The 133699-nt window shown below is 33.9% G+C and overlaps 4 protein-coding genes and 1 non-coding gene across 14 annotated transcripts; 4 read left to right on the top strand and 1 right to left on the bottom strand.

The window, feature by feature from the left end:
- The first annotated feature begins 1947 nt into the window (after positions 1–1947).
- Positions 1948–31569, top strand: LOC113396807 (homeobox protein Hox-C4). Its single transcript, XM_026634870.2, has 5 exons — positions 1948–2056; positions 9913–10463; positions 11074–11262; positions 29953–30110; positions 30996–31569. The coding sequence occupies exons 2-5, from the start codon at positions 9947–9949 to the stop codon at positions 31350–31352; spliced, it is 1221 nt and encodes a 406-aa protein (XP_026490655.1). The 5' UTR covers positions 1948–2056; positions 9913–9946; the 3' UTR covers positions 31353–31569.
- On the top strand, positions 22170–22288 carry LOC113396821 (5S ribosomal RNA). The gene has a single exon (XR_003368784.2). It is a non-coding gene; the product is annotated as a 5S ribosomal RNA (ribosomal RNA).
- Positions 31570–48055: 16486 nt separating the features above from the next.
- On the top strand, positions 48056–71702 carry LOC113396811 (ras-related protein Rab-31). Its single transcript, XM_026634874.2, has 6 exons — positions 48056–48273; positions 63218–63345; positions 65838–65980; positions 67299–67443; positions 69613–69730; positions 70940–71702. The coding sequence occupies exons 1-6, from the start codon at positions 48231–48233 to the stop codon at positions 71041–71043; spliced, it is 681 nt and encodes a 226-aa protein (XP_026490659.1). The 5' UTR covers positions 48056–48230; the 3' UTR covers positions 71044–71702.
- A 5926-nt stretch (positions 71703–77628) lies between these two features.
- Positions 77629–92075, bottom strand: Sel (seele). Its single transcript, XM_026634872.2, has 7 exons — positions 91865–92075; positions 91724–91791; positions 90535–90634; positions 85921–86075; positions 85046–85138; positions 81216–81311; positions 77629–77903 (listed from the first exon to the last, which is right to left on the bottom strand). The coding sequence occupies exons 1-7, from the start codon at positions 91950–91952 to the stop codon at positions 77748–77750; spliced, it is 756 nt and encodes a 251-aa protein (XP_026490657.1). The 5' UTR covers positions 91953–92075; the 3' UTR covers positions 77629–77747.
- Positions 92076–92649: 574 nt separating this feature from the next.
- On the top strand, positions 92650–133429 carry LOC113396801 (paired amphipathic helix protein Sin3a). Of its 10 annotated transcripts, none has more exons than XM_064219515.1 (31): positions 92650–92841; positions 101367–101464; positions 111489–111552; positions 115262–115404; positions 115578–115786; positions 116210–116345; positions 116598–116779; positions 117252–117370; positions 118394–118485; positions 118996–119124; positions 119203–119325; positions 119597–119737; positions 119974–120064; positions 120278–120503; positions 120896–121050; positions 121199–121345; positions 122038–122135; positions 122374–122490; positions 122595–122771; positions 123178–123282; positions 123561–123759; positions 124423–124590; positions 126108–126199; positions 126636–126732; positions 127422–127534; positions 130056–130230; positions 130481–130662; positions 130848–130985; positions 131096–131200; positions 131604–131875; positions 131983–133429. In XM_064219515.1, the coding sequence occupies exons 2-31, from the start codon at positions 101396–101398 to the stop codon at positions 132119–132121; spliced, it is 4203 nt and encodes a 1400-aa protein (XP_064075585.1). In that variant the 5' UTR covers positions 92650–92841; positions 101367–101395; the 3' UTR covers positions 132122–133429. The 10 variants fall into 10 exon arrangements, with proteins under 10 accessions (XP_064075585.1, XP_064075586.1, XP_064075588.1 ...); XM_064219516.1 differs by lacking the exon at positions 92650–92841 and adding an exon at positions 93670–94042; XM_064219518.1 differs by lacking the exon at positions 92650–92841 and adding an exon at positions 97776–98380 and having other exon boundaries at positions 126111–126199.
- Positions 133430–133699: the final 270 nt, after the last annotated feature.

Below are 133699 nucleotides of genomic sequence, written 5' to 3'. Positions count from 1 at the left end.
TTTTGTTTAATCTATCTATACACATAAAATTCAAAAACAACATAAAAATCACGAACAGAAGATTAGATGATTAAGCTCGAATAGAAATTGTAACACCTACAAACTTGAAATTTGGCAGGACATCCGCTAAGAACGGATGAATGATGAACGGACGAAACCCCTAAGGGAGTAAAACGGGAGCTGTAAGTTTATGTTTTATAAATTTGGCGATAGCTAAGCCGCAGGTTCAGCTACTTTAAGAGATATAAATATAAATATCGGACAACATCACATACATCACTCTGATCCCAATGTAAGTAGCTAAAGCACTTGTGTTATGGACATCAGAAGTAACGACGGTACCACATACACCCAGACCCAAGACAACATAGAAAATCAATGAACTTTTTCTACATCGACTCGGAGTGGCGTACCCATGAAAACCGGTGTACACACTACTCCACCACGGAGGTCGTCAAGAGATATAACTACGGAAACCTTTAAAACTAATTACAAAACGTAATCACAAAACTGGTAAGTTTATTCTGGATGAAAATTATATAAGTACAAATACTTTGACATAATCAACATTCCGAGTTAATTTCGCCGGTCCTTCTCGGTCCGAGGTGTTGATTTCGGAACCGGTGGTAGGTTTTTGACCATCAATAAGCAAGTGGAATACTACCATATTTAATAAAGAATTTTGACTTTGAATTTGAATACTGAAATTCTGTAAACAGATGTACATACCTCGATCAAACATCGAGATAACTTTTAACACCTCCAACCTTGGACTTTGACGACCTCCGTGGTCGAGTAGTGTGTACACCGGTTTTCATGGGTACGCCACTCCGAGGTCCCGGGTTCGATTCCCGGCCGAGTCGTTGTAGAAAAACTTCATTAGTTTTCTATGTTGTCTTGGGTCTGGGTATTTGTGGTACCGTCGTTACTTCTGATTTTCCATAACACAAGTGCTTTAGCTACTTACATTGGGATCAGAGTAATGTATGTGATGTTGTCCAATATTTATTTATTTATTATTTACTTGGACTACTGCACTGGCTTACTCCACCTTCAAACCGTAACACAATAATATCTAACAACCGAAAACCTACGTATTGTTGCGAGTCAGTATAATATACAAGATGAGTTGGTGGTTTGTAAAACACCCTACCAACAATCAGAAGTAACCATTAAACATCTTGTGAAGTAACAGTTCAAAAGTCCTAAGAACCTTAAATAAAGTACATTATTTAAATAGCATTCTTATTTGATAATAGGCATCGTAGAGTCGTCTTAAAATCCAATACACTACACCACATAAATAAGTACTAGGTGGAATATCAAATGGTCCACCACTGCCTATTTACATCGGTACTCTAAGTATGGTTGTCATAGTTTGCAAACTAAAATTTAGTTTGTAACCCTCCCTTGCAAAAACAATACGCATTAAAATAAAGTAAAACGAATTTCAGATAAAATAGAAAGGAGGCCCATACAACGTCATAGAAAATCGTTAACGATCCATTTATTAATTTTAAGCAATTCGAAGTCAATTAACATCCATTAATCCTAAAATAGTGAAAAAGTTCCCAAGTTCACGCAATATAAGTGTTAATAAAACTTAAAAAAAAAAAGTAATTTAACGTTAAATTTAAACGTAGTTTAAAAACAACGACGTCGCGAACAAATCCCAGTATTTGATTAAAATCACTTTATTAAAAGACTAACTCTTGCCGTATTCCAAATATCACAATTTAGTATCGAGTATAAAAACATTTGTGTGTGTCATAAGTGGGAGCGAGACGGCATATGCGAGAGAGAAAAGGAGGTGTGGCGTAACTGACGGAATTAAACAGATCCCTCTAAGTATGAATGGTTAGTTCTATGGTGGGTCAGGTTGAATTGGATGTTACCGCCCATTGTCACACGGTACGATAATGGTGGCAAGTAATGAAATAACTCAGTTGTAAGCTAGTTGTTCGTACGTTAACGCGAGTGACGTGTTCCATTTTTGAATTTTTTCGAATTTTCTTTTTTTGTGTTGTGCTTGTGTGTGTTTATTGCGGATGAGTGGGTGAGTTGTTGTTTTTTTTTTTTAGAAATTATAGCGTCGTAGAAAACTTTTTGTACAGTTAAAGTTTATTTTATTCGCACCGAAAAAAATTATCGTCGAAGAAACTTTAAAAAAGTTACGTAATAAGAAAATAAAAAAAAATATTAGTTGTTTGTTTGTTTGTTACCACTAATCTTATAAATATTTATTGTGTATAATTTACTAATAAGACAGATGATACACAATGACGAAGTGGCTAATTTCTTCTAGAAGATAATTTGAAATATATATTATTCTCTCATAATCACCATACAACTATTCCAGATCCAATAATTGCATAAATTCTTGGTATTCGAGTCTGTAGTCTGTACCAAAATTTCATCAAAATCGGCTCGGTGGTTTAGCCGCGGTATGGAGCCGTCAAAGAGAAACAGACGGTTACTTTTACAATATTATTATAGGTATTTTTTAAAATTATTTTTATTATAAATCTGAATATCGACCAAATTAAATAAATCAAGTTTTTCTTAAAAAAATATAATCAATAAATGATACCTACTCACTTATGGTTATATTCCATTATAACTACAACCGCTACAAAAATATTTTATTTATATAATAATCTTTACATTAAAGCCTTAAGCATATAAAAAATTAAAAAAAAAAAATAGCTATAGTACTAGTAAATAGAAAATGAAAAATTTATTGAAAATTGATCCCTGAGGGACCCCAATCATAGCAGCCATAATATCTCTTAACTTTTACATCGAACGCCTTAATCCAATTGCCCAAGTACGAAGTTAGAGGAACGAGTACAGCTAGAACTGTTTCAACGAATATTTCCGACTAGATGCTCATGTTACACGCAATCGAAAGCTTTAGGAAAGTCAATAATTACTTACGTATCATGTACTTCCTCCCAGACCACGAATACTGGATAAATAATACCGTGCATATTTAGTCATATATAATATTTAGACATACGATCGGCTGATGAGGGAAGTTTCAGTAGGAAAGATTCTAATTAGTAACTACTAAGTTTCTCGCCGATTTACTGGGTAGACTCTAATTTCCGAATCTGTAGTAGCTTTACTTTTAATTTAACCCAGTAACATGATGATTCGAAAGTGCTTTAAAGAGCCTACTTGAATAAAGAATATTTTGATTTTGAAAGAAATACGATTTAAATCTGATAGTATTAAAATATATTTGCTGAAGTAACAAATATGTTAAGCATAACCCGCAACCGGCTATTACGTATTTTATAAGTTAACAATGAAATATTTAATTAATTCATTCGCATTACTTTACCAAAGACATGAGCAACGCCCGTGACTATTATTCCAAAAATAACTTTTGATCATATTAAAATTCAGCCCCGTCTCTGGTGCTAGAAGTGTTCTCACGATCTGCACTCTGTTCACAAAATATATTTAAGGTCTTCCTAATTCATCGCTAATGATCAAGCCTTGACCACCATCGATCACATCGCACCAAACGACTCCCGTATTTTTTGCATCGTCACCACCCTGAGTTAAGACGGGCCGATCAAAGTTAATATAAATGTTTACCAAACACATGTAATATAACTCATCTTATAAGATTAAATTAAATGTAAATAACCCGGAATGTAGATTCCATCAACAAGAAGAGATTCTACTTACCTTACTCATAGAAAAATGCGTATAGTCCGCCGCGGTTTCGTACGGGTGCAATTTTGAATGTACGAATGCATACGCTTCTTAGGAATATTATAGTTTTCAACAAACAAAGTTTACATCTTTAAAATGTAGTATCACAGTTTATATGTTGTATGTATACTATGATTTAAACATTATTAGGAGTATCGTCAATTATTCAAAAAGGTAGCTAATACCGCGGGTATTCTATTTACGGGGTACAAGATTTCAAAAATTCAAAAATGTTGCCCAAAAATCGTCAATTTGTCAGCGTCTGCGTCGCGAATGTAGTAACTATTAAATTTCAAGTTAATCGGATTCTTAGTTTAGGAGATCTCTTGATTTATGTTACTGCTTCTCCCTTGTGGGTTTAACGTGCTGTTATATATACTCTGTAAACTTCTCTACTCTGTAGGAGCAGTCTTAGGTACAACAAGCACCCGGATGCAAGCACAGTCTATACGATCGCCATCCAAACGAAATAAATCTAAGAGACCTTCTGGAATGTCTCACCCATGGTCCAAAAATTTACCATCATCAACAAGGCGCCCGGGTTTATTTGCACTTTCTTCCTCAGTTAAGACGACCTGTTCTTTCTTAATAAACGGACTCTCTAACGCAAAACGAACTAATACATCTTGAGATCAAGTCTTATGATAAGCATCTCGTTCAAATATTTGCTATAAACGAAATTTCATTTGGATTCTACTTACTAGAAACCTACAATTGTTAATCAAAACCGCCCAAATCCGGATATTATTGCAACTATTAACTTAAACTCTTCGTTCTAAAAGAGTTCTATTAAATAGGAAAACGTGACAAAATTCGAGAAATTCGTCCTTTGTATAACGACGCTGATTTGTTAATCTTCGATCGTTTATATTATAATAAAATAAATCTATATTTAAATAATCTTCAAGCGTTTCTGGGTCAACATTTTACTGAAAAAATTGAACTCTATTACGGTCCAGAGTGTAAGACACTTTCTGCCTCGCACAACCACTCTGTGGAACCAGCTTTCGCCGGCGGTTTTTCCGAACCGATACGACTTAGAAACCTTCAAGAAAAGAGCGTACTCTTTCCTGAAAGGCCGGCAACGCACCTGCAAGCCCCCCGGTGTTGCAGATGTCCATGGGCGGTGGTAGTCACTTTCCAACAGGTGAGCCACCTGCTCGTTTGCCACCTCTAATATAAAAAAAAAAAATCCATAAAGATTAACAGACAAGAAATTCAGCAGTAACTTTTTTATTTCAATCGTATACAGTTAATGATTACATATATACAAACACATTTCTATATGTATTTTGTATGAATGCTCGTTTATTATATATAAAATCAGTTGCAGAATGATATCCTTTAATGATTCAAACCAAATCAAATGTAAAAGCATTACAATTACTTATTGATTGTCAAATTAAACACTACTAACACTTCGAAAAGGAAAATACCCTGACCTGAGAAGAAGGAAAGAGACTCAGCGGAGCTTTTTGTCAAATTCTGATTGACATATTAAATGTCACAAATAAATACCTAGGAGGAGCATTTCATTTCCAAAGTGTCCTATCAACCATGAACCACTAATTGTTTAATAACCTTTTACACACGAGTATTCCCTTAAATATTTTTTCAATTTGGCAACAAAGACATTTTGAACGGTTTCTGGGATCCTGTTGTATAACCGTATACATTGCCCCGCAAAAGAGTTACTGTCTATGCAGTTGATGATGTCACAAGTAATATTAGATTATCAATTGTTTTTTAAAGTTTCAATTTCAAGTAAACTTAACAATGAAGCGTTTTTGAATTGTCGATATTTAAATACTACCACCGATTCGGAAAGCAGCCTCCAGCGAGAAGAAAGGGCAAGTAACTCGCATAATTGCTCTCTTCAAATAAACAGATTTACAATGTTGGTTTTTTTTTAAAGTAACCTTTTATTGAATCATAAGATTTATCGGTTAATTTACTATTAATAAACTTTTAATATTTGTTAAATGCTAAATTGATTATATTTATCTGGCAATGTTGGTTTTGCTTAGTTTAATTAAAACACGTACTTTTAACCTATGGAATTTAAATTTACACAGCGGTTCAGTTCGATGACAAGACATTATATTGATAAATATGATCTGACTCTATCCTAAGGATTGACTCTAGGTGAGAGCCGAGATGGCCCAGTGGTTAGAACGCGTACATCTTAACCGATGATTTCGGGTTCAAAACCAGGCAAGCACCACTGAATTTTCATGTGTTAATTTGTGTTTATAATTCATCTCGTGCTCGGCGGTGTAGGAAAACATCGTGAGGAAACCTGCATATGTCTAATTTCAACGAAATTCTGCCACATGTGTATTCCACCAACCCGCATTGGAGCAGCGTAGTCGAATATGCTCCAAACCTTCTCCCCAAAGAGAGAGGAGGCCTTAGCCCAGCAGTGGGAAATTTACAGACTGTTAATGTAAAAATAAATGATGATGCTGACCGATTTCGGCTACGGCGGCGAATATCAAGGTAGACCAGCCAAATACGCCGGACATATTACAAGGCATCAGAGTGTTCACACTTCCAACATCCAGACTCCGGGTTGTTACTGAGAATCTTTCGATAGAAAAACCTAGCACAGATCCTCGGGATCTGTGCCCTTATTATCACACGAACGAGGCAGAGTGAGATGAATATAAGTTCAATGAACCGGGTATTTTATCTCAAACTTATCCGGTCCTCGTTGTCCACGTAAATATATCCTAATGCACAATTATTTCCTTCAATAACCAACAAAAATTACACTGTTAAAAGTTCTAGTTTCAAAATCGGACGCAAAAAATAGTAATTATAATTTCCGTCGAGAATTTTCAGTGGATACCAGTAGTTTGGAATGTTCGCGTGCGTTGTTAAGCGCGTTAAGCCGCTGTTACTGAGTTTCAACTTTTTTCAGTTCACGTATAATAATAATTTATTCGTATATATCTTCTGATGCTTTTTTTAAATGTAAAATGGGAAGGCTGCGTAATAAGTGGCCACTATCTTCAAGACATTAGCGCTGTAATAGATATAAACAATTCCTAACATCGCCAGTGCATCGCCTGCCTCGAGAACTAAGATGTTAAGTCCCTTGTTAAACTGGCTCAGTTGATAATTGCTGCTGACCGGAGTTAAGGTGACTACTTATATATATTCCAAATAACCATTTGTCCGATCGTGTTGAAACTTTGCACAATCGTCGTTGTTTAAAATAAAATTAAGAATCATTAAAAACACATCTTATAAAGTATGTGAGTAAGCAAGTATTTTATGGGAAAAACTAATCTCTTGTAAATAGTAAAACAATGTTAAGAGCCGGTGCCGCTGCGGAAAAAGTAGAAGAAAAAAACTCTAGATCTAAATATTCGTGTCTTATTTCAAATTACTTTTTTGTCCCATTGGCTGTCGAAACACTTGGCCCTTGGAGTAGTGGTGCAAAAAGCTTCATCAAAAGTATAACACCTCGCCTTATTGCCTCCACTGGTGACTAGAGGGCTGGTTCGTTTTTAGGCCAGAGGATCGGAATTGCGATTCAACGGGGAAATGCTGCTAGCATTCTTGCCCACCATTCCACGCGGTAAAGATTTATACAGTAACTATTTTTAATTCATATTTGTATGCATTTAAAGCACTTAATGTTATCAATTCTTATGTTAATAAATTTATTTTACATTTAAATGTAAATAGTATTTTATATATCTTTTACTATAAAATAATTAACACTCACCACTAACAATTACTTCAGTGGATTCTCAATTTAATATTTTCTACAACAGTCTCTTAAAATTCGGTGAAATAAATTAAAATTGTATCAGGCTCTCTACTTAATTTTACCCTAACCCCCCTATAGTATGTCTATGTTTATCTATTTTATTTTCCTACCTTTATTGTATACGTAAATATACAGACGGGCAGGTCTACTTACTTATAACGGTAACGATATGTTCCTGATTTTATTCTGATCGAACTTTGACCGAACTGCAGATGGACCATTGCGTCAGTAAAATAGGATAGCTTAACGGCAATGATTACGATTCGGGTCGATTGCGACGAAGTGTGAGTTTCATGTCATTTAAATAATTAATGATTAAAAACGGCCAATGGTATTAGTGGCCGAGATGTCAAAGTGGCTTAAATACCAATGATTGCGAGTTAAAAATATGCAAGCACCACTGAATTTTCGTGTGCTTAATTTGTGTTAAGAGTTCGTTTCGTGTACTGTGGTAAAGGAAAACATCATTAGGAAACCGGCATATGTTTAATTTCAAAGAAATTCTGCCATAAACTCAAACTTATATGAAAATTATTTTAAATAAAAAAAGGCACGAAAAACATTGTGAGGTTGTTAAAAATATTAACCATTCCTTACGTTGTCAATGCAACAACCTTGAGCGCTAACTTGTTAATTAGGATTTTTTATTTCATACGAAATCCTTTTATGAAACTATTTAAACTCTTTTACAACTTTAATAAAAAAATAAAATAAAAAAATACCCATGTATAACAGTCAATATTAAAATCATAAAGTTTTTTTTTTAATAGTATGATAAAGATCCTATTTTAATTAGTCTGTACTCGAATAAAAATGTACTATCGTTAAATATAACATTATGATATCATATTATAACAATTTCCGTTAATACCAATAATATATATTTTTAATTAAGTCACTATTGAAGCTGAAATCAGATAATAAGTCTATTATCGCCATATTAATATAATGAATTATCTGTAATATTTCGCGCCATGCGTCGCGCACGCGCACAGATAAAAAATATTTGCTGAAAGCTTCAGTTGAAATAGAATAAAGTATTGTTTATCTGTGATTTAATTTACGTATTAAACGTGCACTTTAGAACTAGATATAGTATGAATTAAAATTAAATGAATTTTTTATTTATTTCATTTTATATTCATAAGTTTACAATACTAAAGTATACGCGTCAATACAATCAAAATATACGTATGATTACATTTCTCTTGATGTAGACATGACATGCGCTTATTTTTAAGTATAAATTAGACAGCAACCGAGACAAAGCTTACAATTTTTATTTTAAAGTTATGTAATTCAAAGTATAGAAATAGTTTTTCTTAAATATATTGAAAAAACTATTATATAATCTTAAGGGTTTTATTAATAGACATTGAAGAGTTCCAGTATTTACGGCTGGAGTATCTCTCGCTGGTTGTTTTTAAGTCCGAGCTGATTGTTTCCGATCGCTGATCGATTTAATAATTGAACATTCTTTTTTGTTAATAACTTTTTTTGCACTAACCAAAAAAGGTTGAAATTTTAATACAAGGTAAGTTATAATTATTTACACCTTCTGTCCAATTTTCAACCATCTAACAATTTTTTTCACAAAGTTATAAGCAAAAATGCTTTTCACACTCTCAACCCCCAAGCGTTCACCCCAGAGGGTTGAAAATTTTAATTTGTTATTATTTTAACGTCCGAAATCACATATCAAAAAATCATAATGATACTAATTACTTGACCTTCACGGGCTTTATTGACTGGCCTATTATCTCGGTGTGCGTGACTGCTACGCTTGACACTCGCCAAACGACAAATTTTAATAGTGTGCATGTGCTTAGTGATCAACTGTTGGTTATTTTCATCGATATTTTATGCGTATATGTTACCGCAAACAAAACGTCAATCAAGACATATCCGCCATCTTGAATGTGATGGCGTCGTATAGGCTATGAAACCGGATATTACGACGGACACCCTGTTTGTCAGATTCAAATCCCATAATTTAAAATGAAACCTCTACACTTAGCAATTGATAGTCAAAGCAGAAACTACTGTTCGATAAAGATGACAAGCGAATTTATTCTTGTCAAACGTTGCAATAGACGGATAATTTTTTTATAAAAGTAACTGAAAATTAATCTAATATCTATCTATCTATTCTAATAATATAAATTCGAGGGCAACTTTGTCTTTCTATCTGCTGCTCTTTCACTGACAAACCACTGAATCGAAGCAAGCTTAGACTCCAAGGAAAGACATATGACTTTGTTTGACTAACATCTAGCGACCATCCCTAAAACGCGAGTAAAGCCGCGGCCCATAACTATTTTTTAATAAATATGTAAAGAGAAACATGACCTTGTTAAGACTTTATCATAAATATGAACAAATTCTTATAAAAAATATAATTCCAGGTTGATCATGTAACCGGATTAAAACACCACAGAGATGTCCACAATACTGTCCCAAGCGATGTACCGACGAGACAGCGACAGCCCAGACAAACCTCTCGAAATCGACCAGGAATCGAATCCAGACCCGAGCCGATCAAATAGTCCAAAAAACATGAAATTCTACAAACAGCTAGACGAAGATAAAACACTCTTGAACCATGGAAAGAAATCTTTCTGCATCGACGCGCTATTATCAAAACATATGGAACCGGATCAGACTATACAAGAGAGAATGGCACAGCAAAAATATTTGGCGTTAATACAAAACAAATCCTACATTACAAGATATCAAAATGATAATTACGACACCCAAATTGAGCAGAACACGATCAGCAAATGTCAGAACCGGCCGCCGAGTCAGAACTTTGGACCGGAAAGCCCTAGATCGGGTCAGAGCAGTCCTAGAAGCGGTTCCCCTGGGTCAGATGATGGGAATAGATCAGAGAGTTATAGCCCTCCAATTTCTCCAGGTGTGGAAGGAGGGAACGAGGAATATGATAGCTATAGACCAGGTACGTTTCTGTAACCATTGAACGATAAATATCGTTGTGAGATTTGGACTGGTCATATTTTAAGCTTTCCGTTTATCTTTACCAGAAATAGTTTCAATCCTGGGCTTTATCCTTGTAGATGTTTGTTTGTTACAAAGTTTTTCCGCAATTTCATTGGGCTGTAGGTTTTTTTACACAGCATTCTTTGGCGCAATTGGAACGTATGGTAAGTGGTCACAAACGTCCATAGACATAAGAGCTGCAAGAAATATTAAACATTCCTTACATCGCCAATGTGCCACTAGACTGGCGTAATTGGCTTTACAAACTAAGTTACAATTAGACAATTTTTTATGAAGTTTTATATGAATCCAATGATATGCTTTTTTATACAATTAGGAGGAGACCCTACATCGACTATTAAAAGATACTGGGTTTTCTGTCAAGGAAATTAGTATCAGCGGCTTAGAATCTTGAAATTGACAGTATTAGTGATAATTGGGTAGGTAGGTACTAACCTACTCAGACAGGCTTGTACAAAACCAACTCAATAAGGAGTTTTTAGTAACCCTAACGCACTCAAAGCCCACCGAAATCAAATCTCCAGAAATAAACCTAATCCTCGTTCCAGGTATCATTCCAAAACCTGGTCTACTCCAACCGCCGATCCAGGCGCCGCTCTTCAACTACCCACCCCCAGGATTGAGCCTCCCGCAGGCCTCTGCCTTCCATCACCCCGGCGACCGGGTGTTACACCAGATGCAGCTCGAATGGCTGGCTAGAACTGGTATGTTCTATCACCGAATACCGGAATTGGGAGGTAAATATTTTGAATTATATTTTGTAACACGAGAAGTATGAACGGTAACATTCAATTCGTTGTAAGTTTGAAATATACTTTAATGATGCTATGTTTTGGATGGCGTGCCTTTTCTAGAATTTATATCACGTCTGATTATTGATATTAGTTTTTATTATTATTGGAATGAAGTTCATTTATACGGCTTACGGTAGAGTGAACTGGTACAAAACGTAACGTAGGTTAAAAGTTTCATGCCCCCCAGGGAACATTTGCCTTTCCCTCTCTTTCATACTATTTATTTAAACATTATTTTAATCCACTGCCGTTTTAATAACAATGTTTTCATTGACATTTAATTATTCTCAAACGTCGTTTATTTATTTCATTGAGTCTGTTATTTAATACGTAATATATCGTGAAATCGACATTGATCCAAACGGATGTTCCACGACACATCTAGTTTTTTACATTAATATTATTAAGTCATTCAAAATAAAACTGTATATAAATAAATGTTGGACAACATCACATACATTACTCTGATCCCAATGTAAGTAGCTAAAGCACTTGTGTTATGGAAAATCAGAAACGACGGTACCATAAACACACAGACCCAAGACAACATAGAAAACTAATGAACTTTTTCTACATCGACTCGGCCGGCAATCGAACCCGGAACCTCGGAGTGGCGTACCAATGAAAACCGGTGTACACACTACTCGACCACGGAGGTCGTCATTTCTACAAAACCTATTGAACCGGCTGATTCATTACAATAAAAATCTTAATTGTTATTTATAAATAAACAACTATTGAATTACTTTATTTAGGCATGAGAAATGTGGAACAAATTATTTTATAATCGATCTATTGAGTCTTTCATTCTTCATTTCTTAACTTAAATTATTTAATTTTATTGAAAAAGTGTAATTCCTTATCAATATTTTTCGGTAGAACCGACATTTCCAACTATAGTTTATATTTTTACTTTAGTGTACACCGCAAAGAGAAAAAAATACAAAATATGCATACATATATCCTAAATATAAGAAGCGAACTCTTCCAGGCAACCAACGTAGGTGATAACTCATAGTATATGAGATTGGTATTCAAGTACCTATATATTAAATAAGATGTCTACTTATGTAAGCAAAGGTATTTATTATCTAACGAAGCATTATACTTTCTTATTGATTGTCAAACATACCACAGATTCGTAAATAAACTTAGACAAAACGAAATAAATTCACCGGGTTATTTTTATTTAAGTTTACAATAGTTATTTATATTTAAAATGATCTTAAACTGAACGGAATTATGCATTAAGCACACGTCCAAGTAACTTATTTTGATTTACGAATTGCAACGATCATTCATTCATTCCAAAGTCGTTCATTCATCTGTTACTATTTATACACACATGCAAATATGCGCTTAAACACACTTTTCAGTCCACGATCGGGCAACCCCAGAGGTGTTATTTACTCAACACCCTGTATTTACACACCACACATGGCCATGTCAACGTGTACCGAACTGTATAAAAGAGGGTCGTGTATTTGACATACATCCATTTTAACCTACAAACAAAGATTAGCCAAGATTCATGAAATAAATTATTTTATTAATATTTAAACGTAGCCGCGTTAAGTTGAACCGATTATCTCGTTCTGTCTCGATAGATTTCGCATTCGAAAGAAGAGCACAGCACTCTTTATTTGAGTACTCTTAAAGAACATTTTCAGGTGGAACCGTAATTTTCATTAAAATTGAGTTTGCGTGAGACGTTTTCGACAAGAGTAGACATAGCAACAAAAAAAATTAGATTCGTTTATTATTAACGTGGTCTTATATCTTAATGTACTATACCAACAAAATATAGTAAAATTAAAAGGCAATAAGTGCCCCATATATGGACCAAAGACTTCTTGCCCGTTAAGGAGAAGATTTAAAGGCAATTCCAGCTCACTGCTCAAGGAATTTTCTAGAGTTTTTTCGGAGATTTCTACTAATTTGTAACGGTCACGATACGTTCCTAATTCTAATCCGATCTGACTTCGAGAAATACTACTTAACGAAAATAATTATGTTTCGATTCGACTGCTATAAAGTGACACTAATTTGATAACGGATGCCCTCCAGTACGGACTAGTTAGGTTAGTCCTCAATTTAAACAAATTGTTGAGTTAATTTCATATCTCACTTGGAAATATTGACAATTGACTTACGATGACGCCATTTTGTTTCGTGTATCCTATATATTTTACAATGTTTATTGTCAGTATCGAATATCACATTTTTACTTTTCACCCTCGTGTTCCGAGGTGAATTTCGAGTTCCTTCTTACGGAATAGCTCTGTCTTGTTGACCACAAGAGTATACTAAATATAGCCACCGTTTTGGTGTATTAATATCAGAATATAAAAAATAAGATTTGTTATATTATATCTAAGTTAGATAAATTTACTGAAAATACCTTTGTAATTTAATTTGTACACCTAAAAGTGTAACGAATGATTTATCTTATAATCTTCTCGGTGTAACATACTTCTAATGGTGATATAACTTCTAATGGTTAATATTTACACATTAAATACGATCTTGGAATATTGTGTGTGCATCGTTTTTGAAGCATTTTTTTGAACGTCATTTTGTGGAATGAACTTAATAAATGCTACAATCTTAAAGATAACATTATTGTATTTGATTCATTTATTGTTAAATGTTTTATTTATTAAATTCTCCAGTTATAAACATAGAAATGTCTATGTTTCTTACCTGTATAATCGTATATAAAATAGTGTCTTCAATTATAATAATTGCTAACTGCTTATAAGCAGGTTTATTATATTATAAACTGGTAATACTACAATACAAATAAAAATGTATTCCCGTCGGTTTTAATCTATTTTTACTAATATTATAAATACAAAACTGACTCTGTCTGTGTGTGTGTGTCACGGTCAAACTCTGACCTAAAGTTGATTGAAGTAAACTTGAACTCCATGGAAGAAAATAGTCTAGAGCGAAACCGGGGCCGACAACTAGTCATCCATACGAGCGATAATGAAACACCTTCTTAGTGTATCAAATAGTAAAAAAATTATATCCTTACTTATATTTTTATGTAACTCAATGAAAATTAATATTTACACTTTATTAAAATACTTTGTAAAACAAAATGTCTACCGACGGCATTTTAAGAAATGACATTCGAGTCCAATGACATTGTTGTCGAAATAATCAAAATAAATAAATAACATTTGTATAAATATGTATAAAAACAATATTTATTCTTCATAACAACCTGTAGTTACCATTTTTTAATATTTCAACACCCACCCCTTTAAAAGTAATTCAAAAATGATCCCATTAAGGGACAACCGAAAAACCTGTTACAGATCTATTAAGTAATAGAGCTAATAAGAACATGTGCGGACGATTAGCACTTAAACACCCCAATAAATTACACCCCCTCGCGAACGAATAAAATTATACCCCCTAATAAATAAGTTTGTAACAATGTGGGGACAATAATGTCGAACGTTGAAATCAATGCGACCTGCTACGGAAATGGACTTTACAGTTTATATTTTGTGTCATAAAAATAATTTATTTAAATTAATTTTCGACCTTGGTTTCATAATTAACGTGATATTAAAAAAAAAAAGTATTGACAAGTCTTGTTTGAATCTTAGGGATGACTTTTTTAAATCAATAAGTGCTTACAAATCATACCAACTGTATGGAATGTTGACAAGACTAGACACGAAGACGCTTGCTGTCAAATCGGTTACATTTTTTTAGTGATAGATTCTTAAATTTTATTTGATCTTGCTTCTAATTATTTAATTATGTGTTTCTTTAGATTATTTAAATGTCTAGTTAAAGTGTCGCACTACAATAGAACTAAAACAAGCGAACATTATTTGTTATCTTAGTGTGATTGACAGCTACGCGTCACTCTCGCCAAACGTCATTCTGCTTTACTATGCGCGTGTACTTAGTGGCAAAGAGTTCGCTGCTTTTACAGCCTATTAGAATATAAAATTATGTAAACATCTAGAAGGTAAACGGAACGCGTAAAACCCGTTCAATGAATAGACAATACCTTTTTTGCTTCGTTAAATTTTTTTTATCTTTTGAGTTCCAAGCTGTCATGTAATGTTGAAAAATATTATTTTAAGTAGTTTTACTCTGGGAAACTTCAGATAAGATAAAATTTAGATAAATCAATCTTTTGTTTCTTTGTGTTATTTTTTCTATATCAAATTATATGTAGTCGATAACCTCAAAGATGAAGCAGATATATCATTCAGATTAATAATAAATTGATTTCAAATATAAATAAAAAATAAATATTACATATTTTTTATTATTTAGAATTATTTAATTTACTTACTCATTTTTAAATACAAAATAATCATATCAGACTCGGATATTTAAAATAAAACCGATTCCACCGAAACTTTCAGTATGTAAAATTACAGGTGGCCTATTTGGCAGTCGGCCTGAATATATTAAATAAAGAAAACAGTACTTAGATTATAAAAAAAAAATAAAAAATACTGTGTTAATGACGTATAATTGGTCTGTAAAACGAATTCGTTCCATCTCATACATTAAACTGATCACGTATCAATGTTTCATTTATCTCTTATAGATAAACTTTAAGCTACAAATTAGATAAAGATGATCTCAGCAACGTTCGGGAAAATAATAATATGATCGATTGTGTTTCTATTTATACGGTATTGACAGATCCAATTGTGGTAATCTTATTTTTCGTAATAAATAGAGCATTCCGAATGACAGCTTCCACAGATTAATCTCAATAAATCATACACAGCTTAATTTGAAATAGGTCATATGTCATATTTCAATTAAATTGTATAAACACTTTGTTTTATTGGTGAAGAATTTAAAAAATACATTAATAAAAAAAGCATATTAGTCAATACGAGATTATGTAGATAATATAAAAGCTTGGGGTTAATACTTGTTGACTTCCAGACAGGATGTATTATATACGTAAAATAACTTTGTATTTTAAATGGTGAAAAAGAGTAACTACTGAGTTTCTTGCCGGTTCTTCTCGGTGGAAACTAACATTCCGAAACGGTGGTAGCTTCACTTAATATAGTTTTTAAAATGACAATTCAAAAGTGCTTCTAAAGTATATTTTGATATTGAATTTGGCTGGGATACCAGGGTCAACTACAGGCACAAGGGGCATAACATCTTAGTTCCCAAGGTTGGTGGTGCTCAAATAGAATGGTTAATATTTCTTTCAGTGTCAATGTATTTAGGCATTGATGATCTTATCACCAGGATGCCTATTTGCCCGTTCGCCTATAAACATTGTTAATTATTAAAATAAAATTAACTATAATTTTAATTTCATTATTCAAAATTGGACCTTGAATTGAAATAGTGTAATTACATTTTTCAAGTTATTTTGTCATTCAAATCTTCATCTAACATATAACTTCTTCATACATCCCTTCAATTGTAAGTGGAGAGGCTGATACCCTATAAAAACAAGGAATACCCTCTTCCACGAAGCGCACTCTAAAAAAAAGTGTGATACATAACCGAACCTCATAAACACACGAGTCCCGACGGAACTCAATCTCAGGAAATCAGTGATAAGCACTATCAGACCTAGTCACCTCCTTTATTTTTACAATACTATATAATATTTTGTACCTATACTAAAAATTTAGTACATAATACATATCTATGTACTGTATTCTATACATGCTTAATGATAAGATGTATTTTTTTTTGTTAAATTCACTATAATTGGAATGGTCTTGACCGGAATTTGTGCCTTTTGAAGATTTTATATGGTGTAAGTGATAGTTAATTTACTGTGCTAAGTTTCCTCAATATACTTACCGACAAGTGTTACCAGTCGTCTGAATAGTTTAAATAAATAAATAAACCTAATTGCGCAATAAATAATAACCATATAAAAAGTCCCTCTCCATATAATTATCGCTTGTCATTCCAAAGTGCACTGTTTAACCTAATCGATGGATTTAACGCGAGCCCATCTGTCCCCAACTAAATAATGCGTTTAACTTATTTGCGTATAAATGTCATATCTGCATTTATTACGATTGACAGCGGATTGTTTTTTTTTTTATTTCGTTCGGGTTTCGGGTAATGATCTTATATTATGCAGCCTAGTTATTCGGACACTTATTTTTTAAACGTGATGAGTTTTTCAAGGTAATATTTAAATGCAACGTTTTTTATGTTTGGAAGACTTTTTTACAAGTATTTATTATAATGTACGGTTGTCAAGTATCAAAATAACTATTTTCAACTCATCTAAATATATTTATAGTATTTATTAATTATTGGTTTTATTATTAAATAATATTTCTTGTCCTAAAATCGATTAATACGATTTGTTATAAAATAATTTCTTTTTTTTTTTTTATACCTTAGTCAAAAGACTGTAGGTTTATGTTCTATGAATATTGTTTTTCAAATAATGTGTCGTTTATATGGCAGTAGTGTTCTGAGTCATTGATGGGTTTGGTTGGAGGGTTCCGATTATTGCTGGTCCATATGTTACACCTGTTCGGGTATTGCTAGGGTGGTGAAACGCTTGTCAAACGATTTGCGAATATAAAAAACTAAAAAAAAAATATTAGTCCCAGGACACATTGACTTGGCTGAGTTTTAATACTAATAATAGAATAGAATAATATCAGGTTTAAATTGATGGTAAGGGGCTACCATAACCAATAGACATCGCCACTGTTAAGTATATTAACCAATCACGAGATTTAAGATAACTAAATAACCAGACAACTTCCTCGTTTATCAAGACAATTAAATTTTCAGCCTCCGTTTTATAAACAAGTTTGAACACAATTTTTCATATCTATTTATCCGAAAAGTATTATTTTAATCAGTAATAAGATTTATTGAACAATTGTGAATTATTATTTATGTTAAATTGTATTGTATATCACCGTAGAATCTATATCGCGAGATTGTAAACTATCGGAAGAATGTGATCGGTGATTCAACTTAACGTATACATTTTCGATAGTTTATCATCTATCCGTTAGGTTAGGTTAAAGTTTTTATAATTTAACTTCGGTAGATAATAATCTACGGAAAAGTAATGCGTTAAATTGTAAGACAGTATGTTTCGTTTCACAATATTTCGAAAGTTTACAATTTCACGAGATAGATTATAATCTAACGATATTTCTAATTATACGCATTACCTTCTTTACCATAGGGCACATTGGAGCATGTGCCCAGGGCCCCCATCCTGAGAGGGCCCCGAAGAACCAACAATTTCCTTCACACGTTTGCGCTCACGTTGAGTGCTAGAAAGAAATAACTAACATATTTATCAAAAAAGGCTAGTGACGATAGTTGATATTAAAAGTAGACAGACGTGCTCGTCGTGATAGAAATAGATAGTCTACAAGAGCATAGAGCAACAGAGCCATAAGATCGTACAACCAATCAGATTCCTAAGAATTTACGAAAATTGCCGCACCGTTTATTTGAAACTATACTCAAGGCCATAAGCAAATTATTTGTACATGGTAGTAAATATCTATCAAAAGGGCCCCAAATTCATGGGTGCCCAAGGGCCCCAACATAGCTTGTGACTCTGATTATACGGTGACATATATGCGTATATATCTTTGCCCAATAATATAAAAAATAATATGTCCCAGTTGCGGTCGAAGTTTTTTACACTACATTAGCAGCCTGTAAATTTCCCACTGCTGGGCTAAGGCCTCCCCTCCCTTTGAGGAGAAGATTTGGAGCATATTCCACCACGCTGCTCCAATGCGGGTTGGTGGAATACACATGTGGAAGAATTTCGTTGAAATTAGACACATGCAGGTTTCCTCACGATGTTTTCCTTCACCGCCGAGCACGAGATGAATTATAAACACAAATTAAGCACATGAAAATTCAGTGGTGCCCGCCTGGGTTTGAACCCGAAATCACGGTTAAGATGCACGCGTTCTAACCACTGGGCCATCTGGCTCAAGAAAGAAATTTAATCGGAATCAATTATTCAAGTCGACCTTTACATGCATTTTAGAATCGCCATTTTAGAATTCGAAGTCATCACCAACTTTAAAATTTACTAATTAATTAATTATTGACCAATCCATGGACACTGAAAGGCTGTTCAATTAAATTATTCGTGTAATAAAATAATTAGTATATTAAAAGGTTCTCGAAATTAGATTTGATGATTAGCGAAACGAAATTTCGTTCTGCAAACGTCGAGTGGCTTGTTTATGAACGAGTGAATCGCGTCTCCACAAACATACGACGTGCCAATTATATATTTAAACCGAATGTCGTTCGTTCAATTCAAAATCCAGATCTGTATGTGTGACGTCACGTAAAATAATAAGACAAAAAAAGGAGGGAGTCGTGGAAGACTCGGTCGGAACTGTTATATCGGCCCTCGTCAAACAGTTTAAAAAAAATTGAAATAGAATTAAACACTTATTTAATATTTATTGGATATAGAATTAAAGTAAGATGTAGAATGATCTTTAGGCAGCCGTCGCGGATGTAAGTTGGAAGAGAACTGAATTGATGCTGAGCCCTACTTTTGTTTCTACTGCCTATACTGCTGACATTGCAGCTGTAAGCCAGTGACTCAGCGTTACCACTTTCTACGTAGGTTCTAACAGAACGAAGCTCCTTTTGCTATATATCATATATTAAATAATATACAAAAATCAACGCATGTGAATAATTAAATGTTAAGAAGTAATGATGTCGTGTTAAACCGTAGACAATCAAAGAAAGAGGGGGCGTTTTCCCATCAGTGACGTTCTCTACTATTTCACCTAACCGTAAGTCGCGTTAAAGTACTCCAGTGCAAAAAGTAGTACCAATAATAATAGTTCAGTATATATACGTGTAACGTATTAGTAAAAACGCGCCACTGACTGCTGAGTTTCTTGCCGGTTCTTCTCGATATAATCTACATACCTAATATAGTTTGTTAAATGATGATTCAAAGGTGCTCGTAAAAAAACTACTTGAATAAAGTATATTTTGAATTGATTTGATTTAATTTGACACTCCTATACAAGGAAGCACGGCATATAAATTTAGCTAACTCTCAGATCACGAAAAAAAGATGCTACACGTAAAACAAAACACGATCACAAGAGTATATCAACATAAGTATTAAAATAAATATAATGTAGGTATATACACCGCTTGCATTTCAAAGGTAAACATCGTGAGAAATTACATGCGTGAGATTAAATTCTACCACATATGTACATGCCTATATCTGTATCTAACCTTAGGAATACACTTTAAATCTCAAAAGAAGAACGATAGGATTTTACTAATGAGCGGATTAAAGTCTGTATTTAACTTTTTTAAATCTTTATTAAGACAAACAAACAGACACAAATAATTACATCATCACTCCATAATACAAGGATAAATAAACACACAAAACGCCCCACACATTTAACTATAGTAATTAAATTGAACAAAAATTCCGCTAAAACTGCGACCGTCCCTAAAGGCCCTTAAGCCAATTACTAGGCAGCAATTTATTCGCACAAACAAAGGGGCTCTTGACAAATTAGATCCGAGCTTAGGGTTGTGACGTGTCGATGAATGTTATCGATAAACATTTTATTTAATTTAAATAATTTAAAACTTACAACAATTTAAATTTGCAATGAACTTACATATCGCGTACATTAATATTTTACTGTCAAATTCATTCTAATTATATTCTACCGTCAAGCAGAAATACTTAGTATTGTTGTAGTACAAGGGACGTAACATCTTAGTCCTCAAGGTCACTTATGTCACGCGGCGCTAATGTCTATGGGTAGTGGTGATCATTGACAATTAGGTGACCCATTTGTCCGTCCTCCTACCGATATCATATAGAAATAAATAACATAATAATCACATATAACAATAGACAGAGAAATATACACATATAATATTTGACAGAAGACATAACCTGTACTTTATTTGCTTTAAAAATGTGCCAGTCTAAAAAAAAAATAAACTATATATATAATATAACTTGATTCTTATATTATAAGAGTATGCTTCGTCATCCTATTAGGACTTTATGTAAATAGGGTCGGAACAAAGCACTCCAAGAAAAAATTACCAAAAGTATGCAGCCGGCATGAATGACGTCAGTCCTACTTTGGTTTGTCCTGATGGGTACATTTCATTTGGCTGTGCCAGAGGTTGAAATGTGGTAGCTCTATTTAACTCTACCAAAAACCCCACTAAAATCCACTCGATATATTTAAAATTTGGTAAAACTACAGAATCAAATTTTAGAGATATAAGAGCATAATTTTTTTTTTAATTTGGAATAATAACTAGAACTCATCACAATAACTACAAAATAGAAAATTATATATCGATTTGAATACGGTATTAAAATTAAAAACCATGAATATAAACTATCGATATCAAGTTCAACACTTCAAAGTAAGTTGTTCGAAAAAGGGTCGATTTTCAGTGGATTTTCAGTAAAGAATCTATTTATACAGGCGTCGGCAGTCGTTACAGATAACATATCACCTAAGTTTAACATCCCTACTTCGTAAAGTAATACGTTAAAACTTAAACAAAAAAAAAGCTCTTAAAGAACTTTGCTCTACCTGCATACATAAATGTTCTTTTAACTTGGTAGGACTTTGTGTAACGTCTGGGTAGTTAATACTTAGTATTTTTTAGTCCGGTTTGAAGGGTGAGTGAGATAGCATATGATAGACAAAGACAATAGACAAAAGTTATGATTAAATATTTCTTACGGCGAAAATATCTGTGGTTGATCATAAATTAAAATAAAATAAAGTAAATTTAAGTATTAATGCTATTCAGAAAATAGAATGTTTTTTGATGATACACTTGTCAACGTCCATACCATGTTGAACACACCGGTTCTCGTCCGATCACCGAAGTTAAGCAACATCGGGCGCGTTCAGTACTTGGATGGGTGACCGCCTGGGAACACCGCGTGCCGTTGGCCTTTTTGCATTTCAATTTTATTGTTTTATGCATTATTTTTGGCTAGTCTAACTCCATACGCTAGGAACATAACATCTTAGTTCACAGGATTAGTGACTCAGTAACGATATAATGATTAATTATATTCAATTGCAATTTAAAAAAAAAAGCAATTTGGAATAATTATGACCATTTCATTATTTGCCAAATTGCTTGACATTTATGGTTAATACTGAATTATTCCTTTCCTTGGGGTCGAAGCGTGAAGAAAAAAACCCTTAGTAGGTACCTAAATGCTCGTAGGAGTTTACTTGACTCTCATACATTTCAATTAAACTTTATTTGGCTGCGAATGAATTTCGAACTTGAGTGACGTTTCGAAAATGTTTTCATTTAAAAAATAACTATTATTTTTAAATGTAGTAATCTTATTCATACGATGATTATAATAATTACACTAAAACTTGATCGAAATATGTAATATTTATTATTACATTATTCTTAGTAAGTATACTAAATGACATAGAAGATTTTTTTTTTAGATTTTATTGCAAGTGATTTTTACAATCAGCCAAATAATCACTAAACCGAAATATGAAAACATAGCACTAATAAAAATCAAAAATTATAATACCACCCCCGAAATTAATCCACTCACCCGTGAAATTAGCGAAACCATCCCCTATCTAATAAAATTACTACAAGCAGTATGTCTGTCGTCCTTAACAACAATACAAATTGTTATAGACCTTATGTGAATAAATATAAAAGCTAATATCGTAACAAATTCTTTTGTAAAGTGATTATTTCTATGGGGGAACAAATGAGGGATAATTTATATGTATTTATTGTTCGCTAATTTGTTTGTTTGTAAATGTATTGATCTTATAAAGGGTCGTTTAATTTTGAACGTTTAAAAGCTAAGGGTAGCAATTTACTTTCAAACTAACAAATTTTCCATAAACCATTCGCTAAACGTCTATCGTTTAAAGATACATTGAAATAATATGTCGCAAAGTGACATACATGTACCACACAATTAAAAAAAAACATTCAATAAGATTCAAATTACATGGATGTTGAAGTCGTGGATATTATTAAATACAATTTTATTTATTTTGTTAAATTTATTAAATACATGAGCTATTCTAGAAGAACAAAGAATAAACTCGAAACTGGCCACAGATTACGAACGAGAAATGTTAGCATATGACATAACATACATAACATAACATAAACAGCCTGTAAATTTCCCACTGCTGGGCTAAGGCCTCCTCTCCCTTTGAGGAGAAGGTATGGAGCATATTCCACCACGCTGCTCCAGTGTGGGTTGGTGGAATACACGTGTGGCAGAATTTCGTTGAAATTAGACACATGCAGGTTTCCTCGCGATGTTTTCCTTCACCGTCTAGCACGAAATGAATTATAAACACAAATTAAGCACATGAAAATTCAGTGGTGCCCGCCTGGGTTTGAACCCGAAATCATCGGTTAAGATGCACGCGTTCTAACCACTGGGCCATCTCGGCTCGAATATGACATGTGACATTAACTGCAATAATGACATTTAAATGTCACACGTATCAAAATAGCGTATCACAAAAGGCTATTTGACTGGTTTTTAAAATGCATTTTATATTATTTAGTAAAGGTTAAGGAACCATAAGGAACCAAATAATATGCTTTTTTATTAGTTTTTTTTTTTAATGATTTGAATTTATTCCGATTCAATTGTGACAGAACTGTTACGTTGTGTTAAGAATAGGTAAACGGCTGAACGGCAACCGATTATGTTTGTAATATAATTGGGGCCCTGATTTTACCTCCCGCATTAAAGCCTCCTTCATGAGATCCTTTGTATTGTGTTCAGATCTTAATTCTTAAGAATTTTATATCAAAAATATATCTTAATTTTGAATATTGGTTAATATTGGAGGGGAGAAGGGTACACGCCTCTTTGAATCAACGCCGACCGGATGAAATTACGTTATCAATTTCAATCAACTGATAACGGATGCTATAGAAATATGACCTTTATTCTATAGAACTTTAAATCGATATCCCCATGTGGTTATTATGTAATATTTCTGTATTCAATTCTAAGAAATTTCAAGGATTGTGTATTTTATGTTCAGTAGCCCTCAATCAGTGTCTGTAATGTATGTTTATGTGTTATCGAAAAACTCAAAAATTATTAATGTAAATTTATTAACATAAGAATTGTGCTTAAATATATACAAATATGAATTAAAAATAGTCTAGATGGTAGACGTACAGTACCCTGAAGTACCACATCGGTGACAGAATCAGCAACAACGCTCGGATCATCCGGCGAGAAACAAACCTGCCCCCATGGGTAGGATGCAAAGAAGGACCGCATCCCATCCCAATCTGCTGACTTGTAGTGCCACACTCTGCGGCAGCCCACGAAACGAAGTCGTGAGTACCGCGCAACCGGCACTGTACTCCGGACGAGACAGTGGTCCGACGAGCCCAGAGGGGGATCGGCGATAACCTGATAGCCATCCGGATGGGAAGTCAGCAGAAGGTCCAACAGGGAAGGTATATGATCCTCCACGTCTGGTATTCGCGTTGGCGAGGTGACCATTTGTGTCAAATCATATGATTTCGCTAAAGCGAAGTCGAGAACAGATCTACCCGCATGATCGGTACTGCGTGATCCAAGCTATTCGGCATGGTGGGAATTAAAATCGCCAAGAATTACGATCTCTGCGGATGGGTTCTGCTGCAGCACGGAATCTGTAGCCATTTGGACGTGCTCAACCAGTCGGTCGGTTTCGGCATTACCGCTATCAGACCTATAAAGGCACGCGTAGATTCGCGGATTGTCGTCGCAAGCTAAACGAAGCCAGATAATCGATAGGTCCTGCCCTTCAAGGCTGCCGAGGCGTCGAGAGCAGATATCATCTCTGACGTAAACGCACACCCCAGCTCGTGGTACAAAGGAATGTTCCAATTTGTACCCGGGGTAAGAAAGAAATGTCGTATCGGCAGGAGAGGATATCTGGGTCTCGGTAAGAAAGAGCAAGGCCGGCTTCGCCGTCTCAAGGTGAAAGTGAACGGCGTTCAATTTGGAGTCGAGTCCCCTTATGTTGCAGAAGTCCACAGTGAGGGTGGTAGGGGTTGCCTTATGATGCCTGCTCCGCTTGCCCCGAACACTGGCGAGCGCAAATTGACCCCCCCCCCAGAATTCGGAGGGCAGCCTGGGCATCCCTGCTCAGGTGGTGTACGTCCTGAGCATGAATGCCCAGAGAGGGATTCTCTACCGCAGTCGCTGATGGTACCCTCCTGGGGTAATGAAACAAAATTCTGCACAACCATTATGTTTTGGGGGGGAGGGATCGGACGTCCGACAACAGATAAACCAATAATTAAGTCTTTACAAAATAAAAAATAAAGTAAATTACATAACAGCTTTCAATCCATACGTATTAAATTTAAATTCAGACAAAGGAACAAATTATACGTACCGAAATATTATATGATGGCAACAAAAAGACATCTTGCTACGAGAAAATCAAATCACGCTGATTGGACGTTTCGCTCAACGGAGCGAGTTAATAATATTATTGCCAGTCAACCTTGAAATATAATAAACTAGCGATCTGATGCCACTTCGCATTGTTTCTACAAAAGCGGGTACACACTGGGAGCGTTACAGTACCTACAGTCTATTCCAATGGCAGGAGTAGCTAAATAAAACCAAAATCTAAATATTTTTTTTATTAAAGTAGGCTCATAAAAGCATCTTTGAATCGTCATGTTAGAGGGTTGAATTAAATGTAAACCTAACAATTTGGAAAGTAGATTTTATCGAGAACTCAGTTACTCATTTCAACCATTTTAATTACAGTGTATGTCAATTAAATACAATTATATATATATATATGTCCTGTTTAGAAGATATCAAATACTAAGTCCATCGCTTTTTTATCATTAATATATTATTTTTACTTAGTTACGTTAAGTTACCTGGAATTGATATGACATCACTAGTTGAGATATAAATTATGGTATAAAATTTAAAATGGTATGGTATATGAATTTAAAAAAAAATGTTGGTGAAATTGTTATCTTTTGAAGTTAAATTAAAGTAATTAATAGTTACGTGGATGTTGTATTACAAATATTCATATTTATATAAGTCTTTTGTCGTGTGTATGAAGCCAAACTCCCCCTTAACGGATGGACCGTTTTTGATAATTTTTAGTGCTTCGTTTAATTATTTTATAGTATAGGTGGGACAGATCATGGCTTCCTGATGGTATGTGGTCACAACCACCCACAGAAATTAACTCAGTAAGAAATATAAGCTAAGATATTATGTCGCTTGTGCCTGTATTTACACTGGCTCACTCACCCTTCAAACCAGAACATAACAATACTTAGTATTTGTCTCTGGATGGTGTATAGTACCAGGTAGGTGATGTTGCGTTCGGGACGGGCATCTAGTAAATATACGTTTATCAAGAACTATATATAGTTCATAACAGAACTAAGCTGATATTAAATCGCATAAAATATATAAATCTAAGGTTTGTTTATTGTTACTCCTTCTGCCTTTGAAACGGACTAGACACTACTTAAATGCTGTGTATAAGCTAAGCGCTAGGTCCGGCGTAACCCATAGGCACTGATGTATTTTTGAATGACAAACAATTACAGTTGTGAATTTACTAGGGGTGCGTTTAAAGTAGATATCAAAGCCTAACAGTGAAGACAATTCCCCATCTTTGATATTGGATATTGCGTAGGCTGTGCTTACGTGAGCTTACGTTTAGGCTGAGGCATCATAAAGCTTAAAACTTTTTTATTAATAAAAATAATAATATTATTTCTGTAAATTCAATTAATTATTTATTCCTATAACAGTTACAATTAAGGTATTATAGAAAAACTTTTCGATTTTGATGATAAACAATTTTTATTTTTTTTTGTAATGATAATTACTAAGCCAAAGTTCATTCAGCCAACATCGTTGGACATTTTACAATAGGTAACTATACGTTGTCTATTGATTTATTTAAAGAAAAAAATATTAAATAACAAACACTATTATCAAGAATGACAATTTAGAAGTATTTTTGTATTCAATTTTAAAATCATGACGGTCTCACAGATTAAACATTCGAAAGATATTTAAAAGTAAATTAAACATGGCGTTCAAAAATAAACAGAGAATCGTGCTTAAGGGTCGGTATGATGCATTGGTTACCTATTTAAATTATTGACTGTACGTGACCGCGCCGTGACTTAATGGGTGTTTAAAATGTACTGTTTATATCCACAAAGGACAAGTTTGAGATAATATATCGAACTAGGTGCCCGTCCCGACTTCGTACGGGTAACATTCATACAGAGTATCTTCCAATAGAATCCCTCTTAAAGTTGAAAATTTCAGCTTTCTAGACGAAATAGTTTTGGCCTTGGTTGTCATTGAGTACAAACATTTTTTTATGTTATAGTTAGGTGAAGGTGCAAATATATAAGTATATTATGGTAAGTGACCACCACTCACAGACATTGTCGCTTTAAGAAATAACAATTGCTTACAACGCCAATGCACTTCAACCTACAACTAAGATGTTAAGTCCCTTATGCCTGTAGTATAGTTTTAAACATATGCTGAAAACACGAATGAAATGGCGAAACTAGCTGAAATAATATTATTTTTTCGTTCAACGTTCAATATTTACTTACAACTAGCAATATCAATTGAATACAAATAAAACAAATTTATCACATACGCCGCTAATCCTATAGAAATGATAATTATCAATTAGTGTAACAGGATTGGTTCTATATGCGACATTTGGCACTGTTTGCGCGCCGATAACGACGACTGACGCATCTGTCAACCTGACAAGCGCGGGAGAAGTTACGTCAAAAATGGGTTCTTTATAGTATACACGGCTTTGTTTAATAATTAGATTTTTTTTTGTTTAATTTTATAAGCCTGAATTCTTTATTGATAATGTAAGAAATGAAGTATTAATTATATTTAGAAGTGAATATTGCTTTAATATACAAATATATATATATATTACACGATAAATATTGCGATTGCTTAGTATATTCATTATTCCATAAAAATACGGTGACGATCTAACTATAAACCTTAAAATTTAAACTTAAACGCGCGACATAAGAAAACATTTACGACGCGTCATAAATAAACATCGCCATAAAGGTGAAAATTGTGATTACAGAAAATAAAGACTGACGACTCAAATGTGACTTTCACGTTATGAAACGAAAACTGACATAAAGCCACAAAGCCAACTATTTACTACCCACTAGTGAAGTTCTCAGCTTCTGGCACGAGCTACTTTGTGTTTACCATGAAATTTTAATGTCACGCACAATGAACACTCACAAACGTACCAAACGCGGACACAGAGCCAGAGATTAATAAACAAACACAGCTGTCAACACAAAGATCGTCAAACTTCCACGAGTCCGAAAAGTTAAACAAAATTATACACAAATAAGAATTGTATAGGTTGCGGGATAATTTTATTCGAAAGACCGTTAGTTTTAATAAGCCTAACCAGAGTGTAGTAACTGTCAAAAATTATGAACGGGCTTTAAAAAATCACTTACCTATATGAATTAACGAATTCGCCTAAGGATTAGGTACTGTTAAACCCGTGATATTATAAATTGTATTTACATTTTTTTTATTACAATGTATCGCAATTCTGATTCTTGGAGGGATAAATTAACCAGCCCTCCTCTCACTTGTTGTGTTTGTATATGATTTAGAATATTCCAAATATTAAAAAAAAATAAACACATTGAATGAAGTAAATAGGAAAAATAATAGGATAAAACAATCTTATATAAAATATACTTTCGTTTTCCTTTAAAATAAATAAAATTGATTATTTGTAACCAGAAAGTAAAGATAAATAAAAGATTGCGAAATATTATTTGTTCCAAACGAGCGATAAATGTTTTATCTCATATATATGAAATAAATAAATCTTATAGAAATATAGCTCATTCATAATATATAAACTTAATCTATATACCTTATATTTATATATGTTTTTGGCGTCAAAACGTCTGATTCAATATACTTATCATTCGAAATTAACATTAGGCAATGTAGGTGTAACAATTAGAGAGATAATCAAAGATCAACAGTTTTTATCGACAATAATTAAAACACTTTCGTTATCATTCCAACTAGAATTCTCACTAATTTGTATTTATCAACACTGATTGTGTTTCTACAATTGATAGGCATATGTTAATATCGATAAACTTAATTGTTTTATTTCATTTAAAAAAGTAGGGAATGTATACTAAAATTATAAAGAGGTGTTATTTATTTGTTTATATGTATGCATTTGGTCATCTCCCGAACTAATGATCCTATGAGTTCTATAGTATCTTCTACAAGTAGAAATCTACATTATTACTAATAGCTAACGGGTATAAATTATACTTATGTTATCTCGTTTCTTTATTAAGATCTAAATAAATGCTGGAAGTAAATATAAATGGCAGCAATTAAAGTCTTAAGCACTGGCAAGCAACCGGCAATAAATTCACTAGTCACTACCTTAAACAAACTTTTATAATTTTATAAAGCTAAATCATAAACCGTTAATTACAACACCACGATTCATCATATTAACCGCATATCTTTCTTAACAGGAGCACCTCACGCTCTCCTCGGCAAGACAAGGCGTCCACGGACAGCCTTCACCTCGCAGCAGCTCCTGGAACTCGAGAAGCAGTTTCGTATGAACAAATACCTGTCAAGACCAAAACGATTTGAAGTCGCTACCAGCCTGATGCTCACCGAGACCCAGGTTAGCAAGCTAATTATGATGCTGTCCTTCATAATCTATATTATAGATTTAATAGCTTCCTTAGATCATACTTTCTACTATTCATAACAGTGTGTACACCGATGTAATGGTAGATGATTATCACCACCCATAGACAAGAGCAGTATAAGAAATATTCGTCATTCCAATCAACATCAGCTTGCTGTAAATCATGGAAAATAAGATGTTTTCTATCTTGTACCTCTAAATACACTGGCTCACTCATACATATATATATATACAACGAATAAACTATGACTTTATATTATGATACATAATATTGAAATGTTGCTAAATGAATAAGTTCTAAAACCTGAAAACGGAACTAAAAGGCTTTTACAACCAATCGAAGGATAGTTAATGTCGTATGTAGAATATCAGTTTAAATTAAATTACGAATCTTTTTATGGCACTCAAATGTCGACATCAAAAACAACCCTATTTTGACATTTACGAAATGGTGCGAAGCGGCTGTCAAGTTGAACGATGCCCGGATTTGAGCTTACAAATGCTCTGAACAAGATTATGGGGGCGGTGAAACGTACGCCATAAACGTTATTGCTTGGGGAGTTTTATGTGGGTTTAAAGATTAATCTCTGCGCCCACGTCAGGTTATGATATATTATTGTTGTTCTTGAATGTGTAGAAAGTTTGGATTAAAAAAAAAAATTGTTTATGTCAATTTTTATTCAGAGTAAAAATATATATATTAAATTTCATGTATTGTTATTTATCAAGAGTTTTTTTGAGATAGCATTATACTTTTTTATTAATTGTAAAAATTGCAGGCTCACGATTTCTAACGTCTTAGAAATTAACGAATGTTTTAAAAATAAAAAGTAAATTAGTTTTTTTACTTGTCAACAGGTAAAAATATGGTTCCAAAACCGAAGGATGAAGTGGAAGCGTTCAAAAAAGGCACAACAGGACACTAAAAGTAAGGAACCGCACGTCAGCCACCCAAACGACGACAAAAACAAACAGAAAGATCTTCCCTCGTCCGAACACGAAAAACAACCTTCACAACAAATGGCCGCCGATTTGACATCTGTCAAACCGCCCCCGATGTTAGACAGGGACAGAATCATCGCTCTGGAGCGAGAGAGAGCTATGGCGGCAGCAAACTTCAATTCTAATTTGGAAAACAATAGACGTGGGTTGGTCGTTATGAACCAAGATGGCGGCAGGCCCGGTATGGACATGTTTAGGCCGTATGTAGTATGAAAATAAATAACTTTTTGTTTCTTTATCAAATTAGGTTTTTTACTTAGTAAAGATACTGAGATAGCTTAATAAATGTCATGTTTAATTTAGGCTGTCCGTTTATAAAAGTTAATCTAGTCTTTACAAACATTTACCATAAGTATTACTTTACGTTTTATACACTTGTAAGTAAAAGTACTTAAAGTTTGTTTTCTTTTTCAATTTTATTTAATGTTTTTTTTATTTAATAAGAGAAGTAGAACACGATTGTTATAACATTTAATTCAGCTTTCAAAATTTCACAAGTGATACACGAGAGTTCTTACAGAGTAGTACTGCTTAAACTTAATAGAACGTCTTGACTACAGATCTTAAAAATAATATTATTTATATAATAATTTAAATCAATTTTTTTTTAAAGCAGTTTTAAATTGTAAAAAATGTTTAGTCTCTAATTTTAAAACTGCAATTCATAATAAAATAAATAGGTTTATTTAAAAACCTAAGGCTGTTTACATAAACCACCGCAAAGAAGTCGCGCGGTCCGTCGCGGTGTAACAATTCGTTACGTATAATTATGAAAACGCATGAAAAAATACACCGCAAAGGCATTAAAAAACAGCTTAATTTGCGGCTACGTATGTAAACAGACTTACTTTGAAACATTTTCACATGTAATTATTCAAATGTAAACTGCTTTGTTCATAAATATAATCTTTATTTAAATATATACAGTCTAGCATCATAAAGAACCTAAAATTACAAAATGGCGTAACTGATAATTTTACGTTGTCAAAGTGACAACGTACAAAACAACAAATTTGGTTTTTATAAAAAAAATTATGACATGTATTAATATAATTTGTAATAATAGAATTTGTACAAGGTCTTAAGTTTTAAATAAAACAGATAAAAAATAAATATTTAAGCTGTATTATATTAATATTAAAAAATAAACTGTCAACTAATTGTAAATTATTATTTTGCGATAAAATTTTGAGTTTAAAATCTTCGATTATTTATATTATATTAAGATAGTGTTGCACTACAAAAGTACTAAAACGAACAAGCCAACTTTATTATCTAGGTATGCTTGACAGCTACGCTTGACTCTCGTCAAAATGTCATTCTTCTTGACTAGTGATTTGGCGCCAATATTTTTGACACGTTCACAACTTTGACAATCTATTTAAAAGTATAAATAATCAAAGGTTCAAATATTATTTAATTTATGACAAGTATGTATATCTATTCATAAATCTAGATGAAAACTATGTTAACTACCTAAACATTAAGTACATAATTTGAACTGATACAGGCCAAAAATAATATAATACAATAAGTATAAATGTAATTTAATAAATAAAAATTATATATTAATAAGTAAACAATATAAGATTTTGTAAAAAAAAAAATATTGACATCTTTATTCAGTATTAAAATTAGTTTTTAAAATAATTTTATATACGAATCATCAAAAAGTATTAATTGTTTAACTTTTTTTTTATTTACACAACCCACCGATGATTTCAGTCAAACCGTTTAAAAAGTATTTATTGTTAGACATAGATAATAAATATTGTAAATATTAGCTATAATTTTTTTTTCGTCTCACATTTGGTCGAACATATAAATTAAAAAACCATATTATATTAATAAATAATAATAGTACTATAACGAATATTTGTAAAATATAAATAAAATAAATTAAGCGAGTGTATTTTATAATATGCTTCGTATGTAAAGAAAATATTGAATATATAGTGAATATGTTTAATTTGTTGTTTTTTTTTAAATATAAACCATCATTAACAGCCAATTGAGATCCACTGTAACACGTACATATATATACGTACGTAGATATTCTGCCGCCAAGCAGCAATACTTGGTATTCTTGTGTTCCGGTTTGAAGGGTGAGTGAGCCAGTGTAACTACAGGCACAAGAGACGTAACATCTTAGTTGCCATGGTTGATCGCCAATGTCTAGGGGCGGTGGTGATCACTTAACATCCGGTGGCCCATATGCTGGTCCTTCTACATATAAAAAAAAAAACGTAAATTTAAAATTACGTCCTGGGGGAAATACATTAATGTCATTAATTATATAAGAACGCTGTTATTTTTTACGTTAAAATTATGATAATAGTTTTTTTCGGGATTTCCGTTGAGCGAAATCCTCTTTTATATCGTCAAAGACAATTTAAAAAAAAATATATATATATATATCCCGCTGAGTTTCTTTCGCCGGTTCTTCTCAGGTCCGAGGTGCTAAATTCCGAACCGGTGGTAGATTTTTGACAATCAATAAGCAAGTGTAAACACTTCTATATTGAATAGAGATTTTTGACTTTGACTTTGACTTTGACTTTGACTTTGATATCGCTTTACACACGTATTTGACAAATAACTCAGTCGTTATTGTAACATCGCTGTTTGCCATTCGTTTTTAATTCACCGGGCCTTAAGTTCAGTTTCAAATAAACGGTGCTACGGTAATTTTCGTAAATTCTTAGGAATCTGATTGGTTGTACGATCTCATGAATATAGCATAACTATTTGACCCGAAGAACAGTTCTAAATAGCTTTCGATTTTTAATTTCGACTATCGTCTCTAGCCTTTTGGTTATTTCTTACTAATGCGGCAATTTCGAAAATATACATAGATATTGTTAGTTATTCGGGGCCCCTCAGAAAGGGTACGGGCCCCGTGTGCCCTTATAGTTAAGACGGTAATGGATATAAGGGTACATATACTATACTTAAACTGATATCTTTATCTGATAGCCAAATATAGCCTATGTTAATTCTGGATAAAATAACAAATCAGTTCAGTAGTTTCAGAATCAATTAGAAACCATTCTAGCATAGGCTAGGCTAGGCATAAATAAGTACTTTTAACGGACAGCTGGTTTGTCTTCTCTAGCGTGTGGGGGGGGCATGTTTTGGGTACTTTTAGGGGTAAAAAGTAACCTATCCGTCATATTCATTCGGATCCGTTCGGCTGGTCTGACGAGATCGTATAAAAAACATCCGTCCGTCCAAATGTATGCATTCATAATATTATTAATAAGAAATGAGATGAGTGAGATATATTATTATTAATATTTCAAGAATTTTTGAATTCAAGTATCAAAATCTTCATGTCATTACTTAAACTCTATTTATTTATATATATATATATATATATAAAATCTATAATTACAAATATATATTTAAAATAATAAATATGCGTATGAGAAAGGGAAGCCAGACAGACTGGCGCCGTAACGCGTTACGTAACGAAGCGGTTTACCCCCATACAAGTTTTCACTTCAATAACGCTTCTTATTCATAAATTTAAATATTATTGAAACCTTATTATACAGCACAAGAATATATTCATGATAAAAAACGCTATACAAATTTCGTATATGTTTCAGCGACGGAAGCTGAACTGACAATGTTAAAATGTTTACGCAAGAATAATTGCTCTGTAAACCTACAGCTTCGAGAAAGATCTAGGGATCGACTGCTTGTCATGCTGTCCGAATCATCTGAGTGCAACACTGCTGCTGAAAATTCCTTGATAAAGAAATCATAATTTTAAGGCATTGTTAACGTCTATTACAATATTTCGACAGTTGTTTTAATTTAAATAAATTATTGAAAAAGAAATTGCACAATAATGGACTTAATGCGTTCTCTGCCACCACCTCGAAACGTACTCGTAAATTTTAAGTATTTAATGTATAAAAAAGAATAACATCCACATATAAGTAGGTATATGTATGTACTAGCGACCCGCCCCGGCTTCGCACGGGTGCAATGCTGATACTTAATATACTACAGAATGTCTTACAACGTTCACAGTTTTTCAGTCATTAGACAATACAAACCGCTATGTCGCTGCGTTTTAAATCTGTAATATCTTCGAAAATATTCATATTACATTACAATGTATTTAAGGTACTTAATTAGATAAGGATTAATGCTCTATTACTTAAAATCGCTTCGAAAATAAGCCATTATTTTTCGTAAAAAGTAAAGAATAAAAAATGGTTATTGTGGGTTATCCCTGAGAGAAAGGATATAGACCATCGCGGACTTAGTTTTGACTTTTTTTAAGGGGTACAATATTGTATTACATAAGAGGAAGTTTGAAAGTGGCACCGGTAACCGAGAAGCTATCCGGAAACCGGCTGTCTTGGTATGGGCATGTTATGCGGAGGAATGAGGACCATGTTGTGAGAAAGGTTTTGAAAATGGATGTGGATGGATATAGAGGTAGGGGACGACCCAAGAAACGATGGATGGATTGTGTGAAAGACGATATGGTTAGAAAGAATGTTACTAGTGAGATGACGTCCGACAGAGAAGTATGGAAGAAGAAGACATGCTGCGCCGACCCCAAGTAGAGTTGGGATAAGGGCAGGAAGGAGGATGATGACAATATTGTATTACATTATTTTGATCTATCTCGTAGAGTTCAGACAGCGTTTGCAATAAAAAAACCGCAAATAAATGTGTTTATTTACAACATCACTTTAGAAACCTCTAAAATCAGTGTTTCTCTACAATATTGTGCATGTATTATAAATAAAAACTTTCCCCTTGAATCGTTCTATCGATTAAAACAAACCGCATCAAAATCCGTTGTGTAATTTTAAAGATATAAGCATACACAGGGACAGACAGCGGTAAGCGACTTTGTTTTATACTATGTAATGATATACATATGACTTATATATAGTCTTTCCCAAGTAAAATAGAATAAAAGCCTAATAAACAACATTTGACATCGTATTCACGCGATATCATTGGTCGAGAGCTTGATCTATGAAACTCACTAACGATTTTCGAAAAAATGACGTTTTAAACGTTGACGAATCTGTTGTCGGAATTTTGGAAGTTAAATTAAACTGGATATAAGTGGTTAAGTGCAATAGTGTTGTATTATAAGTAAAGATATATTAATCATAAACTCTTAGTAGTGTGAAATATATTTAATTTATTAAAAAACTGAATTATTAGCATATCGCATGGAATAGGTACGTTAATCTAAGGTTTGTTATCTGTATTCCTTCCTCGATTGAAATAGTTATTATAAATAATTTTGATTTATAATAAATTAATATTGATTGTAATTATATTATTAATAGTATAATAATTGTAATTAAACACTTTTATGAAGATCTCTTGGGATATATTAGAATCCCCTGACAAAAATACAATAATATCGTTAGACATAAAGGACGTTAAGGAATTATTTGATGGAAAAAGAAAAAGATACACTAATAAAAGATATAAATTAAAACAAACAATATAATTATGTATTTAATTCTTAGCTGAAATAGGTCGGTGGACTGGTGAATGGGCCACTTGATGGCCCATAGACAAATTTTAAAGTCTAGTTAATTTATACTAATATTATAAAAGCGAGAGTGACTGTCTGTCTGTCTCTCTGTTTGTTGCTCTTTCAAGGGCAAACCTTAACTCCATGGAAGGAGGTATGTCATTATTTATAAAAAACGCCTGACGATCTACCCCTATAATACAAGGGAAGCCGGTGGCGACAACTAGCTTAATATATAAACATAAATTGACACTAAAAATATTAACGACCCTTTACACCGCCAATGCACTAACCTTTGAACCTAAGATGTTTTTTTAAAGAACATTACAATATTAAGTATTCCTATTTGACGGTTAAATATGATGTGATGGTCACCCAGGCTTGCATAAAACCCAAGTGAATACAATAAACTACAATAGTCGGAAGAAAAATGTCCAATTAGTACAGAGTATATTTAAACATAAATATAATCATTGATCCTCAAACCGTCGGCAAGCGATCGCTTACAAGAGAAAATTAAGGGTGGGAGCTACCGGCGGATTGTAGGGTGTACATGAAAAAGTTATTTAAACAAAAAAAAAACAATTTTATTAATATTTAATAAAATCAAATTATACTTTATTCAAGTAGGCTTTTACAAGCACTTTTGAATCGTCATTTAACAAACTATTTAAAGTAAAGCTACCACCGGTTCGGAATGTAGATTCTGCCGAGAAGAACCGGCAAGAAACACAATAGTTACTCTTTTTCAACATCTAAAAATACAGTCATGTTAGTTAAATACAATTATATGTATGTTATGTCTCCTGCCTGGAAGTCAACAAGCATTAACTCCACGCTTTTTTATCATCTATGTAATCTTGTATCGAATAATATGCCTTCTTTACTAATGTATTTTTTTACAAATGACTTGAATCTATGAAACGGCAAAGTTAAAAATGTCTGCGGAATTTTAGTATAGAATATTTCATGCCATTTGATAACAACTCAGCTATAATGTGCGCTACTAAGAGTTTATGATTGATATATCTTAATTTATAACACAACACTATTGCACTTAACTATTTATTTTCACTTTAATTTTATTTCCTAATTTCCTATAACAGTTTCGTCGATGTTCAATACTTCATTTTTCCCCAAATCCATAGTGAATATCATAGATTAATCAAGCTCTCGACCGATGATACCGCGTTGATTTGCTGTCAAATGTTGTTTATTCGGCTTCTTTCCTATTATGGATAGAGTATATTTATATGTCATAGCAACTATTGATTAGCCATTCAAGGAAAGCCTAGCTACATTACTAGCTGTTTAACCAGTGGCCTGGCTGATAGGAACTACATACATCTTTCGTTCATATAATAGAGTCATATACTTCAGACTCTCTTTTGTTTTTTTTAAATAGTTGAAAAACAAACATAATTATTGTACCCCTCCCTAAATTAGTTTTACAACCAGTCCTTTTCCCAAAGGTTGCCTGGAAGAGATCGCTGTTTTAGCGATAAGCTGTTGCATTCATGCAACTTTTAGTGTCAATCCTTAGGTGTAAAGTGTTAGTGCAATAAATAAAAAATAAATAAACAACGACTCTATTATCTCTCTAATTCTATGTGATCTTATGGCGTATTTAAAAAAAAACTAAGAGGCCGAACGGAAAGCTACACATCCCGTAATCCAGTGAATTTCGGAATTGTTGATAAGCAAAGTAATTCAAATGTTACAAAATACATTATTCAAAATGTGTATTTCAAAAAAAGTTTATACGCCATAATTATTAGTTATATTTAGACATCAAAACAAAAAGAAACAGCTTCAATATAAGTGGTGGTATGATGCCAAATATTTGCCATTAAACCAAATAATTATGTTCTAACCTAACCAGTTTTATTTCCCGAAGAGTCTATTTGGTATCAACTGTGAATTTATTGTCTGATATCATTCATACCGGTCGAATGGCGCCGTTTAGTAAATTGTCTCGGCAATTAGTTTAAAAGGCAAATTGAACTAGTTTGCTATGATGTATAAATGAAGAATATTAAAGATTTATGCCAAATAGGCTTTACGAAGGTTCTTTTATGAAGGTGATCAACATTCCTTCTGCGTGTAGGTTGTGAAATGATCTTCCTCTACAGATTTTACTGGAAAGTTGTTAAAACTTGTAGTAAACAGATTCCGTCCTCCGTTTCTATAAAATATATACGTACCTATTATATTTTCACGCCAAAACAATACTTTACGTTCTTGTTTTAATGGTAAGGTTAGCCAGTGTTACTAAACTTGTTGGTAGGCCATTGTGCATGCCCGTCCAGGTAGGTACCACCCACTCAGCAGATTTTATTTTTTATTTAATTTACAACATCCACGGGCTCACCAGCTGCCCATGCCTTTTTTTTTCATTTTATTTTTATAAATTTTCGCGTTATTTTACTCAGCATATATTCGACCGCCAAACAACAGTACTCAGTCTTGTTGTGTTCCGGTTTGAAGGTTGAGTGAGCCAGTGTAACTACAGGCACAAGGGACATAACATCTTAGTTCTCAAGGTTGGTGGCGCATTAGCGATGTAAGGAATGGTTAATATTTTATACAGCGCCATTGTCTATGGGCGGTGGTGACCACTTACCATCAGGTGGCCCTCATGCTCGTTAGCTAATCTATGCCATAAAAAAAGCCATAGACAATCACAATATTTTTAGATTTGGTGTAAATTAATAAGTAAACTCATTCATTCATAGACTCATAGTCTAGCGCTGATCCATTCTTAATTTACAACAAATAGTCCACAGATTATCAAACTTATGTCAACCCTACACGTTCGCGTATAAATTACGTAGAAAAACTTCTCCGTTCAACATTCGCGGCGCGTCCGCGAGTCTGATCTCCCGTCTCGCTCTGCATTTTGTTACTTGCGGGGCGGTATTCATAGCATGGTTATCGAAATAATATTTTAATTTTGTAATCGAAAAGTCATAATAAGATGCTTATATCTATTGTTATTTAATAGCGATTACAAGTTAATCTTATAATTTGTAATTACCGGTGTTACATGAAACATATTACGACGTATATATATCCTTGAGCCCCAATGAATATAAGTGACAGGCTTTTGACCTGGTATGCCATTCTGTCTTCCGGTCCGTGGTCGCCACTCGTGGCGTATATATAAACTCTATAAACTGGCTCAATATTTCACGAGTGTGATATGTTACTGAATCGCATTGCTGAGCAGGATTTTGTGTTGTTTTACTTAATTTTTTTATACATCTCAGTATTCATTCCAAATTCTGTTGAAGAGCTGACTGAATATCATTTGGTAACTGTATATTATATATGATTAGACATCGTATAACCACTAGCACATAAGTCTACTTTTTGATGTACAAATAGTTGGTTCTATAAAATCACCCTGGCTTTAATTCAACAGCTATTTATCTAAAAGTATCGACACAAGCAACGGTGGATATGATCTTCAGACACTATGCCACAAATCAATATTATTCGTATTTTTGAAAGACATAAATCGTAGCCTTGTCTATAGATACTGCTGTGGGCGGGGCTGGTGATTGATGCCCTTTGTTTAAACAACACGCTACGTTGAGACGCTCCGACTTACAGAACACGACGCCGATTATAAATTTATAATAATATTTTATCTCGTATTCATGTTTTTTTTTTTATTTTACTTGATTACTTTAGTTCACGATCTTATTGCCATCATCCTTGTTTTCCTTTTATTAATAATTTACAGTATATAATTCTACATTTTATATATAGTGTAGATAATGAGTTAAAATCGAATTAAACATTGGTTTTTTTAATAAAAATATTGTGGATAGATGACACCTCGATGATGATATTTGAACGATATTGTTTTATAATAAATATTATCCTTCTAAAATAATGTTAAAATATATAACTGTAAGGAAATCATAAAAAAATTAATAAGTAGAAATTTACGTTTAAGCTATATACATTTTCCTCAATTAAAAAAAAAGAAATGTCAAAGTCAAAAAGCGCGGGAATAACATGGCAGGCGGGCTTTCGTTACAAAATCAAATATCAAATATTGATATTCTCGAATCTGTATTCTGTTTGAGGTGCCGGATACTATTTGCAATTTCGCGTTTCGATTTTCATCCGACAATGTTATTCTTGTGAATAAACTATTTGCATATAAAATTGACACGACTCTAGTTGTCGCCGAATATCATAGAGTTGGGAAGTTATTTTATTCTTATTTTAGTATCGGTTAAGAGAAAAAATAATATGGCAAAAACATTTAAATTTTCAAATTTTTTTTTTTTTTTTATATTCTATAATCAAAATATTTTACGACTATTGTACAAATACCTAGTTATTTGGAATGATTATTAAAAATAAAATTATCTTTTATTTTGAAATCATTATTTATTTATGTATTCATATTCATTTAGTGAAAAAAATATATACATAATGTTTATTTGCCCCAATTTGTTAAAGAATACTGGCCGTAAAATAAAAACACAAAACACGGGCACAATTTAAAAAGTATAAAAGCGTAATTTAAAAAGCGAACGCCATCCACGTCCGTTGGCACAGCAGAAGGCGGGAAGACGGCCGTTGATTGGTGCAAATTGAATTTGGAAGCGCGGGGAGGGGGAGGGTATTGTCGTGTTGGCGATCGCTGGCTGATTGCTCGTTTGCGGTACGACAATATTGTGTGGATGTGACTGTATTTTAAATTTGTACTTTATTTCGACATTACATGAAAATTAACTTGTCGTCTAAATAAATTAATACAATAATTTTCATTTTAAGCTTTTTATACAAGGTTATGACATTAATTTAGCATTTAATAAATTTAAAATGTAAAGGGCATTAGGCCCCGGTTGAGTCCCACATACCCGTCCCGGTCCCCCGACCGGGCGGCATGCGTAAATGCATTTCCTCCTCGTAAAACAAAAAAAAAAAGGTATTAATTATGTGTCACCCGTGCGAAACCAGGGCGGATCGCTATAGTCTATTATGTACTATGTAATGATAAAGATATTTACTATAGAAATTGATTTGTATTTTTGTATCCTAAACATTTCTTGTGCTGTCTAAGGATCTTAGAACCACAACACTGGTAAAATATATTTATTAAATTGAACTAAGACGACACACTTTATAATGCAACTAGAAAAATAATTTGCTTTATAATAACACATCACACCACAAAATTTTTTTTTCCTTCAGAAGTACTGTCTTACTTGACGGCGTTTAAATTTTGTTATGTGCAGTATTCGCCATGAAAATGTTATACAATTTTTATTTTTAATACAAAACAATTAACAATAATGTTTAAAGTGACTAAATCCCTTTACCGATCCAGTTGTTTGGAAGTCATATCAATAGCAACTATCCAAACATAAGAAACGAAAGAAATAATAATTTTCCCGCCATGTCCATATTATTCTTGTGAAGTGTTGCCAGTTCACATGATTGTCCGTTTGACGAGGTAGCAACACCACATTGTTCAACGGCTCAAACAATGCCCGAATCAACTTTCCTTGAATACTAAGACGATTATTCCACCCTCGTGGAAATACATAGCTTGTTTAGTGTTTTACATTATCTGTGGACGAGCACAGACTAAATAATATAAGGTTTCTGTATCTGTATTCGGTTATTATATAAAACAGTGTTTGTTTGGGTATTTGAATGTTAAACTATTGTATAATTTATATTGAATTGACTAGTAAACATTATTTAGTTTTAAGATAACAATGCATTAGAAATTACAATATTACAGATTGTTCTTATTGTATCATTTAAAGTTATATAATATACGCTTAAAGTTTGTTTTATTTTATAAATAGTGCCGTAGTTAGGGCTCGATTTGGCGACGGCCCAGGTCGTTTATTTTGAGGGGACGCCAAGGTCTAGAGTCACCTGCCTTCCGTTCTGCATACTCTCAAAACTGTGTACGAAAAAAGGTAGTCCATGTTTTCCACCAGAGCCTTGGAAAGGTCAGAGACTGTCCTGGAACCACCCGGGCCGTAGTCTTTGGTTGAATATAAAGGGCGCCCAATGCAGTTAAGGCCAGCCCTGGAAACAAGTATGTCTTAGATAATAATCAAAAAGGCGTCTCATTAGTATACTTTGAGTTACAAAATTATTATATAATATTTTATGGTACATTATCAATTTCAGTACATACTATATAAATCTTACGACTGGTTGAGTGACTTGGTGTTTAAGTATTTTCAAATAATGAGTACCATATAAATGGTAATAATGTAACGAGACCATTTATTTTTCCTTAGCGTAAGCATTGTTGGAGCGGCTGCTGTATTACAAAGACACAAGAATAACATATTAGTTAATATGATAATAAATAAGTATTAATATATTCGTGTGAAACTGTTTCTTGCCGATTGAACTCGGGAGCACGGGTAAACGAAACCTCTCTAGCTCGCTACGAAGCTGATGGTGGGAGGTCCCTTCTTCTTCAGCGAAGCGGATCGCGTTGCGGCCTCTATCTGTTCCATGACAATTCCTTCCTCTTGCTACCGAACATGGCATCTATCACGCTCAGCGTCGAGAGGTCTACGCCAACTATGATCGCTGGCCCCAACGGGCCTCAGCGCTATTCCCTGGCAGCCAATTCGGCTGGTGGTGGATTTACAAGCACGCCAATGTGTACTGGCCACACATTGGCGTGCTTGTAAAATCCTACTTGAATTTGATTTAAATTAATTTGACAATAATTGTTGATGTAAAGATGGCAAAATTATAGCCTATATCTACTTGGAATATGCGTTACTTGTGTAATTGATGATATTCCTTAATTACTTTCTAAATAAAATATTTTTACCTACTTTTATTCAACATCTACAGTTGATTCAATGTTCTATAGCGTTGCTCCAAATTAATATGCCATAAAACATAATACTATGAAATCAATAACAGTTAGTTGTCTAAACACGTTTTTAAACCACATGTGCTGTGGAACCTAGTGCTTCTGCTGCCTCAGTCTGTCAGTCAGTCAGTCTGTCCGAGTGCCCAGTTTGTTTTGACGATTCAACAATTTATAAATAATTTGATTAATATTCTTAATATACAATACAAGGAAAAGAGGAATCATCAAAAGACGCCTCGAAGATTTGTTTCTCTAGGACATTCCAGAAAGTCTCTTTTTTTAATATCGAACAATCAGCAATAGTCTATTCCAACTACAAGGACAAAAGCAAAACAACATTTGACATCGATATGACGCGATATCATTGGTCGAGAGCTTGGATAAGATTTTGAAATCTTGAGAATTGGAGCTATGATATTCATTATGGATTTTGGAAGATGGAAAAAAACCCTTTTGAAACTCGATGAAGCTGTTATCGGAATTTTGTAGGTAAAATTAAAGAAGATAATATCAATAATTAAGTACAATAGTGTTATATTATAAATAAATACATATTAATCTTGATTAATATGTATTTATAGTGTTCGTAGTTTACAACATAGCTGAGCAATGCGCATGAAATACGTAAATCTAAGGTGTTTTACTTGAATAAATATGGCTAAATAGATGATATATTTAAAAGAAATTTAATAATTGCGAGGGCGAGTTTTGCTAATTTTATTACCATTTAAGGAATACATTTCAAAGAACGTAAAAACTCCATAAATACTGACGTCAGTGGCTTCCAATCTGTTGTAATGTAATTCGGAATTAAATCACACTAACGCCACCTATTAGCAAACTATTGAATTATTCACAACTCGTCGTATAGATGGCGCTGGAAATTTATTGCCGCCTTTATTGTTACTGCCATTTCACAGGCTTTTATCTAAATTACACAATTTTGTACCTTTAACGTATTCGATGGGATTACATTTCGTGTAATTTGCTTAATGTATCGTAAAGTTGGCTGAGGGAGCTGAGTGGACAAATTATTTATTATTGATATTGGTGGATACTTATTTGCCGTAAGTACTTATATTTAAAGAAAGAGTCGTAAATAATAATTGGTTACTTGTGTTGGGTTAGGTTTTTTTATGTATTATCTGTGTTATAATATATATATACTGAGAATAAAACAGCTTTAAAAATTCATTCGTACCACCAACTAATCTAACTAACTATCAAATATTTGGAAAAATAAATAAAAAGTGTAAACGTTTTTTTTTAATTAAATAGAGATACCTATTCATTATTAAATTCATGTAAACGCGTCTATTCAAATTAAAAATAAAAAAAAACAAATCCACAGTCCGTGTAAGTGAAGAATAAATCTATCGAATGAAATCAGGATGATGCCCAAATGGTTAATTTACGGTGAACAGCCATTTCCAGTCAGTAACTACGATATATGTTTAGCAGAATTGCTTTTTTATGTAAACGAGACACATTAATTCAAACGTGTGCGTGTGTGAATGTACAAATGTGTGTATTAGTGAATGTTAAGAATTGCTTGTAGATGTTGTTACCACGTTTATTTATATAGAGCAGATTTAAAATAAAATCGATTTCACTTTCATCCGTCTTTCAAATGGGCCAATCTATTTCCTAAAAAAAAAAAAATCGAAAAAAGAAATATAAAAAAATACACATATAATACAAAATTAAACGATGTTTATGCCTGAAAGTCGATTTTAAACTTATGCCATTTTAATTGAATACCAGTTAATTGTAATCAAATCAAAAACGATACGATTTGGGAACCTTCAAGAAAAGAGCGTACTCTTTCCTGAAAGGCCGGCAACGCACCTGCAAGCCCCCCGGTGTTGCAGATGTCCATGGGCGGTGGTAGTCACTTTCCATCGGGTGAGCCTCCTGCTCGTTTGCCACCTCTAACATGCGATGATTTTCATTCACTTCGAGTATATTCTTCTCACGAATATATGTGTGTCTTATCAACGGTCATGGCTATTATCAACCCACAAATATTCACTGCTATCAAACTATCAACGCCCAAGCAAAACTACTAAGTCTATTTTGAAATTTGACACACAACTTTATTTCATAAAATGTCGTACATTAACAATGGATTTTTGGTCATTTTAACTTAAGGGCGAAACGGAATCGATAATTTTATATAAAAGTCTTTGTTCTTAGAATTTAGATAAATTGAAATTATATAAATGGTTAGAGTATTATTATTTGAAAGATTTATAAAACAAAATTTTAAATACAGATAAAATATTTTTACAGCTCCTTGTCATTCCTTGAAATTTAATCTGTATAATGTTTTCAGATTTGCAACTTGACTTGTGGCTGGGTAGCTTTACATTAACCATTTTCTATTCACAAAAAAATAAAAACGAAAACCAGTCTTATGCCATTGATAATAAAGATTTAAATAGACGAGTCTGCCATTTTGTAAATCTGAATCCTCAAATATTGTAATGGCGCCCAAAATCCCCGCCAAAGCGAGCAAAAATCGGCCATTTGGATTACTTTTTTGCTGTTTATCGTATCGATCTAAAGTAAAGTAAAGTATCACTTGCTTTCTTAAACTCCTTTTTTAAGCTTTTAATATTGAGATTTGTCAAATTCAATATTGAGAAAGCACCTAGTTTATTTTTCCATATTTCCGTTTCAGATATTATACGTAGGGTTTTACTTGATGGTAGGACTTTGTGCAAGCCCGTCTGGGGAAGTACCACCCACTCAACAGATACGCCAAGCAGCAATACGTATTTTGACTGTGTTTCGGTTAGTAGGATAAGTGAGGCAATGTAATTACAAGTATAAGAGAGGGACATAAAGTCAAAGTCAAAGTCAAAGTCAAAAATCTTTATTCAATATAGAAGTGTTTACACTTGCTTATTAATAGTCAAAAATCTACCCCCTATTCGGAACTTAACACCTCGGACCTGAGAAGAACCGGCGAAAGAAACTCAGCGGGATATTTTTTTTTCCATTTTGCATGTACAATAATAATTATATTTTAGTTATTTGAAACAGCCTGGAGGCGATCATATCATTCCCAAGGTGTGCAGTCAACTAAAAAGTAATTAGTGTTGTCCTTTAGCACACAAACACTCTTTAACGATTCTTTTGAATTTTATAATTGAATAATTTTGAACGTTTTCTGGGATCCTGTTGTAAAAACGTATACATTGCCCCAAAAAAGAGTTACTAACCCTGTGTAATCGGATACTTGGAGTAACAACTTTATTCTTGTTCCTAGTGTTAATAGAATGCACGTCACAATTTCTAGGAAAATCATTTATGTTTTTGCGTACATACATAACATTATCAAAAACAAATTGAGAAGCGACAGTCATTATTTTAATTTCTTTAAATTTACCTCATAACGAATCTTTTGGGCCCAGGTTATAAATTGCACGAGTAGCCCTCTTCTGCAGTACAAAAATGGTATGTCAGCTGCATTACCCCAGAGTAGGATGCTATACGACATTATACTGAGGAAATAACTGAAATACACAAGGCGAGCCGTATCCACATCAGTCAAAAGTCTAATTTTTTTTCCCGCATAGGCTGCAGAGCTGAGTCGCGCGTAACTAGCTTAGAATATAATCGGATCTAATCAACACCTAATATACATAGCCGTCTGAGAATTATAAACTTAATTACCCAGCAATTCTAATTCTCAATAATAATTATAAAACAGTAAACATTCTAATACAATAAAGAAGTTAATAACAGATTATACTGAAAAGGCCATAAAATTAACGATCTATTTTATACTCTGTCCGTTCCATAAAATCTTCAATATTTATGGTTACATCACAATCGTTTATGGCAATTTTTATCGTGATTGGCGATTAATGTTTTGAAATTATGGTGCTTTATGGACATGTAATAAAACGTGAATAATATAATTATTAAGAAGTAATTATTATATTGAGCCAATATTAGGTACTAGACACTAATTATTTATTAACTAGTAATCACTAATTTTTACTTTCTTGGAAATATGTTAAATATCTAAATCGTATTGACAGATAAGCTGAAATTACTAAAATAAATATTTACAGTTTTATTTATGTTTAAAATTGTTTTTAATTACATACCAAATAAATTCAAATATAATTTATATTTTCTTGCTAAGATTATTTATAAATATGATTTCAAATATAAAATAAACGTGTCAGGATTCGAATCCAATTTAAAGAATACATTTCGAGAACAATTTATTATGCAAAGACACCAAATCGTCGTATTGATTTGCCATCTAGTAGGGATCAATGGAGTTCTTTAAGATACTGTTACGTACGTGTACGACTCAAACGGAACTACATTTTTTAACGTAATGCAGTTACTTACTTCTAGGTGGCGGTGTTCAACTGACAGTTGACGCTTGAATATAACTCGACTAAATTGAAGAAGTCTACTCCGTCTACTCGGGATATTAAATGTCATTCTATGAAGTATGAATGCCTAAATTAAATTCAGTCGGCTTATCAGACGTGTTTCTCATGTCAGAAAGTATGCACGTCAATATGTTTTAAAAATAGTTGATTAAGAGTTCAATTGTATTTCTTTGTTGTTATCAATGAAATATAATGGAACAATGTAATTTTTAATAAACGGTGATAATTTTTGTAGTGTTTTAGTATAGTGTTATTGTTTCAAAATGAAAGTTGTTGAAGCGAAAATCGTCGTTTTGGGCTCGCAAGGTAAAGAATATATTCTTTTTTATTACGATATCGAACATGAGGAGTTGAAATGAAAGGAATTTATTCTAATAGACGATGTATTATATCGTAATGTTACGAAATAGTAACGTAACGCTTGAAGAAAATGATTACTATTATTATTAGCTAGTTTTTTTAAAGAAAATATTTAAGTTTACATTTTGTTATGGATGTTTTATAGAATTTTAAAATTTTATGTAATTAACATTATAGGTATGATAAATCTTTAAAATAAGTTCTAAGTTTACCAGAAACAAATTTGTAAACTAAACACTCATTTCTTATTTTAAAAATAAAACAATTTGATTATCTATATAAATTCATGAAATCAAATTTTCCATCATTTAAATTGATGACTAATAACAGTTCACTCTAGTCAGTTTTATTAATAGATTAATTAAATGCTAATAAAATCTGATTACATTAAACAAAAGAACATTTAAGAATATGAAGGCTCTATGTAAAAGATTGTGTGCAAAAAAAATAAAAACTATTTTGATGTTGAGGGCTGTCTCAGTAAATACAACATTTATTTAACCATTATCTACCTTAGGGTTTATTATTTCAAAATAAAAAAAAAATCAGGACTATAATCTATAAATTTAGTAACCAACATATTTATTTAATAACCAACATGCATAAAAAATTTAAAAGATGCCTAAATAATTATGAACATGTTAACTACATATGCAGCAAATTTAGGATCCCCTCTATTTTGAAGTCAATTCAACAAGGGATGTTTTAAAAGATCCATTTAATATACCATTAATTTATTATTGCTTAATCACAATTCTTAAAATATACTAAGAATACTAATATAATTAGATACTTTTAAATAAAACAAATCAGAGTAATACCTTTAATTATATTTCAATTATGTAATTATTGTACTATAGTACAATAATAACAATAACTTAAATACTAAATAGTGCTGTTTGGAGGATACAGTCTTACACAAAGTGTTACCATAAAGTAAAATATATATTTTTTTAATATTTCAATAATAACAGTGTACTTTAAAAAAATAACTAACTTGTTAAGCGTAATACTAAGCTACCAACAGCTTTTCTTGCAAGATATTAAATCAAAAGATAGAAATATATATATATGGGTTTTACTATTGTATATCTTTACAAAAAAAAAAAATTGTGGTGTATGTTACTGAACTCCTCCCAAAGAACTAATTGTCTCAGGCAGCCCACATTTTAGTGGTTACTCATCAGGTATAAGGCATAAAAATTAGCCATCCTTGGGGTTCAAGCTTGCTTAATACCAAATTTCTCAAATATGAAAGAGCAATAGACATAAATAGAGTTACACTCGAATTTATAATATTAGTATAGATGTTTTGTGTGTATTTTATTAAGTCCCTGGAGAGTTGAAATTGAACCCGTTGACACTGGAATCTTGAAATAAATAATATTGTCATTTCACCTGAATGAAATTGGGCAGTTTAGTATATTGTTTCTGACTAACAGGCCATTTTAATCACACGGAATTATTCACGGAAGATATTAATGATTGATGTAGTTATGTCCCTCGACATAGGCTACTTTTTATAAATTCACCCCTCGAGGAGGAAATTAGGGGGTGACTGTTTGTTTAGTAAAGTTTAATTATTTTGTGAGGACAAAGCCGCAGCATTCAGTATTTTTTTTAACCTGGCAATGAATTTAAAAACTAAATATTTGTCTATCGTCTATGATAATTATTTTTATTTCTATTATTTTACTGTGTTATCTTTTTCATAAATAAAAGTTAATGCATGTTTGTCCTCTACGTTTCTAAACTATTCGTCAAATAATGATGTCACTTAGAATAGGTGTTCTGCATTTGACAGCCAAAGGTCTGTACGTAAAAAAAAAAAACAAAATATGTTAAATATGTTTGTCTTATAGAAAAAACTTTTTATTTGATCTGCGTAAAGAGGTATCTTGAGACAGTATAATACAGAGAGATTATGTTTTTCTGTGGGAAAAGTCTCCGTCTAAAGCATGCCTGCAGATCCCAAGGTTCTGGCCCCAAAACACATGGTCGGGACTGTAAAGATTTTTTAAGCTCTACTGTTGAAAACTTGTTAATGGCATCCCAAAGTTTGGAAAGCGCGTGAACACGTGCTGTGCAAAGGCAGGATAAGACGTGGGCGACGTTCGTCTTCGACGTTTCGTTAATGTTTGCGTATACACTTCGGTACCAGAGAATGGGGTCTTGTCGTTTGGCCTGTTGGTCAAACCGGGTACGGGCCTCGAGATCTTCCTTGCCCGGGCGTTTCCTTTATTGACACGGAATCCAAGTATCTATCGTGTCAAAAAAATTTGACCCAGTGGATCAGGGTCTAATTGATCCATTGGTGAACTTCAGCACCGTATGCTGCGCAGTTACTTCTCCGTCGAGAATCTCCACCGTAATCGAAATCGTTGAAGATGACATCATCAATTGACCATAGTTATGACTATTTTTAAGCTGAATATTTTACTTAATAAAACGACTAGTTCTGACATATTGAACAATTTTTTTACATCGACTAAGGGCTTTGTGCAAGGCCGTCTGGATAGGTAATACCTACTCGTCAGATATTCTACCGACAAACTGTAGTACTCAGTATTGTTGTGAATGAGTACGCTTTGAAAACTACAGTCACAAGGGACGTAACATCGTAGGTCCCAAGGTTGGTGGACATTTGCGATGTAAGGAATGGTTAGTTCTTACAGCGCCCTTGTCTATGGGCGGTGGCGACAGTTTACCATTAGTTGGTCCATTAGCTGTTCCGCCACCACATACCATAAAAAGGGATAAAATTTGTTTATTTGTATTGAAGTAATAAAAATTAATGATCCAGTTATAAAAAAAAATCACAAGTAGAAAGCCACATTATTTCTAAGTGGTTATTAATTGTTATATCATGTATATTAGACGAGCTAACAGTTTTAGTTAAAAGTTGGAAAGTCATACCTCTCAAAATAAAATAGCTCTTGATTCGAATTCATTTGCAACAAAAATATCGTTCTCTGTGAAATGAGTGACAGGACTGGCTGTAACTATGAGGCTTATGATCAATGAGCAATACGTTCAGGAACCAAAATGTACAGATTTTTTTTTTTATAGTGTAGGTATGAGAACGGGCAATTGATCTAATGTTAACCGCCCATAGACATTGGCTCAGTGCGAATTATGAAATGTCTCTTACATCGCTATATACAAATGATGTTATGTCTCTATAAGCCGAGATGGCCCAGTGGTTAGAACACGTGCATCTTAACCGATGATTTCGGGTTCAAACCCAGGCAGGCACCACTGAATTTTCATGTGCTTAATTTGTGTTTATAATTCATCTCGTGCTCGACGGTGAAGGAAAACATCGTGAGGAAACCTGCATGTGTCTAATTTCAACGAAATTCTGCCACATGTGTATTCCACCAACCCGCATTGGAGCAGCGTGGTGGAATATGCTCCATACCTTCTCCTCAACGGGAGAGGAGGCCTTAGCCCAGCAGTGGGAAATTTACAGGCTGATTATGTTTATGTATGTTATGTCTCTTTACAGAGGCTCACGCACTCATCAAACCGGAACACAACTTAGTTTTGCTGTTTGGTGGTAGAATATGCACCATTATACCCAAACGTCTAACTATCGAAACATCTATATATCAGAACATATGACATTTCTTTGTTAACCTGTCAGGATCCGACCTTGTACCAGTAATATTAAAAAAAAAAAATCACGAAAATACTGTAATAACGGATGCTTGCGTTATTAAATAAACCTCGTAACCTGTTCCTAATTTAAGCTTTCTAGACTAAGTTGAGTCTGCGTTGAGTCAGTCATTAATGATTCTGTAAAATATCTGTGTATTAAAATTTGGCAGAATATAATATGACCTTTGCAGGTTTGTCTAAAAATAATATACATATATCCGTGATTACTTAAGTACTTATATGGTCTGAAGAATATCATATTACACAACGCCTGAGTGATCTCTGATAGACTAGATGCAGTGTTGCACGCTCTAATTAATTTCATATTTCATTTGTACTTCATGTCGTCATTAGGAAGATTATATATAAATCAAATAAATTAATTTAAAAGGCATTTCAATCAACAGTCTTTTATATGCAAAAAATCGTGTTCGGGTTGTTGAGCGTTGAGAAGTTGCTTCGCCTGCAGACTGCAGTATTATGCAATCCATCGAGTAGAATCAGGTCATACTTGACATAATACGTATTTTAATGGAACTTTTTTTCCGCTAGAGAAGCGCTTTTATGCCTTTCCACCAGTACCCATCGGCCAAAACTAGCTCAACCCACTCCGTCTCTTCGGAAGTCTGTAACGCCTTGACGGGCGAGCCTCCAATACTTAGCGGTGAACCCGGGCACCCGGAACCCAATTGTCCTAGCGATACTCACGACAGGGCCATTGTCTTTGAAGCTGAACCAAAATTTCAAATTATTTCATAAAACTTTCAATTTCAAATAACTGAAAAAGACATAGGGTACCTACCAACTGACTCGCGGACGCTGCCGTGGGGGAAATAAGTGTTTATTTAGGAATATGAATTTGTATTCTAACGAGAAATTTTTACTCCTATTAAATAAGTAATAAAAATCGCCGTATTAATAAAATAATTTATTTATAATTTATGATATTCTATTAAAAAATATTTAAATCTTAAAGCGTTATTTTAAATAATAAGTAGGATTAACAGAAATAATAATAAACGTACTAGCTGGTGCGCGCGACTCCGTTCGCGTGATTTTAATCCTAGAAAGCGGAAGTATTACATGGTTGACATATCTGTGTATCTTTGAGTATGTCGCATTGTAGTTCCCAATAAGTATTTGTCTAACTATATAATGTACATTGCACGATATTAGGTACACAGATTAAAGCATAGATTTTTTTTGCAGTTGCGAACACGCGACAGAGCCACATAAAGCTAGCCGTGTGCACTGGACTCGCTTAAAAGTAAACGAATTTTTTTTTTGGAATCATAAGAAACCGGGGCGTTACTATTTCCGAGATTAGCGGTAACGAACGAACAGATAAACAGACAAAAATTCTAAAAATCACATTTTTGTGATTGTGCGTTAATAAATACACCAAGAACAATTTCTTCTAAAATATCTTCTATGTACAGATGTTGATCAGTCACGATTTTATTATATGTATAAATTGAATAAAAGCGATTATATTATATATTTAAATTTAAAATAACAATTAATTATACATAAATATAAAATAAATTAAATTATTAAAATAAATAACCGACTGGTCCAATAGTTCGAACGCGTGAATCTTAAGCTAATTTCCCGACTTTAAACACGGGGAAGCTGCACTAAAACATTGTAAGAAAATTCGCATATGTAGGATGAAATTCAGCCACATTCGTATCCAGCAAGCTGTATGATGGTGAGTGGTCACCACTGTCATAGATATTGAGGCCTTCCCTACATCGCCAACATTGGAAACCAAGAAAATGTTCCTTGTGCCTGTAAAAATAAAAGTAGTTACGGCGAATACCCTACGAAATATTCTGTTCTGCAACACGCAATCACGGATGCTGCGAGCAGCCAGTTCCACGTTTAGAGATCAACGAGTCCTCATCAGCAGAATATAGTCTTCGTAATTAATTATAAATGTATTGTCTCGAATTAGTGTAATAGTTTAGTTTAATTAAAGTAATTATAAAATCTGTAGAAAACGTATATCGCGCAACAATACAATCTACGTGACATTGCAACGTTGCACGGTGTCCCCGCAATGTCCCGTGTTCCGCCTGGCTTGGTCGGTGACAAGAAGGCGCTATAATGACTAAACGCCATTTGTCACCGAGTGCTCATCATTCATCATCAGATCGTCGAGTGCCTCCCAATATGTCCCGCTAAGTGGTTACGTAACATCATTCCCGAAATAAGACAGCTACCAATCGCCTCAACTTCCTCAGGCAACAATTCGATAAACGCTGTCTATTGTGTCCAAAAAATGTTCTGCGGCATTTCTCGGCACAAATGTGTCGAGGACATTGTTGAGCGCATGTTGCTCCATTTGTGCCCTAGTGTATCCGGGGCTTTACAGGTATATCGGTTAGGTTTTTTTTTTTTATTAAATTTAACAACGTCCACGGGCTGACAGTTGCCCAGCCTTTTTTACATTCTGCTTTAATACATTTTGTCGTTTTATATTTTTTATTATTATTACTGAACATCAGCAGATCTTCGCTGGATATCGGTTCGGTTAAAACATAACTATTTGGTTAAATAAACTTTTATAAATTAATATTTTTAGTACGTCTTTGTCTATTTTTAAAGTTCGAAAAAAATCTGTTGCGTACGATTTGTTCGGACTCATTCACACAGGTCCGTGCCAAAAATGCCAGGCTGTCAGTGTGCTGGAGCACGCTCTGATAGTACTTTATACTTTTATCAACGTGTAAGACATTATACTGATATGTGTGAACACGTCACGAATGGCATCCTGACTGAATTCCGATAACAGTTTCGTCGACGTTCAACACACAATTTTTTCGCAAATCCGTAGTGAATATCAGAGATCAATCAAGCTCTCGACCAATGATATCGCGTTAATTTCCCGTAAAATTTTGTTTATTTGGCTTTTCTCCTCTTATGGTTGGAATGGAGTATTCGTCCTTAATTGGGTTTCAAGATTAACATACCAAATGTCATCAATATTGGTTCAGTGATTTGCCCGTGATATAGTAATAGACGGACTTACTTTCGCATTTACAATATTAGTATAGATTAGTACAGATATTCGTGTTTTTTTATATACAGGTTGTTGATATTTTCGTGTGACTATTTTAAGACAATATCATAATTCTTTTTTTACATAATAACGAGTCAAGGCATTAAAATAAAACTTGATAATAAGCGTGACCTCGTGTTCGTGTAACAAAACATGCATTATATCTTATGAATTAGTTTTATTATAAAAACGTTTCTTGATTTCATATATAATTCAGATTAAACTATGAGGCTGTTTGTATTTGGGTTGTTGCAAGTAATTAAAAAGAAAAAAACCTAGCCATTTTTCATAATGGTATTTCATTTGGAAATGGTCCGCCTAGCGATGTAAAAAAAAGTCGCAGGATCGATCCTGACCCCTTGGGCTAGTGTCGTCCCCACTCCTAACACAGGAGTTAGGAATCCACTCATCAGATATTCTTTCACCGATACGTGAAGGTTAATTTATTATTATTTAGAGATTATTAATATAGAATATTCTGATTGTTTATTGATTGAAGTAATATCGTATTTGAGGCCATTGGAATGGTTTAATGAACTAGTTATAGAAATAATGTCGTTCTGACCGATTTCGGCTACAGCGACCAATGTCAAGGGAGACCAGTTAACTACGAAGGACATGTTATATTACAGGTGCAACTACAGGGAGTAGCCCTTACTCGTAATCCGATGACGGCAAATCGGACTCGATCCGAAAGAGTTCAGGATCTTTAGGTGTTATTTGGGAGTATACACACTTCCAATCTCCGTCCTGTTACATTTATCAGACCGATCTGGGGTTTGAACTCGGACCCTCGAGATCTGTGACCTTCTTATCTAGCCACTGTACCAACGAGGCAGTAGATTATATATGTATACACTTTGAAAAGCATTTTTTGAGTCGTTTTTTTTTTAATTTTATTTCCTTTTATTGTTTGCGCAAAGATTATACAGTAAAGTTATATTAATAATGCTTAATCATGTTCCGGTGCGACGGGCAAGTGAGTCAGTGCTATTATTTTTATAATACTTGTTTAATTATAATTATGAATGGCTGCCGCGTTGGTCCGGTGGCTGGATAATTAGGGTTTAGATTGCGTAGCCCTGGGTTCAAAGTCCGAGTGGAGCAAATAAAAGCTTATTGAACTCTGCAGTCGACTAACAGGTGTTTGTTTATCAATAGTATTCATATATAAGTATTACATAATTAACATTGATCATGTTGATAGAATCAGTGAACACGAGACTTAAGGAGCTTATAACGCCGAGTTTCCGACTCCGCAAAGTGAATAAATCATTCTTGGGGCAAGGTATCCGTTTCTGTAGTAATATTCCGCAGATATCTTTAACATTGCCGATTCATAAATACAAATCATTTGTAAAAAAATACATTAATAAAAAAAGCATATTACACAATACAAGATTATATAGATGATAAAAAAGTGTGGAGCGAATACTTGTTGACTTCCAGGCAGGATATATTATATACATATCAGAGGAGCAGGAATGCCAAACAGCTGGGTTCGGGGATTGATCCGACATTTGGAAGAATCATAATAATATCAAAGGATTACAATAATTCATCTCGATTAAGAGCAAATGGGTTTGCAAGCAACCATCGCATTCGAGTCGCTTGACAAAACATAACGACTCGCGTTGCCATGACACTTACAACTCCATTCGGGGTGACCCGCTCTTAAAAGTAAATCAGCCATCAAACATTATTGCCAACTATTCATTAATTATCCAAATCAACAATCAAAGTAATCTCGCCCCGTTATACATATATAATTGTATTTAACTAACATAACTTTCTATTTTAAATATTGGAAGAGAGTACTGAGTTTATTTCCGGTTCCTCTAAAATCTACATTCCTAACCGGTGGTTGCTTCAATTAATATATTTCTGTAAAATGACGATTCAAAAGTGCTTGTAAAAGCATACTTGAATAAATTATATTTTGATTTCTCAAACATTTTTATACCAAACTTGATTTTTTTTTTTGTAACAAGTTATGCCAGCCAGTTTGTCATGAATTTTCAGAGATATTCTCAAGACGTTTATCGTTTCTTATCAGCACAGTAGTCGTGTTATCAATTGTAATTCACGCGAGATAAATGCAGTAATCCTCGTGTTTTCACTGTCATTGATAAAATTATCAAACGCATTTTTACCATAGGGCACATCCTGAGAGGGCACCGAAGAACCAACAATTTACCAAATTAAACAAAAAAATATCTAGCAAAAAGGCTCCAAACTTGCTTGAGACGGTTTTGGTTTTTTTATGATATAAGTGTCAAACGTGCAGGCGGCACATTTGATAGGAATGACTGCCACAGCCCAGGGGCCATTCATTTATTACGTAAGACGACTTAGGGGGGAGGGGGTCGACCATCTCTTATGTTTTCTTACAAGGGGGTGGGAAGGAGTCTCGATAGTTCTTACGTAAGATCAAAAAAATGCGCAAAGATAAAATTATTTGAAAAAGGTTCGATTGTCGAGGTCCGCTCGGATGCGTATAGGTATAAAACGATATTTCCATTTCCATGGCAACGGGCGGGCCGAAAAATAAAGATTATTAATACCTTTGAAATTACGAATAATTATTTAAAAAAACTGATTCTTTGAAACATAAAATTTAAAATAAACCAATCGTGTATTAATTTTTACCTCTAGATTCTTACGTGATAAATATTAAACAGGGGGGAGGGGGTCAAAAACAAGCGAAAATAGTCTTACGTAATAAATGAATGCCCCCCATTTATGAACACCGCAACGCTTGCTAGTGCTTTGGCCTCTGAGGGATATGTAGGACCTCTTATTGAAGGTTCCAAATTCGTATAGATTCGAACGTTCGACGAAAGGCGATGGTTGTTTGAGTTAGAGAATTTGGCACATATTGTAATTTATGTTTATATAAATATATAATTCCTTGGCGGTAGAACTTTGTAAGCCCGTCTGGATACTTACTCAACAGATATTCTACCGCCAAATATATATAACGGGGCGAGATTACTTTGATTGTTGATTTGGATAATTAATGAATAGTTGGCAATAGTGTTTGATGGCTGATTTACTTTTAAGAGCGGGTCGCCCCGAATGGAGTTGTAAGTGTCATGGCAACGCGAGCCGTTATGTTTTGACAAGCGACTCGAATGCGATGGTTGCTTGCAAACCCATTTGCTCTTAATCGATATGAATTATTAGTCTTCCAAATGTCGGATCAATCTCCGAACCCTACTGTTCGGCATCCTGCTCCTCCGACATTTATATATGTGTGTTAATACGAACCGTACTGACTTTCAAGGTCATCTGGATGCACTTAGGCTTGTTATTATGTCTATAATCTATTTTTTATTATATGTACATATATATATATATATATATATATATTTAATACCTATATATAAATGTCAGCGCAATGATGTCGAAAGCTTTTTTTTTGTCAATTAGTGATTGTGTAGAAAATATATTGGGTATAACAATGAAATAGTCAGGAGGCGATCGTTTCATTCCCAAGGTGTGCTGTCAAACATAAACTAACTTATCAATATATAAAAATCTTCCGTTACTGAGTGATTGAGTGACTGAGTGACTGACAGACAACGCACAGCCTAAGCCACTGGACCTAGAGACTTGGAATTTGGCACACGTATACCTTGAGTATCCTAGAGGTACACTAAGAAGGGATTTTTCAAAATTCCCACGGGATAGGGAATAAATGGGATTTATATTTTCAAACCACTTTGGTTCAGCTCTAGCTCCGTAACTATAATTTTTAGGGGTTTCAAATTTAGCATGCAAGTAGGTTATAACAACAACTAAAAACTATTTTTAGGATATTTCGGAATTCCCAAGGGATAGGGAATAAACGGGAATTGTATTTTTTTTCTTAAAAGTCCGTAGTCCTAGAAACTTGAAATTTGGCATGAACTGAAAATCATGATTTTTTAATTTTTGTTTATAAAAATAACCAATATAAATTGATCCCACACTGCGTACATTTTGCTTAGGAGCAGGGCTCTGCTTACATTGGAAATTTTAAAAAACTTGAAAAAAGGGAAATATCTTCAAGCATCGTTCCCTCTTGGTAGATCTATGAGCTATTTACATACCTATAAATATGTATATGGTACCCGCGGTCCACGAGTCCGACTCGCACTTTATTAGGTAGGTTAGTTTCAATTGAATAGTTACTTTTAGGTTTCATTTATTTTTAGTTGGTTTCTTTTTAGTTTGTAATTAGGTTTGCAGGTTAAAGTTGAATAAAATCGTGTCTCTGAATTTCGTTAAAATGATTCAGAAAATATGTTTGCAAATCCATACTATTTTTTAATATTATAAATGCGAAAGTAACTCTCGCCTGTCTGTCTGTCTCGCTTTCACGCCAAAACTACTGGACCGATTTAAATGAAATTTGTTACACATATAGTCTAGAGCCTGAGAAAGGACATAGACTCCTTTTTATTTGGATAAAAATGCTGTAAAGGGTTGAAAAGGGGGATGAAAGGTTGTAAGTTGTTGAAAGTATTGTCATTTTTAGAACTAGAAGCATAAAACTTATATTTTAGGCTGTACACTTATAAACTAACATATCATGACACCCACTAAGGAGCGAATTTGATGAGCATGAAACTTTATTTGTTGGCCTACTGATTAAAAATTAGTAGATACGTATTTAAGCGTTTCTGAATATTCTATCCTACGGAGGGAAATTGGAAGTCCGTCATTTTTGAAGTTAGAAGCTAGAAATTTTATTTTTTTAGATACTGATTAAGAATGTGTTTATACATATAGGGGTTGATATTTTGTATATAGGATAGTCTGGAAGACCGTCATTTTTGAAGTTAGAAGCAGGAAACTTTATTTTTGGGCTACCGATTAAATATGACTTGATTCGCATTCAAATGTTTCTGAATATTCTACGCCTAAGGAGGGAAATTGAGTTAACATTTCGTATACAGGTTAGTCTGGAAGTCCGTCATTTTTGAAGTTAGGAGCTATGAAATACACACCAATGTCAACAAAGAGGTCTTACATTAACGTAATATTTTAAGTTAATTTGTAAATATATTCAATTATTCATATTCTACGCGAGCAAAGCCGCGGGTAGCAGCTAGTTGTATATATAAATAAATTTTATTGGTATATAATATAGTATTGGTATTTCGCGTACATAATACATTTTGCACACAAGTGTTTCTATAGGGTTTTTTTTTTTACAACAGAGACATTTTGAACGCTTTCTTGAACGTATTGCCCTACAAAAGACTTACTGGCTCCTAATTTAGTCCTATTGGCTCATCCGAGTTAATAGATACTAGCTGTCCGTTCCGATTTCGTAGATACAGGTAAAATGTTTTTTTTTGTTACACAGCCTAGGTTAGGTTGTGGAAAAAAAACAAAAAGCCAGGGACCGACGTAATAACACAAAAGCATTTATCATTATCGGTTCAGCCGTTTAGGAGGTTAGGGATATACAAACATACAAAAGAATTATATATACAGAACTATCATTGGATTATTATTGTTATCTTTGAAAGTCATACATATTTAAATAAGTGTATTTATTTAGCCTTTATTGCATCACTAGTTAACCGCCCCGACTTCACATGGGTACAATATACAATTTTTAGATTCAACAAACATAAAAAAAAACTGAACTAATTTCTGGCTAGTTAGGTTGAAATTCTCGACTTTTTTTCTACTATAAGGTTTATATGTAATATACATATGTACATATAAACCTCCCTCTTGAATCTCTCTGTTGTTTGTTTATTTATTTTCATCAGGACAACCAACAGTAGATACAATATTACATCTAAATAAAAAAAATACATTTCAAAGTTATCTAGGCAAAAGTTCTACTACTGACAGGTAGTCTCACCGTGCACTATCGTATAGCACGATATGTATTGAAAATATAAAATAAATATAAGCACTAATTAGAGATAAGAAGTTATAATACATTTTTTAACTATTATATAATTAATAAAATCAATAAAATATTCCATAAAATTAGAAATAAGCACAAATTAAATTCTTTATTTTTCGATTGAACTGAGAGACATTACAAACAGCTGTCCCTTCGCTTTAAATCTGTAATATCTTCGAAAACAATCATTTAAATTACATGCTGTAAACGGCCGTATTGATCTTCATTAAATGCACAATGTATTTAAGGGATTTAATTTGATAAGGATTAATGCTGTATTGCTAAAAATCGCTTCGAAAATAAGCCATTATTTTTCGTAAAAAGTAAAGTAAAAAAAAATACTTTTATCCTTTTTTTATTTAGTTATTGTTTATTATCCCTAAGATATAGGATATAGACCATCGCGGATTTTGTTTTGACTTTTTTAAGGGGTACAATATCGTAGTACATTATTTTGATCTATCTCGTAGGGTTCAGCCAGCGTTTGAAATGTAAGCTCAAAAAATGGGTTTATTTACAACATCACTTCAGAAACCTCTAAAATTATAAGTGTTTCTCTACTATATTGTGCATGTATTATATCTAAATATAAAGCTTCATCTTCAATCAATCTATTAAAAAAAATCACATAATAATCCGTTGTGTAATTTTAAAGATCTAAGCACAGACACAGACAGACAGCGGTAAGCGACTTTGTTTTATACTATGTAGTGATATAAATTACGACTAAAGCCTACTAATAATGAACTATAACCTTACTGTATCTGTTAAGGGAAGCCTGATTAAAACCGGTCGTGCAAGGCTAGGACATTTGTCTATTATAAGGAGTGTTACATAACCAATGTTTCAAATACAATATTAAATCCATTATGTTCAGTAGCATTTCATTAATAATTTGTAAAAAATACATTGGTAAAGAAGGCATATTATTCGATACAAGATTATATTGATGATAAAAAAGCGTGGAGTTAACGCTTGTTGACTTCCAGGCAGGAGACATGACATACATGTATAATTGTATTTAACTAACATGACTGTATGACGACATGATTTTTACTAAATGCATATGTATTTGTACAATGTCTGTCTGTGTGTCTATTTGTTCCGGCTAATCTCTCCTGGCTGAACCGATTTTAACGGCACTTTCACTGGCAGATAGCTGATGTAATAAGGAGTAACTTAGGCGACAACAATATTTTTATTGTTAAATTCAAAACCGCACTAAGTCGCGGGCTCAGCTGATAAGTAAAAAACATTGAAATAAAATCAGACAAACCTACACGATACAGTTAAATTTTTAAATTATTTAATTAAAATGTAATTAAAATCGCGTCTCATTTGTAATTCAGAAAATCCGTTACTGCAAACCGGAGCATTACACTTATTTAAAGAAATAATATATACTATTTATAAATAGTGAAATCCTTGAATTGACTTATATGCATACTACAAAGACAAGATGTTCGAAGTTAAAATTGTGTCACGTTGACAGTCTTGAATGGTAGATGTAACTATTAGAATCACTATCAAACCAAAAAGACACTGAACTGATTAGTATTTTTTCATTTTAACTTGAACATTTTTGAATATATTTCTGTTGAAATGTAATCAATATGAAATTTGTATAAAATACTTAAGTTATGTCAGTTAACTAGACGTGTTACATCTTCGAGTGATTTTTACGGAATCATAAAATATGACAATTCAATCTGAACAAATACCAACATTCCAAATTTAAAGTAATTCAAACATAATACATAAACCAAACAGATCAGAGTTGACATCCAAAGAGTATGTATAATCTGAAATTACTAATCAACACACCCCCTTAATCTCAGACATACTTCGTAACACGAGATAAGTACAGAAAACACAAAAATAAAAAAATATCAACAAACAAACCACCAATCATAAATGAACAATAACACACTCTCAACAAAAACCAAAACTCTTAATAATAACTAAAAACCATAAAAATACAAGAAATTTTAGCCGAGGCGATCGCGCAGCTGTGGCTGAATACTTTTTATCTTTGTCTGTTTGTCTTTGAGAGTAAATTATAATTTTAAATAATAGTAACAACCAATATCCACTAAACAAAATGTATTAAGATTGAAATCAAATCGCTGCTCAATAACATCAACCGTCAGCTCCTCGCATTCGACTAAATGAGTTGTAGTCAATTGACCGTAACTCAGTGTGCAAAAGTCCGAATATTTTGCGTAATGTTTATTCTGATTATATTTTTCTAGGCGTCGGCAAAACAAGTCTCGTGGTACGTTACATAGGCAAGATGTTCTCCAAGCACATATCACCCACCATCGGAGCGTCCTTCTTCACGTGCAACATCAATTTGGAGGATGCTAGAATTAAACTTCAGGTGAGTTACGAGGAATATCGGAAAATTTTTGTATTTAACGCAATGTCACCTGTAAGCTAGGTCCTGAAATTGACCCGGTTCGATACAACAATAACAGCCTGTAAATTTCCCACTGCTGGGCAAAGGCCTCCTCTCCTTTTGAGAAGGTTTGGAGCATATTCCACCACGCTGCTCCATTGCGGGTTGGTGGATACACATGTGGCAGAGTTTCGTAGAAATTAGACATATGCAGGTTTCCTCACGATGTTTTCTTTCACCGCCGAACCAGATATGAATTATAAAAACAAATTAAGCACATTAAAATTCAGTGGTGTTTGCCCTGGTTTGAGCCCACAATCATTGGTTAAGACGCACGCGTTCTAATCACTGTTCTATCTCAGCTCCCGGTTCCATACTGAAAACACTGAACCAAATCTATTCGTATAATAAAATTGGAGTGCCTGTTTGTAATATTAAAATAACCGCCTTTTACTAAATCCAAAATAACATTTATTACAATTTTCGTCCGTCTGTTTGTTCGGCTAATCTCTGGAACGGCTGGACCGATTTTGACGGGACTTTCACTGGTAGATAGCTGATGTAATAAGGAGTAAATTAAGCTACTTTTATAAGGAAGCAGTCCTCGCGCTGCCATTACGTCGGGTTCCTCCCACCAACGACTTAATATAACAAAAGTTGCCTTAAACAGAATTAATAAGTTATAGTAAAATCTGGGAACTTAATAATAACATACATATATACTTGGTAGTAGGGCTTTGTGCAAGCCCGTCTGGGTAGATACCACCCACTCATCAGATATTCTACCGCCAAATAACAGTACTCTATATTGTTGTGTTCCGGTTAGAAGGGTGTGTGAGCCAGTGTAATCACAGGCACAAGGGACGTAACATCTTAGTTCCCAGGGTTGGTGGCGCATAGGCGATGTAAGGAATGGTTAATATTTCTTACAGCGCCTTTGTCTATGGGCGGTGGTGACCACTTACCATCAGGTTGTCCATATGCTCGTCCGCCAACCAAAGCCATAAAAAAAAATTTTTGTTAAATTCAAACGCGCGCGAAGTCGCGGGCACGGCTAGTATTACATAATAATGATGTCTTGATCATCTCTAGAAGAACTACATTCCTAGTACCGATTTACACCGACTCGACTGCCTTCATTCCGACTAGAAAACGTCACTAATATTGCAGTTTTCCGTTAGAATAGCTGATGAATCGAAGTTGCCTCAGATTTTTCAAGGCCGATGGAGTACACGGGACATTATGGTTAAGCAACAAAAGCGAATACAAAATTCAAATCGTCCGTTAATCTATACTAATATTATAATTGTGAGTCTCCTGTCTGTTACCTCTTCACGCTTAAACTGCTGAACCGATTCAGATTAAATTTGGTACGGGGATAGTTTGAGCTCCGGAGAAGGATAGGATACTTTTTTTAATTGACACCTCGAGAGGTTCAAATGGTACTTGAAGGTTATAAATTCGGTGATTAATGAAGGGCTTATTATTTCGAAATTAAAAGATAATAGTTGTGTGAAGTGAATACTTTTATAATGCTCAGGTTACTTTGTATATTTAGCGTACAGAAGTGAAACAGATTTAAAAACAAGATAACAAGATTTTAAATTACTTAAAACAATTTACTAACAAACCAATAATAGTTCCAACTTCGAATTTATCTTAACATAAATAGATCACCACATCATACGTATTGAAGTAAACTACTTACTCAATTAAGTTTACAAAACCAAATAAAACACAACGAACATTTTAACAAATTACAAGTCGCGCCAATGTCGACCTTGCCGTCCGCGCCAGAAAAGAAAAATCAATGGCGGTTTAATTCAGATTCGCGCGCTTTTGTTTTTTTTTTTATTTGTTCTAGCCATGGGTAAAGGAATCTCCTAAATATATATTATACTTTCGACTACGATATATCTCAGATTGACTCGTACAATACAGAAAATTAAGTTTTATTCGTAACCGGTCAGGGGAATCCCAACCGAGTTTATACTAAGGGGGATTTCCCGTCATTTTGTAAACATATGGTAAAAAATATTATTATTACTTTTATAAAGTGATAGCATTTTCGACGTATTAACAAATTTATAATTACTACGAACACTAATCCCACTTCGTATTCGCTTTTGTTTCTTCAATATAAAGTTTCACACGCTCATCAATCTTAGGAGGTTTTCATCTGCCATCGGTATAATACCAGAGCCGAGGTATAAGGCCTAGTTGTACAAACGCGTGCATCTTAACCGATGATTGCCAGTTCAAACCCAAGCAACATTACATTTTCATGTCCTTCATTAGTGTTTATAATTCAACTCGTGCTCTGTGAGAGAAAACATAGTGAGGAAACCTGCATGTGTCTAATTTCAATTAAATTCTGCCACAAAGTCACACCTTCCATTCAAAGTTTAATGAATTTTGAGCTATTGAAAATAATTTTAAAAAAATCAACATTGTTATTATTAAACGTTTTAAAGGTATGGGACACAGCCGGCCAAGAGAGATTCCGGTCCATGGCTCCGATGTACTATAGAAACGCGAATGCAGCTCTACTGGTCTACGACATCACGAGCGCGAACAGCTTCGCCTCCATCAAGGGCTGGGTCAAGGAGTTGCAGAGGTTAGACTTTTTATTCAAATAATATAGGCAGTCTGGTAAATAAACCAGCGGTTTGTAAAAAGTTACCACCGCATACATTGACGCTGTAAGAAATATTAACAATTTTAACATTAAGTGTTTAAAACGGGTAAACCATGTTTCATGAGAACAAGACATTCGTAGATAATGTTGAAATATCGAGCTGCACCAGACAAAAATGAAAAAAACATGGTAAATATCCCGTTTTAAATACTTGTAGTAATAAAAATAAACATGTCAATTTAAAAAAAAATTAACATTCTCAATGCAAGACTTGGGAACTAAGATGTTACGTCCCTTGTGCCTGTAGTTACACTCGTTTGCTCGTTTTTTTATGGCATTGGTTGGCGGACGAGCATATGGGCCATCTGATGGTAAGTGGTCACCACCGCCCATAGACAAAGACGCTGTAAGAAATATTAACCATTCCTTACATCACCCATGCGCCATCAACCTTGGGAACTAAGATGTTATGTCCCTTGTGCCTGTGATTACACTGGCTCACTCACCCTTCAAACCGGAACACAACAATACAGAGTACTGTTATTTGGCGGTATAATATCTGATGAGTGGGTGGTACCTACCCAGACGGGCTTGCACAAAGCCCTACCACCAAGTAGTCGTCAAAGTCGTCCATTAACCATAGCATATTTGATGACTAGGTGGTACCCACTCCAAACAGCTTCACAAAGCCCTAGCTCTCTTTCCACTGTGTTACTTCAGTGTAGACGTAGATGTGCGAACACGCTTTTGGGAGGCCAAGTCTACCTACCTAATTTATTTATAAAAAGTCCAGTGTCGTGGGACCCATGGAACGAATTCGCCTTCGATATATATTTAATATTATGGGTCTTTCCCAATGACAATAAATTAACAACATTTAAAAATATTGAAATGATAACGGCGAAATTGAAAATCTCGTATGAATTATAAGAATAAAAAAAAATATCACAGGACAGTAATTATTGTGAACAGCATTGTAAATCTGTTTATTTGGAAAGAGCAACTATGCGAGTTTCTTGCCGTTTCTTCTCGCTGGAGGCTGCTTTCCGGAACGGCGGTAGTGTTTAAACATCGACGATTCAAAAACGCTTCATTGCGAAGATTACTTGAATAAAATTGATTTGATTTGATTTGAAAAACAATTTTAACTGGGGAAGGCATAAAGCTTTCTCCTTATGTGGCGATTTCTGCCAGTTCACTCTACTGTAAGTCGCGTAAAAGAACTTAGTTCCAAAAAACCTTTGAGAGAAGGGAAGACCTTTGCCATATATTTGTCCAATATAGTTCCTCATTCCAGTAACGTACCGGATCCAATGATACTCTCCCTGGTCGGTAACAAGTGTGACCTGGAGTCTTGTCGCGCGGTTACGCAAAGCGAGGCGTCTCAGTACGCGGCGTCCATCGGGGCTGCTTACTGCGAGACTTCGGCGCTGCACGACCAGGTATCAAAACACTGCAGAAATATATCACAACGCCATACTGACTTCATAAAGTTAAGGCATCTTTTGGGCAAGGTTTCTGTATAAAAAAACCATTAAAGAACTTTTTCATCTTCAAATTTGAAATTGTACCCTAACGATATTTATTTATTTTAGTTATTTATTAATTTTAATAAAAGCCGAGATGGCCCAGTGAATTTTCATGTGCTTAATTTGTGTTTATAATTCATCTCGTGCTCGGCGGTGAAGGAAAACATCGTGAGGAAACCTGCTTGTGTCTAATTTCAACGAAATTCTGCCACATGTGTATTCTACCAACCCGCATTGGGGCAGCGTGGTGGAATATGCTCCAAACCTTCTCTTCAAAGGGAGAGGAGGCCTTAGCCCAGCAGTGGAAAATTTACAGGCTGTTAATGTAAAAAAAGCTTATTATAAATATGGCGTACGAAACAAATTTTCACAATGAACATGCAAGCCATGTTGTAATCCTGAGCACGTGTACACATTGACTTTACAAAGCTTATATACACAACGGCGACTGCGATCAGCGGCACGCCCGACATCGGTTGGAGCTTCTGGATTCATGGTCTAGTAACCACAACGATACAGTATGATAATTCTTGTATTTTATGTAGGTAATCAGCAATCACAGATAGAAGTACATAGTTATATAATAACTACCAGATTTGCGTCAACCAACGGCCCCGTTTTGGAGTTCCGAACTGTATCGAGCGATACACAATCACTATTAGAAATATTTCAGCGTCTTCTACTCGCAATATTCCTTCTTTGTCTTTTAGTCAGTTTACTGTATGTGACGTTAAGAAGAACATTCTAGACATCGACTCTGACGCCGTGGGTTCAGATTGCATTAGCCGTAAAATGATTATAATATTGTAATTTTTAGTTTTAAGTTTGGGTGCAATAAAGAATAAATAAAATAAATAAATAAACGTTCACTCCGTGTTCAGATTGTTTCTTTTTTCGTTCATTCGGGATGGGAATGAAAGATGCCGAATGAACTGATCCAACGTCGTTGGATCAGTTCACTAATGAATTCATTCGGCCCAAAAAATGAACCGTTTCATTTTTTGTTCATTTTCGTGTTTCATTTTGCATCTTTCATTCAAAGTGACACGTCTAAACACAAAGTGAAACAAAAGTGCCGAATTAATTAATTAGTGAACTGATCCAACGAACGAACACAGAGTGAACGTTCACTCGGATTTGGCCATTTTGTCTCGAACGCTGTAGCAGACGGTCGGCACGTCAATGGAGAAACAAGTAATAGTTCTTCAAATTTACTGTTATCCATTCGCAGATGAGTGCAATATGATTCTGGATCTTCATCAGCTAGTTCTCTCAACAATGTATCTGAAGCTCCAAATATATTTCTTCTTCCAATCCATGGTCGCACCCACCACCGTTGACGCTTTTTTACCTTCTTTTTTTTAGCTCCTTGATCAAATGATCACAAATTAATTTATTCCAAGAGACACGACATCATTCGACGAACGAAGAACCGTCTGATGTCACCTTTACTAGTCATTCGTAACCGACGTCATATTTAACAATAAGAACATTTAAAAAACCGAAGTTTTAACTGTATTTTTCCTGTTGAACTCTGGAGCCTTTAAGAGCAGAGGGAACAGGTTCCTTTTGGATGGGCGTGTATCACCTTCGTCTTCATCTACACTTTTCATCAAGTGAGATGGAAGACAAAAGCCTATTCCATTACAACTATAAAAAAAAATATTAAACTTAAGTTATTATCCTCGGATACTACAGTGTCCGTGTGTATGATTTCATAATAGTTGTCTCAAACGGCTTTGCTCGCGATTTAAGGGTTTGTCCTCAGATGCTGGACATAAAAAGAAGTGACTGAGTTCAAGTTCCTTGGAGTTCAAGTTTGCTTCATACCAAATATCAATTGTTAGAGAGCAACAGACAGGCAGAGCTATTATAAACTTAATATTATGAAGAGGTATAATTTGTTTGTTTGTATAGTTAAATGTTAAGGAACTCCGTAATCGTAACCGAAACTAAAAGATATCCAAAACAAAAGATATAACAAAACATATTCAAATAAAAAAGGCTTATTTTTTCTGCATAGTTATATATTGTTATACTTAAAAGAGAGAGATCGGAAAGATAAATGCCTGATTGTTCCAGGGAATAGACCAAGTGTTCCTGAACACGGCGACGGAACTCCTCAAGCTGTCCTCGTCGAGCCTCGTCGCTTCCCTTCGCTCCTACGACTCCACGGAATATGATGAGAAATTACCAATCGGTTCGTATATGTTTTATACTTAACAGACACAGGTTTTTTGTTTAAAATAGGCAGGCAGACTCACAAAGGGACCACCTGGTGGTGGTCAAACCAATAAACATTGACGCCATAATTAATCATCCCCTATATTGAAAATGCGTCACCAACCTTAAATGGAACCTCCTCATCACACATACTACCACGACACAGCAATATTTAATACTAGTTTCAGCACGCAGATTATTTTTTTTTGTCTTAATACTGGGCTTGGGGAATGGTTAACACGGGCGTTTACAAAATTGTCTTTGCTAGGAATTAGTCATCAACCCGAAATTATATTTAATTAAGGAACAATATTTATAAACCGATAAATACAGACCATAAGACAAATGATATTCAAATAGAATTTTGACCAATGTTGAATTAAAAGAAACGACCGATCTTAACCTACCGATTTTCAAATACAGTACTTGAATGAATCCTTCCCTTGATTAAGAGCAACTACTATTCCAGACTTGTCTATCTCTGCCCCAAAATTCATTCAGATCCGATCAGCAGTTCTGGCGTGATTGATTAACAAACATATGTCCATTGAAACTTGAATATTTATAACATTGGTAACATCGTCGATTGCAAAGTGAGTGAGCCAGTGTAACTGCAAGCACAAGGGACATAAAATATAATCTTCAAAGTTCTTACGCCGAATTTTCATCAGGGGATCAAATAGTTAATGAAATTAGGAAAATCCTTTCCACTGTCATCAACTTGATCGCTTTGCATATGATATTCTACGTTATATATATCTAAACCTCTTTAAATCGAAGTAGAAATAAACTGACGGTTCTTGATTAATATATATTTATTTATAATACAAAATAATTGCTAAAATTTACACTTTAATTTTACTTCTAAAATTCCGATAACAGTTTCGTCGACGTTCAAAACGCCACTTTTTCGCAGATCCATAGTGAATATCATAGATTAATCAAGCTCTCGTCCAATGATATCGCGTCAATTTGCTGTCAAGTACTAAGTAGAGCTTATTTGGCTTTTCTCCTCTTATGGTTGGAATAGTGTTATAACGAATATGTATTCAGTGCGAATCAGAAAAGTGACATATTCAATCAGCGCCATCCATTGCTACCGATTTGTAACATATGCCATTAAACCAAACTTGGTAGCGAAATGTTGTAGTTGGTTAATTATTACTATGAATAATAATATTTTCAGGTATTCCATCAGAAGAGAGAGCGACCCATACTGGCAAAATAGAACTGCCAGCGTGGAGCAGTGAATTCAAACTAGGAGAGACTCAGAAGAATATGTGTTGCTAGCACTCGGACAGACTAGTATATACCAATATTACATCTCGGAGCGCATACATTGTAAGTTCTTAAATAACAGTAGTATTGATCATGTCTCTGTAATAATGGTTACTGGTAATTCAACAGCTCGCATTGGAGTGTGGTGGAATATCCTCTAAAACTGTCTCCCTTTTAGCTGATAATTTTTCGAAAATGCTATAACATCTTCCGTATTTCTAACTTTAAAAATAATTAACTTCTTTATAAACACTTATTGAGCACATCTAGATTTTTTAAATATAATTTCACATTGTGTTAGAAACCCACCAATAATACTGTCTAGATCTGTCCGAAGAGTTCCTGCGTAGTGTGGTCACCTCTTTACATTTTTTTTTTTCATTTCATTACACCACGCTGAAATTAATAATTATTTTGTTTTTGTTACCATACCTATATTAATATTACTAAGAGGTATATTTTTTTTTTTTTGTAGGGAATAATCTCTAATGATATCAATTCATAAAATGTCTTCACTGTTAGAAAACTTCATTATTCCTGAGTACTATAAGGTATAAATTATATTTATATCAAAACATTTTCTTTATTAATAAATATCCGTGCGAAGCCGGGCCGGATCTCTTCGGTTAAGAATAAACGAAATTACGTTACACTAGTAATACTAACAGAATGCATAAAAATTAACTATTAGGAAAAATAAAACTGTTGTCTTTGGTACTAATGCCACTGACAAAACTGTAAACCGGTTAAAAGTAGTTTTAACTGCAAAAAATATGTATACTGTTTGAGCATACATATTTATGTTAACTCTAGATGTGTTTAGTTAATTTCAAGTTAAATAAATGTAAAATCAAAATATTCTCTATTCAAGTAGGCTCATAAAAGCACATAAAGTAAACGTAAAGCTACAACCGGTTCGGAAAGTAGATTCTACCGTTAAGAACCGGCTAGAAACTCGTAATTAATTAATCTTTTTCATAATTTTTAATTTATATATATATATGTATACAAATATATCTAAACATATATTCATAATCATTTGGACTGTAACATACATAATAAAATTAATAGTTTTACATTATGATATTTAAACAAAATATCTTGCCTTATTAATAGTAAATATTTTTATAAATATCTAAAAATAATCGTGTTAATATTAAATTTTGAACAATGTTTATAAATATAACCAACACATAAGTATATATCGTACTTAATAAACCTGACATATTTTTTACAATATGGCAGCTAACGTCAGCCATATTGACATATTATAATTTTATAGCGTATAATAATTTTGTGTACAATACTAAACTAAATTAAATACTCTTTTACGTTTAGTAACACAGAATTTATTATAAACATGTATGTATGTAACATGTATGTATTATTGAATACTTTTATATCAGGGACGTACGATTCAGTTTTGTAGTAAATGTTGCCACTACCAATAATGGTAATTGTATTATTGTTTAATCTAATAACCTGTTATACTCTTGTATGTATTTACGGCTCACATTCCTTCGCATAACAGTATCTTATATAAATAATATGACTTTATTATTATTAAAACTAGTATATGAAAAAATTATCTCGAAATAATTAACCTTTATTTTATTAATACTATAATTGTTCAAGTTTGTGAATATATATATATATGTATATATATTCAAAAACTTATATACATTATATATGTTGATTGTATAAAAACATACCTTACTAAAATATAAATTATCTCTAACAATAATAGTATTATTATGAAATACTTAAATAAAATTAAATATTAATGAATCTGCTTAATGAAAAATAATGTTATTGAAATTACGGTTTTAATTTTTAGTTTCTTTCGAAGTATTCTCGCAGCCTTAGTTATATTTTATTCTTGCATGTTTTTGTAACAGGCAACATTGCTTTTTTTTTTTAATAAATTAAATGCCTTCTACACATTTTCAATTTACGTAGATTAAATTGTTATGTTGATTCTAGTTTATGTCACGAAATATAGATAATGTAAAAATTGTTAATATATTGTTAAAGTGTGTAAAAAATAAAATATTATTATTTGTATAATCTATGTTTGTGTCTGATATGATTTGAGCGCGAATATTTAGTTCTGTATATGTTCTAAGCTCTTAAAGGTGTTGTATCTTCCGGTATGAGTTTAATGTATATATGTTTAGTCGTTTTTTTTCAGTTAGGTTAGTTTCATAATAGCAAAATTGTCTGCTCATTTAATAAATATAGATAAGTATTCAATTTGATAAATTGATCATATTAAAATTTTAAGAAATCCTTAACCCAACAATGAATATGACATATTTTATTACTGTTAGATAGGAAATATAGTAATTGTTATATGAAATTAATAACAGATAAGGGAATTAAGACGTTATTGCTAACGCCTGTGGTCCCGTTTTTGATTGACAAATTTAAAGAGCGAGCAGGATAGCTATATATTTCCAATTCCCCGTGTAATTCTCTCTCGACTGAACTCGTTTATTATCTTTAATAAGTTTAGGAAGTTGATCTAAAATGTATCTTTATGTTTAACAGTGATAAAGCTTGTCTAGCTTTCAATTGATACAATCTACATATTGTCTAACATATAACCTTTGTCATAATAACATATGGGCGTGTTTTTTTATTTAATATTCACATATAAGGCTAATATGGTATCTTAGCCTAATATTGGAATATTAAGATTTATAAATGATAACTCATTTGATTAAAATACTTTATATATATGTTTATGTCAATTAAATACAATTGATTTTATATAAAGCTTAAAAATATATGACGTTTAGTTATAATTTCATCTAAATCGGCGTTACCTATAAAATTGTTTGGGGGGGGGGGGTGATTTAACAATCCTGTCTTCTTCCTTTGTATGATGATAGAAAGGGACAACTAATTAAACAAAATGTTCATAAGTCGCATATTATTATTTAGTTATTTGAATTAGTAGTTTGATATTAAATTTAAAATACACTCGTCACAATAAATTGTTTTTTTTTTTTCATCTTGTATAAGTTTTGATACGTTCGATGTATAGAATTTATTTTATTGTAGGATTTACGTGACCTTATTACGAATACGTACACTCTATTTTTACACAGTTTTATTGTATATCATGTGATATTAAGAAATTAAATGTATTTTTTCAATTATTTCGTTGTTTTATTGCTATTTAAGTTTTTTTATAAGAACGTTCTATCCAAGACATTTCATTTTATTTAACTAGCTATCCGTCCCGGCTTCGGTATAATAAGTACGTAGGTTTATATTTATGGATATACATCGAAAAGTCTAAGTTACAGCAAACTCTTCAGGCGTACGCAGAACAAAACAAAATGTTCGTCAAGTGTTACGAATAAAAAAGTATAGTATGTCCGTCCTTGAGCTTCAAGTTGCCTGCCTAACCATCAAATTTGATTCAGTGGTTTGGCTGTGAAAGAGTAACAGACACAGTTAAGATTACTAATATACATATAACAGTCTATTGTACATATGCAGGGTTATATACAACATATATACACATATAAAATGTACAATAGCAAAACTGCTTGATTCATATGTATCTGTACTGGAAGAACTTTAAGTTGTGTATTGATTTTAACATTATTTTTATCTCGGGTTCAATAATCTCCAAGGTATTCCCATCTTTATAACAATCTAATTCGACATTGTGTATTGATTCGAGGCACTTAAAACGTTACCCGTAACGGATTTCATAACGATATAATAACGTTATAATGGTATCGTTACCTCAACCCATGTGGGTTAAACGTTAACGTAAATAATAACGTTATTACTAACAGTATCTAAAACGGGATATACCATGTTTTTTATTTTTATTTGGTGGAGCTCGATATTTCGACATTATCTACGAATGTCTTGTTCACAAGACTGTCTCGTGAACAAGACATTCGTAGATAATGTCGAAATATCGAGCTCCACCAAATAAAAATAAAAAACATGGTAAATATCCCGTTTTAGATACTGTTAGTAATAAAAATAACCATGTTAATTTAAAATAACGTTATTATTAACATTAACAATATTTTTAAAATGTCTATACCCTGTACAAGTTAGCTTGATCTTTTTGACAGACGGGTTAGTGATGGAAAAAGAAAATATCTAGTAGTCCAAAAAGTTAACGTTTTAAAATACTTGTAACTGTGGCGAGATGGTTTGAGTGTATTATGTGTGAAATTCTTCATTGCACTAGTCATAAATTATTGCGTAATTCAAATTAGAATTCAATTATATTTTTACCTTATTTTTCTAAAAAGAGTTATACCTGCTAAAGAGACCCCAACCACCGACCTCCGTTCGTAACAATAACTTAACAATGATCTTTAATAAGGATTTTTGTAATCGACATTTGTAGTAGTTACCTACTGCCTGTTATTTGCGTCCCTACCGTCCGACCGATGTATAAGCGTCTATTATTTTCAGTGTATCTATTTAAATTTTACTTTGAAGCAATATATTATAGAAAAAGTCTTAACATTTTCGGATAACGCTTGATTCTTTAGGAACTTTTGTATTTTATGTATTTTTTTAAATATTTTTATAATTTTTAAAATCATTAAATTAAGAAAATAATATTTTCGTCATTGCAAAGTTATATCGATCAGAAAAATTTACATCTGTCAAAAAGATCAAGCTATCTTGTACAGGATATAATTTATAAATGTACAAACACGTAATTATAACATTATACACACGCTAAGCTTTGCATAATATAGTTTTTATAAAATAACGTTATTGCACAATTGCAAAGATAACGTTACTTTACGTTACGGGTATTTAAGTGCCTGATAGTTCGAATTAAAGAACATGCAAATATTCGCATACAATTAAACATTCTTTTATTCGTATAGTTAATATTACAAACAAAATATATTTTCTCAGAATATATTTCTAATCAAATAATTGACATCTATCAACTAAAATAAAAACTGAAAATATATTTAAAAACGTTTAATAAAATAACATCACATTTTCACAACGCACCTGCTTAAAAACTTTTAAGCATACACTTCGAACAGTACCAATGGCTTATCAATACGAAATATTGCGCGCGATCCGGCTGGACGACAAACTTGGCAATTAGGACTTAATAAAAAAAGTACCCTCACTTAAAATTCATACGTTAATGGCAGCTGTAGACAGATAAACAATATTGACCTTGAATTTTCACGATATAATTATATCAATTATTGTATCGTTGTAATCATTGATGTCGACTGAAGTTTTATTTTATAATTGAATTTATTTTAAATATACATAGGAATTATCTCTCAAAAAAAAAATAGTGATTTTTAAAAGATATTCACTGTTTGAAGTACATGATAGAGTTGTTGGCAAATTGCATGGAATGTCTAAGGTTAGTTTATGTCTACTGTATCAGCCATTGGAATAATATTCTATATTAACAATCCAGTCTAAGATTTACATTTTATTGTCATAATCTCACCGTGAAAAGTACCCTATCCATACATAAAATAACACAATATTGTGTGTGTGTGTGCAATACAAACGCAGTGGAAGTGAAACTTAATAATTGAATTATTTTTTGTTTCACCCGAGTTTAAAATCACAACGATTCTAAAGAAATTACATTTCAACAATCAATGATTTTAAGAAAGTGTGAAACTGTTAAGCCTTTGTAACTAAAACTTAAGAAAAAAAACACAATACTTCCAATTGACATAATCAGAACATAACATCAAGCGAATAATCTCAATATAAAAACTGACCAAAGAAAAATCTTCCAACAAATTAATCTGCACAAATTTTACAATAATATACATATATATAAGTAAAAAAAAAAAGTCATACATGAATCATTTCATTCAAATAACAAAAAATTGAGATATATAAACACCTCATACAATCCTCAACCTTTATGAAAAACTGTAATATATATCACAACAATAGTTTAATCATATTTGAATCATATTTATGGCAATACGATGCTATATATATCAAAACTCGGATATGACTCTGGGAAAATAACTCAAAGTTCCATAAATAAGGCACATTTTCTTATAGAATACAAATTAAATCAAGTTACGAGTTCTCGAGCTTGACATAATATAACATAAATCATAATAACACACAATCAAAAGTTTTAAATCAATAATAACAATATTTAGGAAGACGCTGACAAATAGAAACATGAAAAAAAAAAACAATAATTTACATATTAACACTCGTGGACCACACACCTACAGACGTCTGAAAGTGTTACTATTAGTTATTTCAAAATATTCCGCGTCTATATAATATATATATATCTCAAAACATTTCATATAAGTTATCTCCATTTAAACTTTATATTCATTTATTAATTACCTTTACAAAATAAATATATAAATAATACTTCATTCTGTATACATATTATAATATACTAAAAAAAAATCAGCTCAAACATTTAATTCTCGAGTCTAAAATAGAAAAAAAAAACTTTCATAAATAAAAATTATCTGTGGTATCACCCAATTATTAAATATAATAAATAATACATTTAATACATTCATTGCCATATTTAAAAATGTGACTACATTACATTTAAATTCATTGCAACAAAAATATATATATAAAAACAAATAGAAAAGTATTTGGACTATTATTATTAATAAAACCATGACATAATATTAAACCTAAATATACACATACTCCAAGCACACATGGTTTAAAACATATTAACTCTACAATTCAACCTTGGCCGGAGACGGTTCCTGGGTGTCCTCCTCAGCGGGAACATCTTCAACATCGTCTGCGTCGTCGTAGTCTTCATCGTCTGGTTCCTGTTGTATCTGCTGTTGGGGCATACCACCAAAACCATATGGATCTGGTCCGTGTACCTGATAAAAATTATGCATTCAGTATTAAGTTCTATTTTTATATTAAAATATTATGTTCTATTTTTAGGATTTGGTTGTCAGATATGAGGCATAAATAGTAGCTAATGTTATTCTTAGAGTTCAAGCTTAATCTAAACCAAATTTCATCAAGTTCGGTTCAGTCGTTTGACCGTTAGAGCGACAGTCAGAGTTACTTTCGCATTTACAACATTAGTATCTAGATAAGCTTTACTCTAACCTAATCGAAATATCATATACTATCGAAATTTTTGACGTTTCGCGAGATAGATTACAATCAAACGGTATTTACAATTCTACGGTGATATATATATATGTATATAGGTGTGTAAACGTGTATATTCATTCATTCATTCATTCATTCAAATACTCATTCGACACTTTTCCCTTCACCAGTTAAACACTAATGTCATGTAAATTCAAGGCCAAATCTGTTTATTTACTTATTCGAACGGAATAAATTATACGCTTCAAACTCTTTCGAATTTTTCACATATTTCAAATATTGGTATTACAGATAAAAAGTTATAATTAATAAATTATGTTATAGTAGAACACCTGCCACCACACTGGCCACCTGACGGTAAGTCGTTCGATTTAGGAGGAGGGGAGGGGGGCAACTGGGGCAATAGCTTTCTGTCGTATTTTTGTTTGTGTAATTGCCTTCCTTAATTTATTGTTGACACACAATTCCTGTATAGGTATGATCTCTTCTTAAGATTCTAGTAATATATTCAATTAATTATGAATATTTTATCTCTTTAGTTTTTGTATTATATATTTGTACTAATTTTCTATTTGTATTATTACGTAACATTACTTTCTTAGTTTAGATATAGTTAACAGCAATTCTTGTATACACATGATGTGTTTCGGAATCAATTTAGTTAATGTTATAGTTTGTATTACTCATCCTTTAGTAACACTCAATTTCATACATAATTAATTTACAATTTATCTATAATACGAGTGATCTGTTTAATATCATCCTTACAGCTTTTGTATTAGAACTTATCTAAAAGTCACTTTAGTTGCACAATAAAACTAATCTTATTTTGACGCACTGACAGTGACATATTCTGTCAGTGTATCTACATCAAACGTCACAGATAGTGTTAAGTTAGGTTTTGTAGTATTATTTCACTTAGGATTCATTGCGTATCAATTTTTCTACAAATATTATATATATACTAGCCAATTACTTTTACACTAGTGAGAATTATAATGCATACCTTATATTTTTATTGTATGGCATGCGTCCTTTGTTTTTCTTATTTAATTCAATATTTCGTTATGCCTAAATTAAGATTTTTTTTTTTTCTTTTTCTATGTTTTATATTTCGATTTGTCTTCGTAATCCAAACGATTTTGTCTATATTGTTTTAATTGGTTTTAGCACAAATTATTAAACAACAATAACATTGAATTAAATTAAATGTACAGTATATTCAACTTTTGACAGCAAATAGACGCGATATCATTGGTCGAGAGCTTCATTAGTCTATGAAATTCACTTTGGATTTGCGAAAAAATTACGTTTTTAATGATGACGAATCAGATATCGGCACTTTAAGGGTATAATTGAAGTGGATATAATATGTGGATATGGAGGAATAGTTCAGTGAAAAAATGTTACATTATAAATAAAGATATATATTAATCAAGAACTGTCTGCAGTGTAATATAGCAGAGTTATTAGCAAATCACTTGAAATATATAAATCTAAGGTTTGTTTATCTTTTGTCCTTTTTTCATTGGAATTGACTTTGATTAGAAGAACAGCAAGAATAGCAATGTAAAACTTGTTTATTGGTCTTTATTTCTAGTGGTTGGTTACAGTATATATATATATATGCATTTCTTCTATACATAGTCTAAATAAATATTTCCAATGAAAGAACAAAACATAAACAAACCTTATATTAAAATAATCCATGTAATTGGCACATTTCTCTACTATATTACATACTGCAGACAGTTTTATATCCATAAAACTTTCCTTATAGCATAAAACCGTAAACCCCCATTTTACCCCCTCGAGGAGAGAAGGTAGAATTTAAATAAAAACCGATAATTTCACCTAAATCTATTCAGCGGTTTTAGCGTGATACGTAACAAACAGAGTTACGTTCGCAATTATAACATTAGTATATACACTGTTTTTAATGTTTAAATATTCGTATCCTAAAAAAAAATGTTTCATTTTCATTTATATTTTTTAAATGTTATTATCAGTAATATTAATGGACGTTTTAAACAATATATATATATATATATATATATATATTTAATTCTCATTGTAATCCTGTGTAGCTTAATCAAGCATCACGTATAAACGACGTGTGACGTTAACCGACGTCTATCAACGTTGACCGAACGTCAGTACCGTTAGCAACGAACACGTGATTATACTTTTAATATATTTCGTTCAAACGGAGTGATATTAGCAATGAGCAGTCAGCAGCAAAAATAAGTATTTTTTTTTTTTTTATGGTAGAGGTGACAAACGAGCAGGAGGCTCACCTGATGGAAAGTGACTACCACCGCCCATGGACATCTGCGACACCGGGGGGCTTGCAGGTGCGTTGCCGGCCTTTCAGGAAAGATTACGCTCTTTTCTTGAAGGTTCCTAAGTCGTATCGGTTCGGAAAAACCGCCGGCGAAAGCTGGTTCCACAGAGTGGTCGTGCGAGGTGGAGGTGAGGAGGAGTGGTTGTGATTTATACTGACTATTGGTGTAACTTAGTGTACCGTTTGAAGAATAATGAGACGTGTAATGTGAATGGAATAGATTAAATAATATAATTTATTTTTATTGCGCATACACAGACACACTCACACACACATGCATTCATTATATTACAGTACATATAATAAAGAAAATTTCTTTACCAAATTTATTTGACATATTTTTGTATTGTAATCTTTTTTCTCTATTTCTCTGTACTCTCTTAATACATTTAAACATAAATTTAAACTTAATAATAATTCTAATAAATGTAAACACTGATTGGGAAGTCACTGGCCCCTAAGATACGGGTTCTCCTAGTTTAGGGGTACAGGGCCTCTTTGATGTATTAACAATAAATATATTTGATTTGATATTGCGTTTACGTTCGAAATAAGTATAATTTTTTTTCCCTGATCTTTTATATATAATATCCAAAACCAACCTTTGTTAAGAGACCACTTGGAGAAGTTAGATTTATCTATACTTTAAGGATACCTGTCTCAAATTCCTCTACGCTAAAGGTAAATCTATGTGTCTGAGTATAACTCGAGGAGTAGGTCTTACCTTAACATACTCCGCTTCCATCTCCGGTGTCCAGGTGGTGTCCTCCTCATTCGGCAACATCCATTCCTCGCAGTACTTGGCGTGATTGAAGCAGATCTGGAATTTGAAACATTTTCTAAAATTTGGGCACTTATCAACACACACACACACATCAGCCCGCATTCGTCCACTGCTGGACATAGGCCTCTCCAAATGCACGCCACTGTGGTCTTTCTTCGGCAACTCGCATCCAGCTCCTGCCAGCCGTCTTGCGCAAATCGTCACTCCACCGTGCCTGAGGACGTCCTACACTACGTTTGCCGAGACGCGGTCTCCACTCTAGAACACGTTTTCCCCAACGGTTATCGGTTCTACGACAAATATGGCCAGCCCACTGCCACTTCAGCTTACTAATCCGGTGGGCTATGTCGATGACCTTGGTTCTCTGACGGATCACCTCATTTCTGATGCGATCCCTCAGAGATACTCCGAGCATAGCCCTTTCCATAGCACGCTGAGCGACTTTAACCCGGTGGACCAGCTTTGTCGTGAGTGTCCACGTTTCGGCTCCGTATGTCATGACGGGTAGGACGCACTGGTTGAAGACTTTCGTCTTAAGGCACTGTGGGATCGACGATGTGAAGATTCGTCGTAGCTTCCCAAATGCTGCCCAACCTAGCTGAATTCTTCTATTCAACTCATCCTCAAAGTTGTTTCTACCTAATCGCAATGTCTGCCCGAGGTAGACATATTTTTGAACAACTTCGAGGACGGTACCGTGTATCGCAATCGGTTCCGGTAGAACATGTTCATTGAACATGACCTTGGTTTTATCCAAGTTCATCCGTAGGCCGATGCGTATAGAAGAATCAGCCAGCTCATTCAGCATCTGTTGCAGGTCCTGCAGCGTTTCTGCCATGATGACGATGTCGTCTGCGAATCTCAAGTGAGAGATGTACTCGCCATTGATGTTGATGCCACGCCCTTTCCAGTTCAGCGTCTTGAACATGTCCTCCATTGCATTAGTGAACAATTTGGGGGAAATAACGTCCCCTTGTCTCACTCCTCGATGCAATGGTATGGGATTCGTTTGCCGACTCTGTACTTGGACGGACATGGTGGCGGCCTTGTAGAGACATCTCATCACTTGGATGTATCGCCAACCAACTTGGCAACGCTGCAGGGACTCCAGAACAGCCCAGATTTCAACCGAATCAAACGCCTTCTCATAGTCCACGAATGCAAGACACAGGGGCCGATTATACTCATGGGACTTCTGTATAATCTGCCGCACTGTGTGGATGTGGTCTATGGTGCCGTATCCGCTCCGAAATCCGGCCTGTTCCGGGGGTTGGAATTCGTCGAATCTTCGCGCAAGACGGTTCGTGATCACTCTTGAAAACAGCTTATAGATGTGGCTCATTAGGGATATGGGTCGATAGTTCTTCAGCAGGGTCTTGTCTCCCTTTTTGAAGAACAGGATGACCACACTCCTACTCCACGCCTCCGGAGTTCTCCCTTCGAAGAGGACAGAGTTATAAAGCTTCTGGAGCTCCCTCAGTACGGGTTTACCTCCTGCTTTCAATAGCTCTGTTGTAACGCCGTCCTCTCCAGGGGCTTTTCCATTTTTAAGCTGTTTAAGAGCAATCTCAATTTCGCCAATACTGACTTCTGGCAGGTCTTCGGTGAAATGGCGTGTTAATGTAGCTCTAGGATCCTCATTTTCGGGATCAGGTCGAGATGCATGCGATGCGTATAACCGGCCGTAGAAGTCCTCTACTTCCGAAAGAACTGCCGGCTTGGAAGAAACGACTTCTCCACTTGCTGTGGTCAACTTCGTCAGGTGGCTTCTTCCAAGAGATTGTACGAACACCTTAGACCCCCGATTCTGCTCGATGGCTCTTTCAATCGTAAGAGTATTGGAGCACCGGAGGTCGTGTCGTACGCGCTTGCTGATCTCTTGGTTTAGTTGCCGTTTCTCGGACGAAGTGACAGGTGGGTTTTCACGTCGTTTCTTCATTAGCCCTAAAGTCTCTTCCGAAAGTTTGGACTTTCTGCCCTTACGCTGCATGCTACAAAATCTCGTGGCTTCTTCCCTGAGAATTCTCACTACATTTTTGAGGTTCTGGTTTACGTCTGTTGTGGTTTTCATGGCAGCGAATCGGTTCTCCAGGTTTGACTGGAACGTTTCAGATCCCGCAGTGGTTTGGAGCAGGGATGGTCGGAGTGTAGACTTCATCAGACGGACGCGCTCGGCCTTAAAATTGATATTCAGAGAGCCTCGGACAAGTCGGTGATCACTACCGGTATTGAACCTGTTGATCACTGAGACGTCTCTGAATGACATGTCACTTATCAACATGGACATAAAAATAATGACAAGAGTGTTGAAAGCCCTTATAGTTTAGCCGTTTTCACGTCACTTTTGAAAGGGAATCTGAGCCAAATATTTATCAGTTACTCGAAAAAAAAATACTGTACAAAAGTTTGGTCTCTATCTAATTCAATCTGTAGAAAAAATCCTATTTAAACATTACTCATATTTGACAGATTACTTGTCAAAAATGCAAGTTTTCAAAAATGTCTACGTATCGGTATAAATTGAACGCCGTATCACTTATAAAAATCACCAATCACAACTCTTATTAAGAATGTAACTGCTTAAACATGTCTCAAAGTAATATTTATCGTTTTGGGGGAAAGACGTCGAATTTAGCACCAAAATTATATTTCTTTTGTGCTCGTTTGGCATTCTTAAAGGTGGTTGAATATAGGTCCGACGCGTTTTTTTGCCCAACAGTGAGCTAAGTGACATTAAGTTTTCATATTTTAGTTATTATAATTTGTGTCGTTACTTGATTCAGGTTTTTCATTGTTATTTATTATTTAAAACCAGTAGCTAGAGTGACTAATGGGCCACCAATATAAACGACTACATCGCAGATCCCGAGATTCCACAATCAAACATTGTTTCAGACCAGTACTATTTGTCGAAAAAATCACAATAGGAGCCTGGAGTTTGAACAATCATCGCACAAACTCTTTAAGGTCGTGTAGGACTGCATCCCACTGGATGTGAGTTAATACGTTCATATATATTTTTGATTATACGGACAAACCAATGGACCTGATGGTAAGTAGTACTATCGCCCATAGACATAGGTGCTGTAAGAAACATTAACCATTCCTTACAAGCGCCACCAACCTTCAGAACTGAGATGTTATGTCCCTTGTGCCTGTAGATACATCTAACTTTCACCAATAACAAAGTGCTTTTGCTGAAATAAACCTTGCAAAAGTCTCCGAATACAAGTCCCTTACTTAAAACGTCAATGCACCACCAAACTTGGGAGCTAAGACCTTTAAAACCCGGAACACAACAGTACTAGGCATGGGCGATATCCGAATTTTGAGAATTGTGTAACGGATATTTGGATTAAATATCGGTGTTTACATCCGATTTGAGATGTCGTCCTGTCTTTGTTTAACTTAACACCGTACGATATGTGAGAAAGGCATATGATATCGAAATCGATTTAACATTCGTTTCATCCCTTTCTCACAGATGGGTTACTGTAAAGTTAGAGAGAGATAGGGCGAATATTTCATGTGTTTAATCATTAATGTTAGCGTACTTTGAACGCTATGACGTATCAAAACGATATTCATAGTTTTTTAGATGCGGTGAAAACGTTTACTCGTCATAAAATCGGTGACATCTGATGTTCGGACACATCACACACACACACATATCGGACACATGCCTAAACAGTACTAACAAACACGTCTACACAATTACATTTCCTGCGCAGTCAGGCAGACATCACAAGAGAGGGACAGCGTATACACACCTCTCGTTCGGCGTCCGGCATGACGTCATCCTCGGGCCTGTTCTTGTACAGATCGGTAATTTCATCTTCGTTATCTTCAAACATTCTCTCACACTGGAAACATAGAATTACAATCATATAAAAAAATATATATATACTGATTAATATTAGCAATACGTCATAGTCGAATATTTAGTTATTCCTCTGTTTAGTTTTCTAGTATAAGTTATTATGAAATTCTTTTTTTATCTGTGCGACAATGACGTAAGACTACTGAACGTGTGTATGAGACTGCGACCAATCAACGCGGAACAGTGCTTATAGTCTATACCAATGACTACAGGATAAAAGTACCAGTCACCAAATAAACAACATTTGACATCGAATCGACGCGATATCATTGGTCGAGAGCTTGAATAATCTATGATGTTCACTATGCCGTTTTGAATTTCGACGAAGCTGCTATCGGAACTTTGGGAGTTAAATTAAAATATATCTATATGTAGTTCAGTGGAATATTGCTATTGTACAAATAAAGATATACATTAGTCAACAACTCTTAGAAGTTCACAATTTAGATGGACTATTAAAAAATCGCTTGGATTACGTAAATCTAAGATTTGTTTATCTTTTGAAATAGACTATAGATTATTATAAGCTTTAAAATTTTTAATTCCATTGTTCCTCCTCCTTTTATTCCCCTCTTTTTTTTTGCCTAAACAGAGAGGGTAACATATTTAATTTAACTACTATTATTATAAATACGTCAATAAATTTGTTCTGTTTTTGTTTGACACGTCTTAACCGTTCGTCATATTTGTCCTCCCTCGCACTGGGGCGAATATTAGAGAACAATATCATTTTGATATGAATCTTAAAATCTTTATTATACTCACGTAGTACTCAAGACTCTTGTTCAGGTCATCGTCCGTCACGAACTTGGTCTTCGAGAACTCAGGGTTCATGCCACCGCTCGGCATGAGGAGCTGCATAATCGCAAGCTTCCCGGTCGACTTGTAGTACACACGTACGTAATCATCCATTTTCTTGCCTAGAAAATTCAAACTTCACTATCGGTAACGTAGATTTATTAAAACGTTTAATGAGGAAGTTTCATGATGTTGTTAATATTATATTCAACGTAATGGTATTAAAATATAGACCAAAACTAATCCATCACTGAAAGAATTTTTGAAATCCATCAATAAATGACTTAGAAATAGATTATTAAAGTTTACGTATTTTAGTACGGAACGTCTATAGTTTACGATTCGCCTGTGACGTCATTTGACCTGTTCGGTATCACCGCACCACGAAACGAATCATTCAAGTATTTTTCGTGTTTTTTAACGTAAAGTCGTTTTATTATTTTTTATTTATTAGTGTTTAGTTTTTATTTTACTATAATGGAAGAAGGTTTTGTCAAAGGACAAAGTGATAATTTGCCTAATATTGATATATACACAGTGATGGACTTTTTTTCTTCAAATCCGTTTTATGTTAGTGCTGAAATAAAAGGAGTTAAACTTTTTAAGTAAGTACATCCTTTTAAGTTTATTTAACCAACCACATGGTCTAACTTACAAATATGATTTATAAATAAAAAACCTAATTATAAGTAAAAAACAGATTCTAGTTTAGTACTGGTTGTTGGTTGTTTACTTGAACTCTTTTGTTTCTCTTTTTATTTGGATGATTCGAATCGATTGATTCTGGAAATGTAATGTTCTCTGGTAGCGGATCCTCTGTTTCATCTGACTCCATGGCATCACACTCAATAATTTCGAAACATTGAATAGAAGACGATTGACTTGAAGTCGACGGAGCTTCTTTTGTTAAGACTTTCATAAAATTCAATCCGACATCTTTTTTCATATGCTCCTCGTTCTTTTTGAGGTTTCACTGCCTTTTGACAGTCAAATTTATGAGAATATATTTCGGGTTTTAACTTTAATGTTCCCCCAACCAGTCGATGTTTTACTAAATTTTCTGTGTCATTTTCAACCTGTAAATAAATTATATTTTCACAGCACTTAAATAAATTTACATAAAATATATAGTTATTTTTACTGAATCAGTTATTCCAAACTTACTCACGACTCAAAAGATATATTAATAGTTACTTACATCAAAATGATCTTCACACACATATTTGGTGCTTTTAGGGCCAATTAAATCACGCTTCATTACTTTGCACCATTTTTTCCTTATTGTTATATTATTTGGTACACGAAAAAAAATTTTATTGGGATTTTTAAATGTTGTGCTTTGACACATAGGAACAATATAATATTTGTAAGCATTTTTTTTAACTTCTGCCATCGGGTAATAAACAAAATACGAATCGAATGGCGTGAGCAACTACACAACAATACATTCGTATTTCGTACGTACTCGGCGAACACCCGATGTGTCGTCTAGGTCAAATGACGTCACACGACCGAACGCCACGTATAACAAAATTATTCTTAAAACCCCAACTTAGAAGTCCCATAACTTTCTTATTTCTTAAGATATTTTATCGATTCTTTCACGTGTTTGTTTTATTTTATCTAAATTTTTATAATGTATCAAAAAAAAAATAATGTAAACTTCTTCATTTTCCATCGGAGCGAGACGCCTACCTAATTATAATTATAAAACAAAATGTTTTTATTTACATGTACTAATATGTTATTAATAATTATATTATTAAAACTTAAATTTGTTTAAAACATATGTACTTTCTCTATAAAGATTTATTATTCGAAACAAGAAAATTCTTAATTGATTTAAGGACTTGTCCGACAGAAAACGAGACTGTATGGTCAATTATTATATACTATTAAAATAGTATTTAAATTGTATTTAAAATTGATTAGTTTGTTTATATTCATATAAGAACTATTTAAATTCTGAATTTATATAAGTTACTAACTGAAACTGAAATTAATCATTAATTACCTCGGTTCAATCGAAAAAAAAAAAGAATTTATTTGTGCTTATTTCTAATTTTTTGGAATATTTTTTTGATTTTATTAATTATATAATAGATAAAAAATGTATTATAACTTCTTATCTCTAATTAGTGCTTATATTTATTTTATATTTTCAATACATATCGTGCTATACGATAGTGCACGGTGAGACTACCTGTCAGTAGCAGAACTTTTGCCTAGATAACTTTGAAATGTATTTTTTTTTATTTTGATGCAATATTATATCTATTGTTGGTTGTCCTAAAATAAATAAATAATTAATAATACTTTGCCTATAGCACAAACCGTCACCTTACATTTTTCCAGGGATGAATTTAAAAAAATCAGCCTGTCTTTTCCCAAAACTTTCGCGCGCCTTTAAATTTAACAAAAAGTTATTGATCAGTTCGCAATTTTTACCATTGCTTATTATTTTTTTATTGGGCATTTTTTGTGATATTAAGTTGTTGGTGGGAGGCACGCGACGTGACGGCGGAGTGGTGTCATACGCGAGGGCTGCGCGCGGTACTGGACAGTATTCGGACATTGCAGCGTGACTATTATAATTTTATATATAATTCTAAAACAAAAGTAGCCTAATTTACTCCTTATTACATCAGTTATCTGCCAGTGAAAGTCCCATCAAAATCGGTCCAGTCATTCCATAGATTAGCCTGAACAAACACAGACGAAAATTGTAAAAAATGTATTTTTTTGGTATATGTACCGTATGCATTTAATAAAAAACTGTTAATTTACTATTACAAACAGACTCTCCAATTTTATTAAATGTATAGAAGATTTAAAATCGGCTTTAAAATCCAAAGTTAAATACTAGAAACTAACATCCGAATATGATATTGTTATCACTGGATTAACAAGTATAATATATCTTATCATGTTATCATTAGTAATCCATTGAAACCTAACAATATTTATATAATTGACTTGGAAAATTTGGTTCCATAAATAGAGGTTCCCGGGTAGAGGCCTGGGATATCTTCCTGTTAAGTTTAAAAGTTCAACACACACCTTTAGGGAGGGGGGGGATTGAATATTAATGTCCCTCCACATCATCTTCCATACTCATGAACATTTAAATCCATCATAAAGTCTACATCCGTCCTAATAAAATTCTGATTTTATACTGTTTTAAATGAAAATGCAGTAATTTCTATAGTGACAATAGAAACCAGTATGTATAAGAAACGTGGCAATAAAACGTTAAGTTATAAACGCTTCGATCAAAATTCACATCTTGCCTAATACTTGAAAAAAATAGAACTAAAACAAATCGTGAAGACTTCACTTGTTAAATACATCGAAAGTTTCCAAGATAAAAAACATTAGATTTTATTTGAATATTTAGACAGTGTCGCACTACGAAAGAACTAAGACAGACGAGTCAACTTTATTATCTTGGTGTGCGAAAGCTGCGCTTGACATTCCAAACATCATACTAGTGTGCGTACTTAGAGGCCAACAGTTGGCCGCAATTTTTTTCGACGCGTTCTCAGCTTAGACAATCTATCTAGCCACATAAAGATACAAACATAAATTTACATACTCGTTGATAATGTTACGAATTGTAGATAAATTCGAGGCTTTTTCGTCAGAACATAATGTCTACTGCAAATGAAACAACACCGATACAAAATATTTATCCGATGTCGTCTTATTTTGTAAACAAACTATGTAACACTGATCATACAATTGCGGAGCTCGAGGTTTTATAATCATGCATTATAAGCTTCCCGTCCTGACTTCAAATAAGTAAAATACATGCAGTGTCACCGGAGCGGCGTATAAGCTTAAGTTGAAAATTCTCAAATTCTTTTCTTAGTAGATACGTATCTAATAAAATAAATCAATGTTCCAAATTTCAGCTTTCCGAGTTAATATATCTGACTATCCTGACTTATAGTCAGTCAGGACAAACAATTTATTTATTTATTATTATAACAATCATCCAAACATCTATCTAATATTATAAATACGAAAGAAACTGTGTCAGTCTGTCCGTTGCTCTTTTACGATCAAACCATTGATCAAATTTTTTGAAATTTGTTAGCTAGCTAGCTTGAAAAGGGAAAGATATACTTTTATACCTGACGACCAACCCCTACAACGAGAGCGAAGCTGCAGGCTTACCAATGGCTTTAAATATAAATATTGTTTAAGAAACAATTAATTTTAAGATATCTATGATGTTAGAATGAGAGAAATAAATATTTAACCTGTTTAAATAACCTTGACATACCCTCCCCCCCCTTCCACAGACATCTGTTACACATAGCTTGAAAATGGGATTATCCCACTCATATTGGAACACATGGTCACATTATTCACGACCTATTGTCATAAACTTTACTGTCTAATTTTTATCTCAGCTTTGATTAGATTTAGAAAATAAGTATATTTTTATCGTTACCCAATAATCACTTTTACAGAGAATGCTTTAACATTAAGCCATTTGTAAAAACAATTCATTTTTATTGCGCTATAAATCAAATATATAAAAGTTTTCAATGATATAAATATTTAACAACTTACAAATTTCATCGATCACTTCAGATATGTAAACAGCCGAACGATGAGCCGGCACCTTCTGTTGCATTGTGTTACCTTCTGCGTCCATTCTGAAGTTACCGACCTGTAAAAAAAAACAACACAATTAAACTATACATTAAAACCGAAACAAAACTAACCTAATTACTTATATTTAATGGTAAAATTAATGATTAATGTCTGCTAACTTTGTTTATTATTAAATTGAAATATTCTCTACATAGTATAAAACAAAGTCACTTCCAGCCATCTGTACGTTTAGATCTTTTAAACTATACAATGGATTTCTTTGTAGTTCAATAATAGAGTGATCCAATACTTTAAATGTATAATACTTATATATAATATATAATAGAGGAAAGCCGAGAAGTTCCTACTGGCTATTTTTTTTTTTTTTTGACTTTACAGCCAGAAAGAAACATAATTTTTTTGTTTGATGTTTGTTTTTCAATCTAGAAAATTATATACAGACTTATTACATGCATAATTGTGTGAAGCAAGATGGTTTTGTGTCTAGATATATAGAATATCATAAATAGAATTTTGTTATTTAGTTTAGCTGAAAAAGGTGTCATATTCTAGAATTATTTGAATGTTAACCAGTAACAAAAGTTTAAATCAGAGATGCTACTATAACAGAGATTTCTTAAAGTACTGAGAGTTTTGTAATGTGGCCGTTGAACTCTACAGACATGACAATCAATGTCCTTTAACTATAATAACATTGTTTTTGTGTTAAAATCCCTTGAAATTAATACACAACACTTATGATTGAATGGCAGCATAAAAATAACAGCTAAATAGTAGATTCATAGTCAAAATTAAATTGATCTTCACCTGATTAGGCTTTTATAAAACCAAGTGCAGGTACAAAAATTCAGTAGTTACTCTTATTAAAAAAAAAAATTTAAATATTTATTCAAGTTGTATAATCTTCGAAGTTACTGCTGCTTTTTTCTGACTTAATTTTAAATAAACTAACAAAGAGCTCAACTAAAGTGAACTTAAACTTTATAAAAAATTAAATAAAAAAAGCAGTCCCGCAAACACGTGAAGGGAAGTAAGTTAAGGTTAATTATAAAAATACTAAAACTTTATATTTTAAATTCAATGTATTAGCTGCTGTTAAATAAATAGTATTCGGAAACAAGGAAATATTTAATTAAATACTTACTTCAACCTTTTTCCATTTATCTACGCCCTTAATGACCACATTAAGCTCTTCGAAGGTCTTCTGACACACTGTAATTAAATATATCACTTATAAAATTAGTTTTAAATAAGGAAAATAAATGTAAACACGAGGTAAACAAACCTAAACATCTTAAATTTTGTGGATCTATTCTCGCAGACACCACAACGAATAAAACAGCAAAACTGAAAATAGCAGCGTTTAACCGCATTTTAAAAAGTTTTTACTAAAGCGATGTGCAATTTCAATGAAAATCTCGGAAAAATGACTTTAAAATTCGTAGGACGTGTTACATAGTTTATCAATTTCCTTCAAATACACGAACTCAACGCTGATTGGTATATTGGTAATTACAAATAAGATGGATGACAGATGACAAATCAATTATTAAAAATTGGTTTTGTTAAAAATTAGATAGGTAATGTTGTAAATTAAGTACTTATGAGGCTTTAAAATTTATACGAAATCATAATAAGTGCAAAATTAAATACGTACAAAAGTATTTTATCGTAAGAAAAAATTGAAATTAATGAAAAAGTTAAATCATTATTGTTAAAAAGAAAACAATAACATAAATGTATATGTTTATATTGTATAAATTGGCAACACTATTATCTCTTAATATTTTGTAGCACACTTAGAAAATAAGTATGATAGTTGAATGCTTCGGCTTTCAATCAAAATGTGAACGGATGTCAAAACAAAAACTAAAATTCACATATCGCTTGTGGTAGTGACAACTCGATAGTAAATATGTCTAAAAATGAAATATAAAATTAATTTGAGCTATTTTCTATATTTTAAAACATTTATTCAGACATCATAATAAAAAAGAATTTGTCCTTTCTTGCTCCCTCGCTCACCCATTCTCCGGTTTTCCGCCCGCCGCCCTCCACCATCAACCGACCCAAACTAAACCAACAGTTCGCATTCGGTCTCTATGCGCGTAGGACGTTTGCTCAACGTAATGTATATTTTTTTTGTGCATATCAAATCTTCTCAAAATCTCAAAATACCATAATCTACTTGTTTATTTCGCTGAGAAGTGACAATCCCGTGATTATAACGAAGAAAGAAGTCCGTTTCAAGTAAAAATAAAGGTAAGTGCCCAGTTGACAGACTGCGTCTTATCCTATTTGATGCTTATTAATTAGGTTTTTGATTGATACAAATTGCTTCTTTTGCCGAATTCAACACCCTTGTAGTCAGAAAGCAATATTTAAGTACCATATTGTATATACGATGTGTCCACACCTGTGCTCTCCCATACGTTGCAAGTTTTACAACGTAACACCAAACACGATTAATTAATGCTGTTTAAATTCTTTATATATTCGAGTTAGAATCGAGAGTATTGTCTAAAGAATTAGTTAATTTCATAATGATATACCGCGCGCTCTCTACGACGACTTGGCAACGCGACGTTCGGTTAATTGAGAAAAAAATGCAATCATCGTAAACAAGCAAGTGCTGAATCCTACCGGCGTTTCCCTTTGTTTTCCGTGTGAAATCGGCCCTTTGTCCTTCGTCGGGGAGCGCTGGGTGCGCCGGGTATAGGAATTTCGACTCTAGAAAAGTGCCATAATACATGATGATATACATTCATCGCTCGGGCCGCGCTCTGCCGTTCCCCGCGTCGTTTCTACGGAGCTGTGTTCGTGTGTACTTACATCGAGTACGTCAGTGTAGTTGTGCGGTAGTTTGTTTATAGTATAGGCTCTACAAAAATGGTCCCTATGTTTAGCGCCGTAAGGCTTATTATAGTATATAGGTCGGCGTCCTCGTCGGTGTTTGTCTATCGATCTCTGCGGTGGCCAATGGCACATGTCCTGCGCGGCCGTGCCTCGCCCCGCTCCGGTGAAAGCCGGCGCGATGTATCACGCTCGCTATATTATATTATGTACTATCTTATCATCTTAGACGCTGTTACGTCGCTCGCTTTGTCCGCCAGCGGCCGACTAGATTTCATATTTATACATGGTATAGGCACCGCGAAGTGGGTGATAGTCATGAATGTTTTGTCGACCATCGGCCGCTCTGTTTGCGGACTCGCCGAGCGTCACGGTAGAGCGGTGCGGGGGGAGCGAGCCCGAAATAGAAGCGCGGTTTGGAAATGAGCGACGTGGCAACACCGCGACACGGTGCGCTCAGTGTCGGTTCAAAATGGCGCCTGTGCGTGATCGATACCGTGGTATCCTCGTTAAAATGTCCGTATTTGTGATGTATCTGGTTGTTGGTCGGCCCGAATGGTGCCCTGTGACCGCGGGGCGTGCGCCCCGCAAGCCAGTGTCCGACCTCAATGTACGTATCTTCAACCATATTGCGCCGACACTTAGCTAGCTATGGATATGCCTAGCGATCTACAATCTCGATGATCTAGACACATATGTCGCATGCATGTCCATATCTGCTCTCGAGTTATCAGCAGCTTAAATGTTAACATATTAAATGAAATCTCGGATGCATTAGCGACTTTTTTCAGAGGTTACGTAACCACGTGATTACAATTTTTTTCAAAGTTTTTAACATTTTTGTTTTAATATTTAATTCATAACGACTAGAAGTGGTATTCCAAATAAAAAGCAAAAATCAAAAACAAGGGTAAAATAAACCGCTTATAATAGCTGAGTTGCATCTGATAATTCTAAACAAGATGGCGGCCGTAATTGTAAATTTAAGACGCAATAGCGGGCGCGGAATGCTGGCAACGTCGCACTTTTCAATCCCCAGTCACTTGTATAAACGATAAGAAATTTCAAGGCTAACCGTTTCGTATCCTACGTTCATAACAATGGATAAAATTAATGCGTGATAAATGAATTGAATACTCGTAAATTGTAATAATATCGTTTTCGGAGCTGTAATTATATTTTTTTCATAGTGGTTATTAGTTATTGTAGTTAACTTTACTCACTCAAACGTATTTATTTACTTTATAATTATGTGTTCGCATACTTGCGTAGTATCCTAACATGTATTTATAGGTCACGCACACTACGTATATTATTGCTTATACAAATATGTAGATTTTAAATGATGTAATAATTTTGTGTTCAGCCTATTTTTTAAGGCTAAACACAAAAGTATATATTATATAACATAGGTTAGGAGATATGATATTTTCAAAATTTTAACATTTGCAACCACGGCTTGTTGACCTTTTGTTTTGGTATGGGGCAGGTGTTGGGTACATTTTTCCGGGTTAAAAGTCAACCTATGTGCTATTCCAGACTATTATCTATCTTTGTGTCAAATTTCATTCCGATCCATTCTGCCGTTCTGGAGTGATTGAGTAACATCCATCCATCAAAACTTTCGCATTTAGTTAAATTACCTTTAAAATTCATATATGGTAAAACGGATTTAAGATTTAAATCGTCACAAGAAGTGGTCTAATTTTTTTATGAAAAATTCCAGAATTCTTATTTAGTGCATAGCACTTTTTTTAATTATTTTTTTTTGCTTTAAACTTATATAACTTTGGCGTAATATATTTTTTATATTTAATTGATCATTAAACAATCAACAACAACGTTATAAATAAATAAATTATACAACACTTTCAAAGTAATAAGTGAAATCTAATTATATTATCATTTAAATAAAAAAATCTATTATTGTATTAATTGAGCCGGGAAAGATATATATTACATAATTTATATCTATAGGTACTTAGATTTAATTTATTTAAATACTAAAATATCGGAACACTGCTAATTGGAAATCATTTGCTCTTGTAGACCTACCCTAATATAAAATGGAATCATTGGGCCGATTCTGATTTAAAAAGTATAACATTATCTATAATTTTCAATACCACACATTACAAAATAACTATTTCTTTTTCATATCAGTTTATCTGCCGCAGTTCGGTTTAAAAATTATACTATCTAATAATAACTAGTTAAAATCGTAATTAAAGAAAAAACTAATATAATTTCAACTACATCAAAAATATTACTCAAATCTCTTTTGTATAAAATTCATCAAAGCATACAATTTCAAATGTCTGGTGTAACAGTAGCATAACACTTGTTTTTTTTTTATCAATCGTTCTTCTAACGGGCGTGGACTTTCATTAAACTTCCAATTCTTGGAAGTATTGTCATGTATAATATAAAAAAAACTTATATTTAAGCTGTATTCGCTACACAATACGATAAATAGAATCGTTTTCATTTCATAATTTAACGTTTGATAATGTTGCTACTCCATAATTCCGTTAGTTTTTAATACATAAAAAAGTTAATTATAATATATATTATTTCGGGGCTCGACTCATTCTGTTGTTGATAAATAAACTTAAGTATATCAAATATTCAACAAGTTATTTGACTGGGATATATACAATAACCAAAACAATAAAAAAATAAAACAAAAACTAGAGTTAGTTTCTTCGAAATTGAGAACATTCGTAATCTCTGATACATTTGGTAAGAAATTCTTCGATGTATTATTATCTGTGGCCTTCTTTTTTTTTAAATGCTTCAGTTAACTTTCATTCGATAGTACCTACTGTTTAACAAAAAATGTCCGCAGTAAATTAAGTCTTATTCAAACAACTAGCGACTCATCCCCACCTTCGCAAGGATGCAATTTTTTAACTTAGAAAATAATACATTTTATAGTTGTACGATACGTTCCGGTGATTGTCAAAAACATTAAATAAAAAACAATTTAATCTCTTTATAATATTAGTAAAAATTATAACTTTATATTTGATACGAGTTGATAATGGTAGTCTCATTCCGCGATAGTCTCGGTTCGGTTAAAAATAATGGTAATCTTTCAAGGTAGCTTAGGATACAAGTAAAATTAACTCCTCGATGTTAAAGAAAAGGAAAATAACGTTATTCTAAACTAAAAACATAATCAAACACGAAATTGAACTTAGGCTGTCTGATGGGGTAACGAATTTAATAGCACATATTTTCTTGATGTCATGCACTCTAAGATTATAACTAAATCAAAAGACTATAATAGTTTTACATCAGTATATTTCCATTATAAAGTATCTAAATTAATAATTATGATAATAAAAAATTCTTTAACGGTAAAATTTATGTTACAAGTACGTATTAATGGATTGTAGATGATCAAATCGTTGAGTTAGGAATAAATGCAGGTGCCCAAGTTGATACACTAAATAAAAGGCATCTTCTAGGTTTTCTAAACGACGTCAGTGCTTATTAGGGTAAACTACGTATTTGTATAAAATAAAAGATTCAGCTGTTTTTAAATTTGGAAAAGTATGAATATTTAACAGAATGTAAGCCATAACTAATCCTTTTTTTTTCATTTATAAGAGTCCGTTACACTCTGCCATCGATAGAACTGACCTACCTATCTTCTCTATTATTAAGTCTTGCTATAATTAGATACAAAATATAACCCCTTCATCTTGCTTTTAAGTATATATTTTGTATGTTTTATTTTTTTATTTTTATTATAATCATTAAGCATTCATTGTATTTTAATAAAGGTATTGAAAAATGTAATTCTTTTTTATATTATCAAATAAAATTCTACTTTAAGTATTTGTTTGGTTTTTCCTTGTCCTTATTTTAATTCAAACGTGTTATTAATGGCGTTAACTAAGTGCTATTGTAAATCGATCGAGGTTATCGCAACCTTTTTCAAGGTATTATTTTTTCATTTAAGTAAACAGACCATACGTACAACTTTATTAGAAAACATTCTTGTATTATGTATTTATTAAGTGTTAAGACATTTCTATTTGAATATATCATCATCTAAATTAGTTTTTTAAACGTTTCTCGTAAGCATATAATTGACTATTTGGGGGTTATACAATCGCTTCTTATATTCCTTCCACGACTCGTATAATCATTTAATTATCCCCCCTTGTGGAAACTTTGCGTTGTCATAGAAACGTCGTCCAAATAAGCGCCACATTAATTATAAAACTTATTTTAATCGTAGATAAGATTGTCGTAAAATAATGGACGCCAAAAATTAGGACAATACAAAGCTGTTTACTTGATCTCTGATGAATATAAACATTTGGCGGGAAATGGATATGGCGGCGCTCATTCGCGCTCTCGATCGCAACTGTCTGTTGTATAATTTTAGAGAAAGGAGATTTGTTTTGGTCCACCACCTTCGTGGAGATTCGTTGGTCGTGGCATTTCATATCGCGGCACGTCCGTTTCGCTCGCTATTATTTGATGCGACGTTGCCATACTTCTTTGGGGCTTCGGCTCGATCGCTCGGTCGACCGCAGGCTGGTGGACGGAGAAGGTGCCGGGCTACAGTCAGTCGGCCGCGCAGCTCGGTGCGCGACGTTCGTGCGCGGAGGGTCTTGTTTTCGTCCCTTCATACCCCGGTGCTCAATAAACGTGAGTGCGAGCGAGATAACATATCCTAGAGAGAGGAAACGGTGAAAGAGTGAGACGACACTATGGCAGTGTCGCAACCTCGCCCACCTGACCGTGTTGACGCCGCGCTCGAAAAAGTTGCGCCGTTGCGCTATTTGAAGGCGCACGAATGTGCTCGCTCCGAGCGTACCGTGACGCGTTATTATCATAAGCCCTTGTCTTAAAAGAGGTTTCTGTATTATTTGAGGTGAAATCAATTGAAAATCGAAGAATTCAACGTTATCTCACAAGGTTTCCAGCGGTATGTATCCCATATGTGATTTTATTTAAAAAAAAAACTGGTCGAGTTAGTTCGTTATCTCTAGTGCTTAGATAAGTAGATGTTCGCATCTCGATTTCTACGTTGCTTAAATTTTACCCCGGAATAGAAATTCTCGATTACCAGCGCCTTTTTATTCTTGGTATTTATTCGCCATTTTCTACGTCGGTGACGAATACCACCGCGCCGTCCTCGTTACTTTCGGTCCACGGTAAACCGGACTTTACCGCTCTATTCTGAAAGTCGATTACACTTAAAGTTAAAAACTACATCCGAGTCTCAGCAATGATTCATTGTAGAAATAATAATAAAATTTTCTTACGCGACTTGTATCGTCAAAGATACGACTTGACTTAAATTCTGTTTTAGAACGTTTTCTGTCACTAAAAAGGCGGGATTGCTCTTCGAAATGTCATGAAGTTGTTTTGCACTTTTGTTGGCAAGTTGTAAGTTACGCGTTAGGATTTTGCATCGTCGTTGTATGTAATTGTGCATATTGTCAGTGTTATCGATTTGTGTACGTTTTCCGCTATAAATAAGTAGTGTGAGTTTGTGTCATCGCCTCCGCGGCGGGACCGGTTTTTGTCTAAACCTGTGTGTGTGCTGTGAACGAGCTGTTTGGAATTTCAAAATGGTAGCGTTTTGAGTGCACGAGCCTTGTTATATGTCGATATTCGTTGCGTAATTAATTCGTTTGCTTAACTTTTGTGTACGATAATTTGACAATGTAATGTTTTAACTTTAAAATCCTTTATTTAGTTCGACCCACACATTAGACGGTGCTACGACGTCATCGCGTGAAATAGTCGATAAATATATTTGTTTTTGTACATATAGCGTCCATGCGATATGTTATTCTGTTACGTAATCAGAGATATATCTTTAAACTCGTGTTATTTAAGCATAAGCCAGGTGAAGCGTTTTTTTTGTAACGTATTTTAAAAACCTTATTACGTCGTACATTGAAATCGTCGTATTTCGATGTTTCATCATTTTTTTTTCTCAGAAGTGTTTCCGGTCAATAGACCACGTGTTTAATGTTAAAATGTGTTCATTTTTTAACCTTATCGTACGGAATTGTATTACATGTGCGTTAGCTAAAAATACTACGTAATAAGACACGATTGAAACATATTGAACATTATTAACAAAATATCTACAATATAATTTCAGTAAATTATATTGTAGATATTTATATATAGATATTATGTTATATGGAAGTTATGTGGAAAAAAATATTGCAAATACATATAAAATGACATGATCATTAATTAATTTGTAAATAAGTTATTTATTGAAAAATAATAATTACTTAAATAATTTGTAGGAACAAATTGATGTCCCCCTATCCCGTCGCTTACTTACAATAGGAATGACGACTGCGTACAAGGGGACAAAGTGAACTTAGCATTGGAAGCGTCACAGCCTTCCATGGGTTGTGGCGTGCCGAAAATGTTAATACATTCGTAAATACTAATTATAATTACATTTAATTTCAATATTTAGTATACTTAGGTACTATATTGTTACCAGAAAATTTGTGTGCAAAATATCAGCTAGATCGGAATATGTGAGTTTTATTACTTGCAAGATTGGACCATGATCAGTTGATATCAATTATTAAGGTTAAATAAAAGTCATTAATAATCTTAAATTATTATTATATAGTTCAACATATCTAAAACATATGCACATGTTCACTATAAAAAAGCATATGTGCTTCTATTTCCTGCTACTTGTCTGAATATTCATAAATTATCTTAAAACATGTGTTACCTGTCTGAGCATTTTTGTAAAATAATTGAAGGAAATCAATTATAATAAAAGCACTTTTAAATTAAATGTAAAACTATGACTTATTCAGAATGTAGATTCTATCGATAGAACCAGCAAGACGTACAGCTGCTTACCGTCTAACATTAAATATATTCAAGCTCTATTTTATAAAAAAAAAAAAATATGTATGAAAATAAATGAGTACAGATTACTTTATTATCTACAATTTTATTAAAAATAAGATTTAAATAAATCACTTGTTTTTGTATTTTTCTACAATAATAGGTGTGCAGTCTGATGAAATAAGGTTTAAAATTTTCACTTAACATGGATGGGAAGACTTTGTCCATCACTAGTACTATTAAACTTATTTAAATCTTGTAGAATATCTATATCGTCGAAATAAAATAGAGAAACATCATAAATATATTATTTACATTTGATTTATATTTATGAATCAATTTTGTGATTTGATAGATTACCAATGTATTTTATAGTAAGGTTAGCCAGTAACAATTGAATTAAAACTAGAGGAAAATTGTTTAGAAATTGTATTTTCAATGATGAAAAACTAAGCTAAATAATTATGATCAAAATGACAAGGTGAAACTGAAAAGTAAACCTTATATAATAATATTATATACTTAACCTTTGAATTGCATTTTCTGGTATAAGTATTATGTAAATCGTTTTACTAGTTTTAAGTTCGGCATAAATACACATCTAATTTATGAGAACAGATTATTAAAAGAATTAACAATAAAAGTTGAATTGTAAACTGGTTTCAGTGTAACTGCATGAATATATTACATAAAATATTAGAAAGAAACTTGGATAACAGTATATACAGCTTAAAATATTTTTATATTAATAAAACTGAAGTTATATGGAAGCTTATATTAAATAGAAGGTAATTTTTTTGTTTTTGGCAAAATTACTAAACTGCCACTAAACTTACAACATTAGATATACAACATTACATTTAGTATTGTTGTGCTCCGGTTCGAAGTATGAGTGAGCCAATGTAACGGCACAAGGGACACAACAACTTAGTTTCCAAGGTTGATAGAGCACTGCCAATATCAGGAATGGTTATATCTTACTGTTCCAATGATGAGCAATAAAAAAATTCTGTGTGATTTATAATTATCTGTTGAAGCTGTTATTCAATAATATTATTGTATCATTCCAGGTGACCGGGTGATGGCCACTTGAGCCAAGATGATGAAGCGAACCGGTCCCCGTCTGGGGCCTGACGAGCCCTCAGCCATACCGCAATCTGCTGCTCAGGTAACTAATTTTATTATATATATTTAGATATAATACTACTACTAGGTTATACTGTGTATACCAACAAATTGTCATGGAGATCTGTCGAATTGTATAAAGGAAGTTACAATAAAGTGTATAAGTATATCATGATTTAAATAATATATAATTATTACAAGACAAATTCTAAAAGTAATCTCATATTAATATACCAATGAGACTTATGTGGAGCCGAATGTAGATACAAATAAACTTATCAATACCTCTGCGAGCTATGAGGTATTGTAAATTACATCAAGCTTATTAGTTAATAACCACATGACATGGGGGGGGGGGGTTCGGTGGGGTTGAGTTTGGTTTTATGGCCTAATTTGTACTTATAACTTAGTTTACTTCATAAATCTCTTCTACCTTTGTAATATGAAATGAAGTATATTTAATTCACATTATATTCAATGTTTTCCTTGCAATTAAAATTAATTCTCTTAAATTTTATCTGTAAAATAATTTATTTTAAAAACGTTTCGATCTCCTTCGATGAATTAGTTATTTAATTTATGTGAAGTGTGTACGTCAATAGCCGAGGTCAGAATCGAACCTGCGACTTTCACGTCATTAGATACCGTTAAGTCTTTAAATATTTATATAAATTACATTAATTTATCGCATTATTATATGATTCTATAATTATATAATGTGAGACTAGCAATTATTATAATTACCTGATTATATTGAGTTTAAAAGAATATGTTTGTTTCCTTAATGGACTTGCTATGAACAATCAAACCGATGCTCAATAGCCAATATTACCAGACCAAACTTTAGGAATCAATTAATTTGGATTATAATTGTGATTGTAATAAACCTAAAAGACTAATAAATGTAAGCATTGATTGGGAAGATACTGCCCACTCTGAGTTACGGGATCTCCAAGGGGTATAAAATATATACACAACAAAACTTAACGACTAGCTACCCCTGCAGACTTCGTACGGGTTATATTCTTACAGAAACAAAATAATAACGTAAACAAAAATGAAAGTCATCTATATGGGACGAATTAAATTAAAGTGGATATAAATAGCATGTTGACCGAAGATCTAACCTGTGGCACGAATACGTGAATCTTGAGCGAAGGCTACAAGTACAAATCCGGGCGAGAACAAATTTAAATTTCATTTGCTTATCTTGTGCTAACTTTCTCCTCAAAGGGAGAAGAGGCCTTAGATTTAAGCACTTATCAAAAATCTAAAATCGGTTTGCAAAAAATCATCTCAGACTTGAGAGGAATCGGGGTAAGAAACTCGGCGAGTATCTCGGATCAATATGGTCTTTGCTCCGCTGTGAAACATAAACAGACGAGTAAAATACTCAATACAATTTTACAAACATCAACAAAGCACTTTTACGTAAATATAATTGACATGCAATAATTTTCCTTATTTCAATTAAAATTATATTTACATTTGCGAATGCCATATTAGCATGCAATTGGGTGTATCGACTTCGGCCACAATAAAAAGGAAGCTTGCGTTATGCTTTAATCGATACACGATTACAGTGTAACTCATCATGACTATTGGTAAAGTGAATAGTTAGAAATCCTCTGTCAAATATTAAACCCTTGGATTTATAATTGCTTGAATTATTATTTATATTATTAATATGTCTCAAGTGGAAAGTAGGCTTTTTGAATCGTTATTTAACAAACTATATTAAGTAAAGCTACCACCGGTTCGGAATGTAGATTCTATCGAGAAGAACCGGCAAGAAACTCAGTAGTTACTCTTTTTCAACATCTAAAAATACAGGCATGTTAGTTAAATACAATTATACGTAAGTTATATATCCTGTCTAGTAATGAGTTAGTCGCCTGTTCTACAGCCAACCAGCAAGAGTTTTGCTGTGTTCTGGTTTGAAGATAGTCTTGTGTTGAAAGGCACCGGAGACATTCTTAAAGTTGCTAAGCTTGGTGGACGACGTAAGGGGTGGTTGATAATTCGTACATTGTCGATGTATGATGATGACCAGTTACCGTCAGATGGCGCCCTAGGCAGTTCCATGTAGTCTATTTGACGTGTGTAGTTTTCAATTTTTTTGTTTCGTAAACGCAATAGCTCTCCTCTGTTCTGTACTGAAGAAGGCTTGGACCTTTTGCGATAGGTGATAGAACTATTTAAAAAATAGTGCAAATTTTATTCGGGCGTGCTTCAAAGGACCCGCCCATACGTCCGGTTATAATACATATACAACACTCCTTTTATTAGCGTTATATATAAATACTTGAGAATAGATTGTATTAAAAATAATAATAAGAAATATTTTAGCAGTCTCTCACAACAGCTATATCATGTAAAATATTAACGATCTATTAAAACACAAATCAAATTCGTTTCATACTTTATGCCGTGAAAGCATAACAGACAGACAAGAGTTACTTTCGAATTCATCGTATTAATTAATAGATGATAATGTTCAAATTTCGATTACTGGCCGGAAAACTTGTAATAATTTAGTTTGACACAGCCTAGTTGCACCGAAAGTTAACGTATGCGAGTACACTGATATATAATTAGTTTTGCAATTATTCAATATCAGTTGGTAAACATGAGGTTATCAACAGTTATCAGTTGAATGTAAGCAACAGTGGAGACAGCTATTTATACTATACTAGAGACCCGCTCCGGCTTAGCTCTGGTGCAATTTACTGATAAGGAAAATTATATAAATATTAATAATGTAGTTTTCGACCAGTGAAAACAATTTTTAGAATTGGATCAATAGTTCCGGAGATTATCCCCCTACATACAAACGATCAAATACATTAAATACTCTACTGTACACCACATTAAAAACCAGTTGTTACTAAAGCTAGGGAAGATGAACGAAGGCAGTCTTATCGTTAAAAAGTAATCTCTTCCAGGCAATATTTGGGTATAGGACTCGACCAAGCAACAGCGGTTTCTAAGTGAACAGTTATATAATATACTAGCTGAACCTGCTTCTTTACCCGTACAAAATTTATAAAACACAACTTACGTTTTACCACCTTAGAGTTTCTTAAAATTCTTAGCGGATGTCTTCACCATATAAGGAACCCACCTGCCAAACATCAAGTTTGTAGGGTGTTATAGTTTCTGAGTTTTCGTGATTAATCAGTGAGTGGTATTTCGCTTTTATATGTATAGATTTAAATATGATCGATGAGATAATATTACATATATGTTATATACATTAAATATTACGCAAAAAATTTACCTCCATAATATTAGTATAGAACTATAGATCAGTTTGTACTGGAAGTACCAGTGCGTTTTCTGCTTTGAAAAAGTACTCTTAAAGTCTATTCGAATGGCAGGACGAGCTAAGACATAAACAACTATGACCTTGAATTGATATTATTGGTCGAGATCTTTGTATGTTTGTCGTTCAATATATATGTTCTATGCGAAACCTACGATATAATTTGCTAATAATTGTTGTGTATATTTAAAGTTGATACACATTAAATACTTATTTTATGTATACAAAGTCAGATCCATACATAAAAAGGTATGTTATCTGTACTTATATTATAAATTCGAAAGTAACTGTCTGTTTAATGATATGAAGCAAGCTTGATACCCAGGGACCGACATAAGTTATCTTCTTGACCTTTGAGGGGAGTAATTTTGTTGAAGGGTTGTAAACTGGACGAAGATGTGGCTTTAGCGAGTTCAATATATAAAAATAATGAGATGAAACATATGTGTATATAAAGATAATTGTAAATAGTTGAAGTAATTTAATCGGCGAAGAAGAAATAGTATTTTGAAGTATTTTGTTTTAATCTATTCGGGCAGGTGGTACATTTTCGCATTTGATACATTAGTGACGATTCAATAGTGGTCGTAAAATACTACACAAGGGAAGTGTATCCGAGTATCCGAGCATCCCAGCATCCCAGCTAATATTATAAATGCGATATTTACTTTCGTTTATTTGGTAACACTTTCACGTTTGAATCAACCGATCATCAAGAATTCATACTTGAGAATAGATTGTATTAAAAATAATTATAAGAAATGTATTTTTTACCAAAAATACATTCTTACAATACTTAGTCGTAGGGCTTTGTGCAAGCCCTTGTGGGTAGGTACCACCCACTCATCAGATATTCTACCGCCAAACAGCAGTACTCAGTATTGTTGTGTTTTTTTATACCTAACACCTGATGATCAACCTTAAAACGCGAGCGACGCCCGAGTGACAATTAGTTTTACTTAAGGGGACTACATGAGCTAAATGCAAGTTTTATAATGCAAAAAAGTATATGACCCAATGCAATAAACCAAATGAAAAAAATATATGATAATCTTCAGGATACATGCTAGTTATTTGTTATTTTGAAAACATGATGTAATTAATTTGGTACGACAGAAAAAATCACAAAGTTACCTCTAAAAAAATCGTTTAACAAATAATAACTATACTTATACACATTCAATAATTCTGGTTTTTTGTCAGATTATTCTACAAGCAATATACTAGTTTACCTCTGTCACTTTTTAGTAAAATCAATAGATTTTTTTAAAATCAGATATTCTTATTTTCGAACAAAATGCGTAGGCATGTGTGCGTAAAAGCCGTGTACAGACATTGCCGGCCGAGGCCTGATGCTATACAGACGTGTCGATTTTTCGCCGCATCATTACGTTACGAGATATTTTTTTGTAATTTTAATTGTAAATTCATTGTTTCATGTTTTCTTATAATAAATATTATTCTTTCTTGTAAATAAATATATTAAGTTAAAATTGTGTAGTAGTAATTAGGCATTTGTTTTTTATTATATTATTTGTTATAAATTTTAATTGTGTAAATATGGGAAATAAAGTGAAACGCGTGAGGAAAACTAAAAAACGTTTATATAAATTAAGCGCCGAACTACATATGAATGATATTAAAAGGTAAGAGTATTTTATTAGTAAATATTTTTTTTTTTTATAAATTACGAATATTGAAAACATCTATTAGAAAAAATGTGCAATCAGTTCGCATTGAATCAGATTTTTCGAGCTATTCTTTAAATATTACGATATACGAGTATTTGGTCAAAGTAAGGAAAACATCAATTGAGAGTGACTACATTCGATCCCCATGAACTCGAAGCAATATTATATTTTTCACTAAATGTATTTTGGGGCATATTTAGATACATATTTTTTAAATACCGACTTTTATAATTAATAAAAATATAATTACTAACATATATTTATTTTTTACAGAATAAAGAAAGTCGAAAACAATAACACGGAAACTATTTATATTGCCTCTTACGCAATTTTATCGATTTTGTTTATAATAGGAATTAAAGTTATGTATGAACTAATTTTAATAATAAAAAAAAGTAAAGTCGTAACAAAAAAAGATGTAATTGTTGTGAACCAGAGAACTAGAATATTTAGAAGTGTAATTTGTACGTAATTCAAAAATTTTAATATTTTTGTAACGTCCGCCATATTGGATTGAATATGGCAGCAATTCATGAATCGTGCATTGTCATCGAGACTAAATATGTGTGCCAACTTTCAGCTCCATAGCTTAAGTGGAAGTGGGTGTAATATTGATTGCAAGATTCCAGGACATATGTACATACATTCATACATACAAGTGAAATTAAATAAAAGATTTTAATAAAATTAACACTATTAAAATTAACAAAATGTTTTTTATTGTAGTACCAAATATAAATTAAAATATTTTAAGTTTAATTAAACCAGTTTTATTTTTTAATCATTTTCGAATAACAGTCAAAAGCAATACAAATAATTCTAACATCCTATCTATTTTTATGAGAATTATGATTAATCTAGTTAACCAATGATTCAATCAAATCGACTCGACGACATTTTTTTCTTTGTGAACCGATATTAAGAAAACGAACAAACACTACGCAATACGTTACCCCACGGTTACTACACTACAGATTTCGAACACTTACGTTTTTATTATATAAATAGATTATCAAACTTTTATAAAATGTTAAAAATTGGTATGTTTTAATATTTAGTATAAGAACTAATTGTGGTATAATAATATAAATAAAAGAAAAAAAAAGGTTAAAACTAACTAACTAATAAAGAAATAAAATTAATTCTGTTGTCCTATTTATTTTTTTATAAGATTTATGATTGATCTTACTTCGCTCGGTTTGGCGCCATCTATTAGAATATTTGGGCGTAACCTCGTTACCTCGCTTAACCATTAGCGCACGGGCTTGCCGTTTTTGTCGATTTTGTAAATGTGTGCGTGAGATTCTCAAGGGCACTTAGCTCTTATAGTCCTCTTTAAACTTTGTCTGGGGTACAGAGAATGTGAAAATATGTACCGGCTACGCACGCGGCTGGTAGCTAGAGAAAAAAAAAAGTAATTCACTAATAAATGTAAACGAAATATTGACGTTAATTTATTAATATCACAATAATAACAATGTATTTTCTTGTTTACATATTAAATAATTTGTTTATGATCGTAATAAAATTGATATAAAAAGCTTTAACATCAAGGACGAATTGGTAACGATTGTGTACGGAAAGCTTTTTTTAACTGCAGTTATAAATATAGATTCTGAATCACTTGGCACGAAACTAGGTATTGTAAAATACACCTGGTTAAATATCGAAGTCGACAGAGCCGTAACAGCACAGTGGAAAGAACGTGTAGATGTTAACTGTAGCGGGTTTGATCAAAGTTAAGCAATTAAGTGTTGATCTTTCCTTTGAATTAATGAAATTGTCGTGCATTTATATATATGTAAATTGTTTCTAATCGTTTTCAAAAATGGAAGGACTTTTCAGAAATCTCTTTTAAGTTCCTCTCGACAGTTTTTTTTTTTAATTATAAATTAAATATAATGCTTAGAGGGCTTTATATTCAATATAACTCTGTTACATCATTCAGGAGCGCTCGCGAACGCCTACTTGAATAAAGTACATTTTGATCTTGACTTATACTATATTAGACGTTGCCCGCGGCTTAGGTCGCGTTTAACGAGTTAGTCGTCAATAGTTAAGTATAAAAAGTATCCTATGTCCGGGTTCAACCTTGCTTCATGTCATACCAAATTTTACAAAGTTCGGTTAAATGATTTGATGGTGAGAACGTAACTGGAGAGTTACTTTCGCATTTATAATATTAGTAATGATTAAGAGGAGGCCTTGCCCAAAAGTGGGCATATACAGGCTGTAAGAATTTCCAAATATTAAAATCTCTTATAATTAATAATCTACATTGAATACGTAATTTCAGAACGTAAATATTTTTGTTATTATCAAGAATACGACCCGGCGTTTTGTAAATGGACATACAATAATAGTTTATTTACGATACGCGTTGAAAACCACTCCGCCCTGTGTATTGATTTATAGCCTAAAAGCTACGATGCACTATAGACCTCTCGCTCGTATACGCAGCCTATCTCTTTCTGGTTAATTCGACATTAAAGCCTAGCCTTGTAATTAAGGCTAGTTATGTTAAAATGTCTTACATAATTAAGTAATTGATTCTATGATTAATTTATATAATGAAAATATGTGAACGCAAACTTTGTTGAACGAAATTTTTATTAGTTTAAGAAAAGGCGGACTTATGTTTAGGTATTTAAATATAAAATTCGTTATTGTGACCAGCGACCCGCCACGGTTTCGCGCGAGTGTATATTATTAATTACAAAAAATGTTAGATATCATTTTACCTCTAGCGCTCGGGAATAAAGTAACTTTCTACCTACGATATTTTTTAGAATTGACCTATTCGTTATAGAGATTACACAATAACAACAGACAATCTTTAACTTTATAATATTAATAGTACATACTTGTTAATTTATTTTTTTCAATTAATTTCTACTTAGTAATATGTTTTAATGTAATAAAATAAAATTATTATTGAAGTAAATAGTTCTGTCATTATTTTGCTAATTAAATACTATATATATATATATATATATATATATATATACACATATTCCTTGAAAATTAAATACCAACTTCACATTTTTAATCTTGGATAAAAAAAAAATCTTAGATAATATTTTTTTTTTGAGTGGCAATGTTAAAAATATCTACACAATTACCTTGTCAGAAAACCATCAAAGTTTTTTTTTTTAAATATAAGTATAAAGTTATTTTATATTTAATTTATATGTTTAATCATTAATATCATTCAATAATTGGCAATTACTTTGATTAATTTGGTCATTAGATAAAGGACGTCAAAACATTTCGTACTTATTACGGCGGCTTTTCTAATGTTTTAATTATATCTTATATATCTCCCTAACGGTGCTGACAAGCTAATCTATGTTGGTACTAGCCACTCGTCATAAGTAAAGTACAATTAATTAGTGCTTTTATGAGCTTATTTGAATAAATAATATTTTGATTTTGTCTGTCCGGTCTGTGGACTCGTCCCCCTATCCCGTCGCTTACTTACAATAGGAATGACGACTGCGTACAAGGGGACAAAGTGAACTTAGCATTGGAAGCGTCACAGCCTTCCATGGGTTGTGGCGTGCCGAAAATGTTAATACATTTTTTTTTTAATTCTATTCAGAGTTTCGATAACACATTTTGTTAAGCCATTCGTAAGATAATTTACTCAGTATATTTGTATTATGAAATGGGGGAAAACATTCAAACTTATACCATGAGATTCAACTCGTTTCAAAGGTTTTAGTATGTAATATTATGTATTGTATAAGGAAATACGTCTTATAGTTTCATCCGCTTTAAATTGAGACTTTCATGGTTTTGTATAGATATTTTTATGATTTTCAGTTGTATTTTTTTTTGTATCTAAGTCATTGGTTTCGTACCCCGCCAGTGCTGCTCAAAATTTAGTTTTTCTGGTGGAAAAGTTATTTGTAGTAATCTGGAGGTATCAAGTGTGTACACTCCTGTACCTGGTACCAATCAGCCAGTGTAACAACACACACAAGGGACATGCCATCTTAGTTACCAAAGTTGGTAGCTGGGTGATGTAAGGAACAGTTAAAATTTCTAAGGGTATGGGATCCGCCAGTCAGTCTACGTATATTTTATTTAAAAAAAAAAATCGAATTCACCTATCATAAATCGTTTGGACGAACGAACGACGCCTTAATTGTGGAAACTCATCCAGCCGTTCATTTTATCGATTCATTTAGCATTAGTAATTTGCCATAAATCGAGGTCGCCATTAATATATAATGTTGACGATATTGATTATTATTGCACGATTTGCTTCGATGGAATATTATTCTAGAATACAAAAAAAATGTTCATATATTTACAGTGACCCATTAAGAAATTAAAAGTTTATTAAAAAGGGTGCTTATTTCTAACCTATAACGCACCCCCGTACAGGCGCGGACGGAATTAATAATACTAATAAATATTGGACAACATCACATACATTACTCTGATCCCAATGTAAGTAGCTAAAGCACTTGTGTTATGGAAAATCAGAAGTAACGACGGTACCACAAACACCCAGACCCAAGACAACATAGAAAACCTTTTTCTACATCGACTCGGCCGGTAATCGAACCCGGGACCTCGGAGTGGCGTACCCATGAAAACCGGTGTACACACCACTCGACCACGGAGGTCGTCAAATTAATTACATAATAAATATAATTCTGTACAGGATTATAGTATGTTCACATATTCGAGTCTATTACGTTTGTGATATCAGTGGCTCTAGCAGTTATCATGCAAAGACAACGGTTTCATTTTTATTGTTGATTTCGATAATATTGATAATGATTGTGTGAATGAATATGTGTTTATTTTAATTTAATTTTGTTTTGTCAAGTCATTAAATATGTGCGTTCCTTGCTTCGAAACAACCATAGGATGTTTGGTAATTACGATCAGAGTTGCGTATCTTTTTCATACCCAAATTTTATCAAATGTGAACAAGTGAACAGCTGACAGACAGAGGGACGAAATGAGTTACATTCTCATTTATAATATTTGTACAGATGATATACAGATAACTATATGATTATAATTTGTTGCAGATTCAGCAAGCGGGTGCCAGCAACATGCATACGTTGGCCCAATCGGCTCAACCGCAATTATTAGGTAAGCTAAATAATATATACATACATGTATGTTCAGATTACAAGAAAAAAAGGCAGATAGAGCGCACGGAATATTATAGTGAAGCAATAAAAGCGAATCAGTAACGTAAAGCGAATACAAATTCCCGGTAGTGTGTGTAGTAATTAATTTGTTAATACGTCAAGAAAATTACTAATTAAAGTGACCGCCTTTTTGGCGTATTACTGATGCCTGATGGTATCATTACTAAATTCGGCATAACCAGTATGTCTTTTGGGTGGGTGATTGGACCTCACATACTGTACGAAACGCGACAGCTTAGCGCTTAAAACAGATTTACACACAGTAGTGAGGTTTAGTGGGTTGTGCATCCCTATTCGGGCGAAACCCGAAGGTATCCAACATGGCGCTACCAGTAGAAAATATATCACGAAGACGTGTCGCACCGCCTTTTGTTTTTTTTAATCTGGCCATATATGATACAGTTGCCAAGTGTCTTATCATCCTCTTTCGTATGGTAAATTACAGATGACGAAAACAGATAGGTATGTTGTAACTCGAACTGACTATAAAGTTTATCTATTGGTAGGGTCGTTAGGAGACAAATGATGAAACACATGCGATGTGCTTTGACAGACTGTTGGTGGTGATACACGCATGCTGCCTTCCTTCTGATGTCTCGAATATTTACGTCAGCAGACTTGTGTTAACGACAGTATAGTTTAAAAATAAAATCGTGTAATTGTTAAACATCGCTGTGACTATCAAGTATACAAATGTATTGTATATCTATGTTTCGGCTTCAACCTTTATTGATGTAAGGGCTGTTCAATATTCTTTGCAATGCCTATAGTCGGTGGTTATCACTTAACATCAGGTAGGCCATTTGCCAGTCTACTAACAATAAATTTAAAATTAAATGTACTGATTATGCAGAAAAAATACATTTAAAGTTGAAAAAAAACGTATAGTTTTCGCCCGCGGTTTTGTTCGCGTTTTAGGGGTGGGTTGATGTCAGGTGTTAGGCGTTAAGAGTAACCATTGTCCTTTATTGGGGTTCAAGCTTCCTTAAAGCCAAACCTCGCACTCATAATATTAGTATAGATTGTATCACACACATGATCAAATTTAATGTATTTATAAAAAACAAACAAATACGTAACGGAAGGGGCGGTGTATGTTGTTCCCACATCCGGTCTACTTTTTACACGGTTGCGAAAATGCTTAACTATATTTATAACATTCATATAATTCATAGCGCGAAAATATTATTAAATCTAGAGCCCTAATAGCACTTCTATTTAACTGAAGATTATACGTTCGAATTTGTATAGGCACAATTTGATTAAAATTCACATCTTGGTGGGTGTTGAACAACATGGAATAAGTTCACACAGGTGCCCAATAGTGGGACAATTATAGGATTCTAAGAAACGACGCAGTATTTATGATACAAATATGTTTGCTAAATGGGTACATGATAATTTATCCACTTTAATTTTACTTCCGAAGATGAGACAACAATTTCACCGATATTTGAAAAGCAATATTCACACGATAACGAATATCATAGAATATTTTAGGTATCGATGAATTAATTCATTTCAATTCAATGTTTATTTGTCATTAATCCTTCTATTGTAATTTGTATAGTCGACACAGAAAATATTTACATTTTATTATATACTAACTGTGCCCGCGACTTCGTGTGCGTTGTTTGAATTTAAGTTATTTGGGTATTGTAGCGTGATTTTATTTTTATTCTATATATAATTCTAAAATAAAAGTAGCCTAAGTTACTCCTTATTACATCCGCTATCTGCCAGTGAAAGTTCCGTCGAAATCGGTTCAGCCGTTCCAGAGATTAGCCGGAACAAACAGACAGACAGACAAAAATTGTAAAAAAAATGTTATTTAGGTATATGTACCGTGTATACATAAAAATGCACATAAAACGCGGTTATTTTAATATTACAAACAGACACTCCAATTTTATTATACGTATATATGTCGTGTAAAAATAATTATTACGAAATTGTAAGTCGAACATCGTGTGGGCGGGTTAGGTCGCGAGATGCAATCTCCCGCGTTACCTTAGGTCAGGTACGATAGCGTACAATGTAATCGTTGCAACCGAGTGTAAACAAATTTGTTTTATAATTTATAACTTTGAAAGTATGAGCGAAATCGGATGTGGTAGTAAAATGTTTCTTTTGTATAAGTTTTCTTTCAATTTCCGCTGTGCATGTGTGAGTGGTTAAGATGTAAGTTGTTCACCTTTCGTGCTGTTAGTAATACAATCTGTAATACTTATTTTTATTCGATTTAGTAAAAGTTTCAGTCAATTGTTTATACTGCGTTACACAACATTGTAACAATTTTTGGTATGGTAACAATGGTAATTTCGGAAACGTAGCCCAAAAGAGTGTTGTCAAAGGTTCTCAATATAGCTGGATACGCAGCGTTATACTTATAAAAAAGATTTATTCTGGCTCTTAAAGTTTGCGTACCTAATCAGACGAAAATGACTTAACTCTTTTTAAATATGCCTAAATTGCCTATAAGCTTGGGCGTGAGTTATCTGTGTTAAATACTCACGAAAAGTCAAATGATAATCATTTAGCCAGAAACGATTGTAAAAAATCAAACGTGCCCGGCCGAAATTGTTCACTTGGCAACCCTGCACACGCGGCGTATACGTGCTACTGGTCCTCGCGCGCCCGTTCAATAAACTGCGTGAACGTGCGACACCACGCATTTATTAATCTGCGTCGCCGACGCGCGAAGTTGCGCGCACGCTCACGCACGGACGCGTTTCTTGCGACTTTGTCGAAACGCCTTTTGATACTTTCGAGGACTAATCTTTTGTATATATTTTAAATCTAACTAATATTATAAATATGAAATTTAGATTCGTGAATGGTTGTTACTCAATCACAGCTAAGCGGACCTGAATAGATAGATTACAGTCTGGAATAGAATATAGGTTACGTTTATCTGTAACCTGCAAATACCTCCTCATCACCTACGCGGGCGAAGCTGCGCAAAACGAGTATTTAAACTAGTATTTAAAACATGTAAACAATGTACTGATAATGCGTTGATAGTAAAAAATCCTCATCTTACTTTACGCATACGTAATTATTTATCACTCCATCAATCTCTTATGACTTTATCAATTGGATTTGGAACTGTCAAATTTGTATATTTTGACATTGACATTTGATGTTACGTTCAATGATATCTTTGAAACTACAGTGATACATCAATAGTAAAATATATTGCATAACTAACCGTCATAAACTAGAAAGAACATTTATTTGATTAAAGATATTGTGTGGGATATATTCTGACGATGACATTTCATATAATACTTGTGTTAGTGTTATAAATAAAAAGTTATTGAATCTAAACTATCTATAGTTTATTTTGTACAAGAAAACTCATCTTTCAAGAAAAAATTTTCATTACCTTTCAATCACAGGCAGGTGAGCAACCTAGAAATGTGTAATAGATTTGACATATATTGCTTTAACTGTACCACGATAGTAGGTTAACTAACGGTGTTAGATATCGTCGAAAAAAATATTTTGTGATGTGATTTTGGTATGTAATTTTAGTTCCTATTACTCTCCGTGAAGTAAAGGCGTATAGAACAATTAGTTTTCAATGTGTGTATTTGAAGTAATTGTCAACGGATAGATGTTTAAGTACCGTGGTTTGTCCCCAGGAGCGACAGCGATGCTGTCAGTGAGTGGGGGCTTCAGTCGCGGCCCGGCGCGTGCCAACGCCCCCGCCGTCATCAACTACCTGAAGCCCAACACGGTGCAATACGCGCCGAAGCAGCCGCCTCAAGTGCCGCCGAGGCTTAAGGTGTTTACTAATTTTCATAAACGACGCGCTTATCTTTATCATGTTTGTGACTATAAAGGCAGGCCATTAGTTATTAAACTATCTAGAAATGTGTCATAGTTTGTTCAAGAAAGTATTAATATTACATAAACAAACAGACAAAACCTGTCTAACGACCATTTGTTTATCCGTAGCTGGTTCAGCAACCAGCCCCGCTACCCATCGCTGGACGCCAGTCGCCCGGTCTGGCGGCGCCGCTGGCAGCTCAGCCGGCGGGACAGTTCCAGCGACTGAAAGTCGAGGATGCACTCACGTATCTCGATCAAGTCAAATACAAATTCAACACTCAGCCCCAGGTGTACAATGACTTCCTGGACATCATGAAGGAGTTCAAGAGTCAGACGTGAGTTTTATGCGCGATATTGGATTTAATTAGTAGTTATATTTGAGTAGGATAGGATACCTATTGACAGTAATCAAATATATATTTTACTCTCCAAAGAACATGTCAGAATAGTTACAATAGTTATTATAATAATATGCTAATATACATATACAAATATGCTAATAGATACAACAAACTGTACCTTGTCAATGAGTGCACATACAAGGGTCATTCCCTCCTTTGTATAGGGGATAAGTTACTAATATTATTACATGTAATTATTAAAAATATATTATACAAATAAATTTTTATATAAAATGATGAAAACAATTACCGTTTGAAACAGATGAAAAGTATTATTGGCTGCTTTTTTTTAATCACTGATCTCAATTACAATACAACTAAATTGTAAGCAAACTCTTAACACCATTGAACATGTAGTGTTGGTTGCAGAATCGATACGCCCGGCGTCATTACCCGGGTGTCGAACTTGTTTAAAGGTCACCCGGAGCTGATTGTTGGATTCAATACCTTCCTGCCGCCGGGATATAAGATCGAAGTCCAGAGTAATGGACAGGTAAGATTGTTATATTTATAAAAAAAATATGTTAAAAATTAATGAATATACATATATTATGAAATTTACACTTGATTTCTGTGATTCTTTCACAGAAGCGCCTGTAAGCATATAAAAATAACAACATACAAACAGACAAATACCCTTCAGTTTAATTTTAATAACTTTAACATGCAATGTTTGTGAAACTATAGTTGTCGCAGTAAATACTTGTGTTTACTAGGCCCGATGTAACCGATTAACTTTTCCTAGGTATCAGTGTCCATGCCATCTCCCACCGGAGCGGGCTGCGGGCCCGTGGGCGTGAGTGGAGTGGGCGGCGTGGGCGTGGGCGCCGTGAGCGGCGGCGGCGGCGGCGGTGGTGGCGGCGTGCTGCTGGGTGTGCACCACGCGCCGCCACAGTCGCAGCTCGTGCACCTGCTGCCAGTGCCACAGTCAGTATACTTTTATCATATATACATTAAAGGTCTACTAGGTCTTTTCTTCCCTTGCTATAAATAAATAAGAAATTTCATTTCATTTACTAATAATTTCCTCGAAAATTCAGAGATGATTGCCTAGTAAAACTATGTTACCTAGTAACCTAGGATCTTCACTTGACCATCGCACTTTTTCTAATTCAAAAATTTAAACAAAATACTTTAAATTCATGTTTGTTCTACAAGTTTCTATTAATTGAAATGAAAAGAAGCTACCTGTTTTAAATCTAGATTCGTCAAAGAAGAACAGACTAGAAACTAAGTAGTTACACCCTTATAAGAATTATCATGATGAAATTAATTACCGATTGATAGCAATGATAAAAACTTGCGGCTGCTCTTTCAGAGTTCTGACATTTATTCATTAAATCAAATGATTATATAAACGATAAAAACAATGTACTTAAAAGATAATTTTAATTCGTAGGTCAGTCAATACAGCAATAGTTCACAACTTGTCTGTGAACGCAACGCCGGCGAACACCCTGCATCATATCTCTCAAGCCCATCAGCAGATTGAAGCCGCAGCTATACATCATCCACCAGGTAATAAAAAAATAAAAAATATATGAAGTAAATGTGAAAATTATGTAGACTATGAAATTTGGGAAAGTTACGAAATTTTATAGAGAGGAGTGCAGAAAGTTAATTTTAAGCAATATGTAGGAACTGATTTTTCATAGTCTATGTACCACCCAAATATCATATTTTACCACCAAACAGCATGGTATTTTTGCGGACTGGTTTGAAGAATGTGTATGCCAGTGTAACTAGACAAGCTGGGCTAACATCTTAGTTCCCAAAGTAAGGAATGGTTAATATTTCTCGCAGCGCCAATGTCTACAGGCGATAATTTGACCACTTACCATCAGATAGCCTATTTGCCCGTGCGTACCCATAAAGCTTTGGACAGTTATGGTTGCCTATCTCAGAATCTATGACATCGATTTTTTTGTTCTGTTGATTATTTTGGACTAATCGTGTTAAAATCATAAGGTGTGATGCTATAACTATAAATATCAATAAATATGGAAAATTATACTATAACTAAGTAGGCAAGTATCTACTGTGTGTATGAAACAAACATGTATGATCTAAATTTAATACGGGCGATACCTCAGGACGCAGCTAGTATATAAATAAATGCAATGGACTAAATATATGTATAGATCAATTGACTCACGAAGGCGCGCCCCTCGGAGTTAAATTATTATCGGCGTGCATTAGTAATGAGCAGCGCTCGAGCTTATAAGATGTCTTAGTGTGTGTGACGACTACAAGTAAACATCGCAAAAAATACAAATTACATAACATTATTTACATTAATTTTAACGAAACATATTAATTTAACAGCGTAGTTACAAATTGCAAATGTATATTATGAGTATTTACAAAGATACATTGTATAATGATATGTAGATTATGGCTACTGTTTTAAAAATAAGCAAAACAAGCAATAAGCAATTACACAATAAAGAAGCAATGTTGTTTTTATTTTAATTACAAAGAGATATATATGTTAGTTATAGTATGTTAGCATGTAGATGTAATGTGTGTGTGTGTGCGCAGGCTCGGCGCCCAGCAGCGCGGCGCACGCGGGCGCGGCGGCGGGGCAGCCCGTGGAGTTCAACCACGCCATCGAGTACGTCAACAAGATCAAGGTGAGACAACCGACACTCAAGACTACATGTTGGATTGACCAGTATCGTACTTGATAATACATTTATTTATTCTAACATCGTTAACTTGCTCGCTGGACAGTTTCTCTATATAAGATTAGTCAGAGTTTATTTTATAATGTCGCTCCAGTGCTACAGATAAATTATTAACATTAGTTCAGTAATTCGAGCTCGAAGCTTCAACGAAATTTAAAACGTCATTATTTGTTAGAATATATTGTAATTGCTCTACACCATCAGATACAGTGTATAAATAATTGATTAGTGTAATTATTGGACAAATCACTGTCTACTGACGATGCATGCGTGATCGCACTGCTAATTATATCGTGGCGGAAATCCTTAATTAGATAGAACGGAAGTTATTAAAGACAATACGAAGTGTCATTCATTTCATGCATTCATAACATTTAATCACTAATCTCTACAGTTAAAACGGTATACATCAAATGTAGTTTCTTATGTCATTAATATGATTGTTTTTGTTGGCAGTCCCGTTTCTCCAGACAGCCAGACAAGTACAAGCGTTTCCTGGAGATCCTTCACGCTTACCAACGAGGTCATAGGGACGTTAAGGAGCCTCAGGCGAAGCAACAGACTGAACAGGAAGTCTATTCGCAGGTAATAATAATTTAACTTAAAAATGTATTGCCTACTAATAATTTAAAATTTGTACTCAACAAAGTATGTCTTCAACAGGTGGCAAAATTGTTTGAGAATCAAGATGATCTATTGGCTGAGTTCGGTCAGTTTTTACCAGATGCAAAGGCGGTAACCAAACCCGCACACATTCCGCCGCATTCGAGATCACCACCGCCACAGGTTTGTTGTACTATTTTAATCATTCCCTATCGCATAATTAAGAAGAAAAATGTATAAAACTGTCTAAATGATATCTGATGAATTCCAGGATAGAGCCCTCTGTATATTAAATGATATTTGTGATCATACTATGTCTTATTTTGAGTATTTTCTAGAGAAAACATATGTGACCAAGTTGTTATTTTATAAGTTTTACAAAATATACGCAACAAGTAGTGACACACATAAAATAATGATTGCCTGGTACTTATAATAGTATATGTGTGTGCAGGCGCCGGTGGTTCCGCGCGAGGAAGAGCGCTACGCGGCGGCGTCTCCCCCGCCGCACGCGCCGCACCCCCCGCACCCCACGCACGCGCCGCACGCCGTGCACGCGCCGCACGCACCGCACACGCAGCTACACCACGCGCCGGTAATACTTTGATAAAACCTAGTCCATATGTGATGTTAGGATGTGAATTTATCGTAGTTTCATTCAGCATCGAGCAACCCCACTGGTATCACTTTATAGTATTTAAATTATAAACACTTAAATTTTTTATTGATAATTATTATTTTAATTTCATATTCTATTTTTTAATCATATTTTAACCTGACATACTGATTGATGATGGAACGAGTTATTAAACTTAGATTTGTATAAAACAGCCACTCCCGAAGCACACGAGTGCACCCGTCGCCCCTCCACAGCATCACCATCTCAAGAGGTCGCCTAGCTTCGGATCCTCTACTCAGATCGGTGAGTTAAATATTTCAATTTTCTGATAAGGATGTACACTTCGAAACGTCGATAGAAATGAGAATCTGTTTATTGTCCAATGGGTTTAAAATCAAATGCCAATGCCAAACGCCGGTGAACGAGTCCAGGGTATACGTTTATTGCGTCAATCAATCTCCCTTGTATCGACTTGCACGAGTGGCTGGCTTAATGTTGCATTGCCTTCCAAATCAGATGGCTATACGGTGCCATCGGAGCCAGTCCGCGTCAGTAATGTGCCGTGTGCCGCAGCGGGCGGGGCTCCGCCGGCGAAGAAGGCGCGCGCGGGCGGCGCGTCCCCGGCGCTGCGCGACGTGTCGCTGGCCGACGCCGCCAAGCTGGCCACCGCACACGACTACGGGTTCTTCGACCGCGCGCGCAAGGCGCTGCGCTCGCAGCACGTCTACGAGAACTTCCTCAGGTACTGCTTTTTTTATTATTATATAAATATGCAAAGGCACCATTCAATAGTTATATTTCGTAGGTTTTTGTATTAATGCTATTATCGAGCTGAGATTCCATTACCGAATTTCAACTTCGCAAACAATATATATTAAATATTTTTTAATCAATTGTGTTCTTTGATCTACTTTTAAACAGTGAGTTATAGGTAATTAGAGTAAAGATAAATACCATCAACCCCAACTTCCTAATGTGGCTGGGAAACATAAACATAAACTTGCTCATTTACTTTTTTTTTAACTATAAAGAAATAAAATATGTTTTAGGCGTTTGCTTGTTATACGAATGGACAATCTAAGAAAACAAACTAATGCATGTTATCAAATAATTAATTTATATTTTAATAAACAGATGCCTTCTACTCTTCACCAATGAGATCATCTCATCATCTGAGCTCCTCTGCGTCACCGAGCCTTTCCTCTACCGTCACCCGGAACTAAAGAAATGGCTACAAGATTTCGTGGGTCCGGTCTCACCACCGCACACACCGACCACTACTCATACTGGTATGTTAACAAACAAAATTATTAACCATTACAATGATGCATAAAACTAGTCAATATATATTTTGATCTATAAAATAATGTATTTATATGTGTAGTATAGCAGATGCAATCCTCATTATATTTTATATAATATTCAATATATTGCCAGGCTACAACAACTTCAGTAGCACAAGCAGCTTACTCAGCTGTGAGCGATCCAGGCTCGGATCGGAGACGAAGCGACATGAACCCCTCGGGGCATATGGTGCCCAGTTGAGGCACGAGAGGCCTCAAGGAGACGCTGCTATGGATATAGGTGAGATAATGCCCCTATTATTTTAATGTAACATGTTCTTCATTAAACGTAAACCTTAGGTTAAAATTGGTTCATAGATGATTTCCTAGAATAATTCTTTAATAACTAATAATAATAACTTTAATAATTTCTAAATCCATCATGTCTATACAAAAGAGAATGTTTAGATTAGGTTGAGTTACTTAAATTTCTGCCTGTCTGTGTCTGAAATCTGAAGATTAAAGGAAATATATAAATAATATAATTACAATATAGAATTTTGTAAATTATACTTCCCAGAATTTGATCCTTATTGGCATCATTATAGGTTAATAAGTTAATAATTCAGTTTTTTCTTCAATATTCAAGATTTTGATTACTGGCTAGTATTTTTATCATTATATAGATTTCATGCAATCTTATGATGCAGTTTTAGTTTTTCCCAAATTCGATCCCAAGACTCTTAAGAGTATTTTTTAGGTTCGTTGTATATAGGCAAATGATGAAACACATGCGATGTGCTTTGACAGACTGTCGGTGGTGATACACGCATGCTGCCTTCCTTCTGATGTCTATTCATATAAAATATCTTTGAAAATAATATAATTAAAAAGTGCCGTCATTGTTATCCATAAGTTTAAATTTTAAATAAATTATACTGTTTAGAATATTTTTTTATTGAACATAAATATATTTTATTTATTTTTTAACAGATCTGTCGACGTGTAAGAGGTTAGGCACATCGTACTGTGCGTTACCACGCGAAGCGGCTGCGAGGCGATGCTCTGGACGAACGCCGCTTTGCAAAGAGGTAAGAATAATGTAGGATCATAATCATCGTAAATTCACGTGTTAATCTTAAAATGAAGTAACTGTCGATTTCTTAATTGATTCTTTAAAATCATATATGTCTTTGCAATACAATCGCAAACTCGCGTAAAACCAATGACTAAACAAATTGATAATATAAAATATGGAATATCAAAGCAAGTGAAGTTCAAGATACAGTAGTTTTTTATGATTATAAATGTATTTGTATTTTGTTTTAGGTTCTCAACGACACGTGGGTGTCCTTTCCGACGTGGAGTGAGGATTCGACTTTCGTTACATCGAGGAAAACTCAGTTCGAAGAATACATTTATCGCTGTGAAGATGAGCGATTCGAGGTTTATATTATATTACTCAATTTGTTTAATTATGCATATGTGAAATATATTAAAGATTTATCGAGTGGTACAAGTTCGTTTCCTAAAACCTTCGTCGCTTGCAGCTGGACGTGGTGATCGAGACTAACGCGGCCACCATCCGCGTGCTGGAGGGCGTCCAGAAGAAGCTGTCTCGCATGACCAGCGAGGACGCCGCCAAGTACCGTCTTGACGACAGCCTGGGGGGGCACTCGCCCACAATACACCAGCGCGCGCTTCGCCGCATCTACGGCGACAAGGTGGTACGGCACCGCACGCTCTACGCATGCGCGCACACACACACCACACATATACATACACAGACACACGCACACACAGTAATCATGACAGTAGTATTATTCAAGATATCAAATCAGTATACAGTACAGTAATACGGTAATATATAAATTTGACATATACAACAGGCATGCTGTAGATTATTGAAAGGTGTATTTTTTATTTAATATATTACATCGTTATTGTCTATTATATATTTTTTATTTTGGTGCAATGGATAAATTTTGTAGTTAGAAAAGCTAGTTTATTATTTTCAAGTAGATTTTAGTTTTATTTGCCATTTATTTTAATATGCTGTAGTATTCGAGCTATATATATATGTATGTTATACTTGTTTAAAATGTCAAATATTCAAATATTAAATTGTTGCAGGCGGTGGACATTATCGCGGGATTAAAGAAGAATCCTGTTGTTGCAGTACCTGTCGTGCTGAGGCGGCTCAAAGCTAAGGAGGAGGAGTGGAGGGAAGCTCAAAAGGTAAGATAATTAAAAATAAAGTCTTACACTAGGGCAATGAACTGAAATTTTTATTTATTTTTAGTGATCTTCTTTTGTCATCTTATGTTTATGCGCAATTTTCTTGCAAGTATTTGCTGGAAAAGTAATAACATTTAAGTCAAATTTTCTTATTAATAAAATCAATTCATTATCCAAAAAAAATAGATATATTTATAATAAGTTTATATATGGCTGTTCTCAATATGCGGTAGTCTACGTTAGTGTCTCGTAAGTGTCTAACGAGTATCTTGTCGCAGGGCTTCAATAAACAATGGCGCGAGCAGAACGAGAAGTACTACCTGAAGTCGCTGGACCACCAGGGCATAAACTTCAAACAGAACGACTTGAAGGCGCTGCGCTCCAAGTGCCTGTTCAACGAGGTGGAGAGCGCCTACGCCGCGCGCCGACCCGGCCCGCACCTCGTGGCCGACTACGGCCTGCGCACGCGCCACGAAGGTGACGAGCCGCTCCCTCAAACACAAACACACACACACGAGACAAGTGATGAAACACATGCGATGTGCTTTGACAGACTGTCGGTGGTGATACACGCATGCTGCCTTCCTTCTGATGTCTCCTACACAATGATAGTTTTTTTTTAATTCTAGCCTATTCCAATCAAAGTAGGAATACAAATAATCCAACCTTAGATTTACTATTGATCACAGCTCCAGCAAGCAAATCCATATTGAATATCATACATACATTGTTTAAGTTCTTGATTAACTATATCGCGTACATTGAATGATAATTTATACAGTAAAGGAGAAAGTATTAGTTATTTAGTTTATCTAATGTTTATTGCTAAAAAATATTTCAAAGAAAATTGACAGGAGACCTGAACTATCATATCCGCTCGTAGCAGTGTGGATGTCGTATTCTCGATTCTTACCCCTTAGGCTATTGTCATCCCCACTCTGAACACAAGTTTTACGCATAGTTTAGGAATACATATTCGTATTAATTTCAGGAAAGTAGATAAGTATGAAGCCTTCCATTAATTTACATAAAATTTTCACACCCCAGATAAAATAAATAGTTAATTGATAGGTACATAACATTTAATACTATTATTGATTGTATCCATTTGTCTACAACAAGGATTATTTATTTAAACAGCGATCAAAATAGTTCGTGACGCAGCTGAACTGTTGATCCACCACGCGAGGAGACAGACAGGCATACAGAAGGCCGAAAAGCGAAGAATCAAACAACTGCTTAGGCATTTTCTTCCTGATCTGTTCGCCCATCCTCGGCAACCCTTGTCTGATGATGAGAGAGATGAAGGTATGTTCATATATTTTATATAAATACTATTGGACGGCAGGTAGGTATAACTTGATCTTTGCAAAATTTCGTAGTGAGATTAGGTAATTAAAACGTGAAAGCGTTATAAACAAACTCACTTTCGTATTTACAATATTACTTAGAATTTATATTCCAAAACGTTTGCATTAAAGTTAAAAATATTCTCTTAGCGCGTTGATATGCATTTGTTACTAAAATTAAAAGATTCATCAATTTGTATATTTATTTACGATATTCAAATTGAATTCACAAAATTAAAGCTTGATAATATTATTTGAATAATGAATACACATTAGTACGAATACAGAAATGTTTACGTTTTTATGATTCGGTTGCGTTTTTTATTGAAGTCTTGAGTTAACCGGTTTTTTTGACGAAGACAAAAACGAGACCCGACTAGTTGATCGCATAAAAGTTAGCAAATCACCGTCTGATAGTTTTTGCAAACATTATAATGTTTTTCAAATGGGAAGAACTAAAGCAACCACAATATTATTTAACAAAATAATATAATTACAAACTAGAACTTATTTTTTGTTATTCATAATATTATAATGAGTAATTTTAAGTTACGAAAAATTCAATGGTTACAGATTCGAGGTGAAATTTTATAATTTATTTTATTATATACAAGAACGCGAAATTGGTTTATATTTAAAGCGGGCGAAACTGCAAAGCGCCGCTACTACAATAATACATATATACCAAAACCTTTGAAACAGTATTGGTAGTATAGAAACAGTGTAGGTGGTACTTTGTAGTTTTCAAATTGTTATTACAAGAAAATGTCTCTATATATATAAGTATAAATAAATAATGCAACATTTAGACAAATGATGAAACACATGCGATGTGCTTTGACAGACTGTCGGTGGTGATACACGCATGCTGCCTTCCTTCTGATGTCTATTCATAATACATACTTTTAAAATCATAAAGTTATTTACTTGGTGGTAGGGCTTTGTGAAATCCCGTCTGGGTAGGTACCACCCACACATCAGATATTCTACCGCTAAACAACAGTATTCGGTATTGTTGTGTTCCGGTTTGAAAGTGTAACTACAGGAACAAGGGACATAACATCTTAGTTCCCAAAGTTGGTGGCGTATTGGCGATGTAAGGAATGGTTAATATTTCATACAGCGACATTGTCGGGGCGGTGGTTACCATCAGGTGGCCCATATGTTCTTCCGCCAACGAGCAAGTGGAGCACCTGGTAAGTGATCATAAACGCCTATAGACATTTGCGAAGTAAGAATAACCATTTCTTACATTGCTAATATGCTACCAACCTCGGGAATGTTATGTCACTTGTGCCTGATCACTGGTATATTAATTCCAAATCGGGATTCGAACTTGCAAATTGCAGTTAATTAAAGAATAATTGAATCTCGCTTTTACTGCTTACCATCTGAATTTAAAATTTAGGGATTAATTTTGAAATCTCAGAGATAGTTGAATTTGATTAGATTTATAGCATTTTGAAATTGTTCTAGAAGAAAAAGAAGAGCCAAATAGTCCAGACAGTCCAAGTGCAGATCAGGCTGCTGATGATAAAGGAGGGAGCGTCAAACAAGAGAAACAGGAGGTAAGCTATCTTTTTTTTTCCAGTTGCAAAAGGTTATTTGTCACATAAACAAAATCTAGTAAGCAGTGCGTTTAAATTAAATTAAACATTAGTGACGGTTTTTCATTGGTCCTAATTGTCGTTATCACGTCATTCACAACCAATCAGATAGAACGATAAAAAGTGCGATTATAATACATTTTATACTAATGAAAATAAAAAAATATACAAAGTTCTTTTTTTTTCGACGTCCACAATGACTGTCATTACAGATTTTTGTTCATGAATGAAATTGAACGATTACTTCGTTTAGAATGACTTGTTTTCATGGAATCTATATTACGTATTAATAATGGCAGTATTGCATTTAGTATTGCTAAATGACGATTTAAACGTTCATTTAATTCATTGTAACCGTTTTCATAATAAAGGTTATTAATTTGTTGTTATTTCACAGTCGTCGGAGTCCGATAATGCGTCCGACAAAAGCAGTCGAAACAACAAGAACGACAAAGAGAATAAACCTAAAAACAACAACACAGCTGACAGTAAAGGTATGTATTCCTATGTGGATATTTTGCAGTCGTAGGTTAGGTTAGGAAAAGTATATAAATATTAAAGATAAGATTTACCAATGACACAGAACATATCTGTGGAGTTAAAAAAATAATAAAGATAATAAGTGTTAAGCTCTGTGCAGGTCGACCTGGGTGGGCGTCACCCATTTAACCAAGAGGTATGATGTGATTGGGTACATTATTAGCAATTCAGATGAAATAATAAATTACGACGAGACAAGTGATGAAACACATGCGATGTGCTTTGACAGACTGTCGGTGGTGATACACGCATGCTGCCTTCCTTCTGATGTCTATCCAAAATATTAAATAAATCATACTATATATTTATAAACATCTAAGTATTAAGTGATTAATATTAAAAATATAATTTGTGATAAATAAAACAGTTTACTTATGTAAATATGAACTTCGAAATTAGTTCAATTGAAGAAAAATAGTTTTATAAAATACAAGTTGTCGCCCGCGGCTTCGCATTCTTTTTAAGGGTTGGCCGTCTGGTGTGAAAGAGTAGTAGGAATGTTCAAGTATATTTTAGTAACTCGTTAAAATTACATGTATATAATTGTATCTCGTTTCTGGGTTATAGATTAAATAATATTTGTATTATATAATATTGATGGCTGAAAGATACATTGTTAATAATTGTAAATATATTAATACAGATAGCACAAACTCCATTAAACGCAGCAGTAGCAACGAAGATTCTGTCAACATGAAGATCGAGGTCAAAAGTGAGCAGGATATTGAAGATGATTACAGAGATCATCCATCTAATGTAAGATTCTTTTGATTATTTATATATTTTTTTTATTATAAATTAGTTAAAATGTATATAGCCTTAATTAAACCCAACTATTGACAACCTCGTGAAATATAAGAGTTTACGTAATCGGTGCCGTAAAGTATGTAGAGATGCTCAACGTAAATATATACAAGATAAGATTGTGAACAGCAATTCTTCTCAGACATGGAAATTCCTACAATCTCTAGGTATTGGACGACAAGCATCCAGGATCCCTCATACTGTTGATCTCAATGCTCTGAACGGATTTTTTGCTAGTACTGTCCTAATGAACAACAGTGATATAATTAGTACTTTAAATCATTTTAGATCCTTGCCTATTCCTAACAGACCCTCTTTTCACTTTTCCCCAATTACTGCTAGTGACGTTAAGGCCAACATCCTTGCAATAAGATCCGATGCCATGGGATGTGATGGAATCAACCGTAGAATGATACTTGCTGTGTTAGATTATGTTCTCCCTATATTATTTCACATTTTCAATTTCTCCCTTGACCATAATGAATTCCCTTCCACTTGGCGTTTAGCTTATATCCTTCCTATTCCCAAAAACAAAAATCCCATATCTTTCTTTCACTTTCGTCCAATATCTATCCTTCCATTTCTGTCTAAAGTGTTAGAACGTATTGTCCATCTTCAATTAACAAAGTATCTAGCAGAGTACAATGTACTCTCTGATTTCCAATCAGGATTTCGGAGAGGTCATAGTACTACTACTGCCCTACTTAAAGTATGCGACGATATACGTTTTAACATGGACAACAGACATGTTAGTATCCTGGCATTATTGGACTTCAGTAATGCGTTCAATACGGTTGATTTAAATCTCCTGCTGGCAGTGCTTCGGTCGATTAATATCTCTTCCGATGCATGTGAGTGGTTTCGTAGCTACCTGTTTGGTCGTCAGCAATGTGTACGGATTAATAATAAATTATCCAGCCTCCAATCTCTCTCATCTGGTGTTCCTCAAGGCAGTGTCCTCTCTCCACTTTTATTTTCCATTTTTATTAATACTGTATCCCATCTCCTCTCGTCTTCCTTTCATCTTTATGCTGACGACTTGCAGGTCTACGTTTCTGCTCCCTTAACAGGTATCGGAGGGGCTATTGAGAGGCTGAACCAGGAATTGCATAAAATTTGTACTTGGAGCAAGACGTGCGGGCTTCTTGTAAATCCAGATAAATCGCAGGTCATTATTATTGGCAGCTCCAAACTACTTACTAAAGTTGATTACGCCAACCTACCTGCGATCATCTTTAACAATACGCCTTTGTCACTTAGCAGTTCCGTTAAAAACCTTGGTCTTCTTATCGATAATACATTATCCTGGACTGTGCAAGTTGCTGAAGTCAGTAGAAAAGTTTTCGCCACATTTCATTTGTTAAAACGTTGGAAACACTTTCTGCCCATTAAGACTAAAATCACGTTATGTCAAACTCTTCTACTTCCTATTTTGGACTACGCAGATTGTTGTTACACAAACATTACTGAGGACCAACTCAATAAGCTAGAAAGGTTACAGAACGTTTGCATCAAATTCATCTTTGGTCTACGGAAATTTGATCACGTCTCCGAATATCGGGCGCAACTTAAGTGGCTTACTATTCGACATCGTCGCAACTTGCACATGTTATCTCTTCTTTACTCTATCCTCTATAATCCTCTTCTTCCCGCGTATTTGAAGGAACGGTTCTGTTTTGTGGGTACTGACGTCAGATATCCACATGAACTGCGGTCACGCTCTGACAACAAACTGTCACTGCCGGTCGCTCATACCCACTTCTATAGCGAATCCTTTACGATGACAGCTGCAAAGCTATGGAATACGCTCCCTACCGATATTCGTCAATCTGAGTCAATTTATATATTTAAAAATAGGTTACATAAGTATTATTTATCTATTCAATCTGCGTAAATACTATTTCCTATATTATCATACTATTAGTATTTATTTATTAAGTATTATATTTTATGTACGTAAGTTTTATTTTTATTCTATATGTTTAGTATAACTTTCTGCTATATATATAATTTTATTTATATAATTATTTGGTATATATAATACATATGTATTTATTAAACTTATATATATCTATTTTGTTATATATTATTTGTATTATTTAAAGTTTAATTTTTAGTTGTTTAAGAATAAAACATGCTTGTTTGCACCATCCCGTTTCCCACAGACAAATTCTTACTCTAAAGGGTTGTCTGTAAGAGATTGCTTTAAGCAATAAGACCGCCTTTGCACGCTTCTCTTTTTTGTTATATGTTCTTGTAATGTTATGTACACTGTATCTTTTGTCTTTTGTGTGCAATAAAGTGTTTATAAATAAAAAAAAATAGCATACACTGTGTTGTTATTCAATTAAACAATTCTGAGCTCAAATTGATCTCATTACGACAATCAGTTTCGTGTCAAATATTTTTTAATATTGGTTGCGACTACAGTTAGTATGCGTGAACGTAGACTGTATGTATCTCCCCACTCCAGGAGGCGCGCTTCGTGTGCACGTCGTCGTGGTACCTGTTCCTGCGCCTGCACGGCATCCTGTGCCAGCGGCTGGGCGCGGCGCGGCGGGCGGCGCTGGCGCTGGCGCAGGCCGAGACCTCCCGCGCCGCCGCGCGCCCGCCCAGCGTGGCCGCCGCGCTGCGCCTCAAGCCCTCCAGTGAGTAACCTTACTAGTTCTAACAGACCCGGTGCGTGGGACAAGCTTCGACTGAATTCACAAAATACACATAAACCTTATGACGCAATTAGTAAATCTATTTATAAATCTTATTAGCTATAAATTTAAATTTATAGCTAATAAGATTTATGTATGGCAGTATATTGATTTGCTTATTAAAATAAAATTTAAATTTATTGAGATAAAAATTTTGAGTAACATAGAAACAATGTATTTAACATTACAACAGATTTACCAGTGGAAGCTTCTTCGCCAGCGGAATACTACAATGCGCTCCTCGAGCTGGTGAAGGGCGTGCTGGACGGGAACGTGGACGCGAACGCTTACGAAGACGCCGCGAGGGAGATGCTCGGAATCAAGGCCTATCCCGCCTACACGCTCGACAAGCTGGTGTCTACGGCTGTTCGACAGGTAGGCCACTCGTAATATAGTAAATGTTTGGTTAAAACTATAATAAAATCACTCTAAATACGAATGAATATTGAGCTATGCGTTATGCAGCTTTATATACTATTTGTTGTTTGCAATTTGAATGTCGTATATTCACATCGAATCCCTAGCCTAGCCATATGTATAACTGTATGTGGTTCCCGCAGCTGCAGCACTGCGTGTCGGAGAGCTGGTCCTCGCGCGCGGCGGAGCTGGCTGCGCGAGGCATGCGCGGCTCGGCGGCCTACGTGCGGCGCGCGCTGCGGGCGCTGCGCGCGCACCACACCGCCTTCCTCGTCAGAGTGGTGAGTGTCTAACACAAACTAATGTCCCACGGCATTTTGCACTCTTCAAATTTAGATTTGAATACAGTTTTAGAAATGTTATTTTACATTAAACTATTATTATTTTTTAGTATGGCGGGGACGATTGTAAAGTGACGTTTGAGTTACTGGAGGCTGCGGGCGAGGGTCACGCTTCGCCCCACCACGATTCCTCTAGACTGTCGCCCACTAACCAGGTAATTTAATTGAATTTTAGATCTTACTTTTATTGTACTTGAATAATTATATAAAAAAATACTAGGAAGTGAAATAACACTGGAAAGAGAACTATCTTTTTAAATTGTTGTAATAAAAATATATTTGCTAAAAGTTACAATTATCTAGAAATCGGTATCGTTTAACTTGGGCCTAGGAATGCCTGCCACGCCTGCAATATTCTGAGGTGTCCCGAATTTGTATCTCGGGCTCGGTCAATAAATTCATTCGGATTTTTGGCAAAGGTATCTCTACAATAATTCAGGAAGTTGGCAGTCTTATAAAGACATATCTCGGTGCACACGTAAAGCCGGTCGGTTCCCTTCGGCCCACGAGAGGGCACGTGTAGTACTTTGTGAGAGTTGAACCGTCGCCCTCCCATAGTCGCGCAGCCGCGAGACGAACGGCGAGGCGGTGTCGCGGCTGGCGGCGTGGTCGCTGTACGCCGAGAGCTACGCGCGGCCGGACGCGGGCGGCGCGGGCGCGGCGGCGGCGCGCAACAAGCCCGTGTTCCTGCGCCGCAACGCGCGCCGCGCCGGCGCCGCGCCCGCGCCGCACACCGCCAGTGCCGCCGCCGACTGCGCGCCCGCCGTGCGGCGCCGCAAGCCGCCGCGCCTGCACGACCACTCCGAGTGCACGCTCGCCAACACCATCCGGTCAGTCTTCGACACTCGTATCGTAGCGATACTTGAAGTAAAATAAACAGAGAATATTAATAATTATGATTGAATTAGCAATAACGACGTGAACAATTCCTCCGCAGGTTGGTGGCGTGTCGACCGCAGCAGCTGTACCGCGCGGGATGCCTGGCGCTGGCGCGCGCGTCGCACGCTCGCCTGTCCGCGGCGCGGCGGGCTCGGTTCCGCGCCTGGCTCGCGCGCCGCTCGCTCGCCAACACTTAGCCAGCCCGCGCCTCGCGCGAGAAGGCGACCCGCGCGCGCGACTGTCGATACTGAGGCGTCCCGGACGTCCGTGCGAAACGAGAATGACATTATTGAAGTAGACAAACTTTTTAAATCTACGATAAAACTGTCAATTTTTACTGAATCGTTTTTCTTCTGTGATGAAAGGTTTTTCATCTGATTCACTTACAAACTTACTGTCTGACCGACTTTCCATAATTATGATAAGAAATCTCAATTAAATCGCGTTCTTTTACTGAATTGAAATGAAATTGTATCTCCGATACGATGTTTATTTTTATTTGTCAATTGAACAAAAATGTAAGTAAACGACAGTCGCGGCGCTACGGACGCGGCCTGAATCTAAATTAGATATTTATTGAAACGCTCTGTTCGTCCGAAACAAGATATATTTTGTTATGCATTCGATGTAACGTTTATTATTTTGTTAATGTTGATTCTATTTTGTAAAACAATATAGGTTTTTTTTTGTTTATATACAATATGTTGCCTAACGAAAGATAACACACCCAGGAATAATAAAGATTGATGAATTTTCTTAAATTTTTATCACCTCACTTTGTTGTCGTACTGTGTAATCACTTGGTTTTTAACTGTAGATCGTGGGTTCAAGTACCTTTCACTTGCTTCGCTTATAAATGTCATTGTATTATTCATGATAGAATATTATGAAAATCTTTCGTTAGTTAACATATCAAGATAAACCAAAACATTTTATAGGTATATTGTAAAAATTTATTACTTTAAATTAAACAATATTGTTTAAGTTAATTTGCAATGCAAATTCATTCGTCATTATGATTATAATTCGCTATTATTTCGTATTTAATGTAAATATATTGAATAAAAAAGTTTTATTTATGTAATAATAACCAAAAGCAGTATTTAACGGATGGACAGAGTGTCAATGGAATCGGTCCACTGAAGGAATACAGGGTAACCCAATAACTGTATTAACTCGAAAAAATAAAAGATATAAATGTATGCTAAAGCATCGCTCAAAGTTTTTTTGGACCGATTTCATAATCTCGCGCCTAGGTCCCGTTTTAGTGACCTAGGATGCCTAGGGTATAGTTTTGACCCTGACTACATGATTAATGCTTTTCAGAGCACCTGTAAATAAAACTCTGAAATAATTAGTCCAGTAGTGTGTAAAGATCTCTTTTAAAAAGTACAGTCTGTAAATATTTTGACAGTGATTTTAGAGTTTAATTGTTGAAGAACCAATCTTGTTAATTCATATAAAATGACTTGTCGAAAGGAATAAATATTATTATATTTATAATATTAATGCATTTTTAATTCCAACCTGATATTGTAATCCTACTGTATGGCAACAAAATAAATCTACTCTATTGATACTCGAATAAATCCTTTGGCGTCTTCCCGGCTAAATTACTAAACATATATTGATGCTTTGAAGTTGAGTTACTGCTGCCCTTTTGATGGTCGATAAATCATGATTTAAAAAGGTGCGATGCCGGCCTTTATGAAATATGTAGGCGCTTTTCTTGAAGGTTTCCAAGTCTTATCGGTTCGAAAGAAACGCCGGCGAAA

Source organism: Vanessa tameamea, chromosome 28, assembly GCF_037043105.1.
Source record: "Vanessa tameamea isolate UH-Manoa-2023 chromosome 28, ilVanTame1 primary haplotype, whole genome shotgun sequence".
NCBI lineage: Eukaryota > Metazoa > Arthropoda > Insecta > Lepidoptera > Nymphalidae > Vanessa > Vanessa tameamea.
The sequence above is the reverse complement of the archived record's forward strand: the minus strand, read 5'-3'. Positions and strand labels throughout refer to the sequence as shown.

Coding starts and splice junctions, on each gene's coding strand:
- LOC113396807 (XM_026634870.2), top strand. CDS start 9,947: ATGTCCACAATACTGTCCCAAGCGATGTACCGACGAGACAGCGACAGC. Junction 10,464..11,073: donor ATATGATAGCTATAGACCAG/GTACGTTTCTGT, acceptor TCCTCGTTCCAG/GTATCATTCCAAAACCTGGT. Junction 30,111..30,995: donor TGATGCTCACCGAGACCCAG/GTTAGCAAGCTA, acceptor ACTTGTCAACAG/GTAAAAATATGGTTCCAAAA.
- LOC113396811 (XM_026634874.2), top strand. CDS start 48,231: ATGAAAGTTGTTGAAGCGAAAATCGTCGTTTTGGGCTCGCAAG. Junction 65,981..67,298: donor TGGGTCAAGGAGTTGCAGAG/GTTAGACTTTTT, acceptor TCCTCATTCCAG/TAACGTACCGGATCCAATGA. Junction 69,731..70,939: donor TGATGAGAAATTACCAATCG/GTTCGTATATGT, acceptor TAATATTTTCAG/GTATTCCATCAGAAGAGAGA.
- Sel (XM_026634872.2), bottom strand. CDS start 91,952: ATGCGGTTAAACGCTGCTATTTTCAGTTTTGCTGTTTTATTCGTTGTG. Junction 85,139..85,920: donor ACAAGAGTCTTGAGTACTAC/GTGAGTATAATA, acceptor CTATGTTTCCAG/TGTGAGAGAATGTTTGAAGA. Junction 77,904..81,215: donor TGGAAGCGGAGTATGTTAAG/GTAAGACCTACT, acceptor AATTTTTATCAG/GTACACGGACCAGATCCATA.
- LOC113396801 (XM_064219515.1), top strand. CDS start 101,396: ATGATGAAGCGAACCGGTCCCCGTCTGGGGCCTGACGAGCCCTCAGCC. Junction 124,591..126,107: donor TGATGATGAGAGAGATGAAG/GTATGTTCATAT, acceptor AAATTGTTCTAG/AAGAAAAAGAAGAGCCAAAT. Junction 131,876..131,982: donor ACGCTCGCCAACACCATCCG/GTCAGTCTTCGA, acceptor ATTCCTCCGCAG/GTTGGTGGCGTGTCGACCGC.